The 125192-nt window shown below is 36.1% G+C and overlaps 8 protein-coding genes across 12 annotated transcripts; 2 read left to right on the top strand and 6 right to left on the bottom strand.

Moving 5' to 3' along the window:
- Positions 1-6904: 6904 nt before the first annotated feature.
- On the top strand, positions 6905-19355 carry LOC136711516 (rac GTPase-activating protein 1). 3 transcript variants are annotated; one of them, XM_066687832.1, is made up of 17 exons: positions 6905-6981; positions 7989-8074; positions 9882-10084; positions 10546-10682; positions 10984-11062; positions 11273-11326; positions 11466-11567; positions 14377-14509; positions 14710-14861; positions 15309-15473; positions 15586-15681; positions 15798-15996; positions 16917-17022; positions 17139-17271; positions 17516-17642; positions 18260-18374; positions 18618-19355. In XM_066687832.1, exons 2-17 carry the CDS (start codon positions 7993-7995, stop codon positions 18682-18684), a joined length of 1950 nt encoding a protein of 649 aa, XP_066543929.1. In that variant the 5' UTR covers positions 6905-6981; positions 7989-7992; the 3' UTR covers positions 18685-19355. The 3 variants fall into 3 exon arrangements, with proteins under 3 accessions (XP_066543929.1, XP_066543931.1, XP_066543930.1); XM_066687833.1 differs by having other exon boundaries at positions 6915-6981; positions 7992-8074; XM_066687834.1 differs by lacking the exon at positions 18618-19355 and having other exon boundaries at positions 18260-18602.
- Positions 19356-19669: 314 nt separating this feature from the next.
- On the bottom strand, positions 19670-26158 carry gmppaa (GDP-mannose pyrophosphorylase Aa). Of its 2 annotated transcripts, XM_066687835.1 has the most exons (14): positions 26070-26158; positions 25682-25798; positions 25392-25489; positions 25041-25144; positions 24478-24670; positions 24036-24095; positions 23671-23801; positions 23502-23516; positions 22122-22256; positions 21838-21935; positions 21674-21720; positions 21259-21351; positions 20825-20993; positions 19670-20424 (listed from the first exon to the last, which is right to left on the bottom strand). In XM_066687835.1, exons 2-14 carry the CDS (start codon positions 25719-25721, stop codon positions 20324-20326), a joined length of 1284 nt encoding a protein of 427 aa, XP_066543932.1. In that variant the 5' UTR covers positions 25722-25798; positions 26070-26158; the 3' UTR covers positions 19670-20323. The 2 variants fall into 2 exon arrangements, with proteins under 2 accessions (XP_066543932.1, XP_066543933.1); XM_066687836.1 differs by lacking the exons at positions 23502-23516; positions 26070-26158 and having other exon boundaries at positions 25682-26044.
- Positions 26159-27080: 922 nt separating this feature from the next.
- catip (ciliogenesis associated TTC17 interacting protein) lies at positions 27081-32140 on the bottom strand. The gene is made up of 10 exons (XM_066687605.1): positions 32056-32140; positions 31512-31602; positions 30511-30696; positions 29793-29848; positions 29298-29384; positions 28754-28921; positions 28360-28484; positions 28024-28100; positions 27694-27782; positions 27081-27380 (listed from the first exon to the last, which is right to left on the bottom strand). The coding sequence occupies exons 2-10, from the start codon at positions 31579-31581 to the stop codon at positions 27168-27170; spliced, it is 1071 nt and encodes a 356-aa protein (XP_066543702.1). The 5' UTR covers positions 31582-31602; positions 32056-32140; the 3' UTR covers positions 27081-27167.
- Positions 32141-33476: 1336 nt separating this feature from the next.
- On the bottom strand, positions 33477-43231 carry pnkd (PNKD metallo-beta-lactamase domain containing). Its single transcript, XM_066688072.1, has 9 exons — positions 43050-43231; positions 42111-42226; positions 41647-41759; positions 41070-41128; positions 39320-39412; positions 37664-37827; positions 37328-37414; positions 37029-37144; positions 33477-36084 (listed from the first exon to the last, which is right to left on the bottom strand). The coding sequence occupies exons 1-9, from the start codon at positions 43208-43210 to the stop codon at positions 35911-35913; spliced, it is 1083 nt and encodes a 360-aa protein (XP_066544169.1). The 5' UTR covers positions 43211-43231; the 3' UTR covers positions 33477-35910.
- A 1261-nt stretch (positions 43232-44492) lies between these two features.
- LOC136711681 (protein lifeguard 3) lies at positions 44493-52842 on the top strand. Of its 2 annotated transcripts, none has more exons than XM_066688070.1 (12): positions 44493-44743; positions 46410-46832; positions 47545-47648; positions 48402-48466; positions 49053-49106; positions 49457-49507; positions 49620-49659; positions 50158-50195; positions 50436-50523; positions 51082-51177; positions 51473-51526; positions 51636-52842. In XM_066688070.1, exons 2-12 carry the CDS (start codon positions 46439-46441, stop codon positions 51780-51782), a joined length of 1131 nt encoding a protein of 376 aa, XP_066544167.1. In that variant the 5' UTR covers positions 44493-44743; positions 46410-46438; the 3' UTR covers positions 51783-52842. The 2 variants fall into 2 exon arrangements, with proteins under 2 accessions (XP_066544167.1, XP_066544168.1); XM_066688071.1 differs by having other exon boundaries at positions 44496-44743; positions 47581-47648.
- A 2619-nt stretch (positions 52843-55461) lies between these two features.
- On the bottom strand, positions 55462-62254 carry mcm6 (minichromosome maintenance complex component 6). Its single transcript, XM_066688069.1, has 17 exons — positions 62035-62254; positions 60815-60961; positions 60548-60658; positions 60002-60251; positions 59663-59828; positions 59326-59471; positions 59068-59218; positions 58710-58851; positions 58323-58464; positions 58100-58207; positions 57773-57928; positions 57498-57626; positions 57194-57355; positions 56848-56992; positions 56539-56703; positions 56057-56196; positions 55462-55960 (listed from the first exon to the last, which is right to left on the bottom strand). Exons 1-17 carry the CDS (start codon positions 62130-62132, stop codon positions 55847-55849), a joined length of 2472 nt encoding a protein of 823 aa, XP_066544166.1. The 5' UTR covers positions 62133-62254; the 3' UTR covers positions 55462-55846.
- Positions 62255-62833: 579 nt separating this feature from the next.
- Positions 62834-89183, bottom strand: dars1 (aspartyl-tRNA synthetase 1). Its single transcript, XM_066687344.1, has 18 exons — positions 89023-89183; positions 84463-84562; positions 83088-83117; positions 82383-82440; positions 81500-81592; positions 79774-79876; positions 73073-73175; positions 72470-72550; positions 71092-71151; positions 68285-68396; positions 66629-66763; positions 65910-66057; positions 65183-65329; positions 64766-64808; positions 64448-64528; positions 64229-64340; positions 64049-64120; positions 62834-63319 (listed from the first exon to the last, which is right to left on the bottom strand). Exons 1-18 carry the CDS (start codon positions 89043-89045, stop codon positions 63228-63230), a joined length of 1593 nt encoding a protein of 530 aa, XP_066543441.1. The 5' UTR covers positions 89046-89183; the 3' UTR covers positions 62834-63227.
- Positions 89184-96335: 7152 nt separating this feature from the next.
- LOC136711625 (C-X-C chemokine receptor type 4) lies at positions 96336-98809 on the bottom strand. Its single transcript, XM_066687992.1, has 2 exons — positions 98720-98809; positions 96336-98067 (listed from the first exon to the last, which is right to left on the bottom strand). The coding sequence occupies exons 1-2, from the start codon at positions 98732-98734 to the stop codon at positions 97000-97002; spliced, it is 1083 nt and encodes a 360-aa protein (XP_066544089.1). The 5' UTR covers positions 98735-98809; the 3' UTR covers positions 96336-96999.
- Positions 98810-125192: the final 26383 nt, after the last annotated feature.

The raw sequence follows: 125192 nt of genomic DNA, 5'->3' as shown, positions 1-125192 counted from the left end.
GTAGGTAAATACGTATAGTACCCAACAAAACACTGAATTTTAAGCAGGCATTTGAGATTTACTGGCAGTGATGATGACCATGTACACATAAAAATATTTACACCATTAAAGCATCTTTGAGACAAAAAGCATTATTGTGCATATAGCCTTAGCTTGTATAGCAGTCAGATTTTTTTAAATGTGTATGAGGCTATGCCTCAGCCAGTTACATTGCTTTACTAAGTCCGAGTACTAGTCGGAAAAAAATCTCCACTTTATGTTAAGGCTATTACCTTGCATAAACTGTAATGAAGTACAATACAAATATTTCTGTCTGTGTGTTCCCTCTTTCTACTCTAATTTACTAAATTGTTGGGTTACAAATATACTATAAACAAGATAATTGTCTCTTCTCATATTTTAATATTTGATTTTGCCGGTTGAAATCATAGGCTCTTCTATAATTTTGGTATTCAAAAGAGATTTTTCAGGAATAGACCAAGTTTATTTTGTTTTTTTTACTCAGTGCTTCAAGGTATTAATGATTGCTATAATTAACTACACTGTGATGTGAAAAGAAAATGTACTTACCAAATCCATCCACTGTTAATATGTTATACAAAAATGGCAAATAAGACATGCATAATTTTTTGCGCCTCACACAAAGACCTTAGTTTCAATGATGGTTATGAATTTAAAGAGTGTTAGTGATCAGGTTAAATTATACCATTTCATAAAAGGTATCTTTCTTCATAAAAGGATTCTATTTAAACCAGTGTAGGGTTGTCTTATTATTTTCATTTTTTTTTTGTTCAGGTTTTCTAAACAATGTAAATAAGAATGCACCCAGAGGAGCCAGTGATTATGCATTCTGCCCAACACCTCCCATCAGAATTACATTTTTATCAACATTGCACCGGGGAGAGGGTTTAAATTAGAGAGCAAAACTCCATTTCCAATACACACTGGAATTATAAATGAGGGGAAAAAAAAGATAAACCAGAAATGGCTTTATACAAAGGATTCATTAAAATACTTCTACTACATTCAAGTTCGAATAGACTCACTGCATTAGAAAGAGGGGAAATTCAACCTGCAAAATTACACATTATCTTCATATCAAAGGAGCATTATTTTTTATCTGTATTGCAAAGCTCTATAAAAGCACTTAGAATGTAATATCCCCTTTCCCAAGGCCTAATTTATTCCACCTAAAAAAATAAGTTAGATTCCTGCTGTTATGTACTGTGTTGTAACAGTTACAGTGTGTTACAATAATAACAGTAATCAGGGAGTGTCCACTGCCTGGATATGCATAAATATCAGTGTATTACACAAACAAATTTTACTATTCTACTATATAGTCCTAGGTAATGTGGTTTTATAAAGGCCTGATTTGTTTTATTAAATATTCCTGATGTCATTGATGTATGAATTACAAGAAGAAGTCAACTTCCTTTTAATCTGCTTGGTATAGGCTAACCAGTTTATTTTAATGCCCATCCCTCATTGACTGCACGGAGATCTTCACTCTAAAGAAAACTGAAGCAGACTACATTGCCACTTTGGGCTGGGAGGAATGATGTATAAAATGCAGGGTCCTAGTCATGATATTACATTACAATTAGTGGACTTTTTAAGAGACCATCAGTATATTTAAACATTCTACCACAACTGGCCTTCAATTTGTTTTTTAAGTTCGCTGTATTTATTATTTAAAAAAAAAATCAGACTGGTATTCCATACCAAAGTTGGCAGTAAACCAACAGCACAGTTTGCAGAGTCAGGGAGCAGTAATAGTACAAACTTAAAAGCACAACAGAGGACACAATCACAGAGTAAGCCTAATGGAAATGTGGTGTAACAGAGTGAAAACATGAAGCAGGCACTGACTGTACCATATGCAAGGCTGTTGACTCCAGTATACAATTCAATACTGACTACTTCACTATGCACTACTAGCCTAGTGAGTATATCAAACCTTCCCTGTCTGCATCTTCATTATAAAAAAATAAAAAAACATGCTCATAATTCAAACCTGACATTATGTTTACAATTTCTGCAGAAAAATGTTAGAACAACCACAATGGGAAAAGCTGCACCATGAACAAGACATGATTTAGACTCTGTTCTAAAATGCTCAGATGTAAAACAATAGGCTACATCTATGAAATAACAGGGGCTTTAAGCAGGTTTTCTTGCACATTATGCATGACAGGTCCCTGTCTTCATACAGCTCAGCTATGCACAGCTCCCAAAATAACAATACATGGAAGGAGCTCAATATTTAATTTATGAAGGATTTCCTGGACTAATAAAATCTAAAAGAAAGAAATGAAATACATACTAGTGACATATTGTGTAATTGTAGACATTGCCGCCATATATGTATAATATTGTGGTAATGTTCCATATATTGCTTGTGGAATGCTTGCTTATCAATAATGACATCATTTTTTCAGCCTTTTGGTTGCTTAAATGTAGTGAAGGTTTCTCAGAAAATAAAAAATAAATCACTTCATATAACAGTATTTCAGACATTTCTGAGTACCTACTACTGAAGCCTCTAATAGTGTCGCAAAGCTTATGTTCTTCTGAGCTCTGTTGAATCAACCAAACACAGCAAAGCTTTTCTCAAACACTGCACTAATCACTGTCCAACTAAGCAGACTCTACATCATATCGCTTCTACAGGAAGAGCAATCATTCATGTTACAAACATGTATATACTCTGAGTGCCCTCTGCTGACAGAAAGTGAATCACAAATGCCCAAGAGTTCCAATGAAGGGCAATTTAACTGCTTAACTAATTTCATAAAAACAAGAAAAATGACTGAGCCATTAACATGCTTTTAACAGCGAAAGAAACTGCAGTAATATGGAAACAACAGGCACTACAAGCATCACAAAATGTTCAGAATGTAGATTTTACAGTCTTGTCCTTCCCTTCTCCAGAGCTTACAACACTCCAAGATTTTTTTGCAAGGTTTAAATGCCTCAATATATTACATCGAGAGCCACAGAAGTCATCAAGCAGGGCACAAATTAGAACTGAAGAATTGCTTCAGGATACTTCATGACAAGGAGACCTAGACACATAACAAATGTGTTACAAACTCATGGGTAACACAATGGAAATGGCAGAAGAATGTGGAAGAATCAATACTTCAAATTGAAGAACTCTCTCAGATGCAAGCATGAAAGTCTATATCAGCTCTTATCTCTAGAAAAAGTTTGATATTTGTTCTGCTAACCCAGCTATAGCCATTCTCGGGAGGTTTTAAGCCAGGAAGATCTTTTAATATTTTCTTTCCATCTCTCTCTTCGGGTAAAATTGCCTTCAACAACAAATCAATTTTGAGCAACACTTAAAGTACATAAATACTTCCTTTAGAGAAATCATAAATATTCAGGAATAGAAAAAAGCCATTGTTTTTGTGTCTCAAAGGCAAAAGTCAAGTAGTTGTCACACTTATCATTGTATTTCATCATTCCTAATACAAAACTTTAGAAACCTGTTTTGTAAAAGTTATATTTAATTGTAGAAGGCAGACTTCTCTAGAGTAATAAAAAACAATGAGTGCAAGATGTACAAGATTTTCAGTCAGCTACTTTATCAAAATCGTGACAAGTTGTCACAGCAACGCATATCTTATTTCTTCACAATGTGTTGAGAAGATGTAAAGCCCTGTTTAATAATTTAAGAAAATTCCAATTCTCCTACTGATACTTACCTTGCTTTATACATTAGAGCAGACAGACAATTCTCAGCAGATGAATAGAAAAATCTAAAAAACCTATATGTAGTAACAATCTTGATTGCACTTGAGAATACTACCATTTTTGAATTGCTGAAATAAAGATATGTAACACATATATAGACAGTTAGATATGAACCCTATGTGAATGTATGGTAGGACAATCTTTTATATATTCCTACTAAAATGATAGGACTGTTTGGCATACTGGATATTCTTGACTAGGAATTACTTTAAATCCTACATGTGTATAAAAAAAAAAAAGATAAATCAATTTAAAACCTTGTGTAACGTACATGAGATTCTCACACACACGCACAAACTAGAACCGTAATGCCTGTATATTAATTATCCCATTGCTGCATAAAAAATAAGCTAATTCCAGACAATGATACGTATTATCAATCTAGAAAATGTGTATTATGTAGTAGAATACACTCTAGTAAAAAATGTGTAATGTTCTGAAAATAAAGCGGGATTAAACAGTCAGAGTAGACACTGCTGGTGAACTTCTTAATGGACACTTAACCCTAACTCTAAATGTGATCTTAAAACAAATGTACTTGCTATATAACATGTATGTTTCTATACAGTTGTTGTTTTTGAAAGCAATGTTGATAGTGCCATTACACAGAGGAACCTTATACAGCCTATTATTCCCATGCATTAACTGTGCTGCAAAGAATGCATACTTTTCAAAAGGTTTTGACTTTCAATCACACCATGATTTGAAGCAATGGGTAGGACAGTATTACCACATACACATTTCCATCGACGACTACTAAAACATCAATTTCCAGCTAAAAGTAACATTTTCCACCTGCCATTGCATTCAATATCCAGGTAAACCTCACAGCTCTAATGTATAAAGAACAAGAACCTCACATATGCCATCCTTTCTGATTCAAAGACTCAGAATCTAGGCCAAAACAACAACTTGCATTATGTGCATCACAACCAATTAACCAAACATGCTTCAGCGGGGATTAATTTAACCTCATGTCTTCAGCTTCCTCCTCTTGTTTCTGTTTTCCTTCCACCTTAATCTATTTTCTTGTTCATAAATAAATAAAGCAAACAAAGAGATATGCATTCTGAATGCCTTTCATATTTTTGTTTGTTGTACTTAATTACCCATCAGAACATATTTGCTTACAAATTAGAGTGATTTCTTAGATAGGAAAGTAAACCTAATCTCTCATGAAAATTAAACATATTGACGAAGTCTGCTATAAAAACCCAATGAACTGTAAGCATGTTATTACCACTACACTTTATTAAAATACCCTCTTAGCAAAGGCCATTGCATTTTCCTTCTTTAATAGAACATTTATACCAAGAACATGATTAGAATGGTTAATCATCTTCAATTGACCAAGACATTTCAGCTTTTTTTTTTTTTGTTTAAAAACAGATCTGGAGTTGTACATTGTGATGTATTATTTATGACATAACGCTCTGAACTGAATCAAGTATTTGTATATAATATTGTTGTTGTTTTTTTAACCGTTTTAATCTATCACCGTATCATCCACTACCTTAAACAATAACTTTGTTTTAAATCCTAGACAATGAATGCAGTGTGAAAAACGAGAACAGGTCTCTGTGGGAAATAATGGGTGTTATTTAGCTCTATATTTAGTAGACAATATGGTTCTTGGTGAACTGTTTTTTTAATGACCAAAGGTATAACGGTACAATGTGGCATTTTATATATTCATAACATTAAAAGCTCCTTGTTTAGACCGACCCAAGACTGAAATACTGAAATATGTTTAATAGGCTCTATTCCATGAACTTCACACCCTACACTGTACACAAATGACTGGCCTCCAGATTTAGTCTGCAATGCTTTATTACAACCAGTTAACTTCACGACTAAGCCTGAATACGAGACATTAGAATCAGAATTCGAATTCGAACTAGAACTAGAACTAAGGCCCGAATAGCAACAAACTAGTACAATGAAAATCGTAAATAAAATAAATGAGAAAATAAAGAAACGTATACACAAATCCACAAAAGCAGGGTCTCTTCCATGAAAAGGCAAATGGCGAACTCAACCATAAAGTCCTACTCAATTACAAACCACAGTAGTATGGAGAAACTATACAAAATAATGGTTTACAGCCTGATATACTTTCTCCGTAGTAAAAACATGCATACTGCATGCTGTTTTTCAGTTAGGTTGTAAAGCTCCTCCATGGGGATCGTTCATCAAGCTGCGCTTTAGTGATTTCAAGTTTAACTGAGCGCAAATGACACAAATCTCTCTCTAACCATGGGAATATCACATGTACCATTTGTAAATATTGAGTACAGGTTTTGACTAAACTATGAAATCCACTGACAATTGCATATTAAAAAAAAAAATCAATAAAAACAGCCATGGTCTCCAATTGCGTCTCCAATTTTTTAACATCGAAATCAATAGATGCAACAAGGGGGCGCCTACAAAGTAAAAATAATACAAAACCACCCCGCTTGTCTACACCTTTAAGTGTATCCGAGCTGGTTTTGAATGTAGATATGTACTGTAGTTTCTATCGATGCAGATCTACTCGTATAAAGCCCGGGCGAGTCACCTGATCCCGCGTAGGGTTGGAGAAGACATTGGGGTGGCGTTTAAATTGGGAGTTCATCAGTTTGCAACAAGCTCTGAGTGTATGTGTTGACAAGCACTGCTTTACCGTGAATTACAAAACAAAGATATGTATGTGTTGTTGTTTTTGAGTGTGTGTATGTATGTGGGGGGTGGTCTTAATAAATGATATAATATCCTTTAGTGACGTAAAACGTTGCAACTTGTCTGATACTCAGGACTAGAACGTGTTCGTGAATTTTCCAGACGTGACGTTTGGTGCGTCGATTTTAATACGTAAAGGTAAAACGAGATTTCATGCTGCTGAGATACACAGACATAGTCACCAAAGCTTTAGTTTTTGAGCAATAACATTAGCAAGGTGTTTATAATTTGCAGCAGATTATGCATATGCAGCTTTTTTTATTGTTCAAAAATAATAGTATTTATGACACGAATAGAAATGCATATCGGTATCATCGCAAAGAAACAGAGGGTCAGTGTTGTGAAAATGTAACCTCTATCGCCCATATTGTATTTGTTCGGTAATTACAACTTACCTTTTTTTTTTCAATTTAAACGCCCACGAAGCTCTTCTTCCGCATCGGCGTCCTCCAGCTGCTGACGTAACTTCCCGGAAGCGGAACTGAGCAGAAGTTTAAGGTAATGTATGTAAATCAAGATAAGTCTTAAATAAGTATGGATATTTTCGTTGTATTGCATTGTATCCATATGTTTAAGTATTATTCTAGAATGCAAATATATTTATATATGAATGTATATATTAGTTGTTGTTCTTAGTAGCTGTAGCTTCATGGTCTTATTTAATTTTAAGCTACTATGGGAGCCAAAATTAGTTCCCTATGATCCTTTTTCAAATCACAGACCTGCTCATCTTCCAACTTGACCCCAGTCTTACATTTCATTAAACAACATCTAGGACTCAATACCCTTATTAAGCTTAAAGGGTGGATCTGGGAAATGGGATCAATACTAAAAATTCGATTTTGCAAATGTAAGTTCATGACAGATAAGATTGATGCCTTACTGCTGGAATGGCTTTTGTGATGCCACCTGTTGATACATTTGTGTAAATCTCTAAACATGTTAGTTCTTTTTTCACACTAATGACTTTTTGTTTTGTGAGTTTGCTAAATATAACAAACCTGGTATTATGAATGTCAGTATCACAGGCTTAATTTCTTGGAAATGTTTCCCCGGGCCTTAAAAAGGAGTTGATTCATGTGTTCATCACACTGTACCCAGTGCATTTTCAGACCTTCATTGTGTACTGGACATTAGGCATTTGTGATTTGTCAATCTCAACAAGATTTTCAAGATTATTTAATCATATTATCCTTATTTCATCAGCACTCCTTGTGAATGATAGATATAGATCATAATGTGAGTAACTGCTAGTGACAAAATATTACACATTTTATTGTCAAATGGCTATTGAACATCTGTATAAGTTAATGGATACATTTAGTTTATCATTTAAGGAAGGACCTTGTTAAGATTTTCAAATGGCTGCTATCATTTTGGCCACCAGTGTATATAATATAAAGAAGGCAAATGTCAACAACAAGCATTACTTATATTAGACTTTACTAAGTACTATTTTACTGCATTTCAAAAGTCTTCTTTGTTTTATGTTTCTTCTTCCACAGCAGAATGGGGGAGACATTTGTGAAGGAGCTTTTGAATTTGTGTCTGATTAAAATTGCTGTGGATGACAGTACAAACCCAGAACTTGGTATGTTTTTTTGTATTTTTTCTTGTGTTTCTTTACATATTACCATCTGTTTAGTCAGAATATTAAATAAGGTTTTTTCCCCATCATTACCCCACAGTACCCTGGTGTCTGCTAGCTTACATTTATAGATTGAGCTCTTGATTTATTTTTATTTTTTTAACTGACAGCTTAGTCACAGTAATTTGATTAATTAAAATCCTTAGTTAACCCAGTTCCAGGTACCTTGAAAGTCCTGCCTGGTTAAGGACTGAAAACAACTAAGAGTTTAATTCAGGAAATAATTTGCTTAAGCAGATGAGTTCAGTGGGATCAAAGCTCTCGGAAACAGGGAGAACTTCAGGACCACTTGAAAGACCGACATGTAATATCAGTTTCTTCAGAATCTCTTAATCTAGGTAAAATTACTTTACAAATACTTGACAATCTATTACGTAAGTTCAAAATAGTTATTGGCTGGGACACAAGGTTGTAAATGCAATGAAACGATTGACTGTGTGGGTTACTGTACATATTTAGTTTTAGTTTCATTGTTGTTTTATTGGAAAAGTATAACTTGTCCTTTTCTCTTTCTTTTTAATGAATTTCCATTCCTAACACCAGGGTTAAAAATTAGGCTTTGCCTGTGAAGATTGCTATTTTATTGTCAACTTGATAGATTGTTGTAAAAGTAATTAAGTTAATTCCCTTTTTTGTGTAAGCTTATTACATTTTACCAAGGCTGTTTGCTTACGGACATTGCAACCCAAAACTCATTAATTTATAGAGGTAAACATTTATTCAGATGGTTGAGGTCCCCCCCCCCTAGCTTTTTTTTGTCCTTTTTTCCAATAAGCTTAAAAGGTTTCTTTAATTTTCTGGAAATGCCTTTGCTTTATATACAAACTTTTTCTTACCAAGGACATTAACCACTTTTGTCCTTCATAAAGGTATGATAATTGAAATGACCAGGCTAAAGTAGGGAATTAAATCACATAGTAGTTTATTCAATTTTAAAAATGTGGGGGGAAAAACAAACCTAGCTTTTATATTCTTTCCACAGTCTAGTTAATACAGTTGTTCCACTTATGAATATACTTTTATGTGTATTCCTTTATAATAAAAAATGATGGAACATTGAGCTGTACACATCCTGTACAAACTTATAGAGATGAGTTGAAGCCCATGGTATTGTGCTGCTACTAATTACTCAAAACCGTCTCTTTTTGATAAAGAATACAAACCATTTTTGTTCAGAATAAGTAAATGCAATTACACACCTCTCCTCTGCCCCCATGATCACTTAGACTAAGGTCACTAATTTAACATATAGTGCAGGCTACTGGTTGAGCCTTGTTTCCTTAAGGTAACACAATCAGTAAAAACAAATGTATAATGCATTACTTTGTCTGCATGCCATGATAGTTAATGTTATGCTGTGAATGTAAAGCACTTGTTAGTAGAATTATTTTCTTTACAGAACCTGAGACCAGAGTAATGGTTGAAATCATGTGATTTATAGTTTTCCCTTGTCACGTCCTCTCGTTCAAAATAGAAAAAATTAATGGCACCTTAGCAAAGATGACAAGGAACCACAACACCCTGAAAAGGTGTAAATGATGCCAACATTATGAACCTCTATAAACCCCCCGAATGTAATCATGCATAAGATATCACTTTTCAAGAATACATTTATTAAAGTGAATAAAGTCCAGATGTAAGAACTTAACTATGTACAAAATACAATGGTTAACTGCTAATCCCATGCATACTTAAATCAATTATTTTGTCAGGATTTAGTCACAAAGCTGTTTGTGTCTTTGTGTTTCAGAATTCCTTCAGCTGGTGAGGAATTATGAGGAGACGAGGAAAAAATGGCTTCAGTCAGAGCTAGAACTAAAGAAGTTCAAAGAGCTTTTCCTGAAATCAGAATTGGCTAAATCAGCCCTGGAGGTAAAACTGAAACATGCAAGGAACCAGGTTGATGTTGAAATGAAGAAACGGCACAAAGCAGAAGGAGATTATGAACATCTCGTAAGCATTTAATGCAAAATGACGTTAACCAAAGAGATCTCTAAAGATAAATAATGATATTCTTTAGTGTTAAGAATTTTGATTTTGTGATCATCAGGTTAGAGTTAGAGAGAACGTTTACCTGCCATATACCATTATGATGCAGTCGAGTTGTTCAGAGAGGGAGCTGTTTAATCTGAAATAGATTGTACTTTTCCCACTGTGGGGCTGACTATGTTAAGGATTTACTGAGGCATTACAGCTACAGTGCATATGATAAACTGCATGAGAGGTTTTCTGACAATCTAAAAATATATATGGAAGCTTCCTCTTTGAAAGAAAATGTTAATGCATACAAATAGTCATATCAGAGAGTGAGTAAATGTTACTAATGCACACGTATATGTATATCCATGCTGGATGAAGGCCTGACCAAGATGTTTCTACTATATATATAAAAAATATATATATTCTATATATAGGAACGGCAGATGCAATTGATTTGTGAAGTTCTCATGCACGATGGGCAGTCAAGCGCTTACCTGAATGAAGAACAGAAATATGTGCTGGCTAACTTCAATACAAAGGGAACAGGCATAACTCACATTGTGGGGAGAAGGTAAAAGTGAAATGCGGGTAGATTGCTTCTAATTTATTTGTTCACATTCTGTAAAATAATGGTTATAGTCACTATAATGTAAATGACACTAGAACAGACTGCAAACCACAAACAAACAGAACTTATCAGCACTTTAAGTACTTAAATGATGATATACAGCCTGCACATTCAACATGTATTTAAAATGTCCTCACCTTTTGAAGAATATCTTCCAAGTCTGCACTGATTCTGCTTGAACATTTTGTGCAGGTTTTCTGATTCATGTGATTAATCATAATTTTTTTGTACATCTGCTCTCCAGATTATCTGTTATTGATGAATCCGGCAACTCATTTCTGTCTCATTCTGATATTAGTTATGACCGAACTGATGATGACCTGGTAGGACCCCTATATTTTTCAAAGCTTATCCCGTATTTGAAAACAATCTGGTTTTTGGAAGCGTTTCATTCATGTCATTTCATGTAATTAACAAATAAGTTAAAGTCAAAATGAGGTGTGTTCTCTGTTAAAAGGAATGCCATACAAATTGATGTTAAACTAAAGCATTTAACCCACCCATCGTGAGTGTGCAAATATTGTATCTTGCAGGACCTGGACACTTCTGTGATTAAACCTTTGAAGTCAAGAGCCCGGGAAAAAAGAGTAAGAAGTATTTTCTAATGTAAGCCTAGCAAGAACACATTTTATCTGAAGAAACATTGTCAATTAATTATAATTATATGTGCCTGATTTAGTGCATAAATATTGAGGCTCTGCTTTTGTTTCCATATGACATTTCCAGCGTTCTTCACTTGCTCCGGTCGTGGGGGCTCCTGTTCAGCCTAAACGTGGTCGGGTCAACGGACACTCGGGTGACCTTTTAGCATCAAAGCCAGCTGAATACGTAAGACTTTAGTAATGCTTTATATATATATATATTTATTTTTTCTTTTCTTTTTTTTCTTCCAGTAAATCTAAAATGCTTATGATGAGAAACCAGAAAAGTTATAGATACAATTCATAATATACGGTATTCTTGTGTGAAAAGGAATGAGGGCTTATGGGTAAATTTGTCCATGAACTCATGCTAACACGGTCAGTTATGTGAGTGTAAGTACAAGCACAGTGGTTTGATTTTGATGTACCAATGCTGGCAATATAGAAGATGTAGCCAGTACATAGATTTATACAGTACAGTGAGGGAAAAAAGTATTTGATCCCCTGCTGATTTTGTACGTTTGCCCACTGACAAAGAAATGATCAGTCTATAATTTTAATGGTAGGTGTATTTTAACAGTGAGAGACAGAAAAACAGCAAAAAAATCCAGAAAAACACATTTCAAAAAAGTTATAAATTGATTTGCATGTTAATGAGGGAAATAAGTATTTGATCCCCTGCTGATTTTGTACGTTTGCCCACTGACAAAGAAATGATCAGTCTATAATTTTAATGGTAGGTGTATTTTAACAGTGAGAGACAGAAAAACAGCAAAAAAATCCAGAAAAACACATTTCAAAAAAGTTATAAATTGATTTGCATGTTAATGAGGGAAATAAGTATTTGATCCCCTATCAATCAGCAAGATTTCTGGCTCCCAGGTGTCTTTTATACAGGTAATGAGCTGAGATTAGGAGCACTCTCTTAAAGGGAGTGCTCCTAATCTCAGCTCGTTACCTGTATAAAAGACACCTGTCCACAGAAGCAATCAATCAATCAATCAGATTACAAACTCTCCACCATGGCCAAGACCAAAGAGCTGTCCAAGGATGTCAGGAACAAGATTGTAGACCTACACAAGGCTGGAATGGGCTACAAGACCATCGCCAAGCAGCTTGGTGAGAAGGTGACAACAGTTGGTACGATTATTCGCAAATGGAAGAAACAAAAAATAACTGTCAGTCTCCCTCGGTCTGGGGCTCCATGCAAGATCTCACCTCGTGGAGTTTCAATGATCATGAGAACGGTGAGGAATCAGCCCAGAACTACACGGGAGGATCTTGTTAATGATCTCAAGGCAGCTGGGACCATAGTCACCAAGAAAACAATTGGTAACACACTACGCTGTGAAGGACTGAAATCCTGCAGCGCCCGCAAGGTCCCCCTGCTCAAGAAAGCACATGTACAGGCCCGTCTGAAGTTTGCCAATGAACATCTGAATGATTCAGAGGAGAACTGGGTGAAAGTGTTGTGGTCAGATGAGACCAAAATCGAGCTCTTTGGCATCAACTCAACTCGCCGTGTTTGGAGGAGGAGGAATGACCCCAAGAACACCATCCCCACCGTCAAACATGGAGGTGGAAACATTATGCTTTGGGGGTGTTTTTCTGCTAAGGGGACAGGACAACTGCACCGCATCAAAGGGACGATGGACGGGGCCATGTACCGTCAAATCTTGGGTGAGAACCTCCTTCCCTCAGCCAGGGCATTGAAAATGGGTTATGGATGGGTATTCCAGCAAGACAATGACCCAAAACACACAGCCAAGGCAAAAAGGAGTGGCTCCAGAAGAAGCACATTAAGGTCCTGGAGTGGCCTAGCCAGTCTCCAGACCTTAATCCCATAGAAAATCTGTGGAGTGAGCTGAAGGTTCGAGTTGCCAAACGTCAGCCTCGACCTTAATGACTTGGAGAGGATCTGCAAAGAGGAGTGGGACAAAATCCCTCCTGAGATGTGTGCAAACCTGGTGGCCAACTACAAGAAACGTCTGACCTCTGTGATTGCCAACAAGGGTTTTGCCACCAAGTACTAAGTCGAAGGGGTCAATTACTTATTTCCCTCATTAACATGCAAATCAATTTATAACTTTTTTGAAATGCGTTTTTCTGGATTTTTTTGTTGTTATTCTGTCTCTCACTGTTAAAATACACCTACCATTAAAATTATAGACTGATTTCTTTGTCATTGGGCAAACGTACAAAATCAGCAGGGGATCAAATACTTTTTTCCCCCACTGTATATACATTACACACACGCATATGTCTGTGTATCTCTAAGCATTTACATTTAATGCAACAGGATCTGTAGTTTTTCAAAGGTTATATCCGTGAGCTCCTCTTACTGAATAAATGCAGTCCCACTATCAAACACCCCGGTGGGACAAGAGAAATAAAGCATGCCCTTCTGAGCCCGGGGCTTTGTTACATGGCACAGTTAGCAGAAAGTTACCCAGCTGTTCAAAAAGAGATGCTATCTGCGACAGAATTCCTTCATTAATCACCTGATTATTCCTGAACTTGTATGTTTTATAGACAAAGGGCAGCATGTTGTCACTTCTTGTTGGAAACCTAATTCATCAGTCCCCAGGCCCTCGGCTTGTCATCATCTTTACACTGCTTGCCTCCTCGTGTGGAAACATTGCTGGACCAAGCACACTGTGCTTTTATGGCTCTCCTCTACATGTTCCTATATACCTTCAAATTAATCATACTTTGAAGGAAAGGGAGGTTTCCAAACCATATTAATTATCTTGACTTAAATCAATGGCACTGGGTGTAATTATAAGAGAGTCATTAGTGTTGGAGAACGTTTGTAATAGAATTTCAACTTTGGGATCTTCAGTGAAAATGTGTGCCTATATATATCCATTACTGTCTGAAATTCAATTCAAGGATAGAGATACATTTATAATGTTCTAATTTTATGAAATCAATTACACTGTTTATTGTTTTGTTGACTACTGAGATGGGATATGTTTTCCCCTCTTTGTTTCCAGGTAAAAGATTCCATTGATCCAAAAAGTACTGTGATCATACCCGAAGACAGGAGTCACATTCATGCGGTGTCTACTATTGAGATCATCCCTAAGAGAAAGTCTTTCAGGAGCAGAAAACTCTCCCCTTTAAATGGTATGTTTGCATTTTGAATATTAAATATAACTGAAAAACAACAACAATTTCAATTCTAGTTTAAATAAAATCATGCAGGGCATTTAAAAGTTTAGTATAATTTCAAAATTGTATTTATCCCTCTGCCTCTATCCCTCTAACTCTCGCTCTCTCTGATAATTTTTTTATGAAGATAATTTAATATCCTGAGTTTCTTACAGAACAAACCACGATTTGGACTATCAATGATGAAACAAATGCAGACAATGTCGAATGTGTGACCGACATGGAAGCAGACTCTAATGTTAAATCCCAGAATGTGCCAACTGTCCCTGAAGTAAAAAGATCACATCATATATTTATATCCAAAACGGTAAGACCACTTTTGATTAATTTGTTGCACAATTTTCCTTATTAAAAATGTTAAGATGACCAGACATGCAGATTTAAATAATTATTATATCGTGTCTATACAATGAATATGCAGGTTAAATAGGTCAGTGAAATCTATAACTGTGTATGAATGTTTATCAATATATTGTTGCTGAAAGTTTCTTCCTATAGATCTTCATCTCCAGTGCAAAATAAAAACTTTTATTTGCCTTCTGGCGAGAGTTAAAAGACTGAATTTGCTATGCAGGGATGAGGTATTGATCTTTTGTTTAAGACTGGCAGCGTGAAAGGGATGTGACGTTCCACCCAGCGTTTACTCCAGTAGAGATGCTGTTGTGTGGGTGTTCTAGATAGAAATAGATGAATATGCACTTAGATGCAATATACTGCAGCTTTAAGCCACCCCCCCCCTCTTCCCTCCCACCAGGTTATCAGGCCTGAAACATGTGTTCCCTGTGGGAAGAGGATCAAATTTGGAAAGATGGCAGTGAAGTGTAGGGACTGCCGGATGGTTGCGCACCCTGAATGTAAGGACCTCTGTTCTTACTACTGTGATCCCAGTGTCTCGAACCCTACTGCTCCAGATTTGGAGGTACCATACTGCCAGTCCTAAAACAACAACTCACAGCTTAAAAACTTAACCTGCTGTCTAAAAATGATTTTGTGGTGCTTTTTGGCACTTTTCTTGTAACATTTTCCTCCAGGGTATTTTAGCAAATTATGCTCCTTCTGTCCCACCAATGATCCCTCCCATAGTTGTTCAGTGTGCGAATGAAATTGAGAAAAGAGGATTACAAGAGGTAAAACCCCACTTAACTCCTTTTGTTTCTTTAACAATGATTTATGTCCATAATCTCAATGTGCAGAAAGCAATGGGGATCTGCTTAATAGTTTTATTGTTGTTCTCCTGGTCCAGACTGGAATTTACAGAGTGCCCGGCTGTGAACGAGTAGTTAGAGAGCTGAAGGAGAAATTCTTGCAGGGAAAAGGGATGGTTCCTCTTAGTAAGGTGGATGATATTCATGTTGTCTGTGGACTTCTCAAAGACTTTCTGAGGAAGTTAAAGGAACCTCTTGTCACGTTTCATCTTCACAAGGCATTCATGGAAGCCTGTGGTATGTTTATTTATTAAATATTATGTTGACATACCGGTGAATTACTATTTATTATCATTTTTTTTATAGAAGTAATGAATACTACAGTGGGACTGAGCTAGTAATGAGATCCCAAAATATCTAATCACACACATCAGCTGTACTAAACATGCCGAGCCATGATTTCATTATGATAACGATGATTATTATTTTCAAGACACAAGAACTATTCAATGTTTCATTTATCTCAAGGCTGCTCTTTGTCTTTACAGAACCATCTACAAATTCCATAGATTAAAATATATATATTTCCACTACATTCTATACATTTTTGTTTTTCAATATATTTCTTAAAAAAATAACTTGAACTTCAGATGGCAATTACTGGTACATTTAGCCTCAATCTGGAAGGTAAGTCACTGAGAAGCTGGCTTGCAATGACAAAAGGTAAATTGGTTTAATTCAAGCTGAAAACGAACAATGATTCAAGGGCATCATATCCAATGTTTAACGTTTAAATTGAAATGGGGATTTAGAGGAGTCTGTCTTGTGTAATTTCCATGGCACTTAAATAGCACAACCATCCAAATACTGCAGTGGATAAGTATAACTAGTACAGCACAGTATTAAAACTGAAAGCCTTGTTGAACTGAAATCTCCACTTGGTTAAGAGAGGAGAAATCAAGTGCATCTGCTATACAATCTTGTGGCAAATAGCTGCACATTACCTTACCAACCCTAGTTTAAAGTCAAAGAGAACAGAGAATAAAGCAATTGTAACCTCAGGGGATTGACAGTAAATTGTTACATACACATGATATCTTCCATGTGAAAACAAGTTTCTTTTCTTCTTTAGAAGGTCAGTTGTCATTTTAAAATGCTTTATCTTGCAGCTGAATAGGTCTGCTGATTCCTACATATGTACTTTGTATGCGTCATAGATATTCCTGATGATGATAATAGCACTGCAGCCATGTGTCAAGCTGTAGGAGAATTGCCACCACCGAACAGAGACACCCTGGCTTTTCTGATGCTGCATCTGCAAAGGTAAAGCTCAGACGACCCATGCCTGACCACAGGGTAGGACATTGACATTGAATATGGTACACATTTCAAAAGATCAAGGACTGAATTGTTGAAAATGTATTTTCATCTCTCTCCAGAGTGATGAAGAGTTCATTCTGTAAAATGGATTTGAATAATCTGGCCAGGGTATTCGGGCCCACAATAGTTGGACACTCTGTCCCTGAACCCTCTCCAATGATGATACTAAAGGATACCACACTGCAGCCTAAAGTATGTACCTTTATTTGTTAAAGTAATTTGTTTGAAACCACTACTTTCATCATTAACTGTGACATTTTAGAAGTACCCTTTATTGTAAATATTAATCTTTAGTGTTATTTAATACATCTAGCTTTTTTACTGCTTATTATCCAAAAATTATTTAGAATGAAACGTTCTTTTGATTAACCCAAGACTTACAATACATTTTTTTCATCAAGCTTAATTTAAAAAAGATGTTTGTGTGCATAATCAGGTGGTTGCTCGCCTCCTGTCCCTGCCTTCAGAGTATTGGAAAGGGTTCATCCTGGTGGAAAACGATCAAATCATTTCATCTGTGATCGATGCCAACATCAACAACGATAGCAACTATATGGAAAAAGGTAAAGTGCTAACAGATCCTAAATGTCTCTCATCATGTTTCATTTAACACTGATTATAGGCCATGGGCTCATTTTTAAGGTTTTATAGCATTTCCAAAGGACATTTCTCAAACCACAAGCATAATTAAATGGTTTTATGAGCACCTTTTGAACACAGAAATGGCCGTGGAGCATATTGCAGAGTTTTTTTGGACCTCTGCTGTAGATTTCCCAAGCGTCTTTACCGATCACTTGAATTCATCCTGTTTCATTGCGTTCTTCATAGTGTGCACAGCTAACTCCCCTTAAACGCGTCCTTTATTACATGAATAAATGTAAAATTCCTATTCATGCATCATCGCGTTAGTAGTAATATAATGAACAAATGCGTATAGGATTGTGAAGATAATTGCTGAAAACTATTGGCCTGTTTTCCATTCAATATGGCAGCAAGACAAATATATTGGGTTTTGGTTTTATAAATCAGGTTTCAGGTCTGTCATTTTCAGATATGGATGGTTTTGAAATGAAGTCCAAAGTAAATTATCCTGCTAACACATTATTATTTTTAAAATGTTTTGTTACTGCAATCTTCATATAATCTTGGCAAATTTATATTATGTTTTTAATTGCCCCAGATCGCCTGTTTAAGCCCCTGACGTCACCGGAGATGAGCAACATCTCTAAAACCCCCGTCTCCAGCTCCCTGAGAGGCAAATTTAAATCCACCCTGGGCACGGCCTTCAGTCCTGCGTATGTTCATGTTTTTCTGAATATTGTATTCATCTGCCATGTGAAATGTATGTGAAGTTATCAGTGACTAATTACAAACTTCATTTTTTAAAGTACTTTAACTGTGTTTGCTTACTCCAGCCATTATAATTACGGTTTAATTACGGCGTCTTAAAACCATCTACACTTCTTTCTTTTTTTTCCTGAATTGATCAAAATATAACCCATTCACCTAATTGTGGCAATTGTGTATTTGTTCTTCAGGTTCAACAGCAGCAGCAAAGCCAAGAGTGATTCTAGTAGAAAAAAGTTTTTTACATCACCAAACTGATTTGGGCAGATTGATTCTGTTGCCATTATCGTTTATCAGATTGCCATTTGTTGTTTGTCCCTTGTTTGTGTCCTGATGTCAGTGTAAAGAAAATAAGATGATTAAAAAAGCATGATATTGCACTTAACAGTACAGGAGATGATCAAGTCTGAATATTGCACTTTGAAGTACAGATGATAATCCTCAAGTGCAAATGAAACGGGTACATTTTCTAGGTTATTTATTAAGTGTAAGTTTATGTAAGGCCGTCTGCTATGAATTGCTAGATAGCACTGATCTCATATGACCATTTCACAGAGGATTGTTCTAGAGGAGGAAGAAGGATGTGTGGGGAATTGGTAATATAGGCACCTTGACATTGACTGTGTGTATAAACTTGGAAAACCAGTTTCTTTTTTTCTGTTGTAAGCTTATTTTATTCTTCCTTCAATCCTGTTTATCAAATTTGCTTGATCACTTTAAAAATACTTCAAGGCTTGTTGTGAAAGCACTTTGTAAATCTAACTGAAATTATAAACACAAGTGCAAAAACTTGTTTAAAATCATAACACGCACTAAATTAACTAATAGAAGATGGATGTGCATGTCATTTACTGTATAATTGGGGGAAGAAGTGTCACATTTGAGTGCGAACGAGGTGTCGGAAGAGAATCGTTTTTGGTAAATACGGATATATATATTTTGTTGGAGCATGACAGGCAAAAAATATAATTTAATTTGTAAGGAAGTGTATGCATTTTTTGTATTAATAAAAAATTAAGTACATCTTGGCACCGCATAAACTGTTTTGTGGAAGGCCTTTTTGTTTACACTTGAGAGATGCTTTTAACTGAAAGCCAAGAAAATCAGGTTCTGAAGTGGTGCCTGGTTAATTACTGCCACAAGGTAAATTGGCAATACATAAAAACCTTATTAATGGGGAAATTTCCATCATTAACAGCAGTGAGACTGAATGTGGGTTGGAGGGGTTAGAAACAAAGTAATGCCAGAGGAAATGAGTTGTTTAATTATACCAGTGATATAATGAATTTAGCCCCCCGTCTTGACAGCTGTCTAGTTGTTCACAAATGTACATCCTGTACAAGTTCACAGAATACTGCACTTTATTCAGTCTGCTAGCACTTTGTGGATGGCTTTTAATTGTATTGATAGTGAACGGGGTTTTTCAGTAATTGTCAGGATAAATATCGCAATATTGAATTGCATTGTTTATAATGTTCTAAATAAAGTTAACATAAAGCAATTGATTGAAGTTCTATAAATAAAGGAACTGATATTGACAGTGCCATGAGTCAAAGAACCACAGGATTTCATAACTACTGCTCCATTAAAGGGATATGCCATTGAGCAGGTTACAGTAGTCAAGTAACAACTGTTTCAATTGACAACATCCAAGACAAACTGGGTTCTGAAGCACTAAAATCCAAACTTGTGTGTTAAACTGGGTAGAAAACTGAATTCATCTGTTGACAAGGAGCCTGAATCCACATTGACAGAGCTATACAGTAAACAGGTTACATGGGGTTAAGTATTTCTTCTGTGTTTTTTTTGTCTAGGTTACTTTTTCCATTAAACCAAATTATCAAATATAGAAAAACATTTTCATTTAAGATTTTACATAAAAAAATAGGAAAAAAAACTAGAGTATAATTTGGTTCTTAAAGCTTCTGTTGAGATCCTTGTGGGGGAGGACAATTGAGTTGAGAATAATCACTTCTGATGGGATATTCACATTACAGCCTGGAGAGAGGAAAAAAAAAAAAAAAGGTTAAGAAATTGTGACTCAGATCATAGTTTCATAAAATGTCATTAGTACTAATCTTATTTTAGGTTTAAAAAAAAAAGCTGTGCTACATCACACATGAGTCAGAAACTGGAATATTACATTTAAGGGTTTATTAATAAATAATACTAACTGGGAAAATGTTCATTGTTATTACGTATTTAACTACTTTTTTGGAAGAGAAAATAAGTCAAGTTCACCTCACCATACCAGGTGTTAAATAGGTGGAATGTCACACACTGTATTGTACATTCATGTTTTAAGTAGCACTTAAGATGAGAGGTGTGTATCATGTCTATAAATGCAAAGTATACAATGAAACGCTTCCAAAAAGTCCTTGGAGGATTGGAGACTCACCTAGAATGGTTATTGAAGGGGTAAGTTTTCCATCTCGGAAAAGCGTCTCACTGTCCATTTTGGCATAGGGGTCATTTGGGTTGGGGTCACTCGGGGTCCCCTCAACTCTTGCCCATCGGCCAATCGTACTGTCCCATCCCACAATGCTGTTCAAGACACAACTGTGGTCCTGCATGGAAACATGCATCTTAAATCTAGTTCACAAAGACGCTTCTAGTTCTGGTTTTTCCTTTTAATTACAGCTCAGTTACATGTTTTACACACACAGTAGTGGCAGTGTGTGACAACCTGCACTTTAAAGTCCAGATGTGGACATTTATTAAAACCACATCAATTTATCAACCAGGGACAAAATCATGACAGTTCACTCATACAAAAAAAAAAAGAGAAGTCATAGTATTACTGTCGGATGTTTATAAAGGGTTGTCCGTTACCTGTAATGTGGCTCCGTGAAGAATGATCGACTCTCTCACTCGGACTCCAGCTCCTATTGTCACTCCAGTGCCAATGGAGACATTTGGCCCAAGCTGTGGAGAGACATTGTGCTCATACTGTGAGGAATCATATCCTCCTTGCACCAGCAGATTTCAGGGTTAGGAATAAGATTATTATGGTTATACGGGTCAGTCAGGGTTAAGTTCAGTTTAAGGCAAGGATTAAGGTTAAGCCATTAGTAGGGATAAGACTAGTGTTAGGATAATAGCTATGGTACGGTTTAAGGTTAGCATAAATACTTTTTTCTCATTCAAAATGTGCAAAACACCTTGCCCATCTGTTCAAACTTCCTCAACCTATAGGCCCTATACTTTATAATTATACAAACATTATATGTACTTAGTCTCAACTTACCACCGCTGTAGGGTCAATGTTGGCTGTCGGATGGATATACACATTACCTATAAAATACAATAATGTGTGTATATATATATGTATATATATTATAAATGCATGTTCTATAATAAACTGAAAACGAATACAAAACAAAATCCAATGTTCCCACACTGAATAATTACCACTTATTTTTGGTCTTCCATCCTTATTTGTAGCCAGTCTTTCAGGGTGAGTTTTGTGATACTGGTTGAGGTATAAACGGCTGGCATATATCGCAGATCTATAGAAAATAAATAAATAAAGGACACAACAATCAGCCTATATTACCTTCTTCAATAATGTCCTGTTTACTTCAATAACTTAAATTGTATTTAGTGCATTTTATAAATTCCTCTAATTAAATTAAGCACTCTACGTGGCTGATGAAACAAATTGCAAAACAACAATAGAGATGGTATTTACTTACCCTGCAGATTTGATCTGGCTCCAGAATCGATCCGTTTTATACACATAAAGCTTCCCCTGCCCTGCCAGCGCAGTAAAGATGTCTTGTTCCAAGCGAATGACTTCTGCCCGTTGCCATCCATTCATCTGCTCTTCTCTATAGAAGAGAGGTACACACTGTGAACAACTATAAGAAATCTATATGAAATCACTGAGATGTCAGTCTCTCCAACATCACAGCCTCCAAATATATACAACTACAAACTTTTGCAATTCTTTCTATTCTTCTCTGACTCTTCTCCTCAGTAAGAGCTTTATAGAATACACTGCCTCATTGTTCACAACCACACCGGCTTTGATAGCAATTCATAGACATCCTGCATTACAATAAACGCACAGAAATGTAGGCCAACATTTCCCTAACAAAATGCACATATTCAATGTGTCAGGAACTTTGAACAAGGATTGTTTTTAATAAATACATTGCATGTTAAAACTGAAGACATAATTCTGCTGGTTAAAGCTTATGAAGGAGTTTGCCTCTTTACAGATTAAATTATGAGGAAGGAAAGCAAAGGAAAAAGGTGGAAATTGCATGAATAGTAAGCAGTAATGAAAATCCTCTTTCCTCTATTTGAATCCTAATGCAATTTGCAGAGAAATTAAGGAGCATTTTTATGTCTGACAAATTATAGAGAAATTGCTCTTATGTAAAGGTCATCCACAGTACACACCTAATGTTGACTGGGTAAACCAGAAATAAGAAGAGGAATATCTCAAATTAAGCTCCTAAAAAAAATGCAGAGTGTACAATACTGACTGACTGTTATTACATTTAATCAAATAATTTGATTCCTAAGATGATTTTAAGTGAGCTACAGTATTTTAATTATCTTATCACCAAGTTATACATGGTGTTTAAAAAGATCAGTCAGTTAAATATAACTTCAATTACAGAGAATTCAATATTATTTCTCCCACAATACTGTGCTATAAAAGCCAGCACTGCAGATTATGATGCAACAAATCCAACATGAGCAGTTTGAAGAAAAAAAATAGCAACTAGGAATCCACTACATTGATTTTTAAGTGAACAGTCATGGTATACTGTACAGGATTCTTCTGGAAAACAATATAAACCTAATCTTCCTTGAAGATGCAAAATGCTCGTTTGGATGAAGCTCTGAATAAGTAACAACAGTACGCACAGGAAGAATATCAAAGCAGACCTCACTTTTTTCCCCAATGTGTAAATATAATAAATACCACCACCTACGAAGTGCTGATTCTTCTTGATTCCTAACTCATGAAGGACAAAAACGTTGTGAAATTTAACCTATTTAAAGTGCTATAAAACCAGTGAATCTATACTGGAACACCACATCTACATGTGCTGACTTACCCCTCATAATGGTATCTGATGATAGAGTTCAGGAAACAGAATGATGGCAGAAAAGGGGAAAGGAAAAAAGAGGCAAATGAACAGAACTGAGGGTAAGAAATGATTTGAAAACAAAAAAAGACGACTTGCATTTCCAGGCTGCGAGTCCACAGGGACTGCTTATACTCACAACAACAGATCCTGCTGATTCTTCTGAAAAACGACCCCAATGTGCTGAAAGATGTCTGGTGTAAAGAGGTAAATCCCACAGTTGATGATATCACTGACGAATGTGCTGGGCTTTTCGACATAGTGTAACACCTAAATGAAAAACATAACATAGTATTGAATTCATCCAAATCCCTGCTTCGATACAAAACTTTCCAACATGATTTGCTTTAGTGTTTTATAATTAAAATATGTAAGTAATCTAATAAAATAAATGAATGCTTATTTCAACATCACCAGTAATTAACTCTATTTTATTTCATGCTTCTTATATTTAATGTAGTATATATTGGTATGCATTAACCATAATAAGAAGCACTTCATTACCTCATTTGTTTGCTGGTTTTCTACAATACATCCATAGTTCATGGACTGTTTTCTGTTGGCCTACAATATGTAAAACACAAACAATTATTGTTTATCCACCACACTTCAAATTATGAAAAAGTGTCAAATAACAAAAAAAGAAACTGAACATTTTCTACTAATGAAATGCAATCATTGAATTAGCAATTTAAAACAGCATTGCATGTGTAATATATTATATACTGTACTATATAGTGACAAAAAACTTCCACAGTATTATATAATTCTCCCACTGACAACCCTTGCATGGCATATTTATTGTCCTGTGTCTTTAAAGGTATTGCATCACACAACTACACCTACACAGACACCCATTGTGTAACCCTATACTATGACACATTCCAAGGTGGTTTAATTACATATGTCAAATAATATCATGCAGAAATGGCCTCTGCATCCTTACAGCTGTGCCCAAAATTACAAAACTGTGGGTGTCCCCGTGTTCCTTCTGGAACTGCAGCATCTCCGGAAGGGGGAACTCCGAGCACACGTCTGCGTTCAAGATGAAGAACGCCTCTGGACCGCCAGACAGAATCTGATCTCGAAAGTGATAAATCCCTCCTCCAGTGCCCAGGGCTGCGTACTCCTGAAGATACCTGGAGTGAAAATAACATAAAAGACAAAACTAATGTTACAGAATCTGGCTGTTATTTCCGAGCGTGTGAACTTTCTTGTTCAACACGTAGCCTGTAGCGGCTTCATGACAGAGCCCACTACAGTGAGTTCAACTAAATTCTCGGTGTAATGAAAGTGTTACCTGATATTTATTCGGAGATGCTATCTAAACAGTAATAGATCGGATACACCTTGGTTACTCCTGTGATACACTTGCTATGTTCAGTAATCATTTTGCTACAACAGTGGACATGATTTCAAATGTTCCTCAGAACCAAAGATACATTTCTCTCCAAGATTTCAAAGAAAGAAAGAAAAAAAAAAAAAAGGTCTAAATCTTCAAAGCCATACCTGATAGGGATTTTAAATTCTTGCTGTGCACAAGACAGAAATCGATTCAGCTCCTCGTTTGGCTGGTAAAACCCAACCAGCAAGATCTCTTTCATATTTGGTACCTACAAATAAAGTACAGAATTTACTTTAACAGCACAATGTGTAGCCATCTGGGATTTTTTATGAATAAGACAGCTTTTGATTTTTTTTCTTGTGTTTAGTGTGTCCTGAATCGGCAGCATTTGAATGATATGTGTGTGTGTGTGTGTGAGATATCGCTTTTCTATTTGTTTCAGTATTGCATGAATATCATGTTGGATCCTTTAATGTGTTATTATGAATGAAAAGTGGGAAGCTCAGTCAGCTCACCTTTGTACAGGCCTCTATGTGATGCTGCAGCATGGGAACCCCAGCCACAGGGAATAAGGGTTTGGGGACTTCAAAAGACAGAGGTCGAAAACGAGTGCCTGGGAAAATACAATATACAACTCAATTAATAGCCACATGAAGTTGACATCACTGGAAGTCATTGCCCCGCCCCCTTTGCTGTCTGTCTTCCTGAATGCCACGTCATCTAAACAATAACAGTATGTTTTTATTTCACCATAAAAGATATAGGAAACAAGAGGAATAAAAATACGTGTTTAATGTATTTTTACCTTTTTGTGGGCCTCCAATTAGGATCACAGCTTTCAGCATTTTCAGTGCGATGAAGTCCTACAGGCGTCCAAACACTGTACTCTGCGTTACTTCTTCACCTATTGAGTTATTTATTTCTGTGAAGTAGATGGATCGAGGTGCGTATGTTACAATTATATAGATATACCTTAAATAATGTCACAATGTACTAATATTAGGCTTCATTTCTTTATAATAACATCGCAAAGCATTGCGATCAATAACATGTTCATAATATCTATGTAATGTGACCGAAAAGATGTCAGTTTCAAAGTATACGCGCTGATCGCCCGATATCAATTCATTAAAACCACCCATGTATTGATCTAAATAGAAATTGTAAAATATGATTCCATGTAGTAGTCATACCTGTTCGTGTTCCTGTTTATCGTCCACCTCAAGGAAATGACGACACAAGGTTCTGGGAATTGTGGGAAATGTAGTGCTCTTACTCTTACAGTGAGGGACACAGCAGTGGAACAGTTTGGGGGCATTACTTAATAATTATAAAACAAGTATTAACACTAATATATCCCCGTGTAGTGTAATAACAACACCAAACTTTCCTTCCACATAAAACCACCTTGCAGATTACATTGTTGCACTGGCAAACAGCATTTCCATAAAACAAGGGACAGGTGCCAACTGTAGCTTTGTACATTATACACCAGCATTTGTCAAACAATTTTATATAGCTATATATTATTATTATTATTATTATTATTATTATTATTATTATTATTATTATTAATAATAATAATAATAATAATAATTAATAATTAACTATACCACAATTACCAATTTATTTAATCCAGTGGTGCAATTAGCTCCTTCATTAATTAGTTAATTAATATTCTGATTTAATATTTGACTAATTGCACATCTCTTGCTAAAATTACAAAATGCCTAATTGCTTTGGTTAGCAGGCTATTATGGTTCTCTGAAACAAATGACAGGATACATCATGATATTCATGCAATGCCATGTTCTTTTCTATATCACAAATGTTCACTGTTTTAAATTGTGCAACATTATTCAGATGTAAATCCTAAGCTTATAATAACTTGAAAGAATTAGAGCTGCATCATGAATACAACACAAAGCTAATAATAAATATACAAAGAAGTATTTAGAAATTGAAGGTGTTACATAATTATCAGTTCTATAGCTACATGAGAAATGGCTGATTCAGTGTTTTCTAACTTCAAGTCACTACAAACAGAAATACCTTAGTTGTATTACATAATCATAAAATTACATTTTAATGTTCGTCCCCTAGGACATTTCCTATGCTGCCATGTCTTCAAATATAAAACATTGAATGGTATTATAACACAGTTTTCCAAAGAGTGTTGTAAGAATAAAGCAGCCACTACAGGGTTTGTTCTAGAAAAGTTTAATATATTTATGAGACCATGTGGAATAACTTCTTCAAACAGTGCTTGTAGTCCTTGTGTTCTGTGGGTTTCAGCAGTTCTCCCAGAATGGGTTGGTTTTGTTTGAAGACTTAAATGTGTTTCCTGGATTCCTCTTAGAAGAAAATGGAGCAAAATACTCAGCAGCAAATGTGAAAACATCATCTGGTTTCCTTAGAAGTAGGAACTGAAGGAAATCTGCCATTAAGGCTTTGAGTTCGGGATGGTGTCTAATGTACATCGTGTGATTTGCTTTCAGCTCTTCCTGCAAAGTAAAACAAACACATTTTGTACATTACAAAGAGCTAATAATCGTTCACCTTTCTCTTTGAAGTCTGGTCATACTTTTCTCAGACTTTTCTCTTTTGTTTTCTGACATTAGTTCTCCACACATACATAATTTAGGATTCCATATTTGTATTAGTTTATATCTATATGTATTATACAACTTAACAATTATCACTTCAATGTATCAACAGTCTTATTTTCAATAGAATGGATAAATGTTGATCAGGTAGTAATTTGTAAACATAACAAGGAATCTGTGATGGTTAATAAGAGACTTTTTGTTGTCTTACCTTCCGGTCAAGAAATTTCGAATATAACTGCATGTCATCCTCCCAGACCAATGGTTTCTGCTCAAATACAAGGTCAGGCTCTTTCTTGTCTAAAACAAACATCAATATCAGACCTTTACTTTGCTCTACATATTGATACAAAACACAATATCTAATGTGACACTTACACAAAGAACACAACAATAGCTTTGTTAATTGTTTATGTGTTTAATTAGAGTTTTATTGTTTAACTTTAAATCAATTGAGATTGTGGCAGAGGAAATATGTTTATTGTACTAATATTTCAAGTAAATAAAGTCAAGTTTTTGTCTATAGAAAAATATCAAATACCTTCATCTGACTGAGCAGGCATATGAATGAGCTTCATTGTTACTGGGGATCCAACCTGCACTCTGCTCGCTAAATGCCTAAAAAACAACAGCATTTATATTATTTTATGAATCAGCATACTGAGTAAATAACAATTTATATTTAGCATCACTTAACCCAATTCCAGTTTGTTAAAGGGCACATCTGTGGTAACAGTAAGTGTTAGGGGATATTCAATTAAATTATTCTCCTTACACACTTCAAACCACTATAGTTATTGTTTATATGTTAGCTGGAACTAAAACCCTTAAGGCTTCCAGTTTTTTAAGCTTGCAGTTTTTAGAAAACTCCAATTACCCGTCAGAGAGAAAGTAGCATTGCCATGTAGTGGGGACATCCTCTTCTGAGTGAATCGCTCTTTCAATTCCAAACACCTCAGTCCCCACCTTTCCAACAGTCTGGCTTCGGACACCAAGCTCTTTCTAGTTCAAATAAAGTGATGATTTCATAAAAATATAACAATCTATAGATTTTGTCCAACTATATGAATCACACTATTAAAAAAGGCTTATATTTTATAGTATTTTGATTGAATAGGCCACCTACTACACTCTTCGACCTTTCCCCATCCCTTCTGTAGTTGAACTGCTCTTTTTAAATCATATCTTTATCAACAGAAAATACTCCAATCATGACATGCTATTCAAAATTATATACACTGAGAGAGAAAGAGAGAGAGACACGGACTTACATAAGTAGACGTACAGATGTGAGTCTCTGTGTCAAATGAGAGGAACACCATATCCTCTGGAATGGCCCTTTTTTTGGCAAGGATTCGTAAAATAAGCAGATTGGAAGCTTCTGACACAAATCCCTGAACGGAGCTTAAGGGAAATGTGAATGACTGTCTCTTCACTTCCTAAAAATAAACAAAACGATTATAAAAACACACTGGGCATGAAAGGCTGATTTTTACTGCCAGATTACCGCAGGAAATCATCTTGAAACTGTCTTGTGTTTAAATCGATTTACTCCTAAATGCTGCTTGCATGAATACACGGTTCAAAAGCTGAAGGAACGGGAAGCCTGCTCAAATCTCAAACCACCAGCAGGGGGAAATGTTAGTGAGCAAAAGCAACTACACCATGTTATTATTTTTATTTTCTTTACAAAACCTTCTTTTTCACAACCTTAATAACACAATTATCAATGCAATATAATTTTACAGTGCAATCTTTACCATTTTTATGTTGAAGCTGAATTGATATTAAGTTTCAAAATATTCTAATAATTACCTCTCTTTCTGTAATAATTTTGTTTACCACCAAATGGTCATCCTGTCTGACCATGTATGACTTCCTGTCCAATGGGTGGTCCTGAAGCTGAATTGATAAAAAAATAAAATAAATAAAAATTAATCTTTCACCATGCAAAAATGTATAGTATTAGTTATGCTGTTTGGAAGCTGTACCACTAGATGGCGATAAAAGATATGTCTCCAATTTGATCATAGTCGCTTAATGAATATTAATTTCAGGTTTTATAAATCTATTAATGCCAACTACAAAGCACTAAATGTGTACATAAACATGTAAACATAAAAACATTTATAAATATTAATTCAAATGTACATTTTCTCTTACAATATTATTACATACAATCCAATATCTGAAACATAAACACAAATGTGCATTATAATAAAAAATATCTACAGTAATATCAGAAGTTAAATATTTTTGTCACCAAAACTCCAGCATGTCTCTCAAATTATAAAACAGTGGAGAAAATACCTTCACATATTCATGATGATGTTGCTCCAAAGTTTCAAGGCTCTTTGATACGTAAGCTGTAAATATATAAGAAAAATAAAATGTTACACAAATCACTTCCCTTGAATATTAATACATTTATTAGTTTATTATTTACATGAAATACACCCCAAAGATAAAAGCTCAATATTCACATTGCAGAAAGGAGGAGCACCGTCACGACCACAAATGTGTGTGAAATGTTTTTCAGTATTTACATGTAATTTGCTACTATCTTTCATAATATAATTCACTTTACTGCACGTTTTGGGTGAAATTAAATGTCACAGTACACCTTAGAAATGTATTCGTTTTATTTTAATTTGTAGACACACATCTTGTGCACCCTGGCAACAGGATATGTATTGCAGCTCAGCATTTTTACAAGAAAGCTAGGAAGCTGCTATCTGTACTCAAGGACACTTTTCCAATCTGTTCTGATAAAATAAAATAAGTGAATAAATAAATCAACATTGCATACAATAAAATGCAATCCAACAGTAAAATAATTGCATATGGATGATTGGCCGCTACTGTAAGTGCTGTCAGCAGCCCAGGCGTTGTGATTAATTTTCTGTTAAGCTTTTGCAATTTCAACTGTTCTGCAAAATGCTGAGATCTGACTGAAAACAATATGAAGAGTAAAGTGATTTCAACTGTGCATCAGATCTCAGGTTATGAACTGTATTCATCCACCTACCTGTGATGGATGTTCCACAAGGTATGTCATCAATAGACCCATGGCTGTTAGCATGAATTAGATAGCAAGCCTCATTGTTAAAGCTGGCTTTCTGTATAGTAACAGTGAACTCTCCAAGTTCTCTTCCAGTATCTGAAATGGTCACCAGGGAATCTGCAAACAGGCAGTGTTGTAACTCCTTTAGCTCTGCAAAGAAAAGTTTCAGGCATCACTGACCTTTATTTATAACTCAATGGACCTTCAAACACTTCTCATGCCTGTTGGTTCTCCTAACTCTTACCTCTTTCACCATTCCTACCATCATTTTATTGATCTCCTCCCTCTCTCTGTACAGTCTTCCCCCAAGGATCAATGCAGTGACTCCTAGTTTTCTCTCTGCTCTCTGGGTTACCTTATTTTCCCCATGGCTTCACCCACCCGTCTGTAATGATACTCAGATCTTCCTCTGCTTCCCATACTTTACACGTTTCTTTACAGGCATTTAACCATTTAACTGCCTTTCAGTTGCCAGTATGTCATTCTCTGCCACATTGCACAACTTATCGCATTGTGTCTATATTTGTGTGTCTGTTGCACTATGTAATGTTCTACAGCTCCCTCTAAGTAGAACACCAATGGGATTTATGAACATGTATTGAATGATATAGTGGCACTAGCCAAATAAATACAATATAAATCCTTATGCACAGTAGGTGCAGTCGAATCGTCCATGCTGCATTCATTGAATACAAGTGTACAAAGAGGCTCGGCTGTCAGCACCAGGTGGTCCGTTACCACATGAAAACATCAAAGGGGATCTTTAACTGTTACACTCCCAAACTGCTCTTCATATCCCCACTGACATATCATATCAGCTGACGCCATCACATTTTGACCATACGTTAGAGCTACCTTCAATTTGTACTCTTACAAAGATTTAATTGACATGCACCACAATCTTGAGCACAATTAAAGCTGATATTCAATAAAAGGTGTGTTTTTCCCACTCAATAAAAGCTTACCTATAGAAGACAAGAATGCAATGGCTTCTGTGCTTGCTCTGGGGTGTGACTGGTCCTTGGTTTCTGCCATGGATGGCTCTGGGATTTAAAACTGGGTACACATACAAACACACGTCTTACTGTCTGTATTGTCATGCAGGAATGACACTATATACACTGATCAGCAGAGCAACTTCTTTTGTCCCCCATGTTGTGTGATGAGAAAAAACCTTTGATCCATTAGATATGATGAGGGTGGATTAAGACAGTATTGTGTTGTTTTGTCTTGTTTGGGGTCTCACACTTCTCACACTAAAAGCTTCAACAATCAAACTCTCTATCAAAACATCTCTATATAAAACCATTATCTAAGACAAAACTGGGAATTAAAAGTAAAATGTGTCTAGTTCATTGCACTTGTGTTCGTTCATCGTGTGGTGCAGCTTAGATTAGACATGTTACATACGTTATATACCTTTAATGTTATACCGACATCTAATGATGTGTTATTTATGTGTCCACACTTTCGAGACAACTGTAAAAGGATTGATTACAGAGGATTTACCTGCCTGTGGGTGAATATTGTGTTTTCGTAAGCAATGTTTCTCCTCTTGGCGGAAAGATCAGGCAGCACTTCCCAACTCTGCGACGCTATTGCCAGGCAACGACGCTACAAGCGCAGGCGTAAAAAGTTACCGTAAGTTTCTAATATGAGCGACCGATGTTTTTGTGAGCAATGCATTCACAACTTACCTGAGCAAACACTGGACGCACAAAAACAAAACTAACATGCAAAACAGCTAAACAATATCATATTACAATTTTAAAATTAAAACCTGGTAGTAAAAAACATCCACGGCAGGCTATTTGTGAAAATGGTATTTGACTCTGGAATATAAAGTCTCAATAAGGACTTTGGTTTAATGAATATCTCACCCACATCACTACAGTGTTCAAAGGTAGAACTCACAAATAAACACAACATCAGGACAGCTTTAAAGATTATCGTAATTATTTTTATTCTTTACAGAATTAAAATAGTTTTTTCAGTACCTTTAAAGTTCAAACAAATGTACAAAAAAATACAAAGGAATGTTGTCTCTGGCACCCAAAATGTCACTCTATAACTCTATTGGTAGCTCAAGAAGTACCATGTAAAATAGTTTAGGGGATAAACAGAGATATTTAATAATCATACTTAGACAGCATATATGTCTTTCTGTATGCCATGTTAAAAGTATTTAAATACATTATTCTATTCAGTCAAATGTAGGATTAAATTAAGTTAATGTGTTTTGGTAGTCTCTCACAAACATTCACCACACACAAAATCTGATCTTCACTGAATACTGAAATACTTTGAGGTCAGATGAAGAGAAGTGCTTTTGAGTTGAGTTTTGAGCTTATCAAAATCTACTGGATCAATCTTTATTTTTAAATGTAGGGTACCCTTGAACCTTGCAGTTGTGAACACAGTTAATGTATGTCTTAGCAGACAACCTTATCCAGAGATCACTTACAATTGTTCCAGTATGTCACATTATTGTTTTACCTACAGTGAAATACATACATTTGAACCCATGACCCTCAATGCAGGAGTCCAGAGCCCTAACCACTACTCCACACTGCTGCCCAGGTTCAATTATCACACGCACACTTCACTTTTCTGCGTTTAAACTAGGGAGAACCATACTTAAGCCAGGATTAACATTAATATATTATCAGTAGTTTGTTAACTTTGCAAACCCAGTGTTTCCAGTATAACAAAATATTTGTATTTTACAGAATTTTAAACTGACCCTACAGTCTAAGTAACTTTAGGAATATATCGGTTTCATAAAGTAGTATACATTAATCACTTTTTAACACTTAAAAGCATGACAACAATCTATACAAAATAATTTCTTCATTTGTAATATACTTCACATACTAAATAACTTTGCTCTGTATTTAAAAACATTAGCAGCTACTCAATCTCACGGTGTATTGTGTATCCCGTTTGTTTAATTAAATCAGTTCCATGTTCTCAGCTCCACAGATCACAGCATGCAGAAAATGTCAACTCATAATATCCATGTACCCTTATTTTTTGTGTCATTTAAAGTTAATGTGGAGTTTTCTTGCTCATGAAAGATAAATACCATTCCACAGGAATCACTTAAAACTTAAGAAACATAAGAAAGTTTACAAACGAGAGGAGGCATTCGACCCATCGTGCTTGTTTGGTATCCATTAATAACTAAGTGATCCAAGCATCCTATCCAGTCTATTTTTAAATGTTCCCAAATTTTCAGCTTCAACCACATCACTGGGGAGTTTGTTCCAGATTGTGACGCCTCTCTGTGTGAAGAAGTGTCTCCTGTTTTCTGTCTTGAATGCCTTGAAGCCCAATTTCCATTTGTGTCCCCGGGTCCGTGTGTCCCTGCTGATCTGGAAAAGCTTCTCTGGTTTGATGTGGTCGATGCCTTTCATGAATTTGAGGACTTGGATCAAGTCCCCACGTAGTCTCCTCTGTTCCAGGGTGAAAAGGTTCAGTTCCTCAGTCTCTCAGTAGGACATTCCCTTCAGACCTGGAATAAGTCTGGTTGCTCTCCTCTGAACTGCCTCTAGAGCAGCGATATCTTTCTTGAAGTGTGGAGCCCAGAACTGTCCACAGTATCCAGATGAGCTCTAACTAGTGCATTGTACAGTCTGAACATCACTGCCCTTGTTCTCAATTCTACACTTTTGACAATATACCCTAACATCCTGTTTGCCATCTTTATTGCTTGCCCACATTTGTTTGCATGGAGAAAGTGAGGCGTCCTCATAGACTCCTAGGTCTTTCTCATGCGTTACTTCATCTAGTTCTATTCCTCCCATAGTGTAATTATAGTGGACATTTTTGTTACCTGCATGTAATACCTTGCACTTGTCCACATTGAATTTCATCTGCCAGGTGTCGGCCCACAACTGAATATTATCTAAGTCCCTTTGAATAGCCTGTGCTGCCGAGATTGTATCTGCTGAGCCACCTATTTTAGGATCATCTGCAAATTTGACAAGTTTGCTAACTATACCAGAGTCCAGATCATTAATATAGATTAGAAAAGCAAAGGCCCTAATACTGATCCCTGTGGAACTCCACTAAACAACCTCACTCCAGTTAGAAGAGACTCCTCTAATCGACACCCTCCGTTTCCTATACATCAACCAGTTCATAATCCATCTACTTACATTACCCTGAATGGCTACAGCTTCCAATTAGAGGATCAGTCGTTGCTCAAAAGCTAAGTACATCATATCAAATGCTTTCACATGATCTGCAGCTGAAGTAGCTTATTCAAAAAATTCTAATAAATTAGTAAGACATGATCTGCCATGATCTAAACCCATGTTGACTATCTCCAAGATTATGGTTTTCATTAAGATGCTCCTCTATTTTCTGTCTTATAATTTTTTCCAACATTTTACAGGTGATGCAGGTGAGACTGATTGGTCTGTAATTTCCTGGCTCAGTTTTGTCCCCTTTCTTGTGGATTGGTATGACATTTGCTGTCTTCCAGTCAGTTGGCACATCCCCTGTTCTAAGTGTCATTTGGAATATTTGACTTAGCGGCCTATAAATAATATACCATCTGGTCCAGGTGATTTGTTTGTTTTTAATTCTGCTAGTCCCTTTAGTACTTCCTCCTCATTTATCCTGATATCTCTTAGGGTTTGACTGGACTGGTTGTTAACCTGTGGCATGTTATCTCTTTTTTTCTTTTTGGTCCTCAATTTGCTATGTTTTGGTAGTAAAGTAGTATATTCTTAAAATATAACATCAATTTTCAACTTAGTCTGTAACCAGTGTGCTCAAGTCTAACTCTTCTAAGTGCCGCCTCATACCTTCAAGGTTAGCTTTTCTAAAATTGTAGATCATTGTTTTAGACTTGGTCCTTGTTTTTTGGAAGTATGCCTCAAAGCTAACCATATTGTGATCACAGTTTGCCATTGGTTCTCTAACTAGTGTCCCTCTAACTATATCATGGTCATTTGAAAATATCAAGTCAAAGCATGCTCTCTCCCTGGGTGGTTCCCTGACAAATTGAGTTAGAAAGCAGTTATTTACCATCTCAACCATTTCTATTTCTGCTTCTGTAGTTCCAACTGGACTTTCCCAGTCTATGTTTGGGAAATTGAAATCCCCCATTATAACAGCCACATCCTTGCTACATGCAGTCCTGATTACACTGTACAATGCAACATCTTGTTGAATATCTGAGTTGGGTGGTCTGTAACACACTCCTACCACTAATCCTCCGGAAGTACTTCATTGTGGACACACAATCTTTGTTGAATGTAATCCCAACATGCGCCGTAATCAAAATATATTTTAAAACCAAAAGCTGCATTCTGAAGTCAGTCTTTATTCCCCTTTTCAGGCTCAGCATCTGTACTATCTGCCTTTAAAAACATCCTTGCGTCTGCGCACCTCCTCCAGAACACGGGCCCTGAAATGTGCCCAGTCCTCCTCCAGCTCCTGCTGCAGTCCCAGAGCCCGGTGCAGCTCGGGGGCATGGCTGCGGAGGAAGGGGTTGTACTCCTTCTCTTCTCGGATAGTTGATGGACACTATCAAGATACAATACAATACAATACAATACTGTAACTTCGTCATTCATCTTATTTACCAGTCTTCTCGAAACATTTAATTTGTGTAGAAGAGAAAACGTACTGATTTGTAAAAGCATTGCTGAAACTGATACTGAAACATGAAATCATTTTATTTTCAGCAGCATATTTGTATCAGTGTTTTGGTGGTTTTGCTGCTTACATCACAACTGTCCTTTTGACTACATTCAGAAATTGTCCTCTTAAAACATAAAATAGTTTAAAAGATGCACATTTTACATATTTCTGGCCAAATAAAAATAGAATACAACCTACCCGTCTCATAAGGATGAATTAATGCGCCTTTTCAGTATCTTGGATTTGGTCTCATTCTTTTAAAGTCTATCAGTATTAAAAAATGTTTGGCGTGTACGTTGATCTGTCTTAAACAGAATTGCAACAGCTTAAACTGAGTGCATCTGCTGAGCCATTCCCACAGGATAAAATCATTTTCTCTCCACGTCACATATCCACACCCATTTTTCTCCAGCTTGCATCGATTTCGTCAACAGCTGGGTGAGTCTGATCTTCACCAGAGATAATTCTGTTTATCGTATTTTTTTATGCATTACATTTATCTTAGACCTAGCAAAATATTGCTGCAGTTCTATCCGCACACACTCTTCTATACAGTGATCAACCTCAATCCGTTGAAAACAGCATACACTTACAGATTGAGGCTTTAACAGAAAACAGAGCTGTTCATAAGATAGACACATGTGAGTGCTTCTGTGAACTCATTCATATGGAAAAAGTCCTGTCAGTGACTGATAAGCTGCTGTCTCACTGAGCTTTACCACCGGAGCCAGGGATGGCTGTAGCCTAAATCTGTTTTGTGTGTGTGTTTGTGTGTCTGAAAAGCTTCAATTTAATAAAGGTCTATTTGGAAAATGTTGACAACTCACCGTACACAATTTCTGCTCTCTCTGCCGTAAGACCCACTGCAATTTGTTTTCTCTGGCAGCACTGTTGGGCTCAATCTCAGCAGCAAACATCAGATTATCTTCTGCATACTCATGCCCTATGGTACATAAATAAAAGGCTTGTTTCATGACTCATTGAAATGTTATGTGGACAACAAGGTAATGGCTGATGAACAATTTTGAAAGTGGTTAAACAATGGACTTAACGTAGCTATATCGAAACCATTTTCAGAACAATAGAACCCTTTTTCTTTCATACCACCACTTTAAGAAGTATATACCTGGCCACAAAAGGGTGTCATCACTCAGAGAGGCGACAATATCCAGGGATGACAACATAGTAGCAGCATTCCCTTCAAACATTCTCCCTAGGAACAAAAAACAAAAATAATGTGAGGAGAGCTCATCACACACATTAACTGACTGTTCTACTGTACTGAAACAACGATGACACAGACATAGGAAGATAATATATTAATCTTTATCATTTAAAAATGACATGAGCGCAATGAGATTATGACCTATGCATTCCAGGTATGCTGTAAGGTGTAGTTATACAAAAAGGTGTAAGTTGTAAAAAGAAAAAACACTGAAGCGTATGATCTTCAAACACTCACCACAACCTGAGAGGAAAACCAAGTCTCCTGAAAAGAGACTAGAAGGGCCATCAATGGACTTCCCATCAAGCAGATAAATCATGTGACCAACAGTGTGCCCTGGCGTGAAGAAAGCCGTGAAATGCATCCTCCCAACATCTATCGAACCTTTGTCTGAAAGAGGGCTGAAATGCAAACACAAAATACAGAAGTCATGCACCACACCGCATGACTTCCACAAGTTTGATTGTAACACAAACAAGGTCCAACTTCAGTTCAGCAGCTTTAACTTTAGTCATTGCACTACACAAGAATAATGCAAATATGAATTAAAATGTAAAAATGTACACTTAACTCATGATGAAATACAAAACAAATATTATCTGGTTAGGTTAAACCATATATCATACATATTACAGTATTGTATTAAATTATTAACAGAAATATATACACTGCTCACCGTTAAGGGAATTTCAGTTTTGAAAAAGGTTGTGTATTGTATGCACCAATGGTTTTATTACCTAAAAGACCATGCAGTTGACAACTTAAACCATAGTTGGCCAAATCAGTGGTTCATTCTGTGCTCACAATAAGTCAATATTACTGACTCAGGGGTCCGCACATGTGATAATAGAGTGGTTTCACATGCCTTCATTTGTACACTCCTTACTGGCTTGGGGCTATAATAGCCTGAGGGAGAGATTGGGGTATTCAGTATGCCACAATCAGTTACAATACAACTTCGGTAAGTTTCCACTCAAAGGTAAGCAAGACTATGTTTCTTGCTTCTTCATTCAAAACTCCATATATATGAAAATTTAATCATCACAGACTCTGTATAGTATCAAAGATGGTTTGTAGCCCTATCAGAATTGCAGCTTTATATAAATTAGTACCAACAGCTTTGAAATACAAAAAATATATATGGTATTTAACCAAAGATATTCTGGTTAAATGCTCAGAACTCGCAAACTGGTCCCTAAAATAAATAAACTTAGTTAAGAGTTAATCAGAATCCAGTCCTAAAGTACACATCTTAAAAGTATACTTTGAGCATCACCTTTGAATATTTCATTTCAGAAACACAGATAAAGAAAAAGCAGCAATAATTACATGTCCTGACTTGTTATTTTGAAATTCCAAGCATTACTGTTTTTTGTCTGTCCTGTACAAAATATCCAATTGCAGTATAACAGTATGAAAAAACTAGAAAATATTTGTGAAACTTCCAAAAACATGGTTGGCAAATGTGCAAAGACTACGATGAGTATACCCTACTATGAGTACACCCTGTCCCAGACCTTCAGATAACACCTCACTTATCATGCAAGCTATTTCCAATGTCATAATATAAGTCGAATTTGCAACCAGCCACTGTTTAAAGATGTAAAACTAGAGAAGCAGCTGTGTCTTTTTAGAAGTTTCCATCTGTAACCCAAATATTGATTTAATTAACAGGAGACAATCTGATGTGAAGTAAACTTTTTTTTCCCCAGGTTAATCCACATTATATCTGATCTGTTTACGACCTCAAACTAAACTAAAAGAAGCACTAACAATGCATAGACAAAAAAAAAAAAAGTGTCACAATTCAATTTAGACAAAAAGCATTGTTTGTCAAAATAATAGCAAAAATGACACTTCATGATTTAATGTGCATTTAAACTCAGAACTTACTTAGTAAGGCCTGGAATGTTGTCCATGGCGTTCCCATACACTCGACAGGAGCTGTGCAGTCTTTTAAGGCCTTTATTGCCTCCACTGTGGTCCCTAAAGACAAGACAATTATATGAACACTAACTTATTTATTTGATACAGAAATATCTGAACAATTGATTTAATAAAACAAGAGTTAACTTAAAACAGTAATAACTAAAACAGAAACATTTTTCATGTTTGGGACACAACAAAGAAGAATAATCCACACAGATATTAGTTTCTTAGTAATATCTGCGTGGATTAGGTAGCAGTGGATACATACACACACACTATATACACATATACACACACATACATACAGTTAAGTCCGTACATTAATTTGAGGGTAGTTACATCCAAATTGCGTGAACAGTGTAGGAATTAAACCCATTTTTATATGTGGTCCCCCCAATTTTAGGGTCTCAAAAGTATTTGGACAAACTAACAATCATGAATTAAATCACATCTTAAAGCACATCTTGATTGTTTCCTTTCGAATCCATTGTGGTGGCGTACAGAGCCAAAATGTTGACAACCGTGTCACTGTCCAAATATGTATGGACCTAACTGTATATATTTATGATAGTATCGGGTCCTCCTGAATACAGTCAAACAAAGACAGCTGTAATGCTTGAATTTAAAACAAACATTTGAATATGCAAATAAAGAATATACAAAAATACAGATTAATAGAAAATAGGTGGCCATACTAGGTGTAAGGAAAGGTAATGTGTTGCTAAATGATGAGACCTTTGAACTTAGATGTGTGCAAGGAAGAATGAGAGCTCTCACACATTCTAAAAGACTACAATGTGCAGTTATACACAAGTCCCAGAGGCACACAGTATAAACTACATTCCAGACGATTTTCTGTCTCTCTGAGCTAGAATAACCAAGAGCAAGCTTATCTTTTAGAAAATAAAAATGGTCATGACCACATTCTGATGGCTTTGCAAAATATAATGCCGATGGCAAATAAAAGTTTCGTATTGCATAGCAGTTCAGAGATATTCAGATTTTTATTATCAAATTAAGCAGAATACAATCTGAACTTGACTGACATGAATATGATCTAGGTAAAGCTACAGTGGACAAATGAATGCATACGACATATTAAATGATGCCAAAAATTGTTATGTTAATTGAGGCAGGCCTATATAAAATAAATATAAATAAATGCACATGTAATATTGTCAAGAAACTTTTGAGAGGGCTATCTGCAATCCAAAAGCTGCATAGTTGTTCGAACCCAGAGTACTCCAACACTGTACTGGTGGCTGGATAGCAATTTTGTTATCCTTAAGTGCTATGGAATCCTATGCTTCAAATGCCTTCCATTTTAAAATCTACTTACCATTTAAAGGACAACAGTCACATGCTATACTAATCATCAGTCATATCAATGTAACTATATTTAGACACTTTCTTTGCAAAGCATTTTTTTTAATCCACATTTGCTGCCAAAACTGGCTTATGAAAATGTATTTAAATCTGTATAAAGACAGGACTCTTTGAAGGCAGCTAAATAACTTTTTGTTAGTCAGGCACTGCTTGATTAACTAATATAAAAATATATTTTGACCGTAGGCCTAATATACCATAATGTTTCAATAGAAACCTGTTTAAACTTCCTAATGCAGTTCAAACAGGAATTTAAATGTTGGGAAAGTTCAAGTCATGCTGATTTACAGGCTAGAACAAACTGTACAACAAACTAAATGTTACTCACCAGTGCTTGTGTGTGCACAGAATAGCTTCTAATGTTACTCCTTCTTCTTCGAGGCATGCCTAAAAGAAAAGATATATTTCAATTCTAATGTTCATCAATAAACAGTTTTGTGATGACATAGATTAATGGCGTATCTTTTCGTAGAATGATCTACTTTGTGTGGTCTTTTATAAAATACACAATATAGGTTTACCAGATGGGCTGGCATCTAACTCCTACAGTAACCCAGTCAGAGGCCAGGCTTCAGTCAGCATGCCCGCTGTATCTGTGCAGGCATTGTTTTCAATCTGGAATTCATCCAGAGAGGCAACAAACCATCCAACTCTTGTTAAAGAACCTCCTGTGTGTCTGAAGACTGACAGGGAATATATCAGTTTCTATGAAATCAAGAGTTTGCCTTGAAATAATCACTCTCTTTTAAATAGTTGTGTAAATATAGATTATGATTGAATAATAATAATAAACGCCTTCACATTTGACAAACTTGAATGATGTGTATATAAAAAAGGGTGATTTGGTCCATGAAACTTGATACCACATTAAAACTTGCAGAAATACTCCAAAACGTGTGACATACCTGGACAGTTTGTGGGTCAGCTGGATCCACAACCACAGCGGCTTTTGAAGTTTTGTCAATTATCAAATAACTATAATTGTCTGACAATACAGGAATTGGTACAATTTTCACACCTGAGGGAAACAAATTAATAGATTACATAGTCAGAATATAGGCCTAATTTAATTATATTATTAAAAATAATCCAGCCTAGTAATCAAATGATACTTCACAGGGATTGTGAAGGTAAAAACAAGGTAACGGTTCAGGAAGAATATATCCACTATATCCAATTAGTATACGGGTATGAAAATGCATGGTTTCATAGGTTTTCACAAAAGAAAGTGATTTACAGGAGGAATTGGAGAGAACCCAAGATGATTGTAACGTATATTTTATATCTATGTGGCAACTATCTATGTGGTCTGTATATTCATGAACCAAAGGCAGGTTAACACATGAAGTTAAACACAAAAGATACATACCATTAAAATCCACTGCCTGGACAGATGAATGACCAGTAGGAAATCGTTCACGGGCTTTCCTCACCTGCCTCTTATAGAACATGTACCCAAGTTTAGTTCTTGTGTACAGTGTGTACCTGCAATACAAGTACATTAATGTAGGGATAATTACAGGGGTTTCAATAACACACTCAAAGGACTGCATTTTAAATTCACGCTCTTGATTATCTAACATAATCCAGTTCATTGAGAAATATGTAACGATCATTTGATGCTCAAGCAGTAATAAATGAACTGGACTGTAAATTATTAACTGCAAAAGCACTATTTTACAGTAATGATGTGCATGTCAGGCAACAGTATTACAGAAAGATATAACACACGTAACATGTCTTCATTATTTTTATTCTAGAGCTCACAGGGTAATTAAACTGGGAACAGTGGAAACACTTATTTTGCTTTGTTAATCCACACGTGGTTATTAATTCAGTGCAGTACAGTACAGTGCACCACTGGTCAAGCTTATGTTATGGTGCAAGCAGCACATATCTGTCGTATGCTACGCAGTAATATCCTATATTTGTATGCATTATTTTGTGCATTGATTCAAATACGAATTAGAATGTTGCACAATTCGATGCGACGGTAATTGGAATTTAGTAATTATGGTCTACCATTCTCATCTGCGTATCAAGATAAAGAAGAATCATCATGATTGCAACTTTTAACATAATAATTAGCTATATCAAATCACAGATGGGAGATGATATCAATCGATCCTCAACGCATTACAGAGGAAGAGTGCTAACAATTATTTCATACAGCAGGGGCTAATGATGTTCGCAGTAAAGCCAATTACACAAATGCTAGTTTAGCTCGTTTCGACTGGTTCCGCGTACCAACAATATGGATGCGGAACAACGCCGACAGAAAGAGAAACAGTCATTGCGTGGCACTTACGCGATCCGAAAGAGTGGTTTCTCCGTCCTGGCCATAACCCTCATGAATATATGCTTAATCCAGAAGCTCCTTCTCACTCCTCTATACCCGAGGCACAGCCAGAGCAGCCCCGCAGCCGCCGCGACGCACAGCAGCAGCGCAGACCAGTCAGCAAACGCCATCGCGGAGTGGGCGTGGCCTGTGACGGAGCTGTCTGTTTCGCGCACAAGCCACACCCCTCTGGGCGGGTCTGATGTGCTGAATAAACAAAGGAACGCGGTCGCACTGCGCAGATCGGCCGAATCCCAGCGATGCCATTGGTGGAGCCGCGCAGAACTGCGGACATCTGCGCAACAAGAACGGTGCCCAACAGGACGGTGTATAATAATGTGCGCTGAAATTTGCGCTCAGGCGGTGCAGCCGTTGTGCGGGGATTATAACGAATTGCAAAGCTAGCTATATTTGTCAACAGCGAACTTCAGTCAGCATTTTTATATCCTTATCAAATTCGACACTGTTTACTTGGGATATATGATGTAATTGAAGAAGGAGCTTTCTGTCCCAAATATGTTTCTCACACACACTACTCCCAAGGGTATGCATGCATACGTATCGTCTACTTCAGGGGGTTTTCAAACCGGTCCTGGAGTCCCCCCTGCCCTGCTGGGTTTTGTTCCAACCAAGCTCTTAATTGCTTAATTGAATCCGTAATTTACCTACAAAAACCAGCAGCGCAGGGGGTACTCCAGGACCGGTTTGAAAACCGCTGGTCTACTACTGTAAACACCTTAAATATGTCCCTTTAACCATACTTTGCTAAATACAATCTTTATATATATAACATGCACGTCACTAAACCAATTCTAATCCTTGACAGCCATGGGCAGGTACTGAAACTTAACTGCACTTTCCTGTCCATACACTGAGATCATGAAATATATTGATTTGCATTAGCTAAGCCATACAGCATATATTCCACAATCGTGTGTTACTAACATAATGGACCATATTATTGTCTATGTGGTGTATACAGACGATCTCTGTCTGTAAATAATATATGTGTTTAGTGATTCAGATCAGGCTCCCACAGCAGGCAAAGTCAGTAGATCATCGATTGACCTGCTGTCCGGCCCTGTGCACAATGTGACTGACACTAGAGTGAACAAAGACATTACATTAAATTAAATCTCTCTCTCTCTCTATTTATCTGTCTGTCTATTTATTTATTTATTTATGTTGGCACACATTATCCTCCCAACAAACTAATGCCGTTTCATAAGTATTCATAATATAACAACAACAAGGACAGTAATAATAACCAGGTTGGACTAAAGAATGTCAACTAAAGCCAATGTTGCAATACAAATGAAAGTTGAAACAGTTGCAGCGGTGGTGTCTGTGTGTAAGTTTGCAGCAGGGCCGCCACACCCCGCACTCCAGCCGAGCGAGAAGGCGGGGAGCGGAGACACCTTTCCCGGGAGGGGCCAGAAACTCGCCCTGCGCTGGATTGGCAAACTTTCCAGGAAATATCAGTGCGCCCCGCACGACGTCAAGCTTCAAACTTAGCCTCACCCTTAAAGTTACATAAACTTCAGAAATAGTATTTGTGTACGTAGGGTTACATGAAATACACTCTCCCCCACCCAGAGGAAGAAGCTGCTGCTGTGTGTGTGTTTGTGTGTTTGTGTGTTGGCGAGGCCTGTCATCGAAAAGTGGTAAGTGCAGTGGTGGTAAAACCTGATGCATGTTTGCCTGTTTGTTTGTTTCCTTCTTTTTTTTTTTTCTTCTTCTACGTCTACTGTATTTTTTAAATTAAATGACACTTAAACATCACGTTAATCTCCGCGTGTACGTGTTTATTAACCTGGGTTGACTTCATAACAAATGCACGCAAATTGTGCGTCAGCTCCAGCCTGTTGTGTTTAGGGACGTCGACATCTGTTCAGGTTAACACAGGTACTAAGTTAAGCGAGTTATTGTGAGGCGTTTTATTATAGCGAATAAACAGGCTCTCTCATGTCAGACAATCAGATTAACAACCCTATTCAGGCTTCTCCGCTTTTTATGTAACTCTTACAGATTGTCTTTAAACGGCTCTACCATAAAATTATATACTGTTTGTAATGTACATTTGTTTACGACAGGGTGTAGGCCTGGGATCTCACTGGTTTACGTTGTATCCTGACCAGAATACAAATGTGGTTAGAAATTATTTTACACGTTTGTTTTTGTGTGTGTTTTACACGTCAGTCTGAAAAATAGTAGTACAGCATATGATTGCAAGTAATGTTCTGGTCCCATCTTTTCTTTCATGTTGAAAAGGAAACTATAAACACTGTAAATACAAGATTTCTTTCACAACACGCCTTAAAAGCCTGGATACTTGAAAGTGCCATATTGTCTGAATTGTTAAGGGGAAAATCAACCACACTTGTGTTTTCTTTTTAATAGTGATCTTAACCGTGTATCTGTATTGATTGTATCATTATGTAAAAATAACAACTAACTAACTAACAACATGTCTAATTTGTTCCACCTTATATTATGGAAATTCTGTATTATCATGGAAAAATGTACTTAATAACTTCGTGTTATTATTGGGTGTGTCTGTTTCAAAGACTTGAAAGGACACAGTACTCAACCCATTTATCTCATTAGGAAGTAGTGGTTGCTATGAAAAACACTCAAATAAATACTAGAGGATAACAGCACTGACTTTACAGTGTGTGGCAAAAATTGTCTTTCCAGGTAAAGAAAATGAGCCAGAATCTTAAAACTTTCCAGTTATTATTTTGCTTTTTTCCTAGCAATGTGATGTTGAGTTGATTTGGCTTTCCTGCTGACTAATAGTTATCTTGAACTAGAACCAAGTTGCTGTTGAAATGGAAATTAAAGTCCCAGAAGATATAATAACGTGCTGTGAACATTCAAAGCTGAACATACTCCTCATAAAGAAAGCTAGTAGTTTGCGAGCATTATCTACTATTTTAAAACATGTAAAACAGTCAAAATGGAAAGTCAATCTCAGGTCATATTAGTCTACTGTTCATAAAACTGAACTGGTCACTGTTCTTTGTATCCGCTTATTTACAAGCAAGGCCTAGAAAGTACTGTCACAGGATACTGCAACAATAGATAACAATGTCTTCTCTGGTGAGATGTGACAATTAAAGTTGTAGGCCTATATTGCAGCAGTGTCTCATCACAAACCCATCTATGTCATTATTAGGGCCCTATGAAATCAGTTTGATTATTCAGAATTTTCGGACTCCCAGAAATAAAACTCTTTTGGCATACACAAGCTAAAATTCATATAAGAGATGGCGAATGTGTTACAAACCTCTCAGAATATCAACATATTTTTGTTCTTTGTTTTTACAGAATTGAACTAGAAACTTAAACCTTTTACAATGTCACATCCTCATATTCCACCAAGCTATGATGAATCAAGGAATCCACTTTATGCTCCTCACCATGGAGAACCTCCAGCTTATGGCTTTGAAGGTCAGCCTCAGCCAGGCATGTACCCCGGGCAACCAAGCATGTACCCCGGGCAACCAAGCATGTACCCCGGGCAACCAAGCATGTACCCCGGGCAACCAAGCATGTACCCCGGGCAACCAAGCATGTACCCCGGGCAGCCAAATATGTACTCCGGACAGCCAGGCATGTTTCCGGGACAGCCAGGCATGTTTCCGGGACAGCCAGGACCGCAGTATGGGCCCGGTCATCCAGCACCTGGAATGCCACCAATGATGCCACCAGTGATCCCTCCAATGGTTCCGACTTCTCCCTTAAACCAAGGTAAATTTCTGAGCAGTACTTAAGGTGAACATATTACTTGATACTGTATATGTCTGCCAATTTTAATTTATATATTTAAAATATTTCACCAGACTATAGGTCTAACCTTTCTGTATAGATAGCTTGTTGCAGCTTTGCTATAGGCATTGCTGTTTCTTATATTTGCACCTTTTTCTTCAGGAATAATACTGTGTGAATTCTGATTAAGCTGTTTGTTCAAAGGGTAGCACCTAGGATATTGTGTTTAAGTTGTCCAAAATGTAAATATTCAATTATAATCTTGCTAAAAGGTACATGAAAATGTTAGCTGCAAACAGAATACTTATTTTGAAATGCTTCTGCACTGCCACTTTTCCTTTTCTTTGCTTATTACACAGATACCCCAGTTAACTAAATACTGATAAACATTGAGAATGTTTTGTCTTAATAGAAAAAAGTTAACCTTGTTTTCTGTTGCAGTTTTTTTTATGATGATCACTTTCAGACACAGTTAGCATTTTTGCCTTCTAGAAGGCAAACAAGAATGTGTAATTACATTCAGGTCTTGAAATATAATCTTTTATAGAATATCTATTTATACGTGGGATACAAGCATATCCCAGCAGCTGTCCAGTACAGTTATTTGTATGAGTACAGAACCACTTTTAAACTTTCCCATCTGCCCAGCCTTGCAATAAGGTTTAATAACAAAGTACATCACTAATATGTGTAGGTGGTAATAATTTGTACGGTGCTACAACCACTGCAGGAGACACAGAAGGATTCACCTCTCAGAGCTGGGATGACAAGACGGTACGACACGCATTCATCCGGAAAGTAAGAGACTGTTACCCAAATTAACTTAATTTATCCATGATTTCAGTTTCTTTTTTTGTCATTTAAGCTTTTGCAAGAAATTTCAAACACGATAGTGCTGTGAACACCATAGTAGTTTTAGAGGCATCTAGTTAGTGCTCTTCACTAAATCAAGCAACTTCCTGTTTCTGTGTTGTCAAGAGTCCAATCATAATAAATACATAATATCTCTATCTTGCGGCTTCTGATATGGATTATTTTAAGAAAAATACACCTTACTTTATTGTATCACAATTTTTTTTTATAAACTTTGAATTATTATAAATTGTTTAGCTAAAAATCACTCCTAGTTTAGGTAAAAAAATATTTTTGGTTAATCACACACTACCTAAAATACAGAAAAACTAAAAACACACACTATACAATTGCATTGGATTAAATGTTTACTTGGCAGAAATTTGCAAATTGCAATCAGTCCCAAGTGGTGTGTGTACTATGCACAGTATTTAGCAGTGTTTTGAGTATTAAATGTTTTGTTTTTATGATTATATTTACTTAGAGAACTTCCACCCTTGCCAAGATATCATTTAATTTATTTTAATTATTTTGGAAGCAGACAGTACTTGATTGTTTTCTTTAATTGCATCATACAATACCGCTAGTAACACATACGCTTAATATTTAATTTATGTACACTCAAATTATGAATTAAAAGGTATTTAATTATTATGAAAAAAGATATGGATCTTGTGTTTTTTTTGTCTGCTACTACAGGTATACCTCATTCTGGCAGCCCAGCTCCTGGTTACAGTCACATTTGTGGCTGTCTTCACATTTTGGTTAGTGGGAAGATACTGTGCACTAATTAGAATAGAGCTTTTGGATGAACATGTTTTCTTATCTAAGTAAAAAAAAAAAAAAAAAAAAACACAGCTATTTGTGTCTTACTGTCTGTCCCTGTGTCATTCACAATATGTAATAAACATACTATGTATTTACGTATTAAAAAACTTTTATCCATGGTTATTGCTTAACCCTTTCAGTCAGATTTATTTACTTCATAATAATAGCAGTTTGCTTTATTTTGTCGCGTAATGTAAAGTTTACTATCCATCCACATTCTGTGCTTCTTAATTTTCCACATTGACAATTATGTATGTTTTAAATACACAGAGAGTAACTGAAATAATTTAATTTAGGGCGTTACAAAAATGAGTTCTTACAGTATTTTCTAAAAATCTTAATGCAGTGAATAGTAATACATACTTATGTATGTATAATTATGACTCTTCACTTATTTATTTTTTTGTGTGAGTTATGACTTTATAGCCACTTCATTACATGAACTAAAGTGATCTTAGACTAACATATCAGCTGTTTGTCTAACTGGTTCCTTGTTGTCTGTGTCACATTTGTATTTTACAGTTCACCAGTTCGCCTGTTTGTCTCCAGAAATTCATATATATATTGGATATCCTAGTAAGACACATTTTCTTTCAGCATACAGTGATTTCAGTAATACTACTTATCCTTTGTTGCTTTTAATGTCAGTGAACAGTTTTAAACCTGTTACATCAATAGTTTTATCCTGTCCATCATACATTGTTTAGTTTTAGTTTTTTTATTGATGTGTGAAGTGATTTTGTATATTTTGTATGTATGCTCTGTTGGTTGTATGAATCCAATTAATCATTCATATCTTACACTGTTTCACTTAAAGCTTTACATTTGTAAACTCCTTACAAATAAATATTTTGAGAATATGACTAACACACTTTAAATAATTGCCCAATTACAGCTTATTTCTTCAACCTTGTTTTTTTCAACAGTGGTTTTTTCACGGTCACGTATCTTGTACTTGTTTGCTGTCAGGGACCTAGGTAAGTAAACGAATGACCCATTGACAGCAACTTTACAGTACATTGTTAAATTGTCCCATACAATTTAAATTGTATTTGTGTTTTAGTAACACAGACCTCTATCTTTCTTTAGGAGGCGTTTCCCTTGGAATATAATCTTGCTGGTGATATTTGTAAGTAGCAATTTAACTGTAATTAAAGGATAGCAGGTATAATGTCCTAACATGTTTACATTTTTACAAATTTCAGTCAGTTCTTCTTGGGGAATTCAGGATGTCTGTTGGTGGCTTAATACAGATTAAATATATTTGTAAATAAAATACATGAACACTGTACATACAAAAAAACAACTTAAGAATGCAAGTAGAAAATATATACTTAAGTATTATATTTAGATATACAGTATATGAACATGTATTTATAGTCTTTTAAAATACTGAAAATTAAAAATAAATGTTGAACTATAAATTGAATAGTATAAACACTTTAGTGGATAGTCGTATTGGTAAAGAAATACAATACATTCATATTGACTCCCTTTGTAATGTTTCTGTTTTAAATTTTAAAAATGCAAATTTGATTTTACACCAGTGATGTGAAGGTAAAAGAGTATAGCAATGTGTGAATAAATACAAGTTACATGATTTCGTATTGCCTTCTTGTTTCTTTAGACACTTGCTATGTCATATATGACAGGAACAATTTCAAGGTTGGTACTGTACATTAACATTACACCAATATAAATTGATACATATTGTTTTAAACTGATCTCTTCTTTACCTTGAAATATTTGTTTTTGAAATAATGTAGACTGTTCAGAATAATACGTTTAAGTATATTATTGTAATCACTGGGCTGTGATAATTGCGCTGTAACTGAAATATATTTTTATATAAATGATGGGTTATGTATGCTGTAATATAGCCTATATAATATTTATTTTTTCCAGTTATTATGACACCAAAGCAGTGTTTCTTGCTCTTGGAATAACTGCCATCGTCTGCATCATAGTGACTATCTTCTGTTTTCAGACGAAGGTAGAATTTCCATATTTCTGTACAAATTATGAGGTTTTATATATATATATACAACGTTAAAATCAAGTAGCTCAGTGAAATATTTATAAACTGGTATCAGTTTTGAAAAAATAATTTCTTAAGATGTACATTTATCACGATTAGCCTTGAAATGAACATGCCTTTAACCTTGCCATGTTGGCAATTAAAACAATCATAACTGCAGAGAATGAGAATGCCGATATAGATATAGATATAGATATAGATACAGATCAGTATGAGAAGAAACCTGCCACAAGGAACATTTGTATATATCATTATATATATATTTGATTATACAGTCTGTATCATTTAAAAGTATAGACTTGTGAAGTGCTGTTGATTTATATGTAGTTCTGATAAGATGTTTAAGCAATTTTGTCTCTTTGTACTTAATTTGTAGCACTTACTACCAAGCTTATAAGTGCAATTAATATAGCTTTATTTACATAGCCAAATGAATCTCCTGTATGTATATTTTTTTGATGGTTCAGCTTGCCATGATAAAGTGCTGTCATTAACTGTATCGTTGTGACTCAGGTGGATTTCACTTCATGTGGAGGGCTGTTCTGTGTGCTGGGAATTGTTGTTATGGTCACTGGGATCATCACTGCAATCGTGTTGTCATTTAAATATGTAAGTGCTACCATTTTCTGTTACAAAAATGTTTAAACCCCAAGAAGCAAATTTACCAATATCCGGATTCTATACAATTCCTAATGAAAGCATTCTGTATTCAGTTGTGTTTCAAATTAAATGTAATGGGTATTCAAACTTGTTTGTAATCCAAAGGTGCTTTATGAATGCTGCTAAACTTTTATACATTGTATGCACAATCTAGCTATTCTTCTTTTTAAATGTAAATGCTGTGATAAACTGGTAGTTATTTTAAAGTATACATCTATAATCTTGTTTAAATGTTTGTACTCAGATTCCATGGCTTCATATGTTGTATGCAGCCATCGGAGCAATTGTCTACACCTTGGTAAGTCATACTTTTCACAAGAATACTTCTTTAAGCATTTAAGGCAAATTATTGCAAAAACAAATATTAATTTGAGATTGTGCCCTCTCTATAAACGTGTTTTTTGCAGTTCTTGGCCTACCACACTCAGCTTCTCATTGGGAATCGAAAACACTCCATCAGCCCTGAGGAATATGTCTACGGAGCGCTCTCTCTGTACGTCGATATTATCCAGATCTTTACTTTCCTGTTGCAACTCATTGGCTCGTCAAGATAGGAATGGAGCCGAAGAACAGCAGGAACAAAATTAGATGTTTACCTTTCTCTTCTCATGCACACTTAACTGTTTGTTACATGTGTAAATGCCATGCTGATTTTTTACATTCTACATAGAGACATATGCTTTGTTTGAAGTGTACACATTTCTGTAGCCCTGAGCTTTTTCATTTATTCAGTAGCAGTAGTTATTAGATCAAATACCCACAACTACTTTATATGTTCATGTCATTATTTTCCCTAAAATATCTTGGGCTCATCATTTTATTCAACCATAAACATCAAAGGTGAACGAAGTGCACCATTACTAAATAACTACATTTGATTTTTCTTTCCATTGTTCGTATATATGTTTTGCTTAACTGATTTGTGATGGATATTTGAGTTGTATTTTTTTTTTTTAATTGAAGAAATGTATACATTGTATTCCTTGTTACTGAAATGATATTGTTTACACTGGTTATTGAAAGGGATGTACGATAAGTGAAAGTGGACATTAGTTCTGGAACTGTCAATGGCATAGCTATACCTGCACCATAAAATAAATGTGTGGGTCAGCATTTTGCATGGCACAGTAATTATTCAATGTGCAATATAAACAGCCATACAAAAGTTTAATGTTTTACTGGCTCTCCCTGAAATGTAAAATGTTGTCAATATGGGAAAAAATCCTTATTTTAAAGAAAAATGCTCTACTTCTGTATTTTGTTAAAAATAAAATGTATTTAATGTATTGCTGGTATATTTCACCATCTGACTCCAAAGCAAAATATTGATTTAAGAAGAATATTAAGAAACAAAATTAAACCAGGTGGTGCTTAGAAACTGTATCCTAAAGAAAACTTTGCTGCAGAAAAATTGAGAGGAAGAATAATTTTATAGCACAATGAATACAGAACACTATCTTTAAAAAGGGTCCATAAAATGTATTGATATTTGGTTGGTGTCACACAGATAAGATGGATGTTTTGATAAAAACATTGTTACTGCAAGTTGAATGGGATAGACTCCAGTTGTTTGTCAATATGCATGTGCTGTTAAATAAATATGACCAAATGCAATGTATATGTCTAAGATTTGTGTTGCGATGTCATTTACTTTTGTGATTGATTTCACATTGTTTAACAACATTTGAAATCAACTAAGGCACACTGACTTAATTCACAAATGAAAATAACATTTCAATGAATTAACATTTTCTAGTATATTTTTTTCTCTGGTAACATCCAACTTTTACATTAGATAAACATTCAAAAGAACATGTTTGTATCACGTCCGTTGAGTTCTGTTCTGACATTTTGGGCAGCACTGAAGTAGAATGCAAACCCCATTTCATTAATTGTTGTCTGAATAAATTAACATGATGGAAATGTCAAGAAAGAGTTTTTACAGGCCTGGTAAACTTCAATCATCATTTAACCAATTTTAATAATTTAAAAAGCATTATACCACACTAACCAAGTCTAGTTTTAGTATTGTCATGGGTCTTGTTTGAATTCGCCTAACTGGAAAATGAGACTGAATTAAAGAAAATATATACAATATATTTTATTACATTTTCATGGACAGGCAGAAGGAAGAGATTGTTTTAATAGTGCAGTCTGGATTCAGGTCATTCGGTTTTTGGTAATGTATTGTATCTTTCACGCTCATAAATTCCTTCATTTGCTTTCTTCATCCTCTGTCGTACTTTCAATTGTTTTAAGCGATTCTTATCAACCTCTCGCTTTGCAAGAAGAAAACCAATGATTCCAGAGGGTAATCCAATGATCCTGAAAAAAGTAACATAACATTTTTTGTGTATAAAGACAATTCAATGTATATTTCTAATCTAAAAACAAGCACACATTTCAATTTTAAGCATTAATGAAGAGCACAGCTATCAGTGACTATCGAATCCCTACAGCACAAATGCAGAAAGGACTTTAATTTTGTTTTCAATACATTAAAAATATATAGTTAATTTTATTAGCAGGTGTGTTCTGTATTTGCAAGATATAAACACAGGTTACAGATGAAAGCACTGATCTGAAACGTCTAAAGGAAATGTTAATACCAAGCAAGTCCAACTTTCATCATAGGGTTATGGGCTTTCCGTTTGGGAATGTACTCTGGTCCCTCAGGTGCGGATTTTCCTGGTTCTGCTGCAGAAAGCATGGGCGCGCTTCTGTGATGCCAGCGCAACAATGCACCATTATACTGCCACACCTGACCTGGACCTGACAGAAAACATGTCTTTAAATCCGAGATCTCTTCTACAAACATTCATATATAACACATGTATAAAGAGGATCCTTTATTTACCAAGCGTAGAATGGGCGGAAACGCAGTTCTAATTTCGATACATTTTTCAACATTTTCTTCCTAAAAATGTATGCATAAGTGCGCATTAATGTGATGATGAAGGGGAGCAGGTTCACAGGTGCTGACTGAACAATACATTTGCTTTTCTGCTCTAACGTAACAAGTTATTGCGATTATCTGTTAATAATCTAAGACATTCCTGTACTAGCTATAGAAACGTCCTCTAATAATTTCGTAATCTATAGCTCACGATGTTGATAAGTTTTTGAAGCCGTTTAAAAACCTGTTTTTCAGTATTTAAAATATGTATACACCAAACATTATGTATAGCCATGACTAAACTTGTCTGATATTTAAAAATATACTAATTATTTGATATAATCCAGCTATCACTTAATAATATATTTATACTTACTTCTTAGAGCAATTGTCCCCATCAGATTCCTACAGGGCGCCGCCATCTTGCACAAATTCCCAAGAATCATTGCGACACTTCCGCATTCTCACACGAATATCCCACATGCTGATGCGAAATCATTTTAATCAGCGAAACATGAATCAGGCGACACTGAAATAGAACACCAAAGCGCTTTGCCTTGCTCTGCTAGATATTACAGAGCCTCTCGTTATTAATAATAGGAGTTCAAATAAGTGTAATACTGGTGCGCTTTAAGTGTTGTGGTAAAAATAGTGCTTGTTATAAAGATATTAGGCCATGCGTATCTTACTTCATATAAAATTGTATTATAGAAGACTGATTATGGAGACAGTTATGGTTGCCAACCCTTCCAGGAAAGTAAGACGGATTTCAATGTAACATCTATAAGCATGTGCCTGAAGTGTGAACTGACCTGTAACTAAAGCTGTAACTTTAGCCCCAAAATGAGGAGAGCCAGATTCAATACTTTGCAGAATCACAGGTATAATCCCAACACCAATGCTTTAAATCCCATAATAAATCCAGAGTAACTGGAATAAAATACAGTTTAAGATTGTATTCGTTAAGGCTGGACCGATTTAGGTTCGTGAAAAAGCTTAACGCAGGTAAAGGTTAGGGCTGCATGTTTAGAAAAAATACAAAAGATTGAGGCTTCTGCTTTTAGGGCTAATCAAGGAAAAACTCAACCCTCACACTCGTTAACAAAATCCCATAAACTTCCCTAACAGGTTCCCTAACTTCCCTAAATTATAATGGATGCAAATGTGTTAAAGCAGCAGCATACTAAACATTTTTCATATGTCTAGTAAATCTATAATGAAAAGATCAAACCGTAAAAACAAGAGCAGATACATTTGTCCATATTAGTCACATTGCAGCTCTTTCCAAATTTACTTCAAAAGACAAAACCGAAAACATGATACACCAATCAAATTGATAAAATATGAATAAAATGGTTTATAAAAAGACAATGGAATGATTGGACAGTCATGGGTGTTTACATTACAGATTTTGGAACAGAAAGGTAAACGAACATTTTGCCTTATTTTTAAAAGCACTCGTTTACTGCAATAAAAAATAAGCAATGCTTTGAAGTAACCAAAGCAACATATTTACAGCACTACGTTCCATGCGGTCTCATTCTACAAGAAAGTCCACCAAGAGAAGAGCATTTCAGACCCAGCAGTCCTTTTGCAGTGTACATTAATATGAATGTACATATCTTTAAAAAGAAATTCAGCCCAATGAAAATGCTTGACTTTTCCATCTGCTCTCTTGATATTCTCAAAACTGCAGAACTTGGAGGGGAGTTTCGATCCATTTTAATCTTCCAGTGTATAGTTAGGGTTCACAACCAGGATTGCCTCCTGCTCTGTTTCAGATGCTTCAGAAGATCCCTTCAACCCACTTTCTCTCAGTTCAATAAGTATGTGGTCCTGAAAAACAACCAAATTCCTAGTTAGCCAACAATCATTACCATAAAACAAAAGTCACAACTTTACAGAAATATACAGCAGAACACGTTCACTTACATAATGTACAAGTCTGTGGATGATTTTTTCAATAATTTTCTTTTTGTTAATCAGCTCCTCTTCAGAATCAATTTCAGACTCCATTTCCTTCAGGTACCAGTTGATCAATGCACTCTTCTTCAGACCAGATTCATCATCATCTGCAATTAATTCAGGACATAAAAATGAAGCATGAAACTCACATAAGACTTGTGCTTTGTCCAAACAAAGAAAATAATATATTACCAAAGATATGGGACTCGGCCCACATGTCAATGAAAGATTTTACTCATCACAGGGCAGTTCATTTATTCCAACTAAAAGAATAAGTCCATTAAACTCATGAAAGTTTTGTTCGCATAAAAAAATGTGCCACTGGTAGACAGCAGTTTGAAGTTTTAAATGTCAACCTGGTTGGGACAATACTGTCTTGGAAAAAAAGCATATACTCATGCAAAAAGGGTTCTGGAAGAGCGTCATTAGGTTTACTTGAAGTCGTTTACCTTCCTCTGCCTTCCTGAGGTGAAGGACAATGAGGTTTGACAGGCGCCGGTACTCGGTGAAAGACAGGCGTAGAGAGGGCTTCCCAGCAGCATCAGCCTCACCATTTTCAGCGTGACCACCGATTCCATTCACTTCACCATTGACAGCGTCCGGTGCATCATGACCTATTGAAATGAAAGCGTCCTGGTTGAAGTAGCTATTACACCTGGAATTACTTCAGTTAAGAACAAGTTTTACTAGTATTTACATTAAAAAAAAAAAAAACATCTTCCAGCATCAGATTGCAAACCTAGCTGTAGAATCTGTACCGTTTATTCCATTGGGCACATCCTCCTCTTCAGCTTCCTCCTCCTCCTCCTCCTCCTCCTGCTCTAAGTTGACATCGGGAGTCTCCACACGGATGACAGATTTGTTCAGCAACCTGAAGGCTTCTTTAACGTGCTTTGGTTGTACCTACATGACAAGAAAAGCATTGAAAGGTCTACACTAAACATATAAAGCACATATGTGAATCACAGCAAGTATTTATTGGCGAGCTGGTGGAAGGCAATGACCAAAGACAGGAATGTGCTCAATATTTTGGACTGGATATTATTCAAAAGGTATGCAATTAAGTTTTTTGCTTCTGCTTCAGATGGGAGAAGCTGCCCTCACCTCGTCACAGCAGTGCATCCTGGCCATGGCTTCAGAAAGCCGAATCATACTCTCCAGCTGCCTGACTGTGATCCTCCAGGCTGACTTGGTGACACCAGAGCCGTCCCTCTGCCGCAGTCGCTTGTACTGCTCAACAATGAAGTCCTCAGATTCTTTGGAAATCTGTTAATACATTCAGTAAACAATTAATACAAGAAAACTGCTATACAATCAGTACAGTTGCATGAAACCATTATATTTGAGAACACTCACAGGAATGTAAACAAGAGCAGACAGAGATTAACAGATTTAAAATATAACCCACCTTTGGTTTGAACTGCCGGGCAAACAGCAGGTATCTTCGAATTTCATCCAAGGAATAGAGGCGGTCGATAGACTCCTGAATCCTAGAATGGAGATCCACTATACGTCTTGCTATGGCGTAATCTGTAACCTAAAATAAAACCACAAGTAGTCAGAATACCATTAATTATAGGAGTCTTTTGACATTACACACCCATTTACAGAATGGTGCAATAGAAAAACATGCCAAATTGTAACGTAGTGTAGCTATTGCTTTCAGAGAGTATTGCCACTCACCTCATTGCAGTCATCGACCAAAATGAAGAAGAGATCGAATCTGGACATGATGGGTGCAGAGAGATTCACGTTCTGCTTCAGGGACTTTGATCTGTCATAGCGACCACTGATTGGGTTCGCTGCTGCTAAAATGGAGGTCCGGGCATTCAGGGTGGCCTGGGGACGAAGACATTCATTGAGTAGAAGAACAATCATTCTTCAGGCAACCTTTCATGAAAAATACAACAGCTCAAAAACTATCCACCTCTGGATTAATACACTTAAATAAAGCAGATGTTACTCATATTGTAAAAGCAATGGAATAATGTTCTCCGAGTTTTCACTCACCTTGACCCCTGCTTTTGTGATCGAGATGGTCTGCTGTTCCATCGCTTCATGGATGGCCACTTGGTCTTTCGTGTCCATTTTGTCAAACTCGTCAATGCAGCATACACCCTGACGTTGAAAAGAAACATTTGCATCATTTTAATGTGACACACTGCCAGATCATGCTAACATACGTGACAAATGCGCAATTGGCACAAATCAGGACTTAAAGAAAGCAGCTTACATTGTCAGCCAGCATGAGAGCTCCAGCTTCAATGACAAACTCGTGAGACTCTTCGTCCCTGACCACAGCAGCGGTCAATCCCGCAGCACTGGACGCTTTCCCACTGGTGTACACAGCCCGGGGACTGAACTCCTCAACGTGTCTGCAAGACAGCACACACAGACGTGAGTTTGAAGCCAACAAACGATTACATTCCACCTCAGAGAGAAGTGCTTTAAGTAGGAGTATGGTTGAAAAAAAAAAAAAGATTAAGAACCAAGTTAAAGTGCCATAATGCATTAGTGTTGAATTATTCATATTTTATTCATTTGGCAGAAACCCTTATCCAGTTCTTCAACACAGCTAAAATTATCTCGATCAGCGACACAAAATCACAAAACCACGTACTTGAGGAACTGGCTCTTCGCAGTACTGGGGTCTCCCACAACACAGACATTAACGTCCCCTCTCAGCGAGGTCCCCTCCATGGTGGTCTTGGGAACTCCACCGAACAGCATTAGCAGGATGCCCCTCTTCACCTCATCATTACCTGAACAGACAAACACTCAGTGAGGCACAACATCCCACCTTCAAACTCCATGATCAGAGCCGAGGCTTTATAACAACACACACTTTGTTTCAGGTACTTGCTTTGAACTTGTCATTAGTATTCAGTTGATCACTTGAAATTCAATAGATACACACTATAAGCCTAGAAGAATACTTGAAAATTAATTAGAAACTCATTTCATATGAAAACACCTACCGTGAATGGTAGGGAAGAGGCTGGTGCAGAGGTTGTGGTAAAGGTTCTTGTCCTGGCTCATCTCGAACACTTTCTCCCACTCTTTCACCGACATCTGATTCTTTATACTCTCGGCTGTCTGCTCTTCATCTCGCAGCTCCTTTCCTCCGAACTGCAAGAGAGAAACCTCTTTAACAAGCGCACTATTAAGAACGGGACGGGTTTAGCATTAGAAAACCACCCACAGGTGACGCGTGAGACTGCGGTCTGGCTACTTACCCTGGGATTGGTTGGTGCCACGTGACAGGCCAGGAAGGCCAACTTGTACGAGAGGTCTCTCACGCCCAGAGCACGCAGCCCACGCACCCCCTCGTTCTCATAGCCTTGAGAGCCAGCGGTGCGAGAGCTCGTCTCGGACCGCACACCTGCAACAAAAATGCCGCCGAGGTTAACAGTCAGCACCTGGCAACAAGTGCTGTGTTTTTCACTTCCGGTGTTAAAAAACAAGCCATTTAATAAAATTTCACCCCGTGACACTCCAATGCACCAATTGTACTCTGAAAAGAATTTAATCAAAACGATGTAACAGTTTAATAATGATATAAAAGGCACATACCTGGTGTAGTCAGCTGGGAGATGTCTGGGACAACAATCAGAGAGCCCACAAAGTCGCACTTGTCTCCAGCCTGAGCCGACTCCACTGCTTCAGCACGCAGGATTACCTCCATACTGCGGGGAATACTGCCCCGGGGCAGCTCGGCCTGGGTCTCCTGGATTCGCACCTGACGGGAAGAGGACAGCCAGTTCCTTACCACAGCTCCTGAGGTATCAATATTTTGGTACATGCTTTGCCACATGGCTTTATTTTCCTTAAAGCGTGTAAATTCAATGATTCCTGTATGTAATGACATCTATACTACAATAAAGACTTCAGTCATTTAACATTGGAACGTACCTTCTGAAAGTCAATGAACCGGGACTTGTTGGTATCCAGCATGAACCTGCGGCGGTTGCTGCAGACCGGGTTGCGGCAGATGTTGGGCTGGGTGTACTTGAACTGCTGCTCGATGTCCTTCACCACCATCTGGCAGTCCAGGCACAGGAAGGTGCCGCTGACCAGCTCCGGGTGCACAGGGTGAGTGCGGACCACCTGGCCGCTGATCCTCACCAGGGACCCAATGCGCGCCGTCGACAGCTCCCGGATCCTGGCCGAACACAAACCCTCCGTATTGTCACCAGCCCGCAGCAGTGCTTCCAACTGGACTGACACGTGTTCCCAGTCTACTACACACAGTCTTCCCCGATGCATTTGGGAAATCTCAAATACAACCAAGCATTTTGAAGCAGGTACATAATACAAACCAAGAAAAAGCCCATCCCACCACACACCGCATTACAATCTCCCACATGTGTTGACACTGACGTTAAATGGGGTATGACAGCATGCAGTAAGTGACTAGAATAGCAAGAGAGATTAGGGCAATAACCGAGTCATTCTTACTTGTGCCGTGTTGGCAGGTCCTGGATAGCAACATAGAATTCCTTGCTGGCTGGAACATTCCCATGATCGCGGGCAAAATTTCTCACAGCTCGGCACAAAAATGGATAGACTCTAAAAAGGAGGGGGGAAAAAGGATATTTATTTTATTACATTAAAATAAAAAATGAAATTCGGTATGTGTGCAATTGTTTTTATTTTATACCGATCTCTGACAGTGCATTTCTTACACTAATATTTGAAGAAGGTAAATGTATGAGGCAGATGTACCTATAGAACTCCTCCTGGATGGTGGTGGCCAGTTCCTGGTTGAACTGCTCCAGGTCTGTGAAGCTGACCAGCAGTGTGTTCCTCTCGGGACGAATGAGCTCCTCAGCATCTCCCAAGTACTTCACTTCTCCATCACTGTTCAGAAACCTGTCAAAAGACACACTCTCATCAGACCCTGCCTGGGCAGACGCTGACTGTGAAGGGAATCAAAAGTTTCTAATTACATTGCATAAGAAAATAATTTTAGATATCACTTAAAAAAAGGCCACATTGTTCTGAATAGCATGAAGATCTGGACAAATCAACTACAGCGCCATCTGTGGGCCATGCTGTGATCTAGCCTCGCTGAAGATCAACGCATGTGTTGTTGGAGCGCAGATGTCCACAGTTCTGCGCAGATCTGCAGAATTCCACCGATCCCATTGGTGGAGCCGCGCAAACTGGCTCAAATCTGCGTTACATGAACGCGGCCAATAGGCTGCATGGTTTGGTTTTTTCCTTCCTTTACAGACAGACGTTTCCGTTCAACAGCGGATTTTAAAGCATTTAACAGTATAAAAACAGAAAAGCAGCATAAACCATTAAAAAATAAATTATAAAAGTATTTTGTTGCTATAAGATTCCTGTTGGAAACTATGACAGTGAGTTTCAGATAAGGCTAGTGTGTGCTCATCTAAATGAAACCAACATCTGTATCAACTATGTTAAGATTAATATACAAATACAGTTAAATATCGGCTCTATTAAAAAGTTAATTTCACACGCTTAATTAAAACCGTTCTTTGTCTCAAATGTGTATTTTGGCATTAACATTAAACAGATCATAGATAACTATCAAGGCATTTCATTACTGCTACGTATAAAGTTAATTTTTCAAAGCATGAGAACCAGACAGCAAGGTCCCACGTTAAGATCACATCCAGAAAGCGGCCATCGGAAGACTTTACAGCATTACTGTAAAAAACAAATATGGTCACCAGATATTTCTACTAACATTACATAAACTGTACAGTGGATAATTGATTTCAGACTTAACTATCAACATGTCCTATCAACTTTTAAAACTGCATGACTAAAACGATATATATGCACCAACAGATGACCTCGCTACTGCAGTTAGGACTTCATATTCTATAGCCTATACATTATTCAATATTATATTGAATGGACAAAAAAGTTAGTCGTTCGCACGTTGTTGTCTTTCATTACTGATCACTTACTCTTCCAAGAAATCCTGGAATAACTTCTGACACTTCTCCGCCAAGTCGTCTTTGACCTGCTGCCCAGGAGCTCCGGCTGCTGGTTCGGCGAGATCCATGTTCAATTAAACCCGATTAAAACCCGATTAAAAAGACTGAAAACTGACTGCAGGATCTCAGCGCCACAAGTCTCCCCCACGATAGTGAGCAACAATTCGCGCCAAAGCCCAATCCCACGTGTTCACTTTCGCGCCACCAACAACCAATTGCATCCGCACTTTTGCTTCTTCAAACAGCTTGCCGCGGCATTTCAACCAATCAGGGCTCGGGTGTAAATGTAGGCGTGGTGACGAACAGAATACATTAAAAATGGATGCTCTCTTGTAGGAAATCGAAACTGTCAGTGATGTTATGATTGAAAGTTTTTATTACATGCATAAGGCATTTCCTTTATCTATATTTTTAGACCCTATGTACCTGCATAACGTGAAGAGCCAATATATCTTAAAACAGTATACACTAGAAGGCGACACATGGACTTGTATTTTAGAGCGTTATAAACAGGTTTCAAGTTACAGGAGACTGCACACTGCCCCCATCATATGAAGACTGAACCATTGCTTTAAAAAAGTTAAAAGAAGGGTGACAAGTAGAAGAATCTGAAAATAACAAAAAACAAATGCAAGGTAAAGCCAAGGCAAGCCAATAACTTTGCTAAGGAGAGCTGCAGACTTCATAAACTGGCAGCTTTAAATAAAGCCATTATCTTCGGGGGCCTTTCAAACACCATTACAGTAGAACAAAATCACACAAAAAGCACTCATTTTAATTCTTTTTTAATTTTTCTTGTTAAAAATGACACCGTCCACTTGCTACTGCTATGGTTTTATAATCAAACATGTCCCCAGTCCAGTCGAATATTTCAGACATACATCTCTGTAGTGTAGCACGGATACCCCAGTTGACAGAAACCTAGTCAAATGTTACAAACAGTACATTAATTAGTAGTAAAAACATTACCACCACCGTGTTTGAGAAAATTACACAATTTAAACATTTCTAAAGACATACCCTTTGCTAAACAATTTAATTAGAAACTACTTGATTTATTGAGTCACTGTGGCACTTCTCTTTATTAACAGATTAAATAGTCTTGGTTCCAAGGCAGTTTGTCAGCAGGTGTCTGGAGCGAGCTGTCCGGCCCCTCAGCTCCTTCAGGGAGTCAGGCGTTTGGGATCGCGAGGGAACATGGAGGTCTGGCGGACGTTGTGCAGGCCCAGGTACAGCATGGTGACACGCTCCAGCCCTGAGGAGCGCGGCACACGGTCAGTACACCACACACGTAACAATAATCAGACAGCATGCACGATTCAAAATGAAAAATGTCATACTTGCACACTGGAAGTGCAGAAATCTTTCCGCAATGTCACAAAAGGCTGTAACTGAACCTTTTCATGTTGGTATTAAAATGTAACAAAGTAACAGCCTGGAAATGTCATGTAATGGATAACTGTGAACCTTTAAAGGTTTTCAGATGATATTCATCACATTTTTTTCCTCAGCGAGAAATTGGCTTTGAGTGACACAGAATCTAAAAAACAGTAATCGATCAGCATGCTTCCTTTGAAAAAAATTGGGATTGCTTTATGGCATTACTGCCTATTTATCATACAATACCAGACAGTTGAAGCATGTTATACGTATATAATGTCATTAAGTGTATCGCAACGCATCGATTTTTCAGTATTTTACCAACATTGTCATTTCTACATTTGGACTCCCGAGAACTGTACAGACCAAGGCACATAACAGTTGCATTACTTTAAGGTAATTTTTTTTTATTTCTACTACTTACTCATAGTTCAAGACAACAGTTTCCAGTGCTTATACTTTTCTGTAAAGTAATTTTTTATTGACCTAGAGATTGTCTAGATCGTCAGAAACTAAGAAAGCAATCCAAATGGGTCAGTGTCTCCAAACAAATCGCTGCTTTCTAAATTGAAGATAGAGTTGGGGTTGAAAGAGTTTTCCTTACCTATACCGCCCCCTGCATGGGGAGGCGCTCCAAAGCGGAAGGAATCAATGTATGACTTTATTTTCTCCAGGTCTGCAAGAAATGCACAGTTTTACAACATTCACTTGAGTTCTAGCCTTTTCTAAACAAACACATTCACAAGCTCTGACAGCAGCCTGTCGGATATTCCTGCATTTTTACCGATGCTGTGATGCTGGGCTCTCTCGGTCAGCAGCTGGGGGTCATGGATCCTCTGAGCGCCGGACAGAATTTCCTCTCCTCTCATAAACATGTCATAGGAGTTGGAGTATTTCTGAAAGAGTGACATTTGTATTTATTGATTTCTTTTCTTAAGCCACTGGAAAGCGTTTTCAGTTACACAATGCTAATCGTATGAAGCGACCGTGTAGTGACACTCACGGGATTGTTGGGGTCTGGCATGGTGTAGAAGGGTCTCACAGCCAGTGGGTACTTGTCAAGGACGTAGAAATCAGTATCATACTGCGGAAGAGAAACAACTTTCAGGCCCTGTCTGTGCCTTTAGTATATCAATATGCACACACACCCAGACACACACAATCATGAAGTAAACTGTCATTCTATGAGATTATAGAGATCAAGATCAACCTAACAGAGGTGTGTGTTACGTGTTGGATACATGTTTGACAGCAAGTATGAATATACATCATATTTTAAGTGGATTTCTTTAAAAAGCCATGGTATTGTACATTTTAATACCTTTTCCTTCACCAGTCTGCCCAGAAGTTTTTCATTCGGAGTACTAAAAAAGGAAGAAAAAAATGCATACATACAGTGAAGATTTTTTTTACTTTGTACTTTTTGTGTGTTGTATGTCTATTGTGTATAGTGTCTCGTCTCTCAGTCAAGTATCACAGTTCAGAAGTATCAAACCTAGTAACGATATAACCTATTATTATAAAACTAATCATTTCTAACACCAACACTGCAATATGTAGAGGGTAGCATTAGTAACCATGCACATCGAATAAATTTCTAACTGCACACATTATACAATCAGTTGCTATACAATAGCTTAAAAATCTGAACCATATAACTGTATGCACTTGTGTGTACGAACGGGAATAAAATGTATTCGAAGAAATTTCCAAGCAGAAAAATGCATTTCCCTCTAACCTGAGATCCTCCTCATCCCCCATCTCCACTCCAGCCTCCTTCAGCATCGCTACGGCCTCCTTGAACTCCAGTCTCAGGGTGGGCTCCAGGAACTTGAAGGGCTCGCTGGGATACTGCTTATTAACTGTCTGAATCTCAGTCTGGAACCTGCCCCCATCCCAGAAATAGACTCGCTCAGTATCTGTCAGCCCTTTACTCTACTGCAGAAGATTCCTGTTCTTACCACAAGATGGCAGCATTGCAGCACACAAATCTTTCTACTAGGGCAGGACCACATTTCTTATAACCATTTTATTAAATGACAATGTATTGTAAATAATTAGTTAATGCAGGTGGGGATTTCAGAAACAAAAAATATATTATCTGCATCATTTCTAAAAGGTGTAAGAACAAGCATCAGGGATCTGAACACACACAATTTTGCACTGTAGTTAGTTTGTGGCTATGCCATTTGTTTCTGTGCATCTTGCTTATTTTAACACATTTTGCATTTTAAAGTTCTTCATCCACTGCACTCACTTTCAAGATGCCAGCTTGCATTCACTACAGGGGTGTGTCTTTGAGGCTGCTGGAGACGCAACTTCGTCTAAACATTGACAAAATGAAAGTGGGCCTTTCTCCAGTAACTGACAGATCCATCATGCATGCAATACAGGCTGACAACTTGAAAAGAAGATCCCAGTTACTTGCTCTTGGGAGAAGAAAAAAAAAAAAGTAAAAGTTTTACCTGTCTCTCAGTCCCTTGAAAATCTGAACCAAAGTGTCTGTGATCTGCTCCACCACTTCATGATAGTGATAATTAAAGGCCATTTCAATATCCAGGCCCACAAACTCGGTGAGATGGCGATGGGTGTTGGAGTCCTCGGCACGGAACACTGCGTAGAGACAGGTCAGGGTTCGGACAGATTAATGCTAATGACATTTCTTTGGAATCAATTCTCTTTGTTTAGGGGTTTATAAAAGCAGATCTGATTATTTACACATATTTAAGGTGAGTTTTTGTTTAAAATAAAAATAAATGTTGAAAAGTAGCATGCTTATTCATGAATGTATTTTAAAACCTAACTTAGAAATAAGTGTTTAGAATAAAAGAGCATCATGGAATTAAGTAGTCATATGATACATTTATATCATACAATCAGATTGGTAAAGACTGCAGGACCAGATAGATGTTGTTTCTCACACTAACAAGGTCTGGGGGTTTCCTCTTATCGCTGAAGTTTAGAGGGCTTGCATCACATAAACCTCAGTAAATATTCCACTAAATTATAGTCCTAATCAACCTATTATTTTAACGCCACGAGAAGAATTGTCATGAGGGGCATTAATACAGAAGATGATTAAATACACTCTTGTGGTACACTGACCTGGTTCTTTAAATACCCTGTAGGGGTTGTGGATGAAAACTCGTTTAGACTTACAAATTTAATCGGAGAAGGCTCTTACCAGGACCAATGCAGAACACTTTATCAAAGTCAGCACAAATACACATCTGCTTGTAGAGCTGCGGGGACTGGGCAAGGTAGGCACTTGTTTTAAAGTACGTGACGGTGAAAACATTGGCCCCTCCTTCACTGGCAGCTGAAAAAGTACAATTAAAATGCAATTAAAATGTAATCAAACATATGAGAGAAAAAAAAATCCAAGAGAGCATTTCCAACTACATTTTAGACTAGAACTTATTATCAATAAAATAGTAATGAAAAAGGAGATAATTACTAAAGGTGCTTTCAAAACATTCATAAATAAGGTAATAGTAACTAAAGGTGCTTTCATAATATTACACAAAAAAATCTGGGTGTATCTAAAATAAGGAAAATGTGGTTTGTTACAGTAGATGAGGAAATCCAAGGTCATCTCTTCATAGTTGTTGACAAATTGCCAGAGTAATTTCAAAATTCAGAAGATCATGAGGCTGCGTTGTGATAGGCTGGCACCACTCAGGAAGTTAAACGAGTGAGGAGACACATCAGTCTAGTGCACGTGATTTCTTCTCATCTCATCAGCCTGTATCTACATTAGCTTTAAGGTGAATAAATTAAAACGAAGTAAGAATGAATGTGAGCTCATCATTGTTAAGTACAAAAACTTCATTCAGACTCGTAAGGTATAGCTTTGCCTAATTTCATGAAGACCAAATGCAAACATGTCAGCCTTTAAGAAAAGTTACATAGCATGACCCTTGTGACTTTTTTTTAGCTTATTACAAGAATCTGACAGTAGGCAGTCTTTAACACCACTCAAATCTAAGGGAAAAATTATATATTATATTACTCAATGTGAGGGAAAATCACCCAGGATGCAATGCAGGTCAGCAGATTGGAGGGTATAGCCCTGACCTCTCTCTGAGACAGCTGTACCATAAACCTGCAATAGAAGCACTTGAACTGTATAGACTATCCCAAGGGTTTGCTAACTAGAGAGTCTTATCAGCAGCCATTGGCATCCCTAATTTAACAAATTACACATGTGTAGGCACAAGTTTACCTATCGTCCATTATCTATTTTCTCATTAGAAGTAAAAGAAAAAACAAAACAAAACGAATACAAATGTCCTTGAGTGAGTTATCTGCACATCAAAGAGTCTGCAGTAAAATTGAGTTTATGCACCTGAAGGACAGAGCAAGAAGAAAAATAAATAAATAAAGCTGTTTGTCCTACATTGCCAGTCTATTGGAACTGACACTTGGTAAAAACCAGCAGAGATGAACGATTTTCCAGTAAAGTGAAACCTCTGAACAAGTTCAACTGCAATAGGACCCAGAATAAGAAGATTTATGTGGCTAGCAAAGAGGATCAGGTCTCAGATCAGTGCTGAACACACACATGAAAGCACAAAAAGACAAAAAATACAAAGACGAACAAAAGGTAGGAGCAAAGGAACTATGTTAGTTACAAATCAAGGTTAATTTCGTTTTCGAGTTACAAAATGTCTCATTGATGGCCGGTCTATGGTTTCCTTGTCAAACATTTAATTTTAGTACTGTGTAGAGAGCAATGAAGTAATGAAAAGACAAAAGGCTACATAATATCATTAGATTACAAATGCTTGTGCACAGGAAAGTGCAGGAAGACCCCAAAAACACTTGCAAAGTTAAGTACCAGATATAATCTTCGGAGTCTGGATTTCCACAAATCCCTTGTTGATGAGCGTGTCTCTGAAGAGCTGGCACACTCCTGACTGTAAGCGAAAGATGGCCTGGCTGGTTGTTGTCTGTGGAGAAGTAAACAAGTAAATACTCGTGACTGCAATTTTAGTTGACTCATCCCTGAGATTACCAAATTCTCAGTAGTGCCCATGCAACTCGGGCATCAATTATTTATACTTCGGTCTAGACATGTTTAAGTTTGACATGAGAAATTGAATTTCATAAGATTTATGACCTGAATGATAATCAACACCTTACCCAAGACATATATTCTATTTCTGTTAGGTTCACGGTTTAAGTAAGCACTAATCACAGACCTAAAGGCTGAAAAGAACATATAAAATACATCAATAACACCACACTGTGCATGCTGTTTTATTTCTTTATACTTGGAATTGATAAATGAATCAATAAAATGTTGAACAATATAAAGTCATCATTAGTAGTCATTGGAACCAGTATAAAAATAGAATGTAATAAAAAGCTGTGCCACAGCAGAGGAATGCATGTCTCTTTCAAAAGTAAGTAGCTCATGATGTACAATTTGGACTAATTTATTTGTCAAGAGACAGTGACCACTCAAGTTTACAGGTTTATGAATGTCAGGTTGTTGGAACATACAACAGGGAACATAAGATAAATATCTGTTCAGAAACTCTTTGAACTATTGAAACGGTTCCATATTTGCCGATCACGAAACTCTATAACCATAAGCTTACAAAGCAAATCATCATAGGCATCTGATTTGATGAACGTTATCCATTGTGTTCAAGCTATGCTCTTGATTCAAGTACACAATTTCATGAAAACCTTTTGCGATAGTCTGTTTCATTAAAGCCGTTTTTCTCAGTCATTCCCTTTTTTCACCCATCGACTAATCCCCAGAAGACAGAGATCTTGAGTTGTACAATCTCATGCAATCTTCTTTGAAAACTCACATTCCTATCCAAGAAATTCACAAAATATTTCAATCTCACTGTCTCATCTCATTCCCTGATGTCTGTGTCAGACACCACATTGATTGGAAAGGAAAAGAAGTGTGTGAAACACCAGTTATTACAGACTTGGTTTTGCATTCTAATTTAAAAACTGCAGTGTCAATATGGCTTAAAATTGAAAAACAGTATTATAGTACAGGGGTATTTGTTAATTGTATGGAAATGCTATTAGCATCCCACTTTGATAATGAAAAGAAGTGTGTTAATAAGCAAAAAAATTTAAATCTTAAACAATTCAAACAATGTGCACTTGAATCAATTCAAAAATGCAGTTTGTTAAACATATCTGTGAAATGCTGAGATGTGATCCTTAAGTATGCTATTCTATTTCTATGCACATTGACAATTAATTACAAAACACCTCACTATAAAATATTTTAATTTAGGTCACACCATCATCTGCAATATTTCTCATTTCTAATATACTGATTTGTTGCTTTTCAAAAACAAAGCATTTGTGAAAGAAATGAAATCTTAATTTGTGCAAAACAAATAAGTGAAATGCAGGCCAATACGCTTCCATATCAAGCACGATCTTCAGTTGAAGGGCAGACTCCTCTACGATCTTCTCTGCCTGTTAGTGGACTTTACAGCAACAGGTTTACCGTGTCAATCTGTCTGATCAGAAGTTATATTTGACATTTTGTATTTGTTAAGTCCCAACGTATGCGTGATATACGTCAGTGTCTTGTTTACTTCTGCTTTTTCAACCATAGTGCCATTCTGTTGATAAGATGTGGTTATGTCACATGGCACTACCACATGAAATCTTTACTTTCACTAAACCTACAGCAGGAAAACAATGCAATTTGTACAACAGTGGTTTAAAAAAATGATCACATTTTGAAAAGAGTACGCCAGTCTACCTTGCAGGGTTTTGGATATTAATTCTTAACAGTGAAAGTTAAAACACTTTACAATTTCACAACCCACATAACCCAACTATGAAACACCTGGAGAAATGAAGACACCTGGCTGTGGCCAATGTAAGGCTTCCACAATTTTACAATAGTATCCAACTGAACTCCAAATTGAACCCTTGACTGAGGTAAACATACAACAGTCACTATTTCCACCCTTAGAGCGGAGACTGTAGGCGAAAATGTAAATTTAAAACTCATCAAGTGTAACAATCCATTTTTTTTTTTACTACAGTCTTTTTATGAGGTAAAGATATATTGGAATTGTGCAAGTCTTTAGGCAGCTTTAATTCTGTGGTGAATGTATACTAATGGCAGATGCTGCATGCTTGTTAAAACCTGTTTATTAATTTGCAATTCAATAAAATACAATGGTATGAGAATCGCAAATTCCACAAGTTTAAACTAAAACAGAGACATTGTTTAAAAACAGGTGTCCCAACAAAGACACACACAACTGCAAGTGACAGCAAGCCTGTTGTTTTCCTGCTAATGGAGCACCAATTAGGAACTGCAAAACAATGAGCATTTTATACAGTGCAGGCTCAAGGCATCCACAATGCTTGTTTGGAGTTGGATCCCCTGCCTTTCACATGTGGCGTTAGGAGATCTTTCTTCCATCTTTTCCAACTTACTCTGCATCTAAATATGCTCTTTACACGTGATGTGCTGTATAAACATGATGCGTTTCTAATTTGTGATGCCAGGTGCACAGCTTGATAACATTAGGCATGCATTTCAAACATCATATTACAGGTTCATAATTATGACCACCTCTCCTGTGCACTATATTTAAGTGCTTTTTTATTAGGATAAAAATCGTGAAGGTAGAATAGCCTTACCCTGAGGTCTATAACTCTGTTGTCCAGCCGGGTGTCTTGATTGACAGTGGCTCTTCCTTCCTGATAAAAGGAAAATGTCTACAGTATAACTCATCAATACTCACAAGGAGATTATATTTAGTTTACTTAAGTACCTTGTGGATTTGCATAGCTAGAGAGTAACTCATAACTTTAAATAGTCTAGTTAAAGTAGGTGGCTTTTTGTGCACAGAAGGAATGTTTGGAGAAATCAAATTTTTTTAATTGAACATTTCTGTAGCTTTTAGCTTCTCTACACATCAAACCGGCTTTTGCCCTCTAAATAACGTGTCTGAAAGAGATTAAATGCTCGGCTGAGCCTCTGTGGACATTTCTATTATTTACTGTTCAGTGCAACACAGGATCTTCAGCGAGACTGAATTGAACCGGAGCGGTTAAAAATGCTTTTGAGCAGTCTAATCAAGTTTTGGCGGCCATTATATTTTACCGCATTTCATTCTGCCACCGAAAAAAGTTGTTAGTGCACGGCTGAGTAAAACAATCATTTTACAATGGAACAAACGTAGCAAACATGACATGAAAGTTCACCACTATTATTCTTCCTGAAAGCATATATATAGAGAGAGAGGGAGAGAGACTTTAAAGATTGTCTTGAAATTAAAGACAGATGGTACTAACAATTTTTGTAAAGAAACTATTCATTATATAGAAAAACAACAGATCGGTCTTCTAACTTTGTGGTCTCTGACAACCTTAAATATTGGCTTTGTTGAAGTTCAATACATTTTAGTATCTGAAGTCCAATCTGCTCTTCCGGCACACTTGCTGATGAGGTTAGAGGGCATCCTTGAGAAAGATTAAATAGGTACATTGCAAAGTAGCTTGGCATAAATTGATGGAGGAGAAAATGATAGCCAGCATAAATTGTCATTTATTTTTGGCTGAGAAAACAAAGGGATCAACAGAACCACGCATTTGTAATACAAATGCAAGTGCATGGTTTTCACAAAACAGGAAAACATACAGCTGAGTTCATATTCATGATGCTGTGGTTACTTCCTTGTATCATAACAGCTTGCCAAGTGCTTTTAGCCTGTTTATTATGAAAAATGCAGAATACTGCATAGCTTTGTATTGTGATACACCTACCCTTTGTGAAAACTCTCAAATTAACACACAGAGTATAATCTTCAGTTTGTGAAACATTAAGCCTGCTGTAATCTACGAGAAACCAAAGGAGAATACTGGTCATTCTCAATGGTGTGATTTAGAGTGGGACCCTCAGTGTAACCTTGAATCTTTCAACTGGTGGAAAATAATGGCAATGGAACTGAATCTCAAGCAGATAATGTTCACAACAAGGCACTGAAATAGCGCAGATAAGGTCTGGACCCCTCACCTCATCCCCCTCTCCCTCAGGACGCACTGCATCCTCCAGCTGCAGGGGGAGCCGGGGCTCGGCTTGGCTAATCACAAAGATCTGAAAGTGAGAAATAGTTAAAATAGTAAAACAGGTACACTGTAAGTAAACACCAATTTTTACCAATACTGAAACTATGTTTGCATAAGAACCAAAAAAAAAAAAAACTTGCACAAAAATGTTTTTCATCCAATGAGTAAAAAACAAGACAAAAATGGGTGACTTTGAATTTTCTTTTTTGTTGTTAAATCACTTCATTTGTTTACCTTCTATGATTCTATACAACTATAATCTATGAGATGTTTGGGTTTACCCAATATTTCCCTTGAGGTTGTACACCTCTTCAGGGATATTAATATACAGGAAGAGTTAAGCCATATTGTTATCCACTGCTAATACTTAATTAATTTCCAGAGGAAAGGAAAACCCATCAGCTTGTTTTAAATTATAACACTAATCCACATTTTATTTTGATTCCAACTGCTTTCATAAACAATCTCTGAATATACATATATATGTGGGATAATTATAGACATTTTTGTCAAAATGATTTGCCCTGATATTTGATGTAAGGACACTTACCCTTTCAATATGCAGCTCCACATCCTGTTGGGAGCAGCTGTCGATTTTCTGATCCACCTTCCTTACAACACCCTCCACATCAACAATGCTCTCCTTATTGATGCTATGTCAAAAGAACAAAGAAATGGTTTCCAACTTAAAACAAACAACAAGAGCTGATATGCAGATATTTCAGCTATTTCTTGTGTTTGGAATTCTAAGAAGGAAATGACAATGAATACATTTTTAATTTTGATAAGCAATTGGATTTTGATAGTCTGTTTTCAACTAAGGAGTTTGCACTCACTACTAAACTAGCTTAAACCAAATTAACTGATACAGTGATGGTGAATTCTTACAATCTGCAATATAAGTATATCTTGACTTGCATTTCACTGTGGCGTAACACACACATTCAATACAATACAGCTGCCAGATGTTTTCTTCTTACAAATTTGGAGTAATGGAGTAATTTAGCTGATCACTCACTCCACAGAAAGGGAAAGTACTATTATAATAACATCATGAGACTGAATCTCCATCCAGGCTAAATTAATAGAAACAACATGTACCGATGGAAATACAGCTTGTGGTCACAATATTGTGTAAGAGAAACACACCTCAAAATATTTCTATTTTTTTAATGTTACAGCTTCCCGTTGTCCTAAATGGTTACAAAGCAAAACCACAACGTTTCATCATTTCTAAATATACATTTACACTTACGGACCCTGTAAATAATACAAAAAAAGGCAATTATTGAGTAGAATAATGTAATTTTAAAAATACACATATTTCTTGTTCACAATCTCCTTTAGAGGTTTAATACTGCACAGGTACTTATCATGCAACATCAGACAACTCCCATATTGAATTAAGATGTCTTGTTCTTTAAAGATAGATATGGGCAGCTCATATTACAATCCTAAAACAATTTTTATCAAAAGAGGACTAATCAGACACTAACCATATCAAAAGGCTTTTTACAAAGACTGCTGCAGAATGTGAAATATCCCATAAATGGGATTTGCTCTACAAATAAAACAGATAAATACCATGCTGAATTCTCAAGACCAATAAAATAAACTGGATAAAGTGAATTACATTCCTCGGAAGGGCTTCCTTACCACCTGCAGAGATTTAATCTTTAGATTACATTCTAAAAAATGATTGAAACTGGAGTATTTTCACTGAACATGCTTCAGTGAAAACCTGTTTTTGTTCCTATATGTTAGTGCAAATATGGCAATGTTTAGCTTGTGCAGGAAGGTGGTAAATGGGTTATATCATCAATCTACAATTATCTACATGAATATTCATCTAAGGGATTCAATTTTTAATGAGATATTGAGTAATGAGATAAGTAGTTTTCTTTTTTTTCTTAATTTGTAAAAAATAGAATGCATTCTTTGATATTAGATGAAAGCTATATTCCATGCAACCACAGGCAGAGACGCATGGAAAGACTAATTATGAAATTATCTTAATTACTAATATTGGTTGGTGGTTTGAGAACTTCACAGACCTCTGTATGATACAGACCTCAAAACCCGCAACACAATATGAAGCCGCATAAGGGAAAAAATATCAAAATAAAACCAGTAAAAAAGTAAAAATAGTAATAATAAATTATATGGGAAACAGTCCAAATGTGCCAGTACTTTATTCTAATGTGTATTTGTCAATGAGCAAACATTTAGATAAGTTTACCTTAATGTCTCTTCCCTTTAATGTATTAATAATCACTTAAAAATTGATCTATAAATGTGAAACAATTTTTAAATCATGTGTTTTAGTGATGCACATGCATTTTCATGTGCATAGATTTTAGCAACAATTCCAAACTTGCTTGAAATGTGCTTGAAACTTGCTTGCAGTTTCTCCACCAAGCTTTATTTCACACGTTTTCTATGGAAACTATAAATGTTGCGTGCAACAAAGCAAACTGTCAGTTGGACCACAAAATGTTTTGCAAGCACACAAAAGGGGAACAGATTTGTTTACAGTCTTATAGCACTGTAACTTCTTCAAATCTGAGTTACCTCATCTCTTAGAAACCCATTATTAATAATGCAATATGGAGTTAAGTGAAATCCCTTCTTAAAGACACACAAACAAATAGGACCATACATGTGCACACATTTGGTTTGATAATCATCATTAAGGTATGCTTATGCACAAAATAAACACTTGTAAGAGCAGACGTTTTATTAAAGAGAAAGAAACCTCTGCACTGTAAAAACAACTATACTTTTGCACATTTTGATTAAAGTCGCTTCTGAAATAATTTAATAACACTAAAGTCTCTCTCTCCTATGACATTAACTATAATACATATAGGCTATTTGGTATGCCTGAAAACACATACATCTAGTACACCATATGTCTGCTAAACATAAATTAAAATATTCAACTATAATATTATGAATTAAAAACTATAGAACTGAACTTGACATTTCCTCTCTCCCAGGAGGTTATAAGAGTCAAGCCATTTCTGACCTTCTAGATAAGGGTCAGTTTCCTCTTCCATCAGTCTGTTTTGCTCAGCGACAGCCACAGAAAACCATTAAGGCACATGAACAGGAGGGTTTAGCTGAGCAAAGGAGGAACCAGATCTGCAGTGTCCATGAGAAATGTCATCTCTGGCACAGTGACAGGCTTTATCAGACTATTACTAGTAGAACATATTCTGGTCATCAATAATACAACTGTTATGATTCAACTAGTACACATTTATTTTATCTTTTCAGACTGAACAGGGTGGTACAGGGACCCACACCAATATCCCTGCAGAGCAGTGGTTCATGACGGTCTTCCAAGTGGTTCCTGTGGGCTGATACAGGCTGAATAATGACCATATACCTTGTGCTTCAGACATCAATTAGGGTAATATGTAATGGTGGTATTAAATCTAAATGCCCCCCCACACAAAACACAACAATAACGTATACTATTATTTATTTATTTCCTGGCAGACTACCTTATTCAGGGCAACATACAGGTTTCAAAAACTGTAGCTGTGTTGGGAGTGCGTCTCTTAATCACGCACATTTCATCACAAACATATTCAGTTACAAATTACACACGGCCAGTCTCTTTTGATTTAGATTGAATATTCCTTAATGTCCATAATGTCCTACAAAAACAAACTTTTAGACCGGCAGTTGTAGTCGGTTTTTCAAAGTACATATTCAATTCAATAAATAAATAAATACGGAGGGTAATTTGTGCAATCACAAATACATACATAACGAATTACATAGGCCTACATGAATGAATAAAAAAATGAAATACATAGATAATATACAGTGAGGGAAAAAAGTATTTGATCCCCTGCTGATTTTGTACGTTTGCCCACTGACAAAGAAATTATCAGTCTATAAGTTTAATGTTAGGTGTATTTTATCAGTGAGAGACAGAATAACAACATAAAAATCCAGAAAAACGCATTTCAAAAAAGTTATAAATTGATGTGCATGTTAATGAGGGAAATAAGTATTTGACCCCTTGGACTTAGTACTTGGTGGCAAAACCCTTGTTGGCAATCACAGAGGTCAGACGTTTCTTGTAGTTGACCACCAGGTTTGCACACATCTCAGGAGGGATTTTGTCCCACTCCTCTTTGCAGATCCTCTCCAAGTCATTTAAGGTTTCGAGGCTGACATTTGGTAACTCGAACCTTCAGCTCCCTCCACAGATTTTCTATGGGATTAAGGTCTGGAGACTGGCTAGGCCACTCCAGGACCTTAATGTGCTTCATCTTGAGCCACTCCTTTGTTGCCTTGGCTGTGTGTTTTGGGTCATTGTCATGCTGGAATACCCATCCACGACCCATTTTCAATGCCCTGGCTGAGGGAAGGAGGTTCTCACCCAAGATTTGACGGTACATGGCCCTGTCCATCGTCCCTTTGATGCGGTGCAGTTGTCCTGTCCCCTTAGCAGAAAAACACCCCCAAAGCATAATGTTTCCACCTCCATGTTTGACGGTGGGGATGGTGTTCTTGGGGTCATTCCTCCTCCTCCAAACACGGCGAGTTGAGTTGATGCCAAAGAGCTCGATTTTGGTCTCATCTGACCATAACACTTTCACCCAGTTCTCCTCTGAATCATTCAGATGTTCATTGGCAAACTTCAGACGGGCCTGTACATGTGCTTTCTTGAGCAGAGGGGCCTTGCGGGCGCTGCAGGATTTCAGTCCTTCACGGTGTAGTGTGTTACCAATTGTTTTCTTGGTGACTATGGTCCCGGCTGCCTTGAGATCATTAACAAGATCCTCCCGTGTAGTTCTGGGCTGATTCCTCACCGTTCTCATGATCATTGAAACTCCACGAGGTGAGATCTTGCATGGAGCCCCAGACCGAGGGAGACTGACAGTTATTTTGTGTTTCTTCCATTTGCGAATAATTGCACCAACTGTTGTCACCTTCTCACCAAGCTGCTTGGCGATGGTCTTGTAGCCCATTCCAGCCTTGTGTAGGTCTACAATCCTGTCCCTGACATCCTTGGACAGCTCTTTGGTCTTGGCCATGGTGGAGAGTTTGGAATCTGATTGATTGATTGCTTCTGTGGACAGGTGTCTTTTATACAGGTAACGAGCTGAGATTAGGAGCACTCCCTTTAAGAGAGTGCTCCTAATCTCAGCTCGTTAACTGTATAAATGACACCTGGGAGCCAGAAATCTTGCTGATTGATAGGGGATCAAATACTTATTTCCCTCATTAACATGCAAATCAATTTATAACTTTTTTGAAATGCGTTTTTCTGGATTTTTTTGTTGTTATTCTGTCTCTCACTGTTAAAATACACCTACCATTAAAATGATAACTGATCATTTCTTTGTCAGTGGGCAAACGTACAAAATCAGCAGGGGATCAAATACTTTTTCCCTCACTGTATATTTCTATTTATTTCATATGTATTTATTTATTTCATTGTTGTATATTTGGTAACAACAAAATACATAACTACATAGATGAATATGATGTTGGATATAAGTGAAATAGAGCATTTAACAATACTAAAACCAATATGTCTGCATATGTGATTTTCTCCCTCATATCCATTCTTATATGTTAATAAATATTTGAATTAAATACATATAGTGCGTTTCAGCTGTAAACACCTAAAAATGAGTAAGTTATAAATACTTTCTCCTCCAACCGCCGGACATGCAGTTTATCCAGTATAGCCTACTGAATATAATATATACAATCTGGGTTTTGTAATAACATTAGTCATTGTGAAAGAGTTATAATCGTGTTGATTCATATATTATTATAAATTGTTGTTAATTAGCAGATTTGCATCTGATCTCTTCAGCCTGTGCTGATTGGCCCAGTAAGTTGCTAACTTTCCTTTGGAATTCAATCTTGATCACGTTGCAAACCCAGGTCTCTGGATCAATGCCTTGATCAGTCACCAGTTTGATCATGAATGCGAATTGTTTTGTATAAGTGTAGGACAGGGCACTGTGGTGTTGAAAAGTGTGTTTTCTGCATTGATATGCAGTTGTAATAGACAGAGCCATTTCAAAGCTCTTTCGTTGAATATTTCGGACCGGATTAAATCAAAACTTTGACTCACCCGGTAATAGAAAACTACGGAACTGTACTCAGTTGCAGCTTCATTTTTAGCAAGATGACACTTTCTTCAAATCATAAATGTAACCGCTATGATGTACAGGTTTGTAGTTTGCTATTAGCAGGTGGCTCAAAGTTTTGATTTAATTTGACCCTTTGTCTGTATCATGTCTGCTTATATATGTGCATTCCCATGTATACTCCAGTTTACAGTTTATTTTGCGAAAAAGTTATTTATTATTATTTTTTCTTCTTTATGTATATGTGCCAATTTTGATAAACAATTGAAGACTAGCAGTTGATGTAGCTCATCTGCCTGTCCTCTGATCGGCTCAGCAAGTTCATAACTTTCCTTTTGAATTAAATATTTTGTATTGGTGTCAGGCAGGCGACAAGCTTAATTCCCAGCTAACACACAATATCCAAATCAGTGATGAACTGGCGCTGGTGACAAACTGTACCCTGTGATGAAGTGTGCGTGGTGAAAAGACGTAGACCCAGCTGTGTTATATATATATATATATATATATACACACACATACATACATATTACTGCAACATGTATGTATACATATATGAATCATTAGGTAAGTGAAGGCCTTTTGTCACTAGAGGTGGGTGACCGTGGAAATATTTGTGTCAGTTGAGTGGTCCACGAGCCAAAAAAGTTTGGGAAAAACTACTTGAGAGGTTCTGTAGAAAACAGTTCTGGAAAACCTGACAGGGTCCTGAGTAATCAAGGCCAGCTGTCACAGTTTGTTTGTTTTGTCCTGACAACCAAACATATTCATATTTAAAACTAGCATAGGTTTAGTGCAAAGTAAGTTATGACGAAAAACAACATTGACAGACATTACTATATGAAACTCCTGGGGCCATGCTATTCCTTTTCCAGGCAGCAGCATAACTGCATCCATCTGAAATCTCATTATGCCACACTAATTACTCATCTGTAGCTTTTAAGTATACAGCACTTGGACACATATGCAGTTTATTATCTTTTCCAAAAAGCTGCAATGTTTCACTGCTTTGTGGAGTACCAATGATTAATTCACCTGAATGTGTGAAAATGGAGCCCACCATTAGAAGTCTGTTTTTCCCACCATTGTTTACTCTGACAACAGGATGCAATTTCTTACTCACTTGGCAGCGAACTTCACCATCTGCTTGCTTGCACGGTCTCCCACTGCCACCAGGGCCTGAACATTGAACTGTTGCTGACGCAGGACTAAGAAACACTGCTTTCCTGAAAAATAACATCAGACAGACTGCAGCTGTTAAGTACCCTATCTTATTCACTTCCACCTGCAGACAAAGTGCTTTGCAAAAATAAGCCCCCCCATCCCCCTTCCTAAACAATCCTCAAACAAAAAGACTGCCAATTCCTTATGCATAATGAATCAGGACCAACTTAAGCAGATGATATGCACATATTTAAGTGCAATTCTTTTAAAGTTATATATCTATTATTCACATAAAAGGATGACAAACTGCCTTTTGGAAAATGTATTCTGACAGCAGACCTGGGAAAAATACAGTTGTTTTGATGTTTAAATTGTGAATATAATAGTTTATTTTCCAAAAGTTTTGCACCACGTAAACATAAATCAAAACATTTACATATCAATAAACATTTAAATAAATTAATTAGACTACTCTCTAACAGAAGCAGGTATAATTTGTAATGGCTAAAAAGGCTTACAAGGAAAAGGATTAACCTGCTTTGAATGCAGAATAATGATTAGGCTTTTACTACTGTTAGTTGCTGACATATTTCAGCTGCTTTTGTCCCAAATCTCTCTGATACTGTACTTCACATTCATTTCTATGTTAATTTCTACTTGGCCAATTGCCACATCTGTCCTTTTCAGAAAACTGTAATAATAATAATAATAATAATAATAATAATAATGTACTGACTGTATTGTAGTAATATATTAGTTGAGTTTCATACATTGCTATGAAACGATTATGACTAAAAATATAAAATGAGGTATAACACAATATTAACTACATAAAAACTAATTTTATAAACAGAAAAATAAATGCTTAAATTTATTATTTTTTAAAGTAGAACAACTTGTGAAACATTAATTGATCTCTCAACTACTAACGGGTTCTGGGAATCAATGCAAATAATGGGCTTTTAGTTTTCTTTTGTTTTAAAATGTCCCCTTTACATTCTATGTATAGTTGATAAGACTCAAAGCCCATTAGCTGTTTTCAGTCAATACCAGCAGAATGTATAACTTGTAGGTATGCAGACATGTAGAACAGGAATTTTGCCTGCGTTTCTGGGCAAAACCAAAGCCATCCTGCTCAACTCTTTGATCTTGTTTTTGATTTCTTCACGAGGGCAAGGGTGGTTTCAGTTAAGCACATATTAAGAGCAGCTTCATTTAAGTGTAAATCAGGATGTATTATTGTGTCCTCAAGGACATCCTAAACTGCAGAACTGAATGGATGAATAGGAAAGAAACAACTATAAAATGGAAGTGGTTCTGGAAGGAAGCCATCTTGACAGGATAGAATTGTTAATATTTATAGCACTAAAAACAAGTGCTAGAACGCACGTGCTTCGTGTCATTTTGTTGTTGGCTCTAAGAAGGTGGTTTTAATACACTGTTCTGTCCGCACATCACTGCAAAGAAATCTATACAAAGGTATTACCAAGTATCTCCAGACAAAGACCTATTTGGCCAAAAGTGGAGTGTTAGTCATCCTGCTACTGTGAAGAAAATAACACTGACACACACACAACAAAATAAAGCCAGCTGTTAGATTTCTGAAGGAAGCACACTTACACCTATTAGTTGGAAAGCTGATGGACACATCCTACCGTTAAGTTTGGTTAATAGGAGTATCTTACCTTTGGCCCTGCTGGTGTGAATTCTGGCACGTACCCAGATCAGCTGGTCAGCCTTCTCAGTTGAGAGATCTTGTACACGTACCAACACCCTATCTGTTTAAAAAGCAAAACAAAACACTCAATACATGATACATCAATGCATCAATTGACACCACCCTGAACACAGCTGCAATATGATTATAATACTAGCAAATGTGAAATATGTGAGCCTGAAAATGGTGCATCATACTCGGTTTGGTTAGCTAACATTACAAATACAGATATGATCCATGCTGTGAAAGTGGGATACTGAATATTTTACTGATATAACTATTTGGGAGACAGGCATCCCTATCAACTGATCAGTACCGTTACTGCAGCCTCATTCAGCATGTCAAAACACACAACTGTCGCGCATTACAAATCACAGGTAGGACAAAATCTTTGTTCTTTGGCATTTAGGCTGAAAAGTAATCAGACAGACAGACGACACGGTAGGAACTAAGTCTGGTTCAGTTAAACGTTATCAAACTGCTGATGATGATAGCAATCAATAAACCAAAATGTACAGTAAAGTAGCTTGTATACAAATTCAGTAGACATTCTTTCAGGAAGCTTTGTATTTTGTTTTCCACATGTTGCCATGGACTGCACAAACCTGGAGCCAAGCCATCATTCCATGTTTCAACAGGATTGTACAGTTGATGTTCCCCTATACCCACCCCCATTGTTCAGTGTCTGGAAGCATTAACATAAAGAAAGAAAAAAGCCAGAAATGCCTGTGCTTTATTTAACTTTTATATAACACTTAATATGGCACAACACATATATAAAATACCTCATACATTCTAAGAACTAAATAAAACATAAGGTACTTCTTTGAATTAAAGAAACAACTACTGACCCAATTTTTGCTGTGACTGGACCATGGGAGAAGTTCCATACCGATCCTTTGCAAAGTCCTGAATGGATGGAAATTAGAAGATAAATGCCAATGCCTGCACTATAAAACATGTAATTATACAAAGTTTGCAACGCTTTTTTCCCACTGTAGTGACATCTGTATCTTCACAATGAGACAAACAATAAAGTAATTAGAAAATACTATTGGACTGTTCATTGGCAGAGGCTTACATAAACACCTTTGAAGGCCCAAAGGATGCGATTGTGAAACTGATAAGAAACTTAATGCTGATGTAAATATACTCAACAGCCTATTAGTTGGCAATTGTACCATTTAAAAAAAAAAATACTATATTTGAATGCTTTTTAAAACTAGTATTTTCTTATAAGTGATTATATATTGAACACTCACCCAAAGACAAACATTTTAATTCTGATTTTTTACTAAGTTCTTTATTCATAATTTGACTTTGGCTGCACACCACTCCACTGTATTTACACTATGCAATCTTCACGTTCATATTTTAATATTCAAATCCATTGCTTAAAAAAAAAAAAAAAAATCCTTGATAGTAAAAAAAAGAAAAAACGGTGACCATCATCAATGCAAACCATTTGTTCTATGAATAAATGCCATCAAGGGTAAATGTGTCACCCATGTTAGAAGTTAAAAAAACAAAACTGCTGAACAGCCAATATAAGTTACCTCTTCATCAGGGGTCTGCTGCTCGGCTGCCTACAGGCAATACAAAAAACAGAGGTCAGTTGAATTAGTGCACAAGATTATTATTTTTGTCCTTGTTAACTTTCAGCACAGACATTAAAGTTTCAAACCCAACAATCTCAACTGTCAGCACAGTATGAATATCCTGACTCCATATTAGAGATGGATAAACATTTTTATTATTATTATTTTTTTTTTTGGTAAGCATACAAATCTGAAAACAAATTCTGTTAAAAATACTGAAGATTATTTTGGCCACTCGTGCACTGGATAGAACAGGATAGTCTCTCGACATGTACCCTGGTGAAGGATTGCTTCAGATTTCACTTTTGAATTAACATCATAGCATCTCTGCAATACAAAATGCATTTCTAACCATGGAAGGCTGAACTTCAACAGCTATATCATCTCCTTGTCTGTTACAATCTAAAATGCAAACCAGTTAAATGGATTAAATGAAATATTGTTTTCTTAAGATTCACCAAAACATTTCTCTAGTTATAACTCAACATTAGAAAAGTGGTGCAGTTGTAACATGACTGGAAACTATAATTTGGAATGATTGCCATTACATTTCAAGTCTGAAGATGTTTATGTACTTGGACACTGGTAATTGCTGGCAGAGGGTGCAACTTAATAAATAACGAGACAATGTTCTCTCTTTTGGCTCTTAAAACAAACCATAATAGACAGTGCTCCTTCATGCTACGATTATTCTTATCAGTATGGAATAAATTACATGGCAGAGTGACAAAGACTCCCATTTCCCCTTTTTGCTATTGTTCTTGCAGTGCCTTTGTGAATTTTTGGCAGTTTCTTCCCTGTTTTTCCATGCATGCGTGTTTCATTTTGCTTTTCTACCCTTTACGTTACTGCAGTCTTACCATGATGTGCTATAGGAAACTTGAATTAAGGAATTATAGTACATTTCTTAAATATTACCACCTGCATAGGTAATGCATTATCATAAACGGGAACATTCTGAATGATAATACAAACTGCCTGTTGATAAAAAAGGGCAAAGGAATTACAGAATTTCACCATTCACCAAAGAAAAATTAAAACAAAAAGTGTTTGTACTTTGTGAAAAGCAATATTTTCCATGACATGCACACTGAATATTTGAAATAAGACCATTTTGCTGGACAATTGATTTAATAGATTGAGAAAATAAAATGGACTTGTCTTGATATTCAATTTTCAGCAAAATAAAGCTTTGTTAGAAAAACAAAACAGGTCTGGGAGAACAGGAACTGAAAAACAATAAGCATCCTTTAGTTACAAACAAAAGGAGTATTCCTTTTCGTGCCAACGTCACATTACAGCTGTTTAGGGCATGAGGATACTGTATACTGACCAACTTTGCTTGCTTGTCCGCTTTCTTAGCGGCTTTCTCAGCTTCCTTCTGCTGTTTCTTGAGGGCTTTCTTTGATTGTGCCTGCAGTTCCTCTGCAGCGCTACAACAGGAAGACAAAAAAACAACACAAATGTAAACTTCCAGGTCTATTTCTTTTACTTCCTAAAGGAAGTTTTTAACCTCTGGGAAAATTAAGTCCACCCCTCACCCCACCTCAATTCAGGTCCCATCACAAGCATTAAAGTCACCTTTAATCCTATTGTTTCTATAAGCGTCCACAAACAATGTGTGTGTGAATTCTAGGACTGAATTTCAAAAACAAACTCAACATAGAAAAAAATGATAAAGGGTTTTAGATGTTTTTCTTGGAGGAAAAAAAATGCATCTTGAAAATGAATGTGCACTTGTTGTGATCTATTTTACATTTAGTTGTTCAACTTGTAAGTATTTGGAAATGTAATTACATTTTTTAAATAGTTAAAGCTCAAAATAAAACATTTATAAAAAGTAATCTTTAGTATTTCAGGTCTTTAATGTTGAAATTTAAGAAAAATTAAAATAATTGAAGGACTCCTGAAAGGGTTTACTTAGTTTTCATAACTATTCCAATTTACAAGTACATTTAGGCTAAATACAATTTTAAATTGTAAATGTTTAGAAAGAATTCCAAATTGGAAATGGTTACATAATGTCCTTATTTCTCTGTCTTATTTGAGATTACTGAAGTTCCACTGTCAATTTTAAAAGAAGATTTCAGGAGAGAGAAAAAAAATAAAGATAATCAGCCACTTTCAAAGTTTGTATTTATTCAAACCTGTCACGTGAGAAATTACTTTTTTGTGTGCACACAAGGCTCTCTCTGACATCTTCAATGTGAAAAAGATTAAATTATACATCTTAAAATGTATAAACTACAAAATCAACATATTCTGGTAGCTGCAATATAAACTATTTTCAATACAAGCAGTGGTATGATGGGCCTATACGTGCTTCTTCAGGAGAAGCACACAAGCAACAGCCTAATTAACATTACCGGTCATACTGAAACAGGAAGATAAACATTCCCAGTTACTAAGTTTAGTCTGCTTTAACAACGTGATTCCTGAAGGAAATAACATTTGCATGAGAACAACGCAGAACACAAGTCCCAGGTGCAAGGAAGACGGCGATACAATCAGTTACAGGTGCCATTCAGCAAATCTTTCTTCGGGAGAACTAAGCACCTGCTTGTGATGGCTGGAGTTTTGTTTACTGTTTTTTGCATTATCTTTTCCCAATGCTCTGTGTCTAGATAGAAAAATAAAACAAACTATTTTCCTTACGAATTTCCTTATGAATGCTTTGACTTTACATATTCCTGTAGTACCAGCTCTTATAATATGTTGACAAAAAAATAACATTTAAAAATTGATAATCCAGTTTAACTAGTTGAAGTGGTTAAAGGTCACATCAAACATTTATTTATTTTTCATCACGATGTACTTAATTTACACTGTTTTGTCTATGTTTTAATGAGAGGCTTAGTAAGTTGTTTTTTTGGTGTTAAACTTATGCACATATACATTACAACGTAAACATATTCAAAATTGTTCACAGATACATAGACACTGTTGAACATATACACACACACAACTATTATACCATAATGACGAACTGAAACTGACAATAAATCGAGTGATTGGTGTCAACTGTCTCCAAGTCATTAATCACCGTAGACTTCCCACTAAGAAACTAATATAATACATATTTAATTTCAGTTACAGATTGACAAACCCAACCCCTGGTAGAAAACATGCACATGAAACAGCCTGAAAGGAGAAACCTTGCCTAAGAAAAGCTGGAATGTTTTTAGTGAAATATGTAAATTATGATTCACTTGCAAGCCCTGTGTCAGGAAGCTTTATTAAGACAGGCCGGTATTTCTGAAATCAAAGCTCATCACTATTTCACTGATTCTATAAGTCTATTTCTCTAATACCCTGCTTTAACATCTCAAATTACACACTTCAAAGAGTTACTGAGCCAGTCTTAAAATTGCAACTGTCTCTCTTATCTCTGCAAAATACAACAGCTACAATATACTGTCTTTTTTCAAACAAGGTGCCTTCTAATCTTAAAGTAAACATGGCTTCCTATTGTTTAAGTATATACAAATGAAGTTAATCTAAGTGGCGGCTACTGTATTAGTGCAAAAGATGTCTTAACACCCCAATCTGATTAACAAACAATGTGTGGGGAAGAGGAAATGAACAGTCTGAGTGGCCAAGGTGTAATTTAATTAAAGCCATTTGACTTACTTCAGGGATGACCGATTCTTCAGCATCATCCAAGATCAAAGACGTGAAGATGAATGGCTGATCCCTTTGAACTACCAAAAGGTGATTTGAAGTACATTATTTTTCCTGAGTTCAGGAAACTGAACTCCTTTCCTATTCTGGACTGTTAATTTATTTTAAAAAGTTGATCATATAATCTACTTACGTCATTCAGCAGAACAAAGATAACCAAGCAATAAAACAAGGTCATCTGGACAGAATGTAGAGAAAAACGCCTTTCAGGTCACAACTTTTCAACACTCTGACACTTTTTTAATCCCATCATTCAGTCTTAGCTTTTAAAGAGCACAGCTGCCTCTATCTGTAATTGATACCATGATATCAAATTCCAGCCTAGCTAGACCCTCAGGCTTCATCGACATAGCTTAGATTTTTCTTATTCTACTTCCCAAAACAAATAGCTTACTATAGTGAGTAAAGCTTTGCAGTTTCATAATAGATTGGTAAAAGAAAGAAAAAAGTAATAGCAACAACTTTGCTTTGATTAATGGCAAAGTTGTGAATGTGTTTTTTTCAGAATAAGAGGCTGCACATGCAATATGCATCTAAGCATAGTATAAAATTGTTCAAATATAGTATTTTATCTCATTCTGAAATGCTTCACCGTACAGCATTCACACACATATTTGTGGTGCATATTTAAAATACTCACCCTTTAACACATTGAGCCTTTGAGTCTAAGTGTTTTCTCACATCTCCCACCAAAATGTAATTGTTTTTAATTTGTTTAGCAGAACAGGTAACTGTATAGTCCTACATTTCTGGCTACTGTCAATACTAGGCTAGTTTGATTCAGTTTTATTTAATGGAGGCATTATAAAAATATGTATTCTGATAATGAGTCTGAAACCTGAGCCAGTGAAAACTATTTTACTGTATCTCAAGTACAGATTAAAGTCTTCATTTAAAGGCAGACTCAGATTTCAGAAGCATAGTAAAACTGTTTTAACCATGTACAAAAGCATTCATTTTTCAAATAACATACTATTACTTCATACAATACCAGCTTGGTCCATGATTTGTGCAATGACATTAAACACTTATTATTAAGGATTATTTAAAGGTTTCTCCCGAGCAGTAATCCACCCTGGGATCCGAAAGTTCACTGATTCATGCAGAGCTCTACTGCTTCAGAGATCAAATCACTTTTCACTGTTGATTCATTATATATAGTTTAAATCCTTGGGGGAAAAGGCAGAGAATGATGATATACATATAATTATGCAAAAATGTATAATACCACATCATGATCTGTTTTGTATTAAGTTTTGCATATTAGTATATTATACTATATTATATACTGTATTATGTAAATTGTAATTTGTAATGTTTTATGCCTTGACTGCACTGTTTTTTTTTTTTTTTGCACTTTGTATTGCGCTTATATTTGTGCCTGGATAAAGGCGTCTGCTAAGAAATAAATATTATTATTATTATTATTATTATTATTATTATTATTAATATAGATGTATGCATTAACAAATGCATCCTAACCAATTGTAGATTCCTTGGATTGACTGGCTACAAATGGGGGGTCCAGTACTCTATATATAGATGGACTATACCTGTAGAACAAGAGATCTATGGAGTAGCACTATTGTTATCCCATTGCCTCAGTTCTACCTGGAATATTTTACTTCTAATTACTACTGGTGTGAATCAATGAATAATAACTTCTAAAGTATATCACTCATTATCCTAGTTCAATAAATGATACTCATTATCATAGTGAAAAACATGTTTGAAATAAATGAAGGTAACAGTGTGAGACTAGGTACACACATTCTAATCGTATATCCGTGTAGCCAAAACTATTAAATATATTTTTATTATCCATTCTTATTTTACAAGTACATGTAGTTAACACTAGGAGAGAGTGGTGTAAGTTCAGTTTATATACATTATTATTAAATGGCCGCCCCTTTGTAGCACTTTAAATAGTGAATGCTAGTTTGCTCACTGTACTGCCACTGGACATTGGCTGGGTTTCCTTTACTTTCAATTTCAGTTTTAAAACTTCGACCCCTTCGACGTATACACGGAGCAAGACATGTATAATCATTCAAAGGCAATCGCTTATCACGATTTTATAAACACAATAAAGAAGAATAAAACACGTCTGTCTTTAGTAGTGCAGGTACAGTAATGATGCAATAACATGCATGAAGTAAGTGCTCGATTTCACGATATGACAACGTGTGTTTCTATGCTTTTCGGACCTTACCCCTTGATTTCTTCTTTAGTCATTGTTGATGTTATTCAGTTCTTTTTATCGCTTATTGTTTTGTATATATACAAGTACTTATTATAGCGAGTTATGAAGTAAAGGCTTGAACTGGTGTCCTATACTGGGGAAGCATGAGAGAAGAAGGAAGGACCTATTTCTCGACGCACAGCTTTACTGAAGGACTTCCTGTATTTCCGGGTAGAAACAACATCGCCAGAAAATCAGGTCCCAATACTAGTATTTGTTTTATTATATCTCCGTTCAAATATATAACATATCATCATGTCATATATTTACAGTAACTGTTTTCCTTTTTTAATTATAATTTTTTTAATCTAAAGATAATTCACTCAGGCTACTTTTATAATACTCTCAATTGCCAATCATATAATTTATGAATTTTAAGTTGCTTTGTAATACTAGGGTATTGTAACTAAGAAAAAAAATACATTTTAATAGTTCTTTGACATATTTGATATGTATTACTGCAATAGCAACAGAACACTTAAAAAAAATCGTAGATTTATTAATTTAATTCATATTTGTGTCATCTTATGAAATATACAGTATAGAAACGTTTTGTTTTCAATTTGTATTATTTAGAGACTGCAAACATACAAACAAGATGTCCTTAAACTTTCAGATGGGACATTCTATATTAAGCTTTATTAATTGGAATCAACAACTGTGACACTGGGGTTAGTGCGTATTGTACACTATGTTCTCATCTCAGGAAGTGTGTCATTCTGTGGTCTTGATGGTGCAGCACCCATGAAGAAGGGAAACATTAAAAATATCATCAAACTGAGAATGTCTATTACAAATATTCACACAGACAACATGTTATTGTTAGCCTTTATTTAACCAGGGGAATACATTTATTTTTGTATTTGTTAATTTGTTAATTTGTCACAATATAATCAATATACAGTATGCAATACAATCATCAATATACAATACTATATTAAGAACAATACACATTGGATTATGATATATTACAGAAGCGCATTTGTAAAGCGTGATGTTGGATTACAATAATTGAAGTGTAAAGCTAAAAGAAAGCAAGAGAATGACAAAACTGCGATTTGAATCAGCAGTCATGCAGGGTAGTGCAGCCGTCACATGAACTGGAGATTTGCTCGACTACTCTGCATCTACTGACAACCAAAACAATAACAATAGTATCCCCCATACTTGTGATAATATTTACACCAACTATTAGGACAATAACTCTCTATAAAGTGTTGATTGATTTTACTGAGACTATAGAGTTGTGAAACTATTTGTCAAAGGGAGATATCACACAAAACATCCTTAGTGTTAAGTGAATATAGTAATCGTCTTATCAGATTTTACAGATTTAGAAGAAGGGACAGACAAAAAGTGTTGTATGGCACATCCAAACTGTGGTAAGGGAACACACATGTCAATATTAATTACAGTTGGCATTTGGTGTGTGTGTGTGTGCATGGAGGAGACAGATTCTAGCCTATATGTGTATCTGAATTGCTATCTGACACTCTCTCTCTCTCTGCAATTGTTTATTTGCCTTTTTTAAGAGTGGTCAGTGAGCTGAAAATCAACATTCATTCAGCTGGGTCAAAGAAACAATGTGTGGAATGAGACTATTAATATGTTTTAACAACTCTGAGAAAACCAGCTCAGTATTCCATTTGTAAATGTCTTGTTCTTTTTGACTGACCTTTTGACTGCCAAAGTGCAAAATAAACGTCTTGGTCATCCAAGAGTTTGTAGGATCAGTTTTTTTAATATTCCTGTTGAGGTTGAACACTCTGATACCATGTCATCTCAGTAGTATATTTTAACCTGATCTCTGAGACAATTCCCATGATTCATCTTTGTGATTGGTTTGTAAAGAAAAACATGTTCACAAACTGCACATCACCAATTACAATATGAGATTATTTATGCACCTCAAGAGTACAGACACCAAATAAGAGATCGCATGAATAGGGAATATGTTGGATGGTCCATGTTGGCCAATATTTCCTGTCAAAATCAACTGTTCAAACTGTGAAAGCATAGGCTGCGATGGAGATAAGAAACCAGTCTTGCATTCCATTAAGATTAGGCCTAATTTCATGACAGCTAGATTTTGAATATAAATAGTTACAGTAGAGTGTCTCAAGGCTGTGTAGCATGACCAGTTGTGAAACAATAATTTTCTTACTAAAAGTGAGCCTTTGTTTTGTAAGCCAAATCCATTCTAGAAACAAAAATGCTTAGGTAGTACTTTGTGTTACCATCCATTGCAGAATAAAACATTCAATCTAAAAATCAGATTATACAGATAATTACTTAAATTCGTATACATTCACTACAGAATATGAAAGAGTTCTCTACCTGGGTGTTAGTCTGTAACCTCACATTGTTTATCAAGCCAATCCTATACTGATCTAAATAACTTATATGATATTAACACATCAGCTACTGACTAATGACAATATATCTTTCAACAGAGAGGGAAAATGTACACATGAATTTCGATGGACTATAATCAGTGATATTTAAAATCTTTTTTTAATTGTGGTAATTAGTTCCAATCAGTTTTAGCATTGGATAAAGTCCAACATTCATCCCACCTGTTTGAAGCAAATTCTAAATATCTTGGCTCATGTCTTCTATCTAATGGAAACTGCATCAAGCATTGATTTTGGAATTTGCTGTTGATGGGGATTTGTGATATATTCTTATTGGTATTCCTACTCTCTGTATAACAATTTCATATGACAGTGGTCTCAAAAACACATACAGTATAGAGTAAATAGGATGTTATATTGTAATAACATTGTCATTTCTTCACACCTGTTGATTGCTTGAAACATTACAATTTGTAGTGAATTAGTCTGATGATGTTTCTACACTTAACAGCATGAAAATACAATTTAAGTGTAACTGATTCATCCAGAGAAATCATGTGAGTCAGTCCATCATCCATTGAATGCAATAAGGCTCCAGGCATGTCTGTCTATGGCTCTTTCAATATCCTGCAGAATAGTTTGATTCTTACTACAATGGCTGCAAATCAGTTTTAATAAGCTGTCTTTAAACTTGGCCAGTCATGCTTTTGATATACTGATTCTTGTGAAATTATTGCCCTTGAAGTACCATATCAGATTGGACTCCCTTTGTCAGTTTGTATTGCTCAGCTAACCACAGAGAATGGTCCACAGCTAATGTCATAATTTAATGTGTTTAAGTGTTTGTATGCCGTGGTCCATGGGACTATAAGCTGTGTAGTGAGATAACACGATACATACTTTTATCATGTATAACCAGACAGAGAGCTGACACCAAAGTGCACAGATGTCACAAACTGCAACAAAATGGCTAATTTTATAATTAAATGTATATTAGGTATTACGTAGCTTCTGACAGTCCTGTATACACAGGGTTGGATCAAATGGTCAATCATACTCAGACAGCCATGTAAAACAATGTGTGTTTGCGATTGCAATCATGTTGAAAAAAACATAATTACATTTCAATTCCTATGAGTTCATTAGAATATACTTTTCCATTATTTTGGCCTAAACTCTTCTATTTAAAAGGTTTGAAAAATACATTTTAGCAAAGCACCCTTTGAAAATATAGTCCTTGAAGATAAAACAAAACAATCAATAAATACAAAAATGTCTCTAAGAATGTGTTGAAAAGACTCAACAGCCATAAACGTATATAGTGATTTATGGAATCTCTAGCTGCAACCATTCATCTGTACCTTTATTGTTTTCTAAATGGATTTCTTATCTTGGTATCTTTTTTTCTACAGCAGGTAAGTTTAATTATTTTATGGGAGATCCACTTCCATGAGTGTAGTCAAAACAAAGCATTCTGGCTCTAACTGCCTCATAAATTCTGTCTTCACCATTTAAGACTCCAGGTAAGACAGAAGATAGTTTAGCCTTGGGCATATATAGCAGAAACACAGATAGAGTAATTATTATGTTCTGAAACTTAAATTAAAGAAAATAACTAATTCCTACAGGCTTAAAGCTTCTTCGATATTAACTTACATTGTTTGCATTGTTTTGTAAACAGCTGTTTGCTGAAACTAAACATCTGCATCAGAAAGGTGATACTAATATTACTGTCACTATTGTTCTGCCACGTTCAGCAGGCAAAGTGGAGTTCAGACGCTCTAACCAACTGTTGTTTTTAGGTATAAAACTGATGTATGATGAATTTTTTTAATAAAATACATAAACAGCTACCAAATATGAGTATAAGTTTTATACTTTATGAGTATATAAGTTTTAATATACTACTACTACAGCTGCAAATTATAACAGGTAAAATGGTTGTGTTAATGCAACTTGCATACAAAAATTGAAATGTAAGATTTACAAATGAATGTTTTCACAGCACACTACTCTGTCTAGTTTCAAACACAGGAAATGGCTTCCTAATGGTCACTTCCCAGCTAAAACAATATTAAAAAAACTTAATAATAGGTCTACGGCTCAAAGGAAACACTAAGACTTGGCTGTTTATGTTACTTGGACCGTATCTCACAATGCTACCATAAAGTTAATTGAACATGATCTATATTGTGAAACCCTTTTCCAAAAGCTCCACTTAGATAAACATCCTGATAATAATGAACTGAGCAGCAAGTTTGAGAACAATCCCATTATATTATTTTGAGGTCAAGTTATCAGAGCTTCACCTTGTAAAGCATTGATTGTTAAAGGATCTTGTAAACAAGAGTTATTTCCTGTCTGCATTTGTCAATGGCTTTACCCTTTTACCCTTTCAAACCTTTTTTTTTTCCCATGCAAGCTGACTACAGGCCAATAGAAAAGTAATCTCCACTGTTTGATTAAACAAATCTGATCACATAATGTTCAGTTAAATTAAATGACAAGAATCATAGGGTTATATTTGCTGAGAGTAAAAGTATTTACTTCATAGGCAGCTTCAAAAAGCCATTAATTTAATAGTAAACCCACTGTTACTGACAGTAGGAAATTATATTTGGCACATTTATTTTTATAGATAATGAAACGACCAGAAAGAGGTGTGACTATTAACAAAACTAATTTGGTGTCTGAAAAACATTAATTAATAATAATAGCAAGGTAAAAAAAAAAAAAATGGATGCAAACTTTGTTACTTTATAACATGTATGCATAAAGATCTATATAGAACAGAGGAACAAAACAGAGGTACATCTTCAGAGAACTGATAAGATTTAATGGAGCTCAGAAACCTTTGTTGAAATGCCTAGAGTCTCAAATGAACACTGAATCAAAAGCCTAATAAAAGTGTAATGAACACAATAATGACACCTTCAAGGGGAAACAGATGAAAGAGTGTCAAAACACTGGTAAGTGCTTAAAGTAAAATACACTGTATATAAATGATTTACTTTTAAACATGCATTGCTTAAATAACACAATAGAACAAAGAAGATTGCAGATTCAAAAAATATATTTGTATTGGCAAATGATGCTGCTAAACACTAAAGGGCAGAAATCCTAGAATATATGCAGCTGTGCATTTTCACAATGGACTAAGAATGAAATGTCTGAGCTATTCCAACTGATCACAGCAGAGTAACACTCATTTAGCATAATCAGTAGCCACTGGGTTAATTATGTCCTATGATTTTCTATTGTTCTGTACCATATCATCATCATTTGTAGCACATCATTTGCAATCCTGGTGCCTTTGTTTGAATTGGTAACATTTGTTTGACATCTTTGCCCATACCATTATGTTCTGTGTGTGGTAGTTGTGAATGTCCATTTGCTATACCTGTATAAAAGGTTTTCAGATGATGAGGTATCTCCTTTAGCAGTAATACAATTCTGCCCTTTTGGTTGAAGGCTTTTCAAGTGGCTGTTAAGAACCAAAAGCACTAGCCTCAGTTGGGCTCATTTGATTGTTAATAGCACAATATAACTTTTGCAGTTAAAGTCGGTGACGGTCTTATGCTAATAGAACCAACCAAGGCATTTCCATGTGAAAACCTTACTAAGTGTTTTTAAACTACCTGACAGTTGGCAGTCCAACAAAATGCGGTAAAAAAAACAGTTATCTTTTATCCTTGCTATTTTGATTATGGGTAGTTAACACCTTTTTACCTTGGAAATGCAAATGGCACCCAAATAAATAGATATATGTCCAAGGTCATGTGAATGCATAAATCAATGAGGAACTTTATAAAGCTGAAATTATCCTCACTCTCAGCCATCTCTGACACACAATTCCTGCACACCACAACATTTTATTTAATCTAGAAATTGTGTGTTTTGTATAATCACATTGGATCTCATTTGAAGTTTATAATTAAAGATATGAAAGCAATGTTTTATTCAATAAAACAATTTCGGGAGTAAGGGTGTTGATCCCATATCACAGTAGAGGGTTCATATAAACCTAAATAAAAGTGAAATTAAACACCTTTGTTTAGGTGTCAGGATCCCAAATCAATTGATTATGACTAGATGCTTTTGGAAAAATTGCTTTATGCTGGGCGTACATAAACAATTTATATGTAGACATGTGCCTGTCATTTTGGAGGTTATCAAAACTATATAAAAACTTGTATTTCCTGAATGTATCAAAAGCGCAATAAGAATTGAGCTTGTAACACTCAAGACAGATGGTATTAAATGTCGATAATAATAAGGAATGTATAATACTATTAGGGCTGTATAATTAAAACAGTTGCTTCTATGCTAGAGGTCTCAAGGTCACTTCCTATGATACTTCAGCTTGCACATTTTTGGAATAAGACTGGATCAGATGCACTTATCTGGCTATCCTGATATACTATCCTTAATATATATCTCACACATTGATTCATTTATAAGAACTAATTTTAGTTAGTCAGTGCCTATAGATTTTGTTTTGAAAAATGTATATAATCCTTACTTCAACAGCTTGAAACACATGAACTGGTATTGCTTTCCAATCTTGCCAAAGAATAGTCAACACTTGTATACGGTGGTTACACCAACTGTTGAGTTTCAAATCAGATAAACCAAACCTCCAGGGAACCCCCTTTATAGCCAGACTTTGTGTCATTGTGTCCTGAATGAATATGAAAGACGTAAGCAGCACAGATGTTCAGATCATAGCACGTCAGTTACATTTCTAAAAATCCCATCTTCAGTAGAAGTAGAAGTAATTATGGTTTCATAACTGGGAACTTTGTTTAGTCACAAATGCAAGATTTCTATTCTGTGAGAACAGCTTTTTTCTCTTGTAGGTCTTAGGATTGTGTGCATAAAGTTGGGCTGAGGACACTATGGTAGCTTTATTAAAACAAAGTACACAAATTGTTTTAGGAACATTATAGATTTTATTATTTATAATAATAATTTGAACTGTAGAAGCAGCACTTGTTACAAATTTAACTTTAACAAACAATTCCAATCAAAGTTTTCCATCAAACATTCAGTGTATACTACACATCTTAAATAAATAAAAGCTTATTTTAAACATACATCTGTAAGTGCTAATAGAACAAGAAATGTAAAATAACTTATGTACAGAATGTATAAAGTGAACCTCATGTATATTACTTTTGAACTTTTCAAGCACAGCATGTTTAGAGCCACACCTGCCAAATACTTGATGGACAATTATCTTTCTTTCCCCCTTTTTTTAAGCTTAAGGCTTCAACTTCTGAACAGATCAGAGAACAGAACAATTATTTATTAGACTTTATTAATGGTGGACCAATCAATGGCCTACAGGGCCTGCCTGGAAACCCTTCACTTTTAGTTTTGCAATAATACAATAAAAAATTAAATAGAAAACTTCTGAAAACAAAAACAAATATATATATATATAAGAAAACAACCAAATGGAAAAACAAAAACAAACAAACAAACAAACTATATACAGTTAAAAACGTAGTTAGTCCCTTTTTCACAATGAAGCTTAGGTCTCCTTAATTGCAATGCAAGGTAGTATATTCTGCATATGACCAAGTGTCTGTTAGCTTGAATGGAAACTTGAGGACTCCGACTCTGTGGAAACAGATGAAAGTCCACCTCTTTTTTTGGACAATATTTTCAAGCTTGAACCTCTGCTGACTGTCAAAGCATTCCTGGCGGATTTCTTGAATTTAACTCCAAGGAAAGCATACAAGATAGGGTTCAGGCAGCAGTGGAAAAAAGCCAGTGCCTCAGTGATGGAAATCCACTTCTCCAATCCTTTCTCCAAACTGCAGCTGAGCTGGATCACACTGAGCAGGTTCAAAGTGTCCACAAATACAGTGATGCAATAGGGCAGCCAGCAGATGAAGAACGTGAGGATGAGGATGATGGTGGTCTTCAGAGCTTTGCGTTTCTGATGGCCCTTGGAGCCCTGGGAGAGCTTTGAGATGATAATGCAGTAGCAGGTCAGAATAATCAGACCTGGCAGGACCAATCCCACAAAGATGTGCTGAAATCTGAAAACCGTCATCCAGATAAGAGAGTTAGCCGGGTAGATGCGATTACACATTACCCTGGAGCTTGCATCACTCACCCTGGCAAACACCAGGTCCGGAAGAGTGAGGAGAATAGCCGGCAACCACACGCCTACATAAATCACTTTCTCTGCCAGCAGTTTTCTTGGAGCATGGCTATTGGTGGCATGCACAACTGCCAGATAACGGTCAAGGCTTATGAATGCCAGAATAAGGACACTGCTGTACAGATTGACAGTGTAGACAGCATGGACAGCAACGCAAAGGAAATTACCAAAGAACCAACTGCTCACTGCATCTACAGCCCAGAAAGGCAGGGTTAGGACAAACAGAAGGTCGGCAATGGACAGATGCAGCCTGTATTTGTCTGTCATGGTTCTTGACTTTTTCTGATAGCCCATGACAACAACGACCAGTCCATTGCCAATAACACCCATGATAAAAATGAGTCCATACACAGTGGGCAGGAAGATTTTCTTGAAGTCATCACTGACGTCTGTCCTACAGGGCTCGGTATAGTCGGCCAGATCCCCCGAACCGGACTCCTCCACAGTGCTGTTGTCATCGGCGAAGTCCACCACATACATGCTATTCTGGAGAAGAAGAAAAAGAAGAAAAAAGCACACATCAGTTTCATATCAAACATTCCAAATTGTCTCTATGCTTCACACATCGCTTTTGCTTAATGCACATGCACAAGATACACATGTATGCACGGCTAAAGCTAGAGAAAAAGCCCATGTGGTTATTATTGTACATTCAAATAGACTGCAGCCCTGGCGCGACACAAAACTTGATGACAAAATAGTGACTAATTCTAGACTTGACAATTATATATTGAACTAAAAGCTTCTCATGCATAGACTACCAGATACATTTTAAAATGCACCGTATTCAGTGCAGCAGCGCAAACAAACACAGTGGCACTCTCCAGATCATGTTTAGAAGTATTTCGGTGTAATTCAATCAATACAAATTAATCCCAACCAGCAGTACTTCATTTTAGAACCCAAAAGTTCATGCATGCTCTAAAAATACACAACAGAAACGAAACTGAGCACCTGATGTCCCTTTACAATGTAACCAAAAAATCCAATGTGGTTAACCTGCACCACAGTAGCAGCGCACCTTTATTCTAATAAGATGCAAAATGATCCATTCAGTTTTACCTAGCCTATACCCGAGTGAGGTACACACAAGAAGCACACTGGAAATGCACAGTATGAGATGTTACAGTCTACTTACATCATAAAAAGCCATGGTGCACACAATTTGCGTGTTATTTGTTGTCTGTTATCTCGTCCGTGTGAAAGTCTACCAGCTTTGAGACTCTTTCAAATAGTGCCAGAATAAGTAGCTGAGCCGCGGCTCCTCCCACAGGCGGGGTTTTCGTGTGACGTAGGCGATTTCTAAGTTTAGCCCCAACATATTATTTTTTTCGGCTGTTTTTAATGTGGCCAGTCCTGATAGCAGGTTTGTTGCGACTGCTATTGTTTCTGTTCTTGGTTGTTTGTTGTGTTGTGGGGATGCGTGCATTTTACTAGGCAAACTAGGCAGCCTGCATGAACATCACGTACCACGGTGAACAGGTATTAGTTTGGAAACCCTGGTTTTTCATGCAAAGTCCTCCAAGCACTTTTATTTGTTACTAAATAATGTAACATCTTAACATTTTTGAATCGAACATGGTTGCCGCAAAACACACACGCGATTGGTATATATTCGATACATCCACAAAATTCAGGCTATTTTAATATGTATTAATAGTGAAATGTGGTGCAAACTGGATAGACTTTTCTTCTTAAGAAAAATGAAGACCATGCATTTAGTGGTATTATTGGATATGTGAAGATCAATAAATATTCCATATTTGTAGCTGGTAATTTCTGCTGCTTGAAGCAAAGTTCAGCACTGCTTTAGTTTCCAGAATCAGCAAGTTAAAACAACTAACATCTAAATATACAATGATGATATTATGATATTATGTACTGGCAGGAGATTGAAGGGAGTTATCTGATTATGTGAAGTGATGAGAACAAGACTTAACAGGAGTTAAAATGCTTACATCCAAACTGGAAAACAACAGGTAAAGAGTGTGAACTGTTCCTTTTTGCTTAAAACCTTAAACTGAGTCCCCCCCCCTCCACCATAATCTCAGTCCGTCATCATTGAAATACTTTATTGTTCCATCACTTGTCATTTCAAGAAGATTTATTTCAAGGCCTTTGTAAGGTTTCTCTGGAAATATTTTCTTCAAGTTATATTCGATTCCAAATTCTCCAGCTTTGGTTTTCACTCACACGAATGCCTGTCATCACATTACCCCTGTTTTGTCTACACTCCACTGACCCTAAATGCCCCTAAGGGTTTGGTACAAAATCCACTTGCTTACATGATAGGGTTCTTGTGGCTCTGTGCATCCCCTCAGCCTCTGTCATAGGTCATGCCCTGTGCCCCTCGGAGTCCTGCCTTCTGTTTGTCCCTGCTTTCTAACTCCTTTTGAAGTCTGCCCTTTCAATCATGTTGATCCTATTTAATTCCCTTCCAAGTCATATGGGTATAAATGAGATTTACCGTATTTAAGTGTGTCCTTATTGTTGTATTCCTATGGTCAAGCCTCTTATGATATCTCTTGAAATTGCTCAAAAAGGCTTGAATCATTTGGCATGCAGTAGAAATGTGAGATTATGGATTTATTGATTTATTCCATCGAATATACACATGTGTTTGGGTAGGAATGCTAATATTGTAATGTGTTTGCCTATGCAGCAGTATCTCAAGGGAATATCTCTCAGGGTTCTTTGTGGATAGGAAAGAATACAGTTACCACTTAGCACATACGACCCTCTGTATATTCATGTATTTACTTGCTTTGTTTAATTAGTAGAAATGTAGGGGAGGATTCTGAAGTGATGCTAATGAGGAAATGCACACAGGTGGGGAGATGTGGATTTATGCAAGATGCATTGCGGATCTGTGAAGGTAAGAGTAATTGTTTGTGGGTAAAGGATTAATTTGATGTCACCCTTCTTTTATACACAATTTTATTTTCGATTGCCTAATGACGGTAAAGGCATATTGAGTTTGAGTGTTTCGGGTATAGATATTTATTTCAAATTCAACAGGATAACTTTTATGGGTCCCTACATAATTAAATTGCAATTACTGTCATTTTTCACCTGCTGCTTTGCAAGTCTCTTTCTTGTTTTTGCATTTCTGTTTCCCCCCATGCTGAATAGTCTAGCAACAACTATCTCTCAGATGTTTTTTTTCCCAAAACAATGAGAAAACAAGAACAAAAACAGCCTGCGTGTATGATTTGTTCCACCTACAAAAACACAGTGGTTAAAGTGACACAATGGGGGAGGGGGGTAGCTGTAAAGCAATTGATGGAATTCAACTATCGCCAGTGGTGAAACTCATTGTGAACTCACTGAAAAAATGTATTTTGTGTTTTAGGAAGAGTCTGCACCTAATATAGTAGATACCTTTTTCATGGGGTATGGCTATGCTACTCTTGACAGGAAGATGAACCTGTATTATGTGAAATAAACAAGAAAGCATGCATAAATGGAAATAATATCCTTATAAGTTGACCAGGTGTCCTATTACAATTCAATTAATTATTGTTCTATTATTTTCTCTGAATGTTTCTCAGAAGTATCTGTCATACTTTTTAAATCAATGTAAACATGCATGTGGGTTCATATGTATTATGTATACAAATATTTTTGGTGACAGTTGCATGTTTAATAGGAGATCTGAGATTTTAGGATGAAATACAATGCTGGTTTTGCAATTACATATTCAGGGAAACACTTTTAATTCTTAAAGGCTGATGTGGAGCTAAGACCATCCAAAGCACTGTAATCTATGCACTTGAGTCTGAATACAAAAGAAGTGTTGGCCACTTTAGAATACAAATCAGAAGTGTGAAAGAGTGGTTTCTGGGAATTGTACCTGTAGAGCAGTCAAGAAGAAGAATTGGTATTAAAATGAAGATAAGGAATGTGCCTAGATAAAGCAGCGAATGTGCAAAGACCCCCCTGGAGTGAGGGCTAATAGTTGTTTTTCAGTTAGAAACAGTTCCAGAAATTCTGCAAGTTACTTTCTGTTGATTTTTTTTTTTTAAGACGGTGCATCTAATATTTGTTTGTGCTCAAATTCAGCATGTCTTTGTTCATATGTAAAGGTCACTTGTGGGTAGCTTTGTCTGCAATGGAAAGATGGTATTACAGCCTCTCTGTCAGACCAGTTCTCAAAGGTGCAGTAGCTTTTTGCTTTGTCTATATGTGAACAATTTAACCCCTTGCTCAATTAGGCAAATGTAGAAAGTTTAGATGAGGGGTATGATCATTTTTGTCAAGCAACAACAGCTCCTGATATCTTTTGTCAGTAACTAAAATCTTCAGCTTTTTTTGACAACTTCCTATATGTGATTGCATAGGTAAAGGGTTGGAATACTGTGTCATTTTTATTCTTCAAGGTCAAGATATTCATGCAAGTCAGTGCAATAGACAAGTGGATACAATTTATTTAAAGGGGGCAGGATGGGAATGAAGCAACAACATAAACCAACACACAAGCAAAATAGAGCTTCAAGCTGTCAATCTGTTTGTTTATAATAATACAAATAATAATAATAATTTGATTATTTGTATTAGAGCTACATATGTTTCTTTTTTAAAGTAAAGATTGAAAATGAAAGATAAAAAGTAGACCTACATTGAATGGAAAGTACCTTCTGTTTACATGCATTTTGTTTTTACTGGTAAGCCTTTATGTTGGTGACTTACTGAAAACATAATTTTATTACACATAGCATGTAAGAACATTTTACACTCCATGGGATGTTTCACATTATGCATCTCATTTTAGGAGTTTCTTATATTTGTATGGATATGTATTAATTAAGGCATACATATGTACAGTTTACTTGATTGATCTGAAAGATAAGATTCTTTACAATTCTCCTTGTCCTCTTCAATTAGCCATAGCAATTAAAGGCAGGTAGAGTGGCACCACTAATCCAAGGCTCTCAAGGTTGGTATTCATTGCTTTTTGATGTTCTGGAAAGAGCAAACAAAGGTGTCTGCAGAGTGTTTTTCTCTCTGTATCTTAAGCTTGGGTAAACATACAACCCGTATCTGCTTACACACTGGATTGTATAGGACCCTTTCCAAAGTCTTACTTGAACAGATCTAAATCGACGTGCTGTTCTATGCATTTCAATGGTCCATTTAATGTTATGGGTGTGGGTGGCTGTTTCAGAATTGGCAGGAAAAATGACAATTAAACTGTGATTAAGGTGTCTTGTTTTAGCCTGTTCTTGTTACAGATCTGAGAAAAGTCACTGTCTCCAGTGTATAGGATATTGCATCTGTGCTCTCTAGATGGTTTCGGAGAAGTAAGAAATTAAAATAAAAGTTAAAAAAAGAATTCATGTTAGGGTTATTATTTTGACACAAGGAATTTGTCAGATATGCTGACAGGTATACATAGGAGGTATTAAATGTTGCCAAGGTCAAGTTGGTTTAAAATCACTGTAACATGTGCTACTGCCCATGATAATACTAACCTAAAGGGCAATGAGTTCTTGAGTATTTTCCCTGTCCAGTTCTTCGCTCTGAAAGCCCCATAATGTAAGTGAAAATGCTTTAATAGAAACTGTGTTTAAAGAAAGCCAAGGGATTTGAACAATGGGTTGCATGAGGACAAAGGTTTGCTTATCTTGAAAAGGCACCTTCTGAGACCTTCCTCTGAGGATCTGGGGGTAAAGTTGAGCTTTATCTAAAAGCCTATGTGACATCATCAGTCATGCAAACAAAATAACATAAACTGTAATTGTTTTAATTATGTTAAATACAACTTTTTTGGCATGATAAAAAAGGTTCTGAAAATGTAAAGAGCTAGCATGTCATAGCAATTTTTGTTTCTTAAAATTATGGATTGCCCAAGCCCCTGGATAATATTCAGTTATGAAATATTCTTCTCCTACACCCTACTTAGTGATGTAATCAACCCACAAACTGGTGAACAGTCTCACAATGTTCTAATATCTTTTTATGCCTTAATCCTTTGTTTCTTAAGACCACTACGATAAGATTTGTAAACATGTTACTTGTTAAATGTTGAGCTGAATGTGAAGTAATATATCAGACCTATGTCAGAGGAGTATGTGCATCATTAATAGGTTACTTGTTGAACGTTGCCGTGGGAGCCTTAGGGCCAAACAAGAATGAAGAGATTTGAACATCAATTTAACATGACCCCATTTACAACCCTTTAAGTTTCAGTTTGTTCAGAAACTTAAGATAGGATGCTTTGCTACTGCTAATACTTCACAAACTGATAAAGTAGTATCAGATCAGATCAGATCAGAATCAACTTATAAGTGAGATCTTAATGCTCTGCAATTTAAACCAGAACAGAACCATATTTGGAGGTTCAAATATATTTAATCCTCACTCAGAAAAATCCTCAGAAAATAATGATGTGACCCAACAGATTTGTATATTGCAGTGGGACAACATTTTGTAATTTACCTTTACAGTTATTAAGTATGCTTGGTTTGCATGAAATATACACTTGCAACATTGTGTGTGATTTTGTGTGGGTGTAATGTGGTTCTATGAAGGCTTTCTCGTTATATACTTGAAATTGTATTATAAAGTCAAATTCCAAAAGGCAAACAAATGGAGATGGTATACATTTCATGCCTTCTGTTTTATGATACACCCTTCCCTAAAACGTGATGATTACATATAACCTTACTTTGACATAAATAACAAAACCAATACTGAACACAGTATACGTGTGTGGGTACTTTTTATTTAAGCTTTCAGATGGCAAAGAAAACAGGAAATAAACCGTTGGTGCTAACACATCTCTGACCTGTGACGACAGCATCACGTACCAGACAGGCGTTCAAACACCCCCTATCAAAAAAAAAAGAAGAAAAAAAAAGCGCGGGCTACAATTTAAATATGCTTCCTCTGGACTGTTAGGGAAATTCGGATTAATTATTGGCACTGAGCCCATGTTAACCACAAGGATGAGTTGAGAAACTGCAGTTGAGTATTAAAATGTATGAGGGAAGGGTGTTTTCTGTGTTTTGTGATTAATGTACTTTGGGTTTTTTTCTTTTTTCTTTTCTAACGTCCAAATTGTGGTTTTGTGAAACATAGTAGTACAGTAAATGAGTGAAATATCATGTGTCAACCTGCACAAGCTTGAACTCAATCCACTAAAATGACTTAATATGGAGATCTACGTTTGACATTCATATACGTTATTAATCCTTCAACGACTACCTTTTTTTTTTTTCTTCAACTTTTTGCCTGAAACGGGACTTAATAGAAGTAGGGCACTACATATCTTGATGTATTTTTACAGTTATTTACAAGAATCCATGCAACTTTTGTTAATTGAAGTGTATTATTTTAAGTTTTTCACTGTTTCATCGCTGTGTACATGCAGTATATGTGGTCATTGGTTTCCTGGAGCATTTTGGAATGTAAAATATGACACGTTTGCAGAATTGACATTTAACAAACTATTATCAAAGAGCAACGTCAGTTTAGAAACTTGCACATTAAACTTGCTCCATTGTGTGGCAGAGATCATGTGACCATTGCTGAGCACAACAGAAGGGAGTTGAAAAGAGTAAACAGTACTCTTTGCCATTCACTGGTTTGAAACTACCCATATGGCAAAACAAGTATTCAAATAGAGAAGGCCCCTACAGACTATGGGGGGCACACTTAGATTGATCTTTAGGCAGAGTTCACTCAGCCCAGAACACAGAGATATTTAAAAACAAAAGGTGGTAGGACAACCCAGCTGTCAGGTAGACAATCCAGAGGAATATCTTTCTTGTGTCATCTATCAGCCATTTGTCTCACAGTTGCAAAGTTAAGATTAATATTTGCTGATGGTTGATATAAAGACATTTCATATTATAATACTTCTTGTGGAAACTCTTACTTAGACATACTTTTAGAAAGGGAGAAACTAACAATAAGCAAGGGCATGATTTATGTTAGTTTATATGTTATTGCTTTACATATAAAGAGTTTCATGTGATTGAAATAATATTACAATGTTAATTTTTAGATAACAGTAAAGAAGTAAATTTCTTAGAAATATATGTCTGATAGTCAATGTAATGTGGTTATTATCATAAAGACTCAAGTACAGGCAGATTTTAGTCTACATGTTTAGTTCAGTGATTTATTTGTTCTTTCAAGATAGTACCACTTGAAGGACAGGTAGATTTTCTTATCCGAAGGTAAATGGCAGGAGAACCTTCAAACAAAAGAAACCATCTCTAAAGCAAATAAACCACATAAACTGCTCAAATCCTAACTGAGAACAAAGTGCAGAGGGATCAATATCTGATTGGCCAGAGGGAACCTTCTCGGCATCAGTCTGCTGCCTTGAAGTCTGAAAGGTGACACCGAGAGAAAACAAGCAGAAACAAATTACTACTTTTCAGCACTTTTCTTGAAAGAAAAAAAAGAACACCTGTTAACATATTCTGGTTTTGTCCTTTCTCACATGTCTAAGTAATAATTATGGGATTTTACAGTGAAATAATTTCTGTAATTATGGTGCAAATGCAAATGGTGCAATTAAAGGCTTGTATGTCCTGTGTATCAGGATACAGAAGCCTTTTGTTTGACAATCAACAGAACCCTTTATTTCTTTACACAGCCAATGAAGGGATTGCTTACAGGCCTAATAAGAAAAGCAAAAACATATATATAGATATAGATATAAATATAGATTTATGAAATGAAGACATGTAATGGGATATCTTAAACAAGTTCATTACAAGTATATGTTAGTTTTGTAACATTCACAGTTACATAAAGCAAGTCTTCTCTTGTCAAAATGGAAAGCATTCATCATGAAAATGTCAGCATTTCATTTTTTATGTGGCCTTTAATACATTTAAATAATATATTAAAACAGTAATATATTCTACTCAATACTAAGAAATAAGAAATTGAACTGAAGTGAAAGTGGAAATTGCATTAACCTGCCAACATTTCTCCCAATAAAGTTGTCAGCTAGTGGTTTGCATAAGGTCTTTAACCTCTTCTCAGTAAAATATCAGCAATGTGTTTATATGATATGGAACTTATGACGAGCAGTCTTCCAGTTCCTGTGTAATAATTGTTTTTGAACCACTTAACGAATGTTTTTAATAGCAATTATAAAAGGAACGACTAGCAGTACAGTTTGTAATTTTTTTTATTCTCAGTTGTCAACATTATTTTGAGTGTGAACGTAAAAGGGGTTCTGTGTGGTCTTTCACATTACCATAAAAATTGTAAAATCAAATCACTGTATATGAAATCCTCCTGGACTATCAGGACTTTTTAAATCTGGGAAGCATTTGCAAATGAAAATAACATTTGCCAAAAAAAACCAAAAAAACCCATAATAATTTCTGTATTTTCATTAAAATCTAATTTCACTGAAGTAATAAGACATATATTCTTTTCTTTTTGCCAAAAGCAGAAGTGTGTAAAAAAAAGTATCTTTTGTTTTTTTCCCATGAGAAATCCAAGTTGTTGAATTTTAAAAAGAGTAAACACAACCATCCTACACCCTTAGAAAGCATTTCCTTGATATGGAGGTCTGCTTCTGGTCTTTGTGGGCACAACCGCATGGAGAGTTCTTGATCTGCCTTCAGGTCTTTCTATTGTGGTGCCTTTGGATTTATTTTCTCAGAGTCTGGCACGTGGTCCTGGTGAATGGGATTTACAACATCTATAGAAGACTGTCTCTTGTGGCTTTTTTTACCCGTTTGCTTTTGGTCTTTGATTGGGGTCGGCAATAATTGCTTAAATATGTTGGCTGGAATCATTTTGTTTTATATGCCAGTCTGATGTATATCAGGACAACATAATTTTGTGATATGATAAATTAAATTAAACTGGAAAAGAGCCAGTATCTTTATTATAACAACTTCTGCAAATATCACCATTATCTCTTAATCAATGACATTCTGATGCATTATCTGGTTGCTGTAGTATCTCTGTACGTATAGTTTTGATAGTTTTTCCTGTAATTGACTATTTTTTCCTGTTAGTTATGATATGCTCTTGGACCACTAAGTAATGCAAATGGATATTTATAGTTAAAATCAATATACAGTTTTGTAAGTTCAATACAATTCTTAAAAATGCTAGAACAACAACATTTAACCGTTAATCTTGAAAATGAACTGAATTTTGAGAGTGGAACGTGTTCAATGTCTTCATCAGTGTTCAGATGTTCAGTGTGAATGATACCTGTCAACACCTCAATAAAAGAAAAGCAGTGGTTGGTCTAATATGGATGTTCTGAAGAGTAATCTTTAATGGTTCTTCTTGGAATCACTACATGAATAATACACTTTTTAAAACTGACAGTTGAGCAATTCTTTTCTGGCTTCTTGAACTAATGGAATATTGTGCTATGGATTGTCTTGTATCTTCCAGATTGTGTTGCTATTCTTTTTTTAACTTTAAGAAGCCACCTACCAGTTAATTGACTTCCAACGTAGCCAGAGAGCATATGCAAAGTCTTACAGTTGCTTCCAAATTAAATTAATTTCTGATCCATCTTAAAGCACGTGCCTGCAGGGGTGTACTGGCATCAATCTGGCAGTTTTTGAAAGTGTCCAGTGGCTGCTGATTTCTGGACTGAAGCTTCTTCTATTTAATCCACACTAATTGAATTGGTGGTGCTGTTTCCCTGGGGCTGGTCCATCTGTTCTACAGTGTGAAGTGTTGTAAAGCAAAGCCAAAATAATGATAAAAACTATTCAAATACACTTATAGGTTCAAAGTCTCAAATACTTGCACACTTTTTCTAATACTTTATTGTATGCATACTTTTTATATTCGGCCTCAGTTTGATGCCATAATGTAGTAATTTCCAATTGTCCATTGTGTTTATATCTACACTGCACAATTTGTGTAAGTACATTTTATAGCCACCAAGCCACTTATGTCTCTTGATGTACATGCACATTTTAATTAAGCATGTATCTCTTTTACTCTAAATACATGGGTGCACAGAGAATGGATTATGTCACTGACATGACCTCCAGAGTCCTGGAATTTCTCAAATGAAGCCTGTCCTCTAATACAATTATGTTTATACAGTTGTGCTTGCAGTGTTGTTATAGTTTAACTGCATAATTCTGTTCAGTAGTGGACTGATTATTCTTTATTCTTTTTATATATCTATAAGCAAAGTTCTGTGGTTTAGAAAGTGCTTGTGTATATTCATAAATCAGCCAAAATGCCAGTTTTGGAACAACAGCTGTTATTTTAAACATTCAGAATCCGATCTGAAACTTGTAGATCAGTGGATATCCAATTTTGAAAGACATATAATTCTCAATTGGTATTTTATAAAAATAAATTAGTCCCACCTTTCTAGTTCTCATGGAAGTTGGCAGTCCACATGTGAAAAGAACAGTACTTTCAATTCGATTGTGGAAAGACCACATCCCACATGGTTTTAGACAGTTCGAAGGTCTGTACTCATTGTGGTCTCTGATTAAGCCACAGGAGTTACTTTGCAAAGATATATCTTCTTTGTTTTCTTCCCCAAGACATTATTTTGAAAGGATTCCCCAAATGTTACAATTTACAAAAAATCATAATTTCATAAAATTCATAAACACTACATCATATTACATCATATTTGAATTCCATCTCTTCAAAAGCATGGAAAAATCCCCCTAATTTGAAATTGTACAAAGTATTCACCAAATTGCTGTCAAAGGTTTCTGATGAGCTACATAAAGTCATATGATGATGTTCTGCAATTGTTCAGTATTGCTCGATAGTAACACAGCTTAATATAAGATTTTTATGTGTGACATTTTAAGTCATGGGGGATGAGGGGTTGTGGTAGGGCTGGTGTCCCAAGCCAGAATAAGTTTTGTTTCTATGAATACCTGATTATTATACTTAACATCCTTTCTCTGAGCTCACCATAGACTTCTATTAGAGTAATTCACATTTAACAAATGGCCAGAGTAGTAACTGTAAATAAACACATTCAAATCAAATCAGTAGTTCTTTTAGCAATAATGCTAACATGGAACCAGGACAGTGATTACACGGCACGACAATGATTACAATGACACGGCTATGATTACGATAAGAGAGCATAAAAGAACTGGGCATTTTGTTTTGGTTTTACTTTTTAGTGTACAAACCTGTTTACCTCTGAACTCCGAATGAACCTGTGAAATTGTTTTTGACTGTCTGGCCTGTGTAAAAGTCCCAACTGAAACTTCCTGTTTAAGAGACTGTGACGATAGTAGACGATGGTTTACATCAGAAAACTGATGTGACAGATGACAGTCCCCACTTGTTTACAGCTTTCTGGCAGCATTGTTGAGGAGTCAGTAAGGCTGATGAGCAGTGAGTCATGATCATAAGGCGCCTTTTCAGTTGAACTTCCCTTTTTTCTCTCTAGGAGAGAAAAAACTATAATTTAAGATGAATTTAGTGCTATGTTATTGAGGTACATCAACTAGTATGCCAAAGCTCATGTGATATGTTCATATGTTTATTAAAATGCTTGCAGTAATACGTTAACACTGATTTTATTTTGTAGTTAATGTGCACAAAATTCAATTGAAGAAAGAATGAAAGCTGCGGAAAGGAAAGGAGAATGTAGTAAAAGTGTCTAAATAGACTGGTATTTAAGATCTCAGGACAACATGATCCAAACACTCAATCTCAATCCTTTTAGATTTTTAGGATAGATAGGATCTCACTTTGTTACACTGCGACTCCCGTTTGGCCTGAACTTTAAGATGGTTTTTGATAGATAAACTCAGGAGTTGTTTGTTTGATGTAATCCTTCTACAGCTTAATGCCACCTGTTTCCTCCCTCATAGTTTGTTTCTCAGATCCTCTGCTTGCTAGATAAACAAATCTAAATGCTTGTAATAATAATACAGACAGACATTTCTTGGCAGATGGCACCTGCAGCAGTTAGGGGGAAAGTGTCCTGGCTGCATGAATGACAACAGCCCACTACGCCATGAACAAAAAAGGCAGTAAAACACAATGAAAGTGAATTCCTCAAGCTCACATTGTACACCATGGCACAGTTGGGGTGCTTTTCAATTGCGCACAATGGAAGAGTGAACATCTGGATAAGAGCCACATTAAGTTTCATTTAAGAACAGTCCTAAAAAAGAGTTTATCCTTCATTGAGGATTCAGAGAGTGTGAAACTGCTAGCTTAGTGAGAATGGAAGTAGGTTTGTTACCATTGTACTTTTCTCTCCCTTAAACTCAAATGCTGCAAATTACACAGCTTCTCTCCAGCTCTGCTCCACTTTCTCTTACAGTGAAGCACACAGTTTCCATAACAAATACTATTCATTGTGACAGCCCCCTATTCAAACCAGAGCCTTCCACTGTGTTAATTATGGACCCAGTAGACCAGAACAGGTAAGGCAGGTGCTCTGCATATTTATGCTGTGATGTAATTATTAAAAAACATTTTGTGAATTATCATGTTAGCAAGCCTTTTCTCTCACTTAACACTTGCACACTCCAAACATATAAATGAATAACTCTTTAAAAATGTTTTGTTATTTGTCACGATAAAACATAATTTGGTGTGGAGTTAATCGTTAATCTTTGTTTTGTACAGTCTGGGTGGAAATAAATAATGTATAACTTTAAAACTCTGCATTATTTCTATAAAAGTGTTAAGTTTGCAGGTCTGCTTTTGCTAGAGGCAAGCAACATCTGTTTTTAAAAGAATGAGGATATCTCAGTTATACTTTACCTTAAGTGTCTCGTCACAAAAACTGTGATTTTTTTGTATTTAGTTGGAACCAGGGGCAACATTGTTCACGGGTCGCTGATTTAATAGTGGCAGCTGAAGATAAATAGTAGCCAACACAGTATAAACTATAACGGTGCTATACTAATAAAAGGTAAGGTAAAGTAAATATCTTTTCAAGGTTTATAGAAGTCAGGACACCTGTAAGTGTTATGACTACAATAATTTAGGTCTTAGAGTGTAATAATTGTTGGAGGTCAGATTTTATTTAGATAATGATGCTTCAATGGGACATAGCTACTTGAATGGTCAGTTTCTAAAGAAGAAAAAAAAAAGACCCCCCCCAATGAACTTTATGCTCATTTTCAAAGCAGCATATTTCTTAATGCATTATTTTGGAATTAAAGTTCATGTATCTTATGACAGATTGACGTTTTTTGTGTGCATTATGTCATAAAAAATAAATAGTTACCTCAGTGACCTTTGCTGTATTGTCATATGGATTAGCAATTGTTGACTTTCTGAGGAAATTTTCTTTGTAATTGGAATTTGTAAACACGAGAATGCTTGTAATGCAGAATACACAGTGACTACACTGTCAGTTTTCAAACATGGGGATTTGACATCATTGATTACATTAGAAGCTGCTTTATGAGCCAAATTGAAGCAAATTCCAATATCCCAAATATAAAAATAAAAAGTGAGAATTAAAAATGTTTCCCATAGAACTCTCACAGAAGGTTGTGTGGATTGCAATATTATTAAAGCATTGCATAGCTTATATTTGAGTCACTTTGTATCTGAATATATTATATACAAGCAGAGGTGAAAGATTTAATTTACAACTGGAATGGTTTGACGTTTTCCATCTATTATCCTGTAGTATTTGTGTAGGAATTTCCATCAGATTTGAATCAACCACCAGATGGAGCACAGCACTGTTAGAATCAAATCCCTTATTATGTGTGCATGGAGTTTTATTTTGTTGTACCGTTAAATTAACCCCTAAGTAGTGCATGAAATGCATTAATTTCCATTGCTCTAATTAAATATTGATCAGTGTCACTACTACATATCTGGACGGTTCCTCACAGGAGGTTTCTGAGCAGAGTGCTTGCTTAGTTTCGCAGCCCAGGTCCGTTCACATTACCATTCCAGAATCTACTAGGCCATTGTTTTCTAATTATTGAATATAATTAATAATCTGTGACCACTAACTTTTACAGATTTTATTTCCTTTTCTGTTTATTTAAAAATAGAGAAGGTATCCATTAATGAAAACATTTTAACAACTAAACATTTTGGTCAGAAATGTAAACCTCTGCTTTATGTATAATCATCTTGTGTGGTATTTTAATTAACTAGCAGTAGCCATGTGCAGTGAATAATTAAATCAGAAAGTAATTAGCGGTGAGAATTTAGAAGTGAGTACATGTTGCTATCCCTGCCGCAGTCAGTGAAGTGTCAAAACCAAAGGAAACACTCTGAGTATCCGATTTGAAAGGCACTGTAAAACATCCATCACTTGATTATACAGAGAATGACAAAATTGTTGTCTTGTTCAATGGATAACTGGATCAATTCCCCCTGTAGTCTTCTCTGTTGCAGGCTGAAGAGATGCAATATTTTCAGTCTGTCCAAATAATATATTCCCGTCTGTCCTGGAATTAGTCTGGCTGCTCTCTTCTGAACTGCCTCCACAGCAGCAATAATCTTCTTGCAGTGCGGTGACCAGAACTGAATGCAGTGTTCCCGATGAGCTCTATCTTGTACATTGTTGAGTTTTAATCTTGTGTTTGAAGCTCTACACTTTTAACAATATATCCAAGCATTTTATTTGTCGTCTTATTGCCTCGCCAAGCTGTCTAGATGAAAAAAGTATTGAGTCGACATAAACACCTAAATCTTTTTCATAAGTTTCTTCCTCTAGTTCTATACCTCCTACTGTACATTTGTGGCTGATATTTTTATTGCCTGCATGCAACACCTTGCACTTACCCATATTAAATGTCACTTGCTAGATGTCAGTTCATAACTGAATATTGTCAAAGGCCTTTCATATAATCTGTGCTGCTGAAACGGCAATTCCCCTTATCATGATTCTTTTTTCCCCCCTATATGTTAATTAGATACATTACATACATTACCTTGGAACCTATAATTTCACATTTTAGGATTTGTCTTTTGTGTCAAAACTTTCTGGAAATCCACATATATAATGTAGTGCTTTTTTTTTAACTATCTACTACTGCAGTTGCTTTCTCAATAACCTTTAGTAAGCTGTTTAGATATGATCTACCATGTCTATGTTGATGATCTCCAATCATACAGTTTGCATTTAGACATTCCTTGAATTTGTTTCTTGATTTTTTCCATGATTTTACAAGTAATAGAGGTATGGCTGATTGGTCTGTAATTCCCTTGTACAGTTTTGTTCCTTTGACATTTGCAATTTTCCAATTGGTTGCTACAAGTCCTGTTTTGGTAGTCAGTCTGAATATTTTAGTTAAAGGTCTGTGAATAACGTCCCTTATTTACCTGAGTACAATTGGGAATATACAGTGAGGGAAAAAATTATTTGATCCCCTGCTGATAAATTTAATGGGTGGTGTATTTTAACAGTGAGGGACAGAATAACAACAAAAAAATCCAGAAAAACGCATTTCAAAAAAGTTATAAATTGATTTGCATGTTAATGAGGGAAATAAGTATTTGATCCCCTATCAATCAGCAAGATTTCTGGCTCCCAGGTGTCTTTTATACAGGTAACGAGCTGAGATTAGGAGCACTCTCTTAAAGGGAGTGCTCCTAATCTCAGCTCGTTACCTGTATAAAAGACACCTGTCCACAGAAGCAATCAATCAATCAGATTCCAAACTCTCCACCATGACCAAGACCAAAGAGCTGTCCAAGGATGTCAGGGACAAGATTGTAGACCTACACAAGGCTGGAATGGGCTACAAGACCATCGCCAAGCAGCTTGGTGAGAAGGTGACAACAGTTGGTGCGATTATTCGCAAATGGAAGAAACACAAAATAACTGTCAGTCTCCCTCGGTCTGGGGCTCCATGCAAGATCTCACCTCATGGAGTTTCAATGATCATGAGAACGGTGAGGAATCAGCCCAGAACTACATGGGAGGATCTTGTTAATGATCTCAAGGCAGCTGGGACCATAGTCACCAAGAAAACAATTGGTAACACACTACGCCGTGAAGGACTGAAATCCTGCAGCGCCCGCAAGGCCCCCCTGCTCAAGAAAGCACATGTACAGGCCCGTCTGAAGTTTGCCAATGAACATCTGAATGATTCAGAGGAGAACTGGGTGAAAGTGTTGTGGTCAGATGAGACCAAAATCGAGCTCTTTGGCATCAACTCAACTCGCTGTGTTTGGAGGAGGAGGAATGACCCCAAGAACACCATCCCCACCGTCAAACATGGAGGTGGAAACATTATGCTTTGGGGGTGTTTCTCTGCTAAGGGGACAGGATAACTGCACTGCATCAAAGGGACGATGGACGGGGCCATGTACCGTCAAATCTTGGGTGAGAACCTCCTTCCCTCAGCCAGGGCATTGAAAATGGGTCGTGGATGGGTATTCCAGCATGACAATGACCCAAAACACACAGCCAAACACAGACAAAATCCCTCCTGAGACGTGTGCAAACCTGGTGGCCGACTACAAGAAACGTCTAACCTCTGTGATTGCCAACAAGGGTTTTGCCACCAAGTACTAAGTCGAAGGGGTCAAATACTTATTTCCCTCATTAACATGCAAATCAATGTATAACTTTTTTGAAATGCGTTTTTCTGGATTATTTTGTTGTTATTCTGTCTCTCACTGTTAAAATACACCTACCATTAAAATTCTATACTGATAATTTCTTTGTCAGTGGGCAAACGTACAAAATCAGCAGGGGATCAAATACTTTTTTCCCCCACTGTACCATCTGACCCAGTTGCTTGGTTTGTTTTAGGTTTTCCTAGTTCCCTTAATTATTCATCTTCATCTATGTTGATATCAGTGAAAATTGGATACGATTGCTTGCTAGAGTGGGTAATGTTATTATTTTCTTCCTTGGTAAACACTGGTGTGAAATACTCATGTAGAACATTTGTTACCCTTTGCTCATTGTCTATAATTACCCCATATTATCTTTAACTGTTTTACTTCTTTGCGTATTGACCTCTTATATTGTATTATTTTGTATATGTATAGATACTTATTGTATTATATTGCATTTTGTAGTATTGGAAGAAGCCCATTGCATTAGTTGTATCTCCCATAGCTAAGGTTCTTTCTATATTCTCTTTTTGCCCTTCTGATATGTTTCTTGACTTGTCCTTGGAGTTCTGTATACTTTCCATGTTTTGTTTGATCTCTGTCCCTTTGGTGCTCTCTATTCAGCCTTTTCTCTTTCTTCATCTTGTTTTTTATTGATTTATTAAACCATGTAGGTCAATGTGTTTTGGACCTTGATTTGCTTGTTTTTGTTATGACATTTGTTAACTCCCCCAAATGAACCATATTGTGATTAAAATGTACCGTGGGATCCCTTCTGGTCTTTTCTCATTTTGGGATGTGAAGATTATGCTGAAATCAATAGAGAAGTTAGTCCAGTCAGTGAGAAAAGCATTGTAAAAGATGTGTGTAAGAGAAGAGACACCAAAACACTGGTAATTATAATATGGTGAGGACAGAAAGTGATACGATCTGCTGAACATAAAACCACAAATACTTCCTGATTATAAAGAACAACATGTACTACTGGCAGTTATGCGACATTGTGAGGCTGTTTTGTTAAGTTGATGAAGTTCAATTTTAAAAACTTGTATTAATTTTTGTAACACTGTTCCCACATGTTATTTGAAACTCTATATCTTTTTAAATCAGAACTGTGAGCTTTTAGTTAAAATACGAATTAGCATTTGGACAATAATTAAAATGTTGTGTAATGGAGAATTAGACTGATGTGTGCTCTGCCAAATATATTGCTTTCTTAGCTAAGGTTAAATTAGGTGTTGAATGATATTCAAAACATGCAAATCAAACTTAAAAAGGAGCTGGGTTTTGCTCTATTACACAGTTGTGCTGTTAAAAGTTTAAATTTGCCATTCTTTTTTGATTTTGAATGAAGCAAAGTTATATTTTATTTATAAAATGTGGGAATACAAATATTAGGCATAATTATATTTTTTCTTGGAAGACATGCATTTCCCTGGTGTAGAATAAAACAATATGAAAAATATAAATGTTGTAGTCGCCACCTAGAGGAGCAAGTTAAGTAATGGTCCAAATCAGGAAGTAGGATGTATTTTGTGTTTGGTTTAAAAAATCAACCCCATTGCTTTTATTCCAGACAGACTTTTCGTTACACTTTCACATTAGTAATACTTTTACATGACATGCATATGACACCAGTTAATTCTTATTTCTTTATGATGGTGAAGAATTCATCACATCAGTTTGACGTTTTGATTACTAAATATATAAATATCCCAAATTCCTACTCTTTGTAAAAACAGACACATAAACAGCTAGGCCTTCTGTTTTCTTTATTTCAAAAAACATGTACTGCCAGAAATGCATTATTCAAGACATTACATAGGTCAGCATCAGAGAATTCACAGTTATCAATTTAGAATAATGTTACGATCAATTTTAGGCAATTATATTGTCAGAGTGCACTTTATCACAAAACGGCTTTTGCTGTTATCGGTCTGTTGTGAATTGATTGGACAGTACATTTTAATAAACCAAATGAATACAGTAATTGGTTACACCCACATAAAGAACAGAAAGCTGATGGAATCTGCCTCAAATTGCTAGGCACTTTTTTACTATGGTTGCATTTGCATTTGTATTTGTTCTGGAAGAAAATATGACATGCTTTTATTCACCCAGCTCTCACTGTTTTAGATTGACAGATGAGATGTGAAGATGTCCAATTCATAAATCAAAAGGATGTGCTATTTCCTGGAAATGGATTAAAGAATGTCTAAACATCTGTAGCCATTTACTGATCATTAAATGACACATAATGTTGTGAATCATATGGAAAATTAACATGACTAATAATAAGAAAAAGTTACGTGCAACAGAAGACATCACCTCTTCATGCTAGTGAGTATCAGATGTAACTGTTCCCTGTAACTGTTTCCCGAAAGTGACAATAGAATATTTAATGATAATCTATATATTTTCATTATGTGAATGCTGAGGCCTGTTTGGAAATCATTTCTGGAGAAAAAAAATCACCAAGCAATTTCCCCCCTTGTTTTTCCATGTTTCTATGATGCATTTACTTTGCATAGTTTGCATTTTAATTTTCCACAACTCTCAATGTCTTACTATGGCTTGTGTATACTTTATACTGTAGTGTACCAGAGTAAACTTTTATAAGGGTAGTCAAGTTTGACTTTGGATTGCTTTAGATTTTAAGAAGCTGCTTTTTAGACAGAGGGAATAAAAACAAATTGATTCTGTTGGGCTCGAAATGAGCTGCTGTAGTTTCATGCTATAATTCAGTAAAGGAGTAAAGAAAAATAGCCTTAGCCTGGAAAAATTAGTTTGAAAAAAAAAGCTTTATTCTTGCATTTCTGTATTTGGTTGTGAAATAACTGTCTGTAAAAAAAACAAATATTTCCAAGGTGAAAAAAAAAAGAAGAAGAAGAAATCATTACATTTTCTGCAGATCGTGCTATGAAAGAATTCTACCATTGTCAGGTGTCATTGCTTTCTGTAAGTGGAAGGTTGATTCATGAGTGCTATTATAACAACATTTGCCCTCGCATCCATTTTAATATTGGGAATCATCATTTTTATTTATTTTGTTCAAAATGTTTTACATGGAAAAAGAAATTGAGACAAAGGTATGCAATTTAAAATAACATCCCAGGGGACATAAGTGATCACTGTAATGATGCCTTGTAGTCGAAATCATTTATTGTTGTGGGAGACCTGAGGGAGACTTGAATTAAATTGTTTAATCTACATTAATGTGTAATGTTTCGAAGAAAAAAATAAGCACAATGTAATGAGATGAATCGTCATTAATTCGTTAGAGCATGTCCATTGTCCTTTATATTATGTGTAAACTGTATTATCAGTGTATACAAACAACACCTCATGAAGTCTAACTGTTTCTCTTGGCTGTGACTGCTCAGTTTTTGTCATGGACTGGCCTTTGCTTTGTTTCCATCTTCAAATGGCGATACATCTAAACGGTAAATAAAATGACGAAGAGACAGGTGGGTGGAAGCTTGAACAGCATTAATCTAAATGAAATGGAAATTACTGTGACAGGTATGGTGTACTGAACAAACTACTCTAATAAACAAACCACTTCATTTTGTGTGGAACGTGTTTTCCCCTTAATAAATGGTGTGTATATCCCATCTCGCTTCTGTAAGAGGTTTGATTTTTTTGCATATCAGCAAACGCTTACAACCTGTAACTTGACAGAGTGTTATTTAACAATTTCCTTCTACCCATATCGATTTAGATTAGTTTAATAGTTGTGGGGATTGGAGTTTGAAGGTCTGGGGACCCGTTTGTCCTACAGTATTGGAAGTAAATTGACAGCCCGTCTGTATGGCTTCTGTCTTCATTTACAGCAGTTTGATCTAGGCTGACCTTTGTGGCAGCCAATTTGTTGCAAGGTGGATGAGGTTACTGTGTTACACAGGCCAGTTTTATTTCTGCTTCGCTTCTTGGGTGCTGTGGGACTTAAGAAGCTAACCTGTGAAAGTCTCTGCTTGTTTACAATGATCTAATAAAATACAGCGAATTGGGAGGGCTTAGTGTATGGCCTAAGTCTGAGCACAGAGAGACCTGCCTTTGAAGACACTGAGATGCACATTTATGGTTCATTATTTTTGCATAGTTGAAAAGGAGGAGAGAAATTCTATTCATGCAAATGCTGGGAGGCTTATCGGCATGACAGGCTTTTACCGAGATAAATAAACCAATCCCAGTGCGCATGGTAAAGTTAGACTCTTTTTGATTTCAGCACTTGTTGTTTTTATGGAATAAATTAGTCAAAATATGGAGCCCTCAACTTCGCTACTAACTTGAGTGACAAGGGTTTATATCATTCTGACACATTTCTGTGAGACTGTGTTTTCTAGTGATAATGACAATGTGATAATGTCTTGGCTTGGTTAGCACATATTCTAATTATACAAAACTATAATTAAATTACCATTTAATGTGGATGAAGATTTTCGGGAAAGAATTGCTTTGTAACTTGCTATGAAATTCAATGCTACAGTAAGACAGAATGGTAAAATGTAACAATCCTGTCAAGATGCATTTTGCTGCCTGGCCATCAAAGTACAGATTAAGATAAGCTTTTAAAGCTGAGTTGTGTCTCTGTGGCTGTCCTATATTTAATTGTGATAATGCCAGTTGTAATTAAACTAGGGAAGCTGTAACCTGCATTCAAGTTTAGGGTGTTTTTTCTGTTTTCAGTGGGTATTTGTAAAAGCTTTTAAAGGGCTAATGAACAGCAGTGGGAAAAGCAATCTTCCTAATATAGTTTTACTTTGTTCTTATATATACAACGGATTAGTCCCTACCCACACCTTTCCAATGTTTTATTCATTTAACTTTGTTCAGGCAGTTGCAATTGGTAAACTAAGTTTGATGCACAAACAGTTGGGTTTGCTTCTATGGAACTGAAACATCACTTCTCTATTATTCAAATTGAATTGATCCTTTCAGGACAAAAAATAGTAAGTTGACATTTAATTGGTTTTAGATGCAAACCATTTTTGTTTTTTACTTTGGGGAGACCACTAATAATCAATATCTAAGCTACATGCTTGAACTCAGAAAATGTAAATTAATGGTGTTTCTGTATGCCCGTTGAATAGATTCTCATAGTAAGTGCAATGTGTTAGCAAAACAAAAGCTAAGTATCAACATTTCAATGGTTTTGTTGTACCCATGTGGGACTGTAATTAGCCTGCACAGCACCCTCTCTGAGTGTTTCTCTTCAGAGTGACAGGGAGTATGAAATATCCCAGGAGTCGTAGATGATAATAGTGTCACCTGCTCAGATGCACATTCTGTTCCTTGGTTAATACAGTCTAGCATTCTGTTTTCTTTCTTCTTTGCCGTAATGCATCGAGCTGTTGAATTCAATGATTTTGTTTCCCCTACTGTGACCTCCAGATCATTTTTCCTGATCAGTATGCTGAAAGACGGCTCCTTTTAGCACGTTCCCTTGGTTTTGATTTTTTGCTCCCAAGTCAATTATTTTTCATTTGTCTGCATTGAATTGGTTTTGCCATATCCTGACCCAGTTTCCTGACACACACACACACACACACACACACACACACACACACACACATATATATATAAATCTCCCACGTTCCATTTATTTAGTTTCTTCTCATTTGCCATACCTCCAGATTTTGTAATGTCAGCATATTCTGAGAGATTGCTTTGAGTATCCTTGTCCAGCACTCAGTTTCCTTTTATGGCTGCCATTTATTTACTTCTATATTTATTTGTTTCCCACAGAGCTTCTTTAACCAGTCCTTTGTAAGTATCTTTACATTTTCCTTAGTTTCAATTACCTCTTTCTCTGTCCCAACATTGTTAATAGTCAATTACGATTGAACTTGGCCTAAGATCCACCACCCCTGAAGTGAAGTAAAAAAAACAAATGCAAGTCCTCTGAGTGAAGCTTTTACCTTGTGAGCCTGAAACTATTAGTCAGTAGCGTGCACACAATAGCCTGCTCCACCCTTCGGTCGATTAGTTGTGTGCTGCCCCCTGGTGACAGACGGATCTTTAATAGGCAAACTCCTACAATCCAACGTATACTGTGAGGGTTGCTTTCATCATAAGAGCACAGTTGTCTTCTCAGTTCTGTAACATGGCCACGGACTCTCAGGGTATTCGAGGTTCAACGCCAGGGATGAAGAAACCCGGATGAAGAAGTGTTTAGAGGAGTAATATGGCTGTTTAGATTTATCCATGTTACTGACTTGCTGGTAGTTTCATACAAAGGTTTTGGAAACGTAAAATACACTGGTGATCATCCTCTCTCATCAGTTTATTGCTTGTTATTTCACTTCAGACTAGGGTTAGCCTTTGGGTTTCGCTAGCACTACAATTACATTTCTCAGAAAAAATATGTTTACATTAGGCTTAAGGTTCCAGTTGAGATGCAGATTTGGCATTGCTAAACACTTTGGTGGTGGTTAAAGGTGCCTATAGGACGAATAACATAGTAAGTAGTTTAGCTCTCATCCCATGTCAATCCTGAAACCACAAACAAAGCACATATGAAAGTTGCAGCAAGCCTTCTCCCTCTTACAGATTGTTCCTCTTCAGTTATTGCATCAAAAAAGACCCATTCATAGCCCAGTGAAGCTGGGGGTCTGGATATGGATTAATCTAGGGGAAGTTTTAGGAACTGAGGAATCTGAGGAACTGCTGTGATTGATTTCACTTCATCTGCACATTTCACATTAAATGCAATTTTAGATTTTCAGAATCTGAAAACATTATTTCTATTTCCTTTTCCACAATAAAACGTTTGATTTGCCATTTTCTTTCAGTGTTTTGATACTGAAGAACATAACTGCATATATTAATCTATGAAAAAGTATTATTATTGACCCAAACTTAAATGTGTTCTGATTATTTAAGGTTATAATCCCAGTCATTAGAAACAGTTATGGTGATGCTAATAGGGTGTCATTTTAAAAATAGCACCCATTTATTATTTTGTTAGTGTTTGATCAATGTTGTTTACAAATACAGCAGGTAGGGAAGGAATTATCTACAATAAATCATGTGATAGAAATGAGTCCTCCTGTATTCTCAGATCTTAAGATCCTAAATCTACATGCCAACATTCAGAGCTATTGGTGTCCTGTCAGGGAAAAAAATGCATGCAGGCACCTCAAGCTTTTTATATTTTCAGACATTTTATAATTAATCTGGATCCCATCCAGCAACCGTCAAGTGTCCCTTGCTGGTATATCTTTCACCCAGGGGAGATGAATGGAAGATGAAGTAATGTTGGCAGTTTTATATGTATAGAAAGGCATACTGCAGTCATATGTAATACGTTTTCTAGATTTTGTACAAATCTGTCTCGTCTAACTTTTAGTAATTGTATGTAGAAGGACTGGATATTAAAATTATGCAAGTATCTAGGAGTTGTTTGCAGGATATGAGAAAAATACCTTATTAAATACTTTTTGTCTTGCATAACATGCCATGTATTGTCTGCCAAAATGTTATCTTTTAACTGTCTCTGTATTGGTCTGGCAGGATAATAAAATATCTCTCTATATGTTTTGTAGAGCTCTATGCTAATGAAGTTGAACATTCTTTATACTGTATATTATTATTCACATGGTACATGCCAATTTATCTTCATAAATATCCCCAGAAATCTGTATAATTTGTGCCAACCTGTATTTAGAATCTACCCTTAACATGGTGTGTCATACATATCGAGGTGTTGTTTTTACTGGTGTAGGTCTGAATCGCAGTGAGAAGTGACACTGATGTAGCATCTTAGCTGCCTTTTCCAATGGATCCTGGAATTAGTTTAGACGGTATACAATTTTTGACAGATACTAAGCTCTTCCTGATGTGTACTCATTTCTCGCTGCAATCATCAATTCAATTTTCCTCCAAGATGACTGGTGTCTTTCTTGATCACAGAGTGATAAAACCGCTTGATGTCTACAGAAGCAATTCCAGTAACATATGGAAGCTACTGCACAATTAAAAGCCATACCTCTTCTACACAGTGGCACGGGCACAGGGGCATCATTATTTTAATGGAGCATTCTAATTATTTCTGTTGTTTATTCTCACCACAGATGTGCCGCTTGTTTCGTGTGTGTATTATAATCCCAATCCCATACAATGTCCCATTGAGTACCATTGGTATTTACCACTAATTGTTACAATTGTTTACCCGTAAGATCTTGATGGGTTGATTAAATATGTGGCTATTTTACAAATCATTTCCAGTAATGAATTGCAGTACAGAAAAAAAATGTTTATTTTTCATAAGTGGTAATAATGTCAGAATGGATTAAAACATTTTGCACTGAATAGACAGGAGGGTGCGCAGATGAAGATACAGTACATTTGTATTAAATCAGTATCGGCACCAAGCACCTCGCTCTCCACTAAATGTACTGTGATATTATGACTTTGTGTTTGTCTGTCCTGTATTAGTATACCGATTTATTTGATTAAAGGTATCCCACAATATTCATATTTGCATCTCTCATCTCCTAGCCTTCATAATCTCTAAATTAAGCTTGTTTGTAGGTTGACTGTGACAGGTGGGAATGCTACTTTGTTGAATGAAGAGACTGTGAAAGTTAGCCTTGCGTAAATGTAAATATATGGCAGATTTCGGCCTGTATATTGGAGAATGCCTTATGTAAAATTAGGTTTCCATGGCATCAAGATATCAGATTCCTCCTTAGCTAGAATCAGTGTTATTAGATTTGACAGTTAGAATAACTGAATAATATAGGTTTTATGTAAATTAGGTACATACGTGTCTTTACATTGATTTCCCTTGGGGTGAATTTCTGTGCATTAATACAAACATTGCACTGTTCCTTAAGAGAGCTATATACAAACTCAAAAAAGTAACAAGGCAAGGTCATCCAGCCCTCTTCTTTGTTTGGTTTCTTACTGCTTTTAGGAACCTACAATTGTTGTATAAAGAAGAGTCCCATATTATCTGTTCTGAATAGACTACTATTTGATTTACTTCTTTGTGCTCTGATCCTAGTTGTTTCCTGGACTTTGTCAGTCCCATCTCTCTAAAAACACCTCTGTCACAAACATACAGATCTTTTCATTTGACCAACATGACATTTCGAGTCTTGTTAATGTCTGTTCTTGACACTTTTGCTGCAGTAATATTATTTAAGTTTTGTGGTTTACAGGGACAGAGATGAATTTTAATCAAAGTTGAAGTAGTGCATAAGGTTTTATTATACATTAAACCATTGTTTTGCCTTGTTGATATTGTGCCACGTATTTATGACTATAAATTAATACATTGATAACTTAATAAACAAATCTATGCATGCCACTGTCTATTTGTTATTTCTTTCACTTCTGTACCTCTTATTTTATTTTTGTTACATTCATTATTGTGCCTACTTTATACATAACTGCATTACATGTTTTATATTCCCTGTCCAATGTTCTGGATTTAGTCCAATTATTTTAGGATTTCCTTCTCTACCTTGTCAGTGATGGTGCATAATGGGTATAATGACTGTAGGGAAGTCATTATACCCATTAGAAAGACCCACAGTCTCGACACAGTTTCTAGTGACTTACATTTCCTTTAGTCTGTTTAAGCACATATCTTGCTGCTATAGAAAGATTAAATATTTACTGTCAAATTAATTTGTTTCAGGTGCCATTTTATCAGCTTCACATTATGAAGCCCTGATGTGATTTAAGTCTTGTAAAATTGGCCTTTGAAGGACTTTCTAATATTGCCAAAAGCAATAGCACAAAGGTCTTAAGCTTGCCGTGTTTTACATGCTTGTTGCTTGGCAACCAAGATTGGTCGAATTTCCTCTGCTCAGACAGAAGACAGGGAACAAAATAAGAATACAGGTTTGGTAACTGCAAAATGAATGAACTCCAGGAGGTACATTGAAAATAAAAGTATTTATTAGGATTCTGGTTGTTAGGAATTAATATTTAGCCCATGAGGACTAGCTCTGTTACTGTAAAGCAGTCTGTCCAGCAATTGTCTTAATTGCTTAATTTTTCTTAATTTTGCCACCGTTATGTGTTGTCTTCAAGCTTTCAGTGCTGAATGGAAAATAAATATGGGATCTGCAGGCCTCTTAGAGGAAATAACACTGTCTCTT

The sequence above is a fragment of the Amia ocellicauda genome, chromosome 16 (genome assembly GCF_036373705.1).
Source record: "Amia ocellicauda isolate fAmiCal2 chromosome 16, fAmiCal2.hap1, whole genome shotgun sequence".
Classification (NCBI taxonomy): Eukaryota; Metazoa; Chordata; class Actinopteri; order Amiiformes; family Amiidae; genus Amia; species Amia ocellicauda.
The sequence above is the reverse complement of the archived record's forward strand: the minus strand, read 5'-3'. Positions and strand labels throughout refer to the sequence as shown.

Excerpts from the sequence above, each read along its gene's own strand:
- LOC136711681 (XM_066688070.1), top strand. The coding sequence starts at position 46,439 with ATGTCACATCCTCATATTCCACCAAGCTATGATGAATCAAGGAATCCA. Across the intron at positions 47,649-48,401 it reads GACACGCATTCATCCGGAAA|GTATACCTCATTCTGGCAGC; the intron begins GTAAGAGACTGT and ends CTGCTACTACAG. Across the intron at positions 49,107-49,456 it reads TATATATATTGGATATCCTA|TGGTTTTTTCACGGTCACGT; the intron begins GTAAGACACATT and ends TTTTTTCAACAG.
- catip (XM_066687605.1), bottom strand. The coding sequence starts at position 31,581 with ATGGCAGAAACCAAGGACCAGTCACACCCCAGAGCAAGCACAGAAGCC. Across the intron at positions 28,922-29,297 it reads AAATTATTACAGAAAGAGAG|GAAGTGAAGAGACAGTCATT; the intron begins GTAATTATTAGA and ends GTTTATTTTTAG. Across the intron at positions 28,485-28,753 it reads ACATCTGTACGTCTACTTAT|AAAGAGCTTGGTGTCCGAAG; the intron begins GTAAGTCCGTGT and ends TATTTGAACTAG.
- gmppaa (XM_066687835.1), bottom strand. The coding sequence starts at position 25,721 with ATGCTGAAAGCTGTGATCCTAATTGGAGGCCCACAAAAAG. Across the intron at positions 21,936-22,121 it reads AGCCAGATCAAATCTGCAGG|ATCTGCGATATATGCCAGCC; the intron begins GTAAGTAAATAC and ends TATTTTCTATAG. Across the intron at positions 20,425-20,824 it reads CCCTTCAATAACCATTCTAG|GCTGTAATGTGAATATCCCA; the intron begins GTGAGTCTCCAA and ends TCCTCTCTCCAG.
- pnkd (XM_066688072.1), bottom strand. The coding sequence starts at position 43,210 with ATGGCGTTTGCTGACTGGTCTGCGCTGCTGCTGTGCGTCGCGGCGGCT. Across the intron at positions 39,413-41,069 it reads CTGTGCACACACAAGCACTG|GGACCACAGTGGAGGCAATA; the intron begins GTGAGTAACATT and ends TCTTGTCTTTAG. Across the intron at positions 37,145-37,327 it reads TGACACCCTTTTGTGGCCAG|GGCATGAGTATGCAGAAGAT; the intron begins GTATATACTTCT and ends TATGTACCATAG.
- mcm6 (XM_066688069.1), bottom strand. The coding sequence starts at position 62,132 with ATGGATCTCGCCGAACCAGCAGCCGGAGCTCCTGGGCAGCAGGTCAAA. Across the intron at positions 59,472-59,662 it reads CTCCCAGCTGACTACACCAG|GTGTGCGGTCCGAGACGAGC; the intron begins GTATGTGCCTTT and ends TTTTTGTTGCAG. Across the intron at positions 56,993-57,193 it reads GGATGCACTGCTGTGACGAG|GTACAACCAAAGCACGTTAA; the intron begins GTGAGGGCAGCT and ends CTTGTCATGTAG.
- dars1 (XM_066687344.1), bottom strand. The coding sequence starts at position 89,045 with ATGACTAAAGAAGAAATCAAGGG. Across the intron at positions 84,563-89,022 it reads ACTAAAGAAGAAATCAAGGG|CGCTGCAGAGGAACTGCAGG; the intron begins GTAAGGTCCGAA and ends TTCCTGTTGTAG. Across the intron at positions 68,397-71,091 it reads ACAGAGTTATAGACCTCAGG|ACAACAACCAGCCAGGCCAT; the intron begins GTAAGGCTATTC and ends ACTTCTCCACAG.
- LOC136711516 (XM_066687832.1), top strand. The coding sequence starts at position 7,993 with ATGGGGGAGACATTTGTGAAGGAGCTTTTGAATTTGTGTCTGATTAAA. Across the intron at positions 15,474-15,585 it reads CTACTGCTCCAGATTTGGAG|GGTATTTTAGCAAATTATGC; the intron begins GTACCATACTGC and ends ATTTTCCTCCAG. Across the intron at positions 17,643-18,259 it reads TAGCAACTATATGGAAAAAG|ATCGCCTGTTTAAGCCCCTG; the intron begins GTAAAGTGCTAA and ends TAATTGCCCCAG.